The 106181-nt window shown below is 33.3% G+C and overlaps 2 protein-coding genes across 3 annotated transcripts; both read left to right on the top strand.

The window, feature by feature from the left end:
• The first annotated feature begins 5810 nt into the window (after positions 1-5810).
• LOC126887095 (chitinase-like protein Idgf4) lies at positions 5811-54763 on the top strand. Of its 2 annotated transcripts, XM_050654430.1 has the most exons (8): positions 5811-6078; positions 21629-21888; positions 36170-36302; positions 36385-36555; positions 36618-36786; positions 39747-40009; positions 51322-51363; positions 54455-54763. In XM_050654430.1, exons 1-8 carry the CDS (start codon positions 5967-5969, stop codon positions 54661-54663), a joined length of 1359 nt encoding a protein of 452 aa, XP_050510387.1. In that variant the 5' UTR covers positions 5811-5966; the 3' UTR covers positions 54664-54763. The 2 variants fall into 2 exon arrangements, with proteins under 2 accessions (XP_050510387.1, XP_050510388.1); XM_050654431.1 differs by lacking the exon at positions 51322-51363.
• A 7120-nt stretch (positions 54764-61883) lies between these two features.
• LOC126887096 (chitinase-like protein Idgf4) lies at positions 61884-102753 on the top strand. Its single transcript, XM_050654432.1, has 7 exons — positions 61884-62157; positions 86588-86847; positions 88651-88783; positions 88847-89017; positions 90895-91063; positions 98518-98765; positions 102499-102753. The coding sequence occupies exons 1-7, from the start codon at positions 62052-62054 to the stop codon at positions 102714-102716; spliced, it is 1305 nt and encodes a 434-aa protein (XP_050510389.1). The 5' UTR covers positions 61884-62051; the 3' UTR covers positions 102717-102753.
• The last annotated feature ends 3428 nt before the right edge of the window (positions 102754-106181 follow it).

Raw genomic sequence — 106181 nt, 5'->3', positions numbered from 1 at the left:
ATGGCGCTACAAATTATGTAGTGCCACTTAGCCAAATATTGAGGTAGGTTGTGTAGACCCTCGTTAATAAGAAGATTCAATGTTGCTGCTTTTATTGATATATTAATCTAAAAATGCTTAATTTGTGGGTTAGGCCCCTGTTGCTCTGAGCACCTCAATTGTTTTATACCCTATCTTTCAGCAATTAACTAGCAATAAAATATGCCGCCGGGAGCGACCCCCTATCTGCTTTCTTTCCTGAAATAGGAGTGTTAGGTATTGTAGCTTAAGTATTAAAATGTAGTAGCCATTGTTGCTCGTTAGGGGATGAACCAAAAAATTTATTTTTGGCGTAGACCTGTAGCAATTAATTAGCAAAAAATACCCACTTGGTTTTAAGTCTTTAAACTGGTTATTTTCACTCTTTGTGAAATCCGGGGAACGATAATAACGGTAGGCGTTGGTGGGGGTGAGTTTTTAAATTCTTGTATACCCCATCTTTCACCAATTAATTAGCAATAAAATTTGGACTGAAATTGGAGTGTTGGGTATTGTAGCTTAAGGGCTTAAGTATTAAACCGCGGTAGCCATTGTTGCTCGTTAGGGGATGAAGCAAAACATTCATTTTTGGCTTAGACCTGTAGCAATTAATAAGCAAAAAATACCCACTTGGTATTAGGTCTTTAAACTGGTTATTTTCACTTTTTGTGGATTCCGGGGAATGATGATAACGGTAGGGGTTGAAGGGGGTGAGTTTTTAAATTCTTGTATACCCAATACTTCAGCAGTTAACTAGCAATAAAATATGCCGCCGGAAGCTACCCTCTATCTACTTTAGTTACGGAAATATGAATGTTGGCTATTCTAGCTTAATATTAAGCTGGAATAGCCACTTGTTTCTCTGAAGGGGTTGAAGCAATAACTTTTTAATTTGCATAATAAATTAACAATTAATTAGCAATAAAATAGTCCGCTTGAAGCGACCCTCTATCTGCTTTCGTTCCAGAAATAGGAGTATTGAGTGTTGTAGCTTAAGTATTCAACCGCATTAGCCATTGTTGCTCGTTAGGGGATGAAGCAAAAAAATCGTTTTTGGCGTAGACCTGCAGCAGTTACTTAAAAAAAATACTCATTTGGTCTTAGGTTTTTAAACTGGTAATTTTCACTTTCTGTGAAATCCGGGGAATGCTTATAACGGTAGGGGTTATTGTTAGAGGGGGTGAGTTTGTAAATTGTTGTATACCCTATCTTTCAGCAATTAACTAACAATAAAATATGCCGCTGGAAGTGACCCTCTATCTGCTTTCGTTCCTGAAATAGGAGTGTTGGGTATTGTAGCTTAAGTATTAAACCGCAGTAGCCATTGTTTCTCGTTAGGGGATGAAGCAAAAAATATGTTTTTGGCGTAGACCTGCAGCAATTAATTAGAAAAAATACCCACTTAGTTTTAAGTCTTTAAACTGGTTATTTTCACTCTTTGTTAAATCCGGGGAACGAAGATAACGGTAGTGGTTGGAGGGGTGAGTTTGTAAATTCTGGTATACCCCATCTTTCAGCAATTAACTGGAGATAGAATATGCCGCCGGAAGAGACCCTCTATCTGCTTTCTTTCCTGAAATAGAAGTGTTGGGTATTGTAGCTTAAGTATTAAACCGCAGTAGCCATTGTTGATCGTTAGGGGATGAAGCAAAACATTAATTTTTGGCTTACACCTGTAGCAATTAATAAGCAAAAAATTCCCACTTGGTTTTAGGTCTTTAAACTGGTTATTTTCACTTTTTGTGGATTCCGGGGAATGATGATAACGGTAGAGGTTGAAGGGGGTGAGTTTGTAAATTCTTGTATACCCAATCTTTCAGAAATTAATTAGCAATAAAATCTGCCGCCGAAAGCTACCCTCTATCTACTTTCGTTCCGGAAATGTGAATGTTGTCTATTCTAGCTTAATATTAAGCTGGAATATCCACCTGCTCCTCTGAAGGGGTTGAAGCAATAACTTTTTAATTTGTGTAATAAATTAGCAATTAATTAGCAATAAAATAGGCCGCCGGAAGCGACTCTATTTACTTTCGTTCCGGATATATGAATGTTGGCTATTCTAGCTTAATATTAAGCTGGAATAGCCACCTGTTTCTCTGAAGGGGATAAAGCAATAAATTTTGAATTTGCGTAATAAATTAGCAATAAAATAGCAAAAAAATATGGGGTGAGTCTCATGGCTCCCTTATGAAATGGCTATTCTAGCTTAATAGACATTTATTTGATGGGAAAAATACAGTTCAAATTGCGTAATGAGTAACAGTGTTACCGAGACTCTGCTCCCGGGATTACAACCGTTAAATGAACCGTTTGATGAATTCAAACGTGGTAGTACCGACAACAATGATGTTGTTTGCTCCGGAAGGCCAAATGATGCAGTTATTCTCAAAAACATCGAAAAAATGTTGAGAATTATTACTGAAATTATATTGTTGAAAATTACGGAAAAACCTAAAGTTAAGTTTCAAGAGATAGCTGACACTCTAAAGCAGTGATTCTTAACCGGTGTTCCGCGGAACACAGGTGTTCCGCGAATGTGTTTCAAGTGTTCCGCGAAAAATATACGTTAATCTTGCATGCTGACGTGAAATTGTGTCGCTTCCAAGAGATCGGGAAGAATGAAAAATTCTCTTGACAATCTCGTCGGCGTATGCTATGCGTGTATTTATTGTCGCGGTTGCCCGGTTACCTGTTTTCTGGTGTACCTGGCAACACTGCTGATTCGGTCTTCGGTAGTGGTGCGAACTCCAAGCTTAAGATTGCTCATTTGTTTTGCTTGAATACGCCCTATTTGTCACGTGCACGCAACCGTTTCTCAATTTGTTGAAGAAAAAATTGTTGTTTTGCCATGAAAATGTACCGTGTCACAAGTAGATAAAAACGATGATAAAAATACACGAATTGGGCTTTGAATTGGGTTGTATCATTGCATCGCCCCTAAAGGAGTATATTTTGACGAATAAAGAATAATTTATGCAAAAAATGTTGTTTTAGTAGTTAGGCCCGGGACTTATTAACCGACGCACGGGTTATTTACTTAATCATAAAATTTATAAGCAATGGAATGGATAATATACCTACTACCTACTTATTTTATAGTAATTACCTATATATGCATTAAATGAATACACACAAATGTAGTTGGTGGATATTTTCAAACTTCACGAATATTGTTAACGTGACTAAACTGATAATCTTCATACATAAATAAATATTTAGTCCATTCACTCACGATAAAATATTGCAAAACCTCCGGATTTTAAAGAACCTCTTGGATTGACATGAAATTTGGCATACAGATAGCTAACATGTCAAAGAAAAAAAGTGATATTGTGCCGATGTGTACTTTCTCCCTGGTGGTGAGTACCTTCCCTTCTCAGGGGTGAAAAAACATAAATTAAAAATAAGTCCGGACGTGGATAAACTGACTCGCAACGCTGTTTACCAATTTAAATCTGAAGCTCAATGCGTAATCTTGAGCGGCAAGCACTCTTAAGTAATCTTACCCCTAATATACGTATTCATGAAATACTTTGGGCGGAGTACTTTTATAGTATCAACATCTACTTAACACCCTTAGTATATAAACCAATTATTTCAAAACGCAAGAAAAATAAGATTTGAAGAAAATATCTAGGTAACTGAACAGAAGAAAATTACACAATATAGAGAGTAGCGAAAAAGATTCAAAAATATAACAGTAGCAGCAAAAGAAAAGTCCTGGAAAATTTTTGGAGACAAATTAGAATATATGACGGCAGAAGCAATTAGAAAATATTTTATAAGGTTACAAAAGGAATAAGAGATAATAAACATAAATAAGTAACATCAATAAAAGATCAGAATAAAGATCTACTGACTGATGAAGTGAGCATTGAGAACGGGGGAGCAAGAAGTTGAATTTATACCAAACATTACAATGGATGAACTAACTGACGTGAATAGAAAGATAAATAATGGAAAGGCACCAGGCCATGATAAAATTACGGTAGAAATGATAAAAAACATGGGTTATACGGAATTACCAAAGTTATCAGAACTATTTCAAATGATTTGGAGAGACGAACAAATACCCACAGACTGGAAAATTGGTGTGATTGTACCTATACATAAATAAGAAGGATGACAACAAGAATTGCAACAACTGTAGCGGAATACCTCTGTTAAGTACAGTAATGAACGTTTATGAGATAATAGTAGAGAGTAGGCTGAGAAAAATAATAGAACCAACTTAAGAAGAATCGCAAAGTGGTTTTAGACCTGGTAGATATACAGATGATCACATTTTTACGTTAAACGATATAATAAATAAAATAATATGTAGGAGGAAAAAAACGTACCTCAATTTTGTGCATTTGAGAAATTAAGAAATTTCGTGCGATATGGAAAAAGCATTTGATAAAGTATCCACCTAGATCAAAAGTAGGTATGGGAAATTCCGAGAAACGGAAACACACCAGAGAAGTTTATACGGGTAACTAAATCAATATAGGTACAGAGACACTAAAAACCTTGTGATAAGCAAAAATATGATATCTGACCAGTTCACAACAAATGAAGGTGTAAGACAAGGGGGAAGCTTGACCCCGTTACCATCGTTAGTGTTTATTACGTTTATGGACGAAATAATAAAAGAAACAAAAACAAAAGTCAGACCACTACACATAGGGTTTAGAAATCTGAAAAGCATTGAGATTGTAGAAAAGCAAATTGTACATTTACCGACGATGTAGTAATTTTAGCTTCGACTGAAGACGAGTTACAAAGAAGCGTAAAAACATGGGACACAGTTTTAAAAAAGTATGGTATGGCTATGAACAAAGAAAAATCGAAGGTAATGGTAATAGCCAAAGAAAGAGAGGATGTACATGTTCAGATAGATGATACAGAAATTAGACAGGTACAATCATTTGAGTAACCATTGAAGAAACAGGTAGAAGTGAATAGATTGTACCACGCAATAGGAAAAACAAATATTAACAAGAAAGAAGTATTGAAACATACGAAAATAAAGGTATTTAAGGCTATATACAGACCAGTATTTACATACGGATGTGAATCTTGGGTACAAAATAGACAACAGGAAAGTAAGATACAGGCAGCAGAGATGAGGTATCTACGCAGAGTTCAAGGAGTTACTAGAATGGATAGGGTAAGAAATAACTACATAAGAGAAGAACTGAAAATCAAAATAATGATGGAGTATGTTCAAAAAAGACAATTCAGTTGGTGGGGCATTTACAACGACTACAGAAAGTGTTACCAGTTAAAACGATATGGGAAACGAAGGTGCAGGAAAAAGGAAGTAGAGGAAGACCGAGAGAGGCATGAAACGAAGTCATGGCAAGGATTATTGACAAAAAAGGAGTATCATGGAACGAAGCTCATGCTATGGCACACAACAGGAAGCAATGGAAGAGATTTGTGCACTGTTAACAGAGCACACGTCATACCTACACTCGAGAGGGTAGAAGGGTCTAAAGATTATATTATAGATTTCAAAATGTAAAGCTAGTAATATTAGTTCTTATTGTCAAGTATAAAAGTTAATGTGACCTTTTGTTATCGATAAAACTTTTCCCCTTTGTACTATCAACATGTCATATAAACAAATAAGTATTATAACATAAAGTATAAACAATTTATGTACTAGAATATATGAGATAAATGTATTAATTTATGTGATCTTTTAACACCAGTTCGATAAACAGTAAATAACCATATTCTGGAAAGCGATACGGCGGTATTACCAGTTGATACATAAAAAAATGTATAAACAATACCTAGAAATGTAATATACTTTTTCTTAACAGCAATAATATTTTGTTTAAAAGTCCCCTCCTAAAATTTAATACTTGTTTACGCGCAAGTCCATATTTCAAAGACATTCGAATCAAATGTTCTTGAGGTCATTTTAGTTTTAGTTGGATAAAGACTGACCAGTAGCAATGGCTGCCGGTTTCAAGATATTTTTGCTTGTGCTCTTCTCGTACGTCTGTTATACACAGGCGAATCCTAAGGTGGTTTGCTACTATGACGAAAAAGGCAACTCCCGGCAAGGTAATTTTTTCTCAGAGTATCCATAATGTTGTTTTTTTTAATTTATACTCTTTTGGTAGTATAAATTATTAAGGTTTATATAATGTCGTAACCTTTTAGCAATCACAAATTAGATAATGGTACTCATACAAAAAATTATTACAAAATTTGTTATTAACATATTTACCTATTAATTTTTCTTGTTATATTGATCACTGTCATGTGCTTATATTAAGGTGATAGGCGTAAACTGTCGGTCCAATGCTATTTAAATGTGTTAATTTCTTTTCGAATACTGAAAAAACTAATAAATATTTTTCAAAAATTTAAACACAGAATGAAATACTAAATTATTACCGAGGGCCGAAAGTCCCTTAGAATGAATAAAAAGCTTCTTTTGAATGAGATATTTAAAATTAAAAATCACACTAAATTTTCTCTCTTTTTCACCCCTGTAACTTATTAAAATAAATATTATAGAAGTTTTCAGAGACTTTCTGCCCTTGGTAATAATGTAGTCTTTCATTCTGCGTTTAAATTTTTGAAAACTATTTTTTAGTTTTTTCAGCATTCGAAAAAAATGAATAGATTTAAATGCATTGGAGCCGAAAATTTGCGCCTATCAGCTTAAGCGTAACAAAATTATTTCTAAGAAACCCATTTCGCAAAATACTTATTATTATTATATAATTTACGTTTTAAATTTCATTAATTTATATGACAAGTATTTTGCAATAGCTCGTTTTAATTTTTTGGTTGATTTAACAAGTTGAAATATTATAGAAAATAATATTGGTTTTTCCTTGATTTTTTATTCATTGTAGGCTTAAAAATTTATCATTTTTTAAGTCTACATATAAAAATAGGTATGTTTTATCAACTAATTCATTAAAATATCTGTGAATTTCAATTGCCATTCTTTTGTAGTAGTCTCTTGTGTTGATTAGCATATGCCTACCTACTCAAATTTACCCTTATTCATTATGAATCTTATTTTATTTGTTTAAAAGTTAACGCTTTCTGCTTTCACCTTTTAAATTTAAATTTTAAGTCAAACTCTTTTACTGTTATGTTTGTTGTTAACTCATTTTCATTAATCTGAGAAATTTGTTCTTCTTCTGACTCGTGGTCTTCCTACTGATCGTCTTCCTATTGGGAACCGTCTCTCGTCTTCTTTTCTACTTTATTTGTCATTCGGCTTATTCGTTATTTATTATTTGCTCCATTCTCCTCTTCTTTTTCTTACCCAGTAGTTGATGTTCTCCACTTTGCATCTCCGTCGTATGTATATATATATATATATATATATATATATATATATATATATATATATATATATATATATATATATATATATATATCTGTACTTCTGGCTCTATCCCATAGGTAGTGTCTTACCATCGAATTTTCTAACGGGTTTTATCTTATCTCTGCCGTTTCTAGTATTGTTCTTATTCTCTCTGTGCCAGGTCGTGTTTCTGTCACATATACCATTTTTGGTTTGATGATCGTTTTGTAAATTCTGCCTTTTTTTTCCTGATATTTTTATTTCTCCATTTTGTTTCATTGTGACATCCTACGGCTCTGTTTGATCTATTCACTTGATCTTCCACTTCTGTTTCGAGCTTCCGTAACTAGATGGTGTAATGCCAAAATATTTAAACTCCATCACTTGTTCTATTATCTGACCTTCCAACTCCAATTTACATCTTAGTAGATTTTCTGATATAACTAAGATTTTGTCTTTTTTGGGGAGATTACCATGTTAGACTTTCTAGCGTTTATATTGGTGCAGCATAGGGCATACGTTGTAAGTCATCTTCACTTTAAGAGATTAGTACTGCGTCGTTTGCATAGCAAATTATTTTGCAAGTGCCTTTTTAAGGTCCACGAAATATAAATATGCCGGCTTGATGTATTCTAATGACATCTCTTTAATTTGCTTTATTATAAATATAGCGTCGCCGGTACATGATCTTCTCGACCTAAAACGTTGTTGTTCTTCTGCTGTTCTGCTAATGTTATAATTTCATTCAGTTTTTTTGTTATCACGTTGGTTGATAATTTTAATGTTGTATTTAATCAATTAATTCCTCTGTAATTCCCCGGGTCCGATTTATCTCCCTTTATGAAGAGAGGCATAGGACGCTGGAGCTCCATTCTGTTTTGTCCTATTATTTTTTGAATTAGTTTTAAAAGTTGTTTGATCAGATCTTGTCCTTATTGCTTTAGGAGTTCATTCGATATTCTGTTCTCGCCTGCTGATTGTATATTTTTGAATTTCCTTAATGCTTTCTTTACCTCTCCTTCCTCAATGTTTATTTCTTCATTTGTCGTCATTTCAGCTGTTGGTGGTTCATTAGCGTCACCTTTAACAAATAGAGGTCAAAAGTAAAGTCAGATGTTTCCTTCTGAATGTGTTTCGTTTTTATTGGTTCGTTCATCGCTTCTCTTTGTCCTCTGATCATTATCCATATTTTTTTGTGTTCTATAGAAGTCGTGTTTTGTTTGGGAAGCTCTGCCAGTGTTCCCTTTTTATTTGTCTGACTAAAGTAGGTAGGTATTCATTTCGTTTCTAATTCGTTTATACTGGTTTGATGCCTAATTGTTTTGTTCTATATTGTAAAAGGCTTTCTTCTTTTCTTCACATTTTATCTTCACTTCCTCTCTAAACCATTGTACTTGATATGTATCCAACTATCTCTTGATATATTAGTGTTCGTTACTTTCGTCTCTCCAAGTGATTCTGTTGCTGCGTTAATTATGTCAAAGATGAGATAATATTTCTCCCAGCTTTCCTCGTTTTCTAATATTTCATTCTCAGCAATCTTCTCTGCTATTATTTTTCTGTATATGGATTCCGTAGATTCCGTATTTAGTCCTTCAACTCTGATTTTTTTTATGTTTGTGCCCCTCTCTTGTGTGTGACTTATTTCATCGTGATTCTTATTTGACATAATACTAATACTAGGGTATGGTCTCTACGTACTATTGCTGAGTTGAGGCATTTTACGAGGATTATTTTTGATGGATGTATATGCATATCTGTGTTGAGTACAACATAATCTATCATAGATCTTTGTCCACGGGTGTTATTGAATGTATATTTGTGTTGGTCTTTAGTTTGAATATATTCTTGTAATGTTTAATAGGACTTCCATAAAATGTTATAATAATTCATCTAATTGGGAATCTTTTGTGTTAATTAGCACTAGTCATCAGGTCAACTGCTAAGTTAAACTAATTACAGCAATCAATTGATATTATTTTTAATTAAACCTTTCCATACAATAAATAAGGTGATAACTTAGATGACCTTATTTCTAGATGTTTATAACATGGATAAAAACAAAGTTGCAAGATATGTGCTTGTCATGCTTTATAATAATTATAAGGAAATTGTATAGATAAATTTTGAAAATCCCTAAAGTATATTTTTTTTATATTTTTATCATCTTTCTTTCATCCTAAATATATTTTATCTTTTGTCTTTTTTTGTAAAAACCGCGTAAGTTAGGGTTAACGTATTTCTATGCACACAAATCCATATAAATATGTACCTATACAGTGTGGCAATTTGAAAAGTTGCCACCCCCTATAATTTGGTCCCTATAGAAAATCTAAAAAAATGCAAAAACACGTCAAATTTATTTGTGAGGGGGACATTTTGTACTCCAGTTTTTAACTAAATTACATCAACCCTCTAGCTGAGGCGGACACTACCCCCAAAATTTTTAATGGAAAGGGGGATTGAGTGATACCTCATTTTAAAGGTCATTCAATTACCTTTTCAAAAATACCGCATACCTTATATTTCTTTTCAGTGCTTTTGGAAAAATCTTGGACTCAATACTCTAAAAAAATTTGGAGTTCTGAACTCGATACTTAATATCTTTAAGGTTTTACTTAATTTTTCCAAAAATACTCCAAAAAAAGACTCTAAAAAAGTTTTGGAGTTCTGAACTCAATAGGGGAGAGTTGGATAAAACGGGATAGCCGGATAAAACGGGATACAGTCTAGAGACCCAACTAGTGCTGCTATCAATCGGACAACGACGAAAACTTGTTCTCAGTCGTCATTTTAACATTCTCAGTTCGTTTTACCTCGATGCCATTATTTGATGAAAAGTTGTGTTTAGAATTGTTCGACTCTATTTTTTTTGTACTTTGTACTTTTAAGTGCGTTGTTTTCTACATTATATTGCCTACATATAAACATATAATTCCGGTGACTATTACATTTAATTAAGCACTCCTTAACGAATATTCTCATGTGTAGTCTATCTAATTTTACTTTCACGTTTAGGCGGGAGTCATTTTTATTTTGAAAAATGTCTGAGTTGGACAAAACGGGACACAATTTATTTGTTGGTCTATTAATTTTTTAAATAGCGATAAAGCGTGTTCTCATACTGCAGAAAAGAACAACATATTTTTATGTGACTTTTGTTCTGATATACCTACCTAGTCCTAAATAAAAGGTCTTATTTCGTATTTTGCAATAAAACATAAAAAGGCCTATTTTTAAGTTTCTAACTACTGAAGATATTGTTTTTTCAAAGGTAAATTTTGCTTTGCAGTCTTATATCTACTTAAATACACTTTTTAGATAATTTTATGTAAAAAATTAAATATTGTGAGCCGATCCCGTTTTATACAAGCGTGGTAAGCTAAAACGGGATGTGCAGGACTTTAATAAATATTTTTTTTACTATTTTCCAGTCATTAAAAACAGCTAAAAATATGTTTTTTGTGTGCTTCAATAAATGTTATACCTATAAAAAATAATAATATGATAATTTCTTTAACATTTTTTCCGTAATAAAAATAAACAAGAATGGTATCCCGTTTTGTCCAACTCTCCCCTATCTGTATGGTTTCACTTGATTTTTGAAAAGGTAATCGAACGATCTTTAAAATGATATATCACTCAACCCCCCTTTCCATTAAAGGTTTTGGGGGTTGTGTCCGCACCCGTTATAGGGTTAATGTAATTTAGTTGAAAAGTGGTCTACAAAATGTCCCTCTCACGAATAAATTTGACGTGTTTTTGCATATTTTTAGATTTTCTATAGGGACAAAATTATAGGGGGTGGCAACTTTTCAAATTGATACCCCATATGTATGTATGTAGATAAATTATTTTTGGGTCTGGAATTTAAAGAAAAAAGTTTAACATAAAAAATGGTTATTAAAATCTTAGATTATACAAATACAAAATCGCCAAGTTATTTTGATGTATAAAATCTCTCTCACTGATAAAAAAGAAGCATGGAAAAGATACGTGCACACAAAGGATCCCAGGGACAAAGAACTACATACTCCAAGGAATTACCGCACCACCTTAAAAATGAGTCATTTTTGATGTCTCGAATTTCCTAAACCTGTTGTCCGATTTAAGTGATTTTTTTAATATGTTATATAGGCCTGGATCCCGCGTATAAAAAAAAGTTGATTAATAGCAAGCTGAAAATTTGTTAATAGCTTAACGGTGTCTAGTCGGACAAACTTTGATCTTTGGGAACACTGGAACAAGGGAAGTTTTAATTGTGGAACGTGATTTTAATTGTGGAACGTGTCATCCTGACAAGTTTATGATTGTGAAAACTAGCAGGTTGTTTTTAAGTTTATTCAATAGCAAACTTTATACCTGTAATGTATGAAAAAATGTTGGTCCGACAAAAATGTTGGTCATTTTATTAAGTCCTACACGTAGAGCATGTCAAATGACAGGAATTACAGTCGGAAAAATTAAAGAATACCCATGAACGATCACATTAATCACTTATTTTGTATTTGCTGTCTCTTTCTATAAATAACAAACGTTTGTTATAGAAAAAGACAGCAAATACAAAATAAGTGATTAATGTGATCGTTCATGGATACTCTTTCATTTTTCCGACTGTATGTTGGTGGTAAATAGCAGTCTCATTTTTGCAAGAGAGTTTAATGAAACGGTAACAAATCAATTGGAAGTTCTGTCCGACAAAATACATGCGACGTTTTCTTAGTCTGATGTTCGAAACCTGTAACGTGTTCCACGATTAAAACTTCTCCTGTTCCAGTGATCCCGTACATCAAAGTTTGTCCGACAAGACACCGTTAAGCTATTAACAAATTTTCAGCTTGCTATTAATAAACTTTTTTTTGGTAGGCGGGATCCAGGCCTAATGGCCTTATTCTTTAACAATATCGCTGTAATAATATTATTGCTAAATACATAAATCATTGTATACCGGGTGTACCAATCAAACTGTGTTTTTTTCTCAAACTTCACCACTACCTGTGGAATATTCTAGCATTTATAAAATACTGAAATTAAAACCTTCATATTTTCTTAACATTTTGTTTTTTGATTTAAGCAAATGAAATTTGGTGAGTTTTAAGAGTTAGTTATTGCGCATTTTTTATAGAATAAAATAGAAATATGCTTTATTGTCACTGAAAATTTTTACAATTTTATGGACAAAGCTTACATACAGTCAAAAGAAAACATAATATCAATAACAAATAACAACAAGTACAATTTACTAAAATAAGATAAATCGTCAATATATGTAAGTACAGTATAATATAAGATATAAAAGCCAAGACAAAAACAATTTAATGCAAAATTTATATAAATTGCAAATTGAACATACTTACAACAAATATAATAAAATACATAAGGAACTGACAAGTTTATGCTACTGCGTATGAAACCCAATTTTCTTAGTTATTCATTAAGAAATTCTTCTATTGAATGGTATGGTCTAACGGGAGATGGTTGTACAGTTTCTTTGCGGAATATAATATAGATTTCTTTACTAACTCAGTGGATGGAATCGGTAAATAAATGTCAAAGATTGAATTTCTGGTGGAGTAAAGATGATTGGGCCTTGCTGGAAAGACATGAAGGTGTTTACGCATTAAACAAACCGTTTCTAGAATATATATATATATATATATATATATATATATATATATATATATATATATATATATATATATATATATATATATATAGATGGAAGTGTTAAAATTCCGTGATCTCTGAAGTAACTTCTACAATGTGTAGATCTTCTGAGGCCAAACAGATATCTTATTGCTCTTTTTTGCAATTTAAAAATAACATCAAATTGAGCAGCTGTACTAGAACCCCAAAAAGGAAGACCATATCGAAGATGAGACTCGAACAACAAAAAATATGTTATTTTAGAAGATGCTAAATTGAGTTCCCTTGAGACAGATCTTATTGCATAGCACGCTGAGGCGGGTTTCTTACTTAACGAATCGATATGAAGGGACCATTTGAGGTTGCTGTCTAAAAAAATACCAAGAAATTTTACAGAATCAACGGTACTGATGTGGCTGTTATTAAGAGGCAAAGGTTGAAGAGCTCCTTTATAGGATAATGCTACTGTTTTATTTACGTTAAAAGAGAGTAAATTAGAGTCAGACCAGGTCTTTATCGTCAGTAGATCCGAAGTTATAGTTTCATGAAGAGATGCAATAGTTGAGTTGCTCCAAGTGATACTGGTATCATCAGCAAAAAGAAAAATTTTCCCATCGATTTTTGAATTAGTGATGTCATTTATAAAGATAAGGAACAGAAGAGGACCCAATACTGAACCTTGTGGTACTCCACATACAATGTTTTTGAGACTAGAGTCAGTATCATTTGCTCTAACTAGTTGTTTCCTATTATTCAAGTAGGATTGGAACCAATTTAAAGAAATACCTCGAATTCCATAGAAATTTAGTTACCACTCGGTATACAATGACAATTTATCTGCCTAGCAACAATATTATTACAGCGATATTGTTAAATAATAAGGCTACAACATACTAAAAAATCACTTAAATCGGGCAACAGGTTTAGGAAATGTGAGACATCAAAAATGACCCATTTTTAAGGTGGTGCGTTAAATTCTTGGAGAAGTGTATATAACAATAAAAACAAAATTGCCACATATGCAGGAAGAGATGCCAAACAAAAGTCCTGGGAACAATTTGGGGATTTGTATCCTTGGGAAAAGCATAATTGAAGGTTACAAAAATGACCGTAAATCCTTTTCGAAGAAATCAAAACCATTTAAACGGCAAAAGAGGACAAAAATATACGGCATAAACGATGGAAATGAATAGGTACAACATAAACCACACGAAATGGTAAAAGTCTGGAACGACTATTCATCATCATCATAGCTTATTCACTCCTGGCGGAGTGTTTGCCGCCCTTTTGGGCTCTCTGCTTCATTTGTTGCGGAGAATCAGTCCGCTGTTGTCTTTTATTATTATAGCAGCGTGTGTAATTCGCCCTGTCTACAATTTTTCTCCATTCTTTCCAGTCCTTACAACGCTCCTTCCAATTTTAGATTCTCAGCTTCTTTATGTCTCCTAAGACTTGATCTCTCCATCTTGTTTTGGGTCTTCCCTTTGGTCTCTTTGTTGTTGGTCTCCAGCCAGTTATTCGCTTTAGCGTAGAGTCTGGGTTAGCTCTTTCTGTGTGTCCCAGCCACCTAAGCCTTTGCGTCTTCACGAACTTGATTATGTCTTCATCCTGGATGACTTCTTTAATTTCCTCATTGATTATTCTTCTAAATTCGCCTACCCTTATCCTCACCAGTCCCATTATTCGTCGAATTATCTTTCTCTCTAAGATTTCTAACCTCATTTCATCTTTTTTTGTTAGGCACATCGTCTCTGCACTGTAGGTGATCACTGGCCTGATTGCAGTCTTGTAAATTTTTAATTTTGTTGTCTTACTAATATGTTTTCCTTTCAAGAATTTTTGGTAGTTCCAATAGGTTTTATTACCTAGTAGGATGCGTTCATTTATTTCATCCGTTCTATCGTTTCTGCCATTCACCATCACTCCCAAGTATTTGAAACGGTATACTCTTTCAAATGTATATGCACCAAGCTTAATTTCTTTCTCGATGTTCGTATTCTCTCTTGAGCACTTGAGGTATTTCGTTTTGCTTTGGTTTATTACTAGCCTCTCTTCTTTGCTTCTTTATCCAGTATTAATATTATATTCTGCATGGTTTTTAAATCTCTAGTAACCAGTGCAATAACGTCTGCTTACGCTATTAGTGGAGCTGAAGATTCGATAATAGTTCTCATAATTTTGGCTGCTCTTACTGCCCCCTCTATGACAAAATATACGGCATAAACGATGGAAATGAATACAACATAAACCACACGAAATGGTAAAAGTCTGGAACGACTATTATACCTCTAAATTTAAATTAGAAGAAGACACACGCGTGAACTTAAATGAAAGCTCAAGGGAAGAAAAGAACAGGACATGGAGAATAGAGAAAAAAGAAATCATTAAAGCAACAAAAAGAAGCAGAAACGCGAAACCTGGAGAGTAAGATGGGACAGAACCAGAAATAATGAAATGGATGGACGAGGAAGCCCTAGACTGGATCTGGATCACATGTAATGAAGCCAAGAAGCAAAATAAAATACCAAAAGATTGGGAAAATAATATTATTCCACCAATTTATAGGAAAAGGAGAGAACCAACTGGGAGAACTATAGAGCGAGATATCTACAGGTGGCCTTCAAAAAATAAAAGCAGACAACAGATAATACTGTTGTACTGAGAAACATAATAGGAAGAAAAATGGAAGCAAAAATAGAGGGGTGGAATTAGTACTAACATTTGCAGATATGAAATCTGCATTTGATACGGTAGATAGAAAAATACTGGATAACTGTTTATGAGTAGTAAAATATATATACTAAGGATTTCCACAGTTTTCACTGTATTCCTTCACTAAACCGTTCTCCCCAGTTCTTTCTGTTTTGCCAGTCCGTTTCCTACACATTTCTTCTTTCCATGGCTGCGTCCATTTCATCTCTGAAAGATCTTAGGGATCTGCCTCTCTTACTTCTTCCTATCAAGCTCCACTCTGTTATTCTGTTTATCCAACGTTTTTTTGTCTGCTCTTCTGACATGGTCCGTACCAGGTTAATCTCGTCTGTTCTATGTAGTCTCTTATATCGAGTGCATTCCCATTATTTTCTTAATTTTTAATTAATATATTTTTAATATAACATAACAACAAAGAAGACATTACTTTCTCGTGAATACAATATAGATATTTATTATATTAATTTAATTAAATCTATTTTGAGATTTACTACTTTCAATGACTTTTTTTGTGATAAATGTATCAATGTCACATTTAAATGTTATCAAGGTAAGCCGGTTATTAAGAAATTTGAAGAGTGAAATTTATGGAAAATACATTATAATAATTATTATTCTGCGGTATTTTAAGAATTATTTTTTATTGTAGTTATATAAGCAGCAACGTTTTTAACTAAAATAAAATAATTTACTTATTTAGTCATTTGAAATAAACAAAAAACAAATCTTTCAGAGTCGTTCAGCATCAGGGTTGCAAAAAACATGTTTTTTTATTTTATACAAAACAAACGTTTTTTTTTTGTTTTAAACGGTTTTTTATTTTTTAACATGTTTTTTTTTTGTTTTTATATTACATGTTTTAAACAAATAGAACGTAGAAAAAAAACAATAAGGCAGCACAGATGCACATATAATAACTTATGGCTGTTCAGCCCATATATTGAACTTACTTGCCCATGATATAGAAGTGCCAGGAATAAAGAGTAGTATAAAAAAATTGCAAATATTTCAGAAATGTATATGAAAAATACATTTTGCTAGCGCAAAATGGTGAGAAGCTGGTGATTCTGCTCTTGTATTGCATCAGGATGTTCGTTGGAATACTTTATCGGAATGCTTAGAAAGTTAGTTGAAAAACTGACCAATATTATTTCACATTTGCTCAAACAATACAATAAGTATTGATTAAGATGTAATAAAGCTTGCAAATGATATATATTTAAAGACAAATGCCTAAGACTAGGTATTTATAAAAATTAAAGTATATTGCAGGGACAAAGTCCAAACAAATACTTGCACTAAAGGAGAGGCTACAGAGATATGGCTAGTACTTCTGGAAGCATTCGAGACTGAGCATGCAAATGGTGATTTCTTGGTAAATGATATGAATGGAGTCAAGGAGGTTATGGAAATGGCTATTATCCCTTGCTCATCGCTTTAATGGACATAAATTTAATCAAGAGCAAATAAAACCTGGCACGGAATATGTAGAAACTTATTATCCAGAAACATTGCCAATTATTATTATTTACCAGGCAAAGTGTGTACCCTTTTAAACCATATATGTTTTCTAAACATCTAATTGAGAATGTAAGACCATTGGCATGGTGGCGTTCTAGGGTCATCCAATATAAACAAAAAACTCTTCTCATCATACGCTTTAGTCAATTCCAAACTACTTATGTAATCGGCTAGGCAATGTCAAAGTTGCTAAGTTGATTTCAATTTTTAAAGAGCTTAATTCTATAAGTGATCACGTGGCTGATCAGATTGATGACTTAGCTTAGATTATGCAAAATGTTTTTAAGTTTTCCAATTTTTGTTGTGTTCCCATTATTAATAAATAAATAGTAGGTATATTTGTTAAAAGTCTGTATAATAATATGTATTGGAGATTTTTTTTCATATTTATGTATTAGGTATATTCACAAAGAAAATGAAAAAAAAAACGCTTGTCTAATTTAACTGTTTTAAACATGTTTTAAACTGTTTTAAACAAAAACTGTTTTAAACCTAAACAAATGTTTAAAACATGTTTAAAACAGTTGATTAAAACAAAATGTTTAAAACAAAACAACCCTGTTCAGAATTACTGTTGGAACACGAAAGAAATAAAAATAGTAACTTAAAAATGTATACCTATACAGGCTTCGAAAGCTCACACACTATTAGTTACTGTATTGCTGTACTGGTAACTGAGGTTAGCGATTACACTGGCAAAGGCAAATCTGCACCTGTAAAATGCGGCTCTAACCAAAGATGTTGAATCAACACCGGTTCAGTCTCTGATATTTTTAAGCCATGAAATCTGGCGTCTGCCGGGACCTCGTTTTCCTTCAATCTTCCCCTAGATCAGTGGTGCGAAAACTTTTTTAATGGGAGGCCGCAAAGTTCAATAAATGCTATAGAAGGGCCAGAATTATAAAAAAAAATGCATTTTGTGTTGGGACTCTATGTATACTCTTCATGTCAGTGGATCCTCGGCGGGCCGGACGAAATAATCAGAAAAACACTATTTATTAGCGCCATCTATCAACAATTATAAAAAATGTTTCGAATAAATGTTACTTATTTTTTCATGAGGAATCCATATCTGCAATAAAACATGGGGATTCCTATTTGGTTTTAAAGTTACCCCTCACCCCACCTCCAGGGGGGGGGTGGAGTGGAGGGTCGTGTTTGATGTTATTTGATAGGATCTTGAAAAATATTAAAGCGTATCTTTTGGTTTTTTATTGGGAAGTGTATTTCTCGAGATATTAGACCGTTTCTATAATTTACCTACCTATGGTATATCACGATAATCCGTTTTTTCCGATTATAGCGCCATCTATCCACAATTCGAAAAAATGTCTCGTATAAAAGATTATTTTTACGTAAGCTATCCAAATCTGCAACAACAAATGGGGGTTTCCGTTTAAGATTTTAAAGTTACCCCCACCCCACCTGCAAAGGGTGGAGTGGGGGTCGTGTTTAGTGTCATTCGACACATTTTTGAAAAATATTGAACACATATTTTTCACTTTTTCGAGCCAATCTTCATTATTCGATCGTCCCAGGCGACGAGTTCCACCCTGGGCACCAGGTACTTCGGAGACCACTGCGGTCATGAAATTCGTGTTTAGTGACCTCCAAAACCCCCCAAGTATAAAAATTGAACTCATTTACTTCAATATTTCCTGAGTTCTAAATTTTTCATTTTCCATCTCTTTTGCAGGATATCAATTTAGTTCACAAAATTGCCTGACACTCTCTTGAATCGAATGCAAAAAATTGCATGCCGATTCATCTTACTGCACAAAATTCCTAGGTTTAAAGCTTCGTTGTGTCGCCTATTTAAATATTTAGATATGTCAATTAATTGGTGATTTTATTGTGGTATCCAAATGACCCTTTAAGTGAATGCATTCATGTATGAATGATGTATCTAAGTCGTCTTTATAAATTTGTATCAGATTTTCAGCTTTTGTAATAATTTCTTCATTGTTTAATTTTGGCAAATCTGTTATAACACGAAAACGTTGATAAATAACTCGATAAGATTCCAGATGTCTATTCAGGTCTCCTATCAGAGTGTCGATTATAATATAGAATGTGTGGATTTTCATCTCATCACTAGCTGAAAAGTTTAGTTCATCATCGGCCCCTCGTCAAATTGATTTTTTTTCTTTTTTCTCTTTCTTATTTCTTTATATGTTTTATTTGGGCACAATTTTTTGGCTTCCTCTTCATAAATGGCAAAATTATTTCTGATTGAGGTAAAGTAACTTAAAAGAGCTTATTGGACATACTGGACATAATTATTAGATAGATACACTCTCTCTAAAATATGTTGCTAAATGACAGCTAATAAAGCCATTTCAAAGTGTCCATTTTTTCAAATATAGAAAGTGCTTGATGTTTCACAGCTGCAGTTTGACATTCGTCGTTAGAGATATTAAAAAGCGCATTTTTTATTTCGCTGAAGCCAGTGTATAACGCTTTAGTTGCATCCGCCCTTGCGGACCAAACAGTTTCACTAACTGTTTTCTAAAAATGATTCACTTTTGATTCACTTCACCCACTTCTATTCCATTGATGGATGTACTTGAAATGTTATTCGATTTTAATTTTAATATACAAATATGTTTTTGTACTGTATTTTTGCCGCCCTCTCATAATTTGCCGCCTTAGGCAACTGCCTATATTGCCTAATGGATAAAGCGGTCCTGAGCGTTATGTTGAGCGTCCAGGCCTCCGTTACGTACATAGCAATGCAGAAAATGACATCTTAGCCTGATATTAATGCTACTGTTATAAAATAAACTTTTTATTTTGATTTTTCAAAACTACCTCTATTACCTATAAACGCTACCTCTATTCTCGCTCTTTCTTCTTGTTTATAATCAAGTTTATTGTTGAACCAGCAGCCAAGGTATTTGTATTGGTCTCCATATTCAAGCTGTTGGTGCTTCAATATAATGAAAGAGGTAAATTTTGTTCTTTGATATTTTCATAACTTTAGCTTTCGCAGTATTGATCTTTATCCCCACAACTCTTAATGACCCTGCTTAACAGTATCTGGAGACTATGGTCCGAATCAGCCATTAAAACAGTGTCACCTACATAGCGGATGTTATTATTTACTGTTTATTCGTTTATCGTGATAACTTCTGAAGAGTGCGATAAAGGGTTCGCAAGTATTACCCCCTGTAGACGTTAAACAGTATCGGTGAGAGCACATAACCCTGTCTGATACCTCGTTTTATTTCAATTGGCTCTGACGTGTTACCATTGGTCTTTATGATTGCTGTATAATTCCAATAAATAGTTTCTATAATTGGAGAATCTCTTGTATCGATTCCGATGTCTTTCAATCTTACTTTCAAAATCCTGTGCTGCACCTGGTCGAACACCTTTCAAAATCTATAAAACAGACACAAAAGTTTGCTTGTTGATCTTTGCATCTTTGTGCCAGAGTTTAAAGACAGAATATTGCTTCTCGTATCCCATGCTTTTCCTGAACTCAAATTGTTCTTAACCGGTGACCTCGTCACATCTTCTATATAATTCTGTTCTGTATGATCCGCAAGAAAAGCTTCACTTATCCCCTCTAATCACTCTCTTTATCATATCATTGGGGAGTGTTTCAAGGAAGCTTACGTTGAAAACAATCGGAGAGATCTTCCATTCCACCAGAGAATTCGAAGGTACCTATCATCTCACAGTATCCAATTTTCAAAATTCTTCGATAAATCAACTAAAGCTCTACTTCCAACCTGGACCATACCCCTTACACAATGTGATGTAACTCGCACTAATTACAACAAATTTGAAACCTCTCATGCGATCATAAACCAATTGTTCCATTACAAACTTTCCTATTTTTCTGATTTCTTACCACATTTTACAGATGCATCCAAATTCACTAAGTATGTACGATCAGCAGTTATTTCAAATACCTACTGTAGTACAATTTAACTTACCATCAATCAGTAGCATCTTGTCGGACCAAATAAAGGATACGACTGGTTGCTTATTCTCCGAAGCAAAACAACATGCACAGGAAGGAGATAATTGGACAGGAATAGTCAAAGCACTACATCCTTACGAAGGAAAAAAGACAGAAGAGGAGGATACGCTAAAGCGTTCTAGTTACTACATAATCTACCTGGTTTTATATTAGATTATCTATGTATTATATTATCTGAAACTATATTATTTTATTAATTTGATCTAAAAGGATATAAGATTCGTATTTGAAGAGTTCTGCAGTAGTGCCGTCGATACCAGGGTTAGGTTACTCATGGGACATTTTATTGTGTCCCTTATAGCACTGAAGGGGATTATATTTGGGAAAGAGAGAGAAAAAGTCAAAAACAAGATTATGCAAAACAAAAACCCAAAGTCTTACTATTGAACTATTTACACCAATTTTTGTTTCAGGGCAAGGCAAGTTCGATGTTGCCTTTTTGGAACCAGCTTTACAATTCTGCACACACTTAATTTATGGGTACGCAGGTATTGACCCAAATACTTACAAAATAAAGCTAATGAATGAACAGCTAGACCTTAACCAACACAACTTCAGACAAGTTACTGATCTTAAGAGGAAATTCCCTGGTCTTAGGGTTTTCCTTTCGGTTGGTGGTGACAGAGATGTTAGTGGAGAAGATACTGAAAAGAATATGGTTTACAGGAATGTGGTAAGTAATTTTCGGATTTAATATTAAAAAAAAAATTGTCTATTGGTCATCATTATCCTCATCGTTCAAGCCGGATCTATCCACTGCTGGATATAGGTCTCCCTCAGTATTTTCCATGCATTTCTGTTTTGTGCTGTTTGCATCCAGTTTTTGTCGATCCGTTTTATGTCCTCAGAACATCTGGTTGGCGGACGACCTCTACTTTAGAGTGACCAAATCATAAATTTGAAAAAAAGGGACACATTCAAGGAGCAGTCTTTATATATTTTTCATATGCTCTAAGGAAACCCCCCTGTGTGCGCCACTGCCAAGCACGCTTTGGTGCGGTGCCCAAACAGGTACGGGCGATTGAAACATGGTCTTTTAGCTAATTTGGGACCTAGAGATCTTTTTCAATTTAGTCTGCTCAAGACTGCAAAACAGACAGAACACTAAAAAACTCTGCCATAATGACATGCATCAACAAACCATCAGAAAAAAAAACGGGGAATACAAAATAGCGAGAAACAAAGCCAACTCAATAAATAAACAGAAAAAAAAATGACTGGTTTCGCTGGAGGATATTGAAAAAGACAGAAAAAATAGCATATGCAGATGATCTAGATCTAAATAGTCATCATAGCGAAGACGAAGATGACACTTAAAAGGAAGCAAAGAGAATAGGACTAAAAATAAACCAGCACAAAACAAAATACATGACGATAGGGAAGGATGACACAGCACTTGAGAAATATCTAATAACACAGAATATAAATTTGAAACTGTATCCACCTTTAGCTACTTGGGAGTAACAATAGGGAAAACCGGAAAAAGGAGAACAGAGGAAATAATTCTGAGAGGCAGAAACACATATGGAATGAATAGAAATCTGCTGAGAAGCAAGACTCTAAACTCTAAGTATAATATAATATAAGACCTTAATAAGACCTGTTGTTACATGACGATTAACAAGAAAGAGAAAGATAGCCTTCTGAAATTTGAAATAAAATAATGGGAACAATCATGGGCAAAAAAAATAAGAATGAAACCAAATGCCGAAATTGAAGAAAAATTAAACAGAGAAAATATAGTCAGATACATAAATACGGACATACGGACATACGCAAATACGGGACATTTAGGCGTCCCGAGAGACTTTTTCGGGACCCCAGGACAAATCGTTAGAAAACGGGACAATCCCGTTTTTACGGGACGTTTGGTCACCCTACTCCACTTCGATATGCTTCTTATCTTGGTCTCCAGTGTATTATTCGCTGCGCTGTGTCTGTGTCCATCTGTTATCCGAAGTTCTGGCTGTGTGTCCAGTCCAGTTCCACTTTAGGGTCATAATTCTTTCTGTTAGTAAAAGTAATTAAATAAGTAATGGATTTGACCGTTACTTAATGGAACCTCATTTTATCTAACAATAAAACACTGAAAAACGTTTGTTTTCAATACTTCTAGTCTCTGCACTGTAAAGTATTTACTTTAAAGCAAATAGGTTGGGGAGTGGGGAGCTATTTGTCGCAAGTTGGTCATCCAGATAGCTTAAGGCCTTTATTTAGAATATGTATAAAGAATTTGATAATGTTTATTAAAAGAATGATTATGATCTAGAATCTAGAAGGTGAAGTGAGTTCTGCTAGACGCATGTTAAAGGTTCTGTCAGTTTGACCGATATAAGTTTTTGGGCAGTTACTACATGTCAGTTTGTATATATCACTCTGCTTTTTCTTTTGACTCTTATTGTTCTTAACGTATGTTTGTTGTTTGTTCTGAAAGCTGGTGTTATTCCTTTCTTGTTTATATAGGTCTTTGGCTATTTTTGTTGAATATCTTGCCTGTATATGAATCGCTTATTGTAAAAAGGGAATAAGTCCACTTCTGTATGAAATTAAAGTGAGATATACATTTTGTTTAACCAACTTCGACGGATCGATGAGTCTATATAGTCCATATGGTGAGACCGCTCCCGTCTGAAAAAAATTCTGATTCGGTTTCTTTGTGGATTCCTATTTAAAAATATCTCCTTTAAACAAATCTGAAGGGTGCCGGGCGGAATTTTTGGGCAGAAATTGTTTAAACCTTTTATTAAACAAATACAAAAGATCACCTTTTTTTTGACTCGAAGAATATTTTTTTAGATTTTTTGGGTCATTCTAAACAATAAAGGTATCTTGTGATTTTTCTCAGAAGTTGATAATTTTCGAGTTATAGGCGATTTAAAATCTGAAAAATGCGAAAATACGCATTTTTAAGGCTTAAAAACTCATATTTAAATTAGTATTTTTGAGGTTGCCAAGTACTTGAATTGTAGTTTAAACATTCATTTTCAAGATTATGTAGACTGATCGGGTCTAACTTCAATTTACACCGTTGTTTTTTAATTGTTAATTATGCGTGTCCATCCGATTTTTTGCCAGTGCGGCGCGCACTACATATTTCAAAAAATTTCCTATTTTCCTCCGAAAAATATATTTTTTAGATTTTTCAGGATATTCTAAATAAAATGGCTTTCTTGTCACTTTTCTCAAAAGTTAATAGTTTTAAAGTTATAAGCGATTTAAAGCGCATTTTCGGATTTTAAATCGCTTATAACTTTAAAACTATCAACTTTTGAGAAAAATGACAAGAGCGCTATTTTATTTAGAATGTCCCGAAAAATCTAAAAAATATATTTTTTGGAGAAAAATCAGAGATTTTTGGAGAAAGTGCGCGCCGCACCGGCAAAAAAATCGGATGGACACGCATAATTAACAATTAAAAAACAACGGTGTAAATTGAAGTTAGACCCGATCAGTCTGCATAATCTTGAAAATTGAATGTTTAAACTACAATTCAAGTACCTCAAAAATACTAATTTAAATATGAGTTTTTAAGCCTTAAAAATGCGTATTTTCGCATTTTTCAGATTTTAAATCGCCTATAACTCGAAAACTATCAACTCCTGAGAAAAATCACAAGATGCCTTTATTGTTTAGAATAACCCAAAAAACCTAAAAAAAAATATTCCTCGGATCAAAAAAGGCGATCTTTTGTATTTGTTTAAAAATATTGTTTAAACAATTTCTGCCCAAAAATTCCGTCCGGCACCCTTCAGATTTGTTTAAAGGGGACATTTTTGAATAGGAATCCACAAAGAAACCGAATCAGAAATTTTTTCAGACGGGAGCGGTCTCATCACATGGACTAATAAAGGAAATTTGTATCTCTCACCATACGCGATATATCGCACGATAAAATATTTGTTGAGCGTATAAAAGGGAACTAGTCCGGGACTGATTACATTTATACAATAATTCTTGTGGCGCTATCATCGTTTGTGGCATTTTGTTTACAGAGTCGTTTATTTTATTACTTCGGTTAGCTTACGTTAGTTAGTCTTCGATTTATTTTAGGTCTTGTTTGTAATAACAAACCTTTTTTTATAAATAAATTAATAATTGAACTGTAGAAAAGCAGCACTTTTTCGTCTTTTATTCACTGTTTGTATAAAGGAATCAAGTCCCAGCCTTTAAAAACGATTTTTTGGCCTTAATCGTTTTCAAAACCAAGTTTGTTGTATCACATATCACACTCTACTAGTCTCCTTCTACATTTCATCTGTAGAACAAAATTTGATAGGTCATCAAGTTTCTAAACTAAATAGTTTTTTCGTTTTTCTCAAAACTAAGTATTGTGGACTTATACCCTTTATACAATAAGCGCTTCATATGTAATAGATCAGATGGTACTGGTATTTTTCTCTGGTGGTGAGGAAGTCCTGAAATTGGTCTTCGCACCACCAGACAAATACTCCAGTGCCTTCTGCTCTATCACATATACAAGCAAGATATCAACAATAATAGCCAAATACTTAAAAAAAGAAAAGAATAACACCAGCTTTCAGAAAAAACAGCAATTTAAGGAAATACACGAAGAACAATGCCAATACAAGAGCCAATAGGAAAAGCAATTACAGAGTGATGTATACAAACTGACATGAGGTGACTGTCCGAAAACTTACATCGGTGAAACTGGCAGGAACTTTGACAAACGCATAGCAGAACATAAAAGTGCTTTTACTAATAGAAAAAGCAGATTCTACGTATGCACTTCAACTTCTAGATCATAACCATTCTTTTAATGAACAGTTTCAAATTCTGCTTATTCAAAATAAAAGCTTTAAGCTATTAATGTAAAGAATGGGTTGCATGTGCGAGTCCATACTATTGTAGTAAAGAAAAGAGAGACGTTCTCACAAACAATTTATTTTACAACTGAAGACCGGTCTCGCTGTATATACTTTGCACAGCATCTTCAGGTCCCGGTTAAAGTAAAATTAAATGTTTCCGGTATAAGGAATGAATATAGTAGTAGTCAATATCATACTTTTTTTCTGCACTTTGCTAAAAGGAGGGTTGGTAGAGGGCAGAGCCGTGCGGCACATCTTTTCAATATGATGCAAGTCTTCGAAATGCCGCCCCCTAAATATTATTGAAACTTAATTATTTATTTTTATTAAATGAAATTACACAAAATGAACAAAAACTTTTATTTTAAAAACAAAACATACTTTAAATTAAATGAAATAATTTTTGTATTAACATTAAATAACATTTATATGAAAATTTATATTTATATATAAAATTTATATTATGAAAATTACAATTTTATCTTTTTGATTTTAATTTTGGCAAACTCGTCAATCAGATTGGTGTAGTCTAAAGTAGCAGCTACTGAGGACTCTATTGAAATAAGTGCTAATTTTTTTTAGTTTTGTTTGTCTTATGGAGCTTCTAAAATATAATAAATACAAAAATATAAAAATTTAAAATTTTTATTATGAGTTTCTAAAAGCGAAAATCGATCAATCAAAGAACTAAAGGCAATGTTTCAAATATAGATGAAAAAATTTAGGTACTTTAAATTTATCTTTCTATGTTGAGAGCTAATCCACAGATCAAATTGACGCATTTTTCTCTTGCCTCAATATTCGTTTTCAGCAGGAAATTCGGAACTTATTTACAAGATTTTCTGCAATTTCATTATCAGTAATTTTCATTTGGTCATAGCCAAATTGTCAGTAAATTTTCATTTTTTCCATAGTTTCTGACATTTTTACACAATCTGACAAATTTATAGTTACATGTTGCAACATCTTCGAGACTGAATTTATACAGGGTGTTTCATTAATAATTGCCCATATAGTAACTGGAGAAACCTTAGCACAAAATACTAAGATTTAACCTAAAACACTTAAATAAAATGTGGTTCCTTACAGAGTTACAGGGTGTTTTATCTAAAAATTCAAAAACTATTTTGGCTCAGCATTTTTAAACTATTTGACGTATCCTTTTCATTTGGCAGAAAGTGTAGGTACTGTACACCCTACTAAATTAAGATAAATAAACATTTCTAGCTACTACCAGAGGCGCACGACAGGGGATAGTAGCTGGTTGACCCTTCCCAAATTCTACGCCACTGACGAAATTGCTATTTTAGTGTAATTTTTTGATTTTGCAATACTTTTTATGTAAATAATATACTCTTCATTCGTAACGATAAAATTATTAGTTTTCGAGATATTTGAAATTAAAAATGAGGCGACACAATACATTAATCAAAATAACCGTGTCGTTTCATTTTTAACTTTAAAGATCTCGAAAACTAATGAGTTTATCGTTACGAATGAAGAGTATGTCATTTTCATATAAAGTATTGGAGAATCCAAAAATTGAACTTAAATAGCAATTGCGCCAGTGGCGTAGATTTGGAAAGGGTCAACATTCACTTTCCCCCGTCGTACGCCTCTGGTATTAGCCAGAAACGTTTGTTTAACATAATTTAGTAGTTTGTACAGTACCTATACTTCCTGCCAAGTATGTAAAGGATACGTCGAATAGTTTCAAATGCTGAGCAAAAATAGTTTTTAAATTTTTAGATAAAACATCCTGTAACTCAGTAAGGTACCACATTTTATTTAAGTGTTTTAGGTTAATTCTTCGTATTTTGTGCTAAGGTTTCTCCAGTTACTATATGGACATTTATTAATGAAACACCCTGTATAAAATAAAATATCATGCCATAGAAATACACCGCATATAAATTTATAATTTTTTACTAATCCTCGTGCTTTGACTTTAGTTTCTGAATTATTGTTGATGTCTTCTATTATTTCGAATAAGGCATTATGTATTTCACAAAATTGAAATCTTAGAGGTTTCAATGCATCTATCCGACTTAACCGTGTAGTAGTACTTAAAGGTTTTAGTGTTAGTTGTGAAACATGTTTATTTCAGAACTTCCCAACGCTTTGTAAAACCAGAAAAAAGTGTACAGTTTTTGTATAAACAAAAAAAGTTTGTTGTTTCTGTAGAACAAGACGCTGCGTCATTTATGACTAAGGTGGCATGCGCAGGGCACGTAAAACGCCCTCGGATATTTTTCAAATATTTTGTTTTGCACACCCTTTCTTATTCCTTTAATATTATACCCGTTATCATAATCTTGTCCTCTGAGCCGTTTTAAATCAAGAACTATTTTTTCCAAATTTGTCAAAATAAGTTCTGTTAAACCTTCACCAGTTAAATATTTTCGGCTGACACTTGGTCCTATATATACTTTTAATTATTGAATGGCTCAATTTGTATTTTGATTTTACTGATTATGCCGCCCCCTTGTGATGCCGCTTGATGCGGCTGCCTCACCGCATCAAAGCACCGCACGGCCCTGGTAGAGGGATATATTTGACTGTAATAAATTAACAAAATATTGGCAGGATCTTGAGGAGAGTACGGTGAAACTAGTAAGAAAACACGACATTAAACCGAGAAAAACGAAAATTGTTAGTTATACCGGGTGGACCAAAAGTCAGTTAACGCTATCAAAAAAAGTCACGAGCAAGTTTGCGGCGTCTCCAAGAAAATTTATCATGCTCTGTGAAGGGCCTTGCAAATAATCTACAGTTAAAGGTATTCGATATTTTCAACAAGATGGTTCACCACCTCATTACGGATTGCAAGTTCGTGAGTTTCTAAATGACCAGTTTAGTAATTGGATAGGGAGAAGAGACACAATTGAATGGCCCGCGCGTTCGGCAGATTTGACGCCCTGTGATTTTGCCTTGTGGGGAGTACTTAAAGATAAAGTTTTTGCCAATGTTAAGTTCTCCGTGCCAACTTTTAAGTCTGTAGAAAGACTTGTTTCACTGTGTATAAGCGTTGCCAAAAATGTATTCATGAAAGTGGTTTACATTTTGAACATAAAATGTAAAGCATGCACTTCTTTGTATCTACTTATTTACAATAAACAATAAACGTTTTTTTACTTCTGTTTTTTTTTGCTTTTATTAATATACAAAACGGTTAACTGACTTTTGGTCCACCCGGTATATAAAGTGATGTTATTTTTATTAATTGTATAGATTTTATTTATATAGGGTTATTAGATGTTGTTCAGGATGTTCAAGAACTTATGTAAGATGTAAAAATTGGGTGTGCAATTTTTTAGACAAGATTGGTCGGATATGCAATAGTTGTGATCTGTTGTGAAAATTTGTTTGATTTGTTTGAAAAAACTGAAATTGAAAAATTAGTAATTTGCTAAATTTTTAATTAAAAGTGTCATTCAATAAAATCATTAATAGCTAATTCAGAATTAAAGTCAAGTGTATAGGTAATGTAATAGGTGATATTAAATTTACTGTAATATAAAGTTATGATGTTATCCGTAGAGCAATAAAACTATGTAATATAACAAAAAAGTTGAAAAAGTAATATAAGAAAAAATAATATATGAAAAAAATTTTCATTTATGTTAATATCTGTTGAATTTAGTAAATAGTTGAGTAGGTTAAAAATTAATTAAAAATTTTTGAAAACATTACCTGGTTGAGCTGAATTAAATGGTTTCTTTGTAATGATAAAAATTTTTTGTTTTAAAGTCGATAAAAATAACACTTAACAGATTCTAGAACAAACACAAAGGAGATGGACATAACAGGAGTTTGTAAAATTTTGATGGGGAAAGCAATCTGAGCACTACATCTTATTTATTTTCGATTTTAAGAATAGGAAAATTACTGTAATTGAAAGCTTTAAGCTATCTTTATAAAAAACTATGAAAATTAATCAATTAAAAAATACAGATATAATATTGAAAGTTCAATGGGGTTCTCGATGGTCCAACGTGAGATAAACCTCCCCACTCCTCAACCTATTCAGTTAAAGACTTTAAGGTGCAGACACACAGTAAAATACATCACTTGTCAATCACTACAATTATTATTGATACTTTATTATTTCTTTACTACTAGGTTCGTTATCACGCATTAGATCTATGTCTATGACCTGTGTTTACTGAACAGAAAACAATGAGTAAAATTGCTAAATATTATTATTTATTCTTTATTATTTCTTTACTACTGGGTTTGTTATCTCACACGTGTGATAACACACGTGCTCAACTAATAGTGAAAGGAAAGATCGAGAGCAAGAAAGGACTAAAAAGGAAAAGACTATCGTGGCTAAGAAACATCCGATAAGAACAGGGCTAAATTTAAACAGCTAGTAAGAACAGCTGAAGACAGAGAAGAGTTTGAAATTGTAGTAGCCAACCTCCATTGAGGAGAGGGCACTTTAAGAAGATGACCTCATACGGGGATTCATTCTATCACCCGGATTATGTGGACTAGGTCCATAAGAACCTGGTCTTCAACGTTTCTGGGGCCCAGGCAGTGGTGTCATGGCAAAATTAGCAGTGCCGGAACGCAGTGCCGGAACGCACTGCTAATTTTTGTTTACAAAACCTAAATTCTCTATTTATTTTTTTTCTTTTCTTAACCAGTGCCGGAACGGCGTTCCCGCACCATGACACCACTGGGCCCAGGCTGTATCGGGCTCCCATGTCTATCTGAATCAGCAGGGGCTGCAAATCTGAGCTCTTCCTGCCACCCCATAATGCTTTAAAATGTTCATTTGGTTCTTTTTTGCATTATGAATTTATAAATTTAAAATTTTGTTCATTTTATTTACGTTACATTTAATAAAGTTTCGTATTAATGTGCAAATTTAGTTTTAATGTAGTTTTTGACGTGACAAAATACCTGTCTAGCGATCTGCCAGAAATTATTTATTACTATTTAAAATTAAGGTTTTCTGGTACTGGAAGGGCCGGGGTTGACAAATGACAGATATCTGTATCGTTAAAAGATGACCTCTTTGAAATAAAAGTCGACCTGTTTCAGCAGTTTCACAAAATCTAATAAATCATGTTACCAAATATTTAGGGTGAACTCTATTTAGTGACCAACCCTGTATGTTGATAGTAATATCTTTTCAAAATTCCATCGTTAATTAATTTCAGCATCTATCAAAGAAACATGAAACGTGAAACATGAAACGTGAAATATGAAACGTGAAATTTGAAACGTGAAACATAAAACGTGAAACATGAAATAAATAAATTGTGAAAAAAAGTAACCGTTTCATGTGATATACCAATCACCAATACTTAAAGTTTTCAATAGTTGGTGGGGAGGAGAGCAATACATAGATCATTTTAAAAAATATATCATACAACCATTATTAAAAGCTAATAAACACAAAAATTTATCCAAGTCATATCGACCAATTTCTTTAATGTCGTGTATAAGTAAAACCTTTGAAAGATTAATCAAAGCTCGATTAGAATGGTTTTTAGAATCAAATTGTATTTTACCTAGTACACAGTATGGATTTCGCCGAGGCCTTGGATCATTGGATGTAGTAACGAAGCTAGTTACAGATATCCAAATTGCGCTGTCTAAAAATGACGTTTTTGACGTGACAAAATACCTGTCTAGCGATCTGCCAGAAATTATTTATTACTATTTAAAATTAAGGTTTTCTGGTACTGGAAGGGCCGGGGTTGACAAATGACAGATATCTGTATCGTTAAAAGATGACCTCTTTGAAATAAAAGTCGACCTGTTTCAGCAGTTTCACAAAATCTAATAAATCATGTTACCAAATATTTAGGGTGAACTCTATTTAGTGACCAACCCTGTATGTTGATAGTAATATCTTTTCAAAATTCCATCGTAAATTAATTTCAGCATCTATCAAAGAAACATGAAACGTGAAACATGAAACGTGAAATATGAAACGTGAAATTTGAAACGTGAAACATAAAACGTGAAACATGAAATAAATAAATTGTGAAAAAAAGTAACCGTTTCATGTGATATACCAATCACCAATACTTAAAGTTTTCAATAGTTGGTGGGGAGGAGAGCAATACATAGATCATTTTAAAAAATATATCATACAACCATTATTAAAAGCTAATAAACACAAAAATTTATCCAAGTCATATCGACCAATTTCTTTAATGTCGTGTATAAGTAAAACCTTTGAAAGATTAATCAAAGCTCGATTAGAATCATTTTTAGAATCAAATTGTATTTTACCTAGTACACAGTATGGATTTCGCCGAGGCCTTGGATCATTGGATGTAGTAACGAAGCTAGTTACAGATATCCAAATTGCGCTGTCTAAAAATGAGCACCTAGTTTGTTTGTTTCTGGATATAAAAGGAGCTTATGATTCAGTAGATCTTAACATACTAAAATATAAAATGTGTTCACTTGGTTTCAATAATGAAATCTGTAATAATATATTAAATCTATATACTAATAGAACAATATGGTTAAAAGATCATAGAAATCTACTACACGGACCAAGAGTTGTGAATCAAGGTCTGCCACAGGGTTCAGTATTAAGTCCAACATTATTTAATTTATATTCTGCTAGTATTCATAGTTTGTTTGACGAAAACATTAAATGTTTACAATATGCAGATGATATCTGTATATACACCACCCAAAAAACCTACGACGCCTGTCTACGGTCATTGAGGCATATAGTTGAAATTATTATACAATGGACAAATGAAAATAATATGACAATGTCCACAGAAAAATCCAATATTATGTTTTTCATCAGGCATAGGTTGCGCGCACCGGGAAACGTAACCTCGAGTGGGCGTACTATACCAGTGGTGAATCAGTATAAGTATCTAGGGATAGTACTAGATAATAAACTTCTGTGGACTAAACATATTCAATACATCAAAGGTAGGTGTAAAAAAATAAATATACTAAGGTGCAAAACAGCTTTATTGTTCTACAATGCTTGTATTCGGTCAGTCTTGGATTGTGGGTGTTGGATATATGGATCAGCAAGCAATACGAATTTAAAAATATTAGATCGGATACAATACAGATGCTTGAGAATATGTTTAAGTGCAATGGTATCCACTCCAACAAACGTTATGCTAGCAGAGTGTAATGAAATCCCATTAAATTTACGTAGACAATTTTTAGCTCAAAAGTACTGCACAAAGCTAAGAAACACTGAGTCAGACCTTTTAAAAAAATCTGGCTTTATTAAACATGGAAAACTTAACTAGCAAATATTGGAGAATAAAATTTCACCACCACTAACAGATGCATTTATTGAAACCAGGAATTATGCACATTTACACAACAGTAAATTATTACCAATTTATAAATTTGCGTATAAAACTTTGATAAAAAAACCAAGAATCATAATTCCTAAATATACAGAATCAAATCATTTAAATAATATTTTAGTAAAATCTATACTGAGCGACTTTGTGGATTACACAGTAATTTACACAGACGGTTCTAAAAATCAGACAGGACTAGGATGTGCTATGTATGTGCAAAATACCCATCAACATAATAATTACAAATTATCTAGTATTAGTAGTATTTTTACAGCTGAGATTATAGCCATCGAAAAAGCTCTAGAATGGATCAAAGAGAATAATATTGAAAAAGCTGTGATAATAACAGACTCCAGATCTGCAATATATTATGCAATTCAAAACACTGATTTTAATTCATACAAATCAAAAATTTTATGTAATATAAAAAATAATTTGTCTAAAGTGGAAGTAGTATTTATATGGGCAAAAGGGCATGCCGGTATACTGGGTAATGAGAAAGTGGATGAGTTGGCCAAAGATGCAATAAAAAATGGTGAGATCCTAACTCAGATCTTATCGACAGATGCAATAAATGACGTCAAAGCTAGAATAAATAAAATATGGAAAAAACAATGGAAAAATATTTCAAGCATATCAAAAAATTTATATTTTTCTTTACATCAAGAACTTTCTCCACCACCTGAATACATATTTAAGTATAACCTGCCAAAGCAAGATATTTATACTATCGTCAGATTAAAAACTCGACACGGAAAATATGAGGCACATCTGCACAAATTAGGAATAGTTAATTCATCAGTCTGTTTTGTGATAATGTTTCAATTAGAGATTTTAACCATATTTTCTTTGAATGCAAAATTAACGAGAGATATATAAATCAATTATATTAAAATTTACGACAAACACAAGTTCATTTTCCAATTAGTATAGAATATCTACTAAGTTGTCATAAAATGGAAATATTTAAATTACTTATAAACTACTTGAAAGAAACAAATATAGTAATTTAAGTGAAATAAGTATAAATATAACAAAACTAATAAATTGAGGTAAAAATAAAATAAAAATCTGTGGCTAACGGACCCGCATCCAAACCATTTTTTCACACACACACACACACACACACACACACACACACACGCACACCCACACCCACACCCACACCCACACCCACACCCACACACACACACACACACACACACACACACACACACACACACATCACCAATCGAAAATACAAAAATAAAATTTGTATGACAATGGAAAGTGGATGACGAGGTCGTTTCTGTCGTGGCAACTCTTTTATTACTGTCCAAAAATTATAACCATAGTACATATTTGGTTACAAAAGAATTAAATAATCATCTTGTCAAATTTCAATCATTTTATAGAATGAGTATTCAAACATTTAAGTTGTTTTATTGTGGGTCCTGGTTTAAAGAAAAACGATATTTTTTTGTTATTGTCTATTCGAGTATCTCTCTAGGTTATAATTGTACAATTCTTCGTTCTGCTCCACCACAGAAACCAATTAATGCAATAAATGCAATATTAAATTCTTGGTCGGCACTCATTAACGCACGTAATTAGTTGTAAAAATCAATGAAATTGACACCGAAAAATAGAACACGGCCCATTTTATGAAATACGTTTCAAGAAGATAAAAATGTTTCATGTGCATGAATCACACTCGTTTTATAGATGGGCGGACGTCTATTTGTTTAGCAGTGTTTTATTTCCATGAAACGTGTTTAACGTTTCATGTTTCACATTTCATGTTTCTTTGGTAAGCGGTCTCCCGAAGATAAAAATGTTTCACGAGCATGAATCACACTCGTTTCATTGATATGCGAACTTCTATTTATTTAGCAGTGTTTTACTTTCATGAACCTTGTTTCACGTTTCATGTCTCATGTTTTAAGTTTCATGTTTCTTTAGGCAAGCCGCACGCCAAAGAAACATGTTTCATGAAAATGAAACACTGCTAAACAAATCTCAAAGTCCGCCTACCAATGAAACGAGTGTGATTCATGCTCATGACACATTTTTATTTTCGGAGAGTTTCATAAATGGCCGGACGTATATTTGTTTAGCAGTGTTTTATTTCCATGAAACGTAATTTACGTTTCATGTTTCTTTGATGTGCGCCTGCCTTAGTGTGCGGCTTCACTTCGGTTAATTACGGTTAAATTAGGTTAATTTGATCTGGTCGTACAGGTGTTTCTACCAATCATTGTTTTTTACTTCGGATGGTATCATGTCTATATTTTATACTCTTTTTCAAAATCGTTAAAACAGCCATTAGAAATAGTTTGCATTTCCATTTGATGTTGAACTATGAAGTATTGATCTGTAGAAAACGAACCCCATCGATTATTATAGATAATGTTATATAATAGTATTTAAATATAAGATAATTAATAATAATATATTAGCACTTCGACTTTCGAGCCAAGCAGGGTCATGGCATGGTTTATAATCTACCTCCAGTCCTCTTTGTTCGTTACTTTTTCTTTTCAATTGGTTACATTAAAATACTTCCGATCGTCATTAACTTCGTACCTCCATCTGGTCCTAGGCCTTTCTTTTATCTCTTTACCACATATTGTAGCACTTAACAAGATTTTTGGTATTATAACTTGGGTTATTCTTTGAACACGTCCTAACCATCTACGTCCTTGTGCTCTTACCGTTAAAAATATATTACGCTCCTTAAATAATTATTCTAACCCTTTGTTTGTCCTTCGTGTTAACACCATTAACTTAAGTTATGGTCACTTAAACAATACAATAAAGATTACTCTTTCAGTTAGAAGCAGTAGACCGTAGATTAACTTTCATCAACTCTGCCAAAGATCTAATCAAAAATTATGGATTCGATGGAATTGATCTCGCATGGGAAATGCCAAGAACCAAACCAAAGAAGATATTCGGAACTGTTAGTAAGTAGTTTCTTCATTTTGATTAAATCCGTTTAGGGTCGTGATACCTACAGTTTAATTATCTCCTTAATCTAATTTCCAGAGAACTTTTTGGTCGGAATCAAAAGGAGAATAGTTGGTTCCTCAGTTGTGGACGATAAAGCAGATGAACATAGAGAACAGTTTACTGCCTTCATCAGAGAATTTAAAAATGCTCTTCGTCATGATGGATTCTGGTTGACTCTTTCTGTTCTCCCTAACGTTAACAGCACAGGTAATACACATAAATTTAAGTTTTTTCCTTACTTGCAAAAGTAAAATAATATTTCTTTATAGTTTATTACGATCCTCGTGCATTAGCTCCACATTTGGATTTCGTTACTCTTCAAAACTTTGATTTTTACACTCCCGAGCGTAACCCCAAAGAAGCAGATTACTCATCTCCATTATACAAAATTTTTGACAGGAAAGATGATGAAAACGGTGACTTCCAAGTTATGTACTGGTAAGGATTGATTTGTTCTCTTTAATATAATTATCTAACTCTTTAATTCTCTAATTCTATAATTCTCTTCTCTATAAGTTAAAAAGGCTAACGTGTAGTCTAAAATTCTAAAGAATCTACGGTTTGGTCTGGAATAAGCTGGTGTCTGATCGGCATCTGGAGGAGCGGTGCGGCAAGGGATAAGGGCTTGCGGCTCGGTGATACTCCTCCATATATCCCCACCGGAAGGGCGTTGACGCCTAAAAACGGTGTATATATAATATAATTCTCAAATATCTGATAAATTTATTAAAGTTTATGTAAGTTTAGAAGTAAAATAATAATTTATTATTCTAATTGGGAAATATTCTTTTCGGACGTCGTTGTCAAAATACAAAATATTAATAAATTAAACAAAAATGTTGTTGCTTAGTAAAATAGTACCTAATCATATAATTTTGTAAAGAGAATCAACATTTAGACAGATAGCCAAGCGGCTATCCTGGGAGTAAAGGACTCACTCATCAAATCAAAACTCGTGAGGAACTGCAAAAGACCTCCTAAACAACCTTGCAAAAGACAATAAAGTGTCTTTAATATGGGTTACGGGTCATGAAGGGGTGCATGGGAATGAACGAGCTGATCTGTTGGCAAAACAAGGCTCGAAAGAACCTTTGTAGGTCCAGGTCCAGAACCTTTCTACGACATCACTAAAGTTGCTACGAAAAACGAGGTTCAGAAATAAGTGATCATCAAAACCAAAGGAGAGCCACACAAGAGCAAATCTAGACGAATATTGATAAAAAATGCTGGAACAATTTTATGAACCTCATTAAAAGAGAGATCAAAACGGTCACTGAAATGGTGACTGGACATTTCCGTTTAAGAAACCACCTATACAAACTAGGTAAGATAAATGATCCATGGTGTAGAAAGTGCGAAATGGAAGAAGAGACTGTCATACACATCCTATGCCATTGCAATCTGCAAAAATGTGGGGTAGGAATTCATTGGTCAACTGAGGTTTGAACCAAAGAGATCCTCATACTTCTTCTTCTTAAGGTGCCGAGACCGCTTGTCAATCGTTGGCTCTCATGTTGCCTAGCATATTAACATATTAACAATCATTGTCTTATTTACAGCCGCTCGAAATAGTTCTGTGCTAGTTTCCCCAAACCATCGTCGTAGGATTTTAAACCAAGAAGTTGTACGGCGGCCCACACTTCTTTTTCCCATTATTTTGCCTTGCATGACAAGGTGAAGTATGTCATATTTTTTCTGGGTGACGCATTATATGACCAAAGTATTCCAATTTACGCCTTTTAACCGTGTTCATTACTTCACAACTTTTATTCAAACGTTGCAAAACCCTTTCGTTTTGACTATTTCTACCCAACTGATCTTCAGAATACGGCGGTAGACCCACATCTCAAATGTTTCTAGGTTCTTCAAAAGCGATTCTCTCACGGTCCATGCTTCAACCATGTAAAGTAGTACTGGGAATATATAACATCGAACCATTCTTATGCGAAGTTCCAAATTGAGATCATGACTGCAAAGGATTTTCTTAAATTTCATAAAACTTGTTCTTGCTTTGGCAATTCTACTTTTTATTTCTGTACTAGGGTTCCAGCTTTTATTAATATGAGTACCCAGATATACAAGATAACTTACGCGTTTAATTGAGTCATTACCAATTGTTACGTTATAGTTATTATTATTTACGGTTGCCTCTTTACTAATAACCATAAACCTTGTTTTTTTGCGATGAGTTTGAGTCCATATATCGCACAGATTGCCACCATTCAGTTCAATAACGCTTGAAGATGTTCAATTAATCTTGTCATTAACAAGGTGTCATCTACGTATCTGATATTGTTCATAAGCACGTCTTAATGATTATGCCCTCTTTTGCGTTTTCCAACACTTCATTTAAGATTGTTTCAGAGTAAAGATTAAACAACAGTGGTGACAATAGACAGCCTTGTCGAACTCCATGCTTGATTTTTACTTCTTCCGAGCACTGATTCCCAACCAACACATGCAGCCTGGCTCCAATACAAATTTGCGATGATTCTAATGTCCTTACCGTCCAGTACTAATCCTAAAACTACCAATAAGCAAACTGTTAGCATTCGTTAAGGCCACAGGACTCATTAGAGTTAAAAAAAAACAAGGTATATACAACTAAGAATCAAGTTCCTAAAATGTTATGTGTATCCTGTATTACTATATGGATGTGAAACCTGGATCATGAAGGTTAACATGATGAACAAATTAGAAGCCTTTGAGATGTGGTCGTATCGTAGAATGCTCAGAACATCTTGGGTTCAACGCATTTCAAACAGAGAAGTCTTAAACAGAGTAGGTCAAGGCGAAGGTGACTTAATGAAGATGATAAAAAACAGAAAACTTGAATATCTGGGGCATATAATGAGAGGTAGCAGATACAGGATGCTGCAGTTAATACTCAATGGAAAGATCGACGGAAAAAGAGGAATTGGTCGAAAGAAATATTCATGGCTCCGAAACCTTCGTCAATGGACTGGCTTATCAGCAGATCAATCGTTACATGCCGCACAAGATCGAGAACGATATCGGCAAATTGTTATGGAAGCTACCCACGCCTAAAAATTTGGGCACGGTACTTAAAGAAGAAGATACAAAGGCCTTACGGCCAAGTGCTAGAGACTAACGAGTCTTGAATGATTTTAGAAGAAGAAGAGGAGAAGGTCCCGAAAAGAGAAAAAGAAGCATTAATATTGACCTTTTAAAATTTCCAAATGTCCAAATCTAGACTATCCATCTAGGACTGAAGAAGACTATAAATAACGCATAATTGAAAATCGTTGGTAGTCTTTGACCTTTGATAATTTTTTATTTTTTATCAAATCTTTGAATTACTATTTTACTTCTTAATGTACTAATGATTGATTTGATTTAAGTGAATAATACCAACCTTAAGCATATGTTTTGATTAGGCTCAACAACGGTATGCCAGCCAATAAAATCCTTTACGGTATCCGTACCTTCGGTCGCAGCTGGAAAATGACTCAAGCTTCTGGTTTAACTGGAGTACCGCCACTAACTATCGAAGAGGCTCCCGGTGAAGCTGGTCCTTACACTCAAGAACCAGGCCTACTTAGCTATAACGAAGTCTGCACCAAAATTGCAAATCCAACCGAAATCAAGGCAGGCTACGTAGGAAAACTTAGGAAAGTCAATGATCCCACAAAGAGAATGGGTAAGTTTTAATTTATTTAAATCACGGGGATGCACTAAAAAAAGGACAATTTGGGCTTAAAATGAAATTATTAATCTTTCATTTGTTGATTTTTAAAATAGTTCACAAAATAATATAAAAGATGAAGGATACTATATAAATATATTATATATTTATATTAAAGACTCTTTTTCTACTATGGCACTACAGCCCAAGTCGGGCCCTGGGCTCCCCCAGCATCTGCCTCCAAGTATCTCTGTCTCTGGCTGCTCTCCTCCAGTTATCCACCCTCAATACGTCTTTAGTGTATATTTAACACAATTTGCCAGTATTTGTATTTAAATTGGTAAATAACAGCATAGCGTGCACTGACACCACTGGCGGATCTCGGGAAGGGGGATAGGAGAAAATTCCCCCATTCCCCCAAGAAGGTCCAAAATTCATGAAACTTACACTCTATAGAAAGTGCCAGAGTAGTTGTTGTGCTTCCATTTTAAGCTATGAAGCAGTTTTTGGCCCTGGGACTTCAAAGGATAGAGTTAAAAACCGCAGGCCAATCGGAAATACCACGAAAGCTACTTACAGTGTGGTTTTATAGTAAAGTGTGGCACAGAAAATAGTGACAATACTATTCCTCAATGGGTTGCTTGTTTTGAAATGCTTTCGAACCAAAGTATGCTGATACGTCACCAACACACAAAGCACTCTGACGTGGTTGGTAAGCTGATCGATTTTTTTTAAAGATAATCTACTTTTTTTAAGAAAGAAAATAAATGCATGACTAGCTTTTTAAATATCAGCATCATCAATGGCGCTACAACTCTTGGTGAGTCTTTGCCGCGTTTACTATTGCTTTTTAAAAATGATACTAATTTATTAGAGACATACTACCTTGCTAGATGTAGAATTGCAAAGGATGGAAGGCCTCACACAATAGGTGAGACCCTTTCACTACCGGCCGCTGTGGAAATGGTCCAAACCGTTAGGAGAACAGGCAGCCAGAGGAATATAAAAAATACCAGTGTCAAACAACACTATGAAAAGGCGAATTACTGATAGGTCTTCCAATATTACTCAAGAATGCACATAATTTTTAACTTCAAGTAGACGAAAGCACCGATATAACAAACATAGCTCAGCTCATATCGTCGGTTTACTGCCAAAACCAGATAAGTGCATTTTTTACCATGTTTGAGTTAAGTGCATTTTCTTAATCAAAATCCGTATATAAATGTACTGCGTAAAACATAGAAGTGTCGGACAATGGAATAGAGGTGAATTATGTAGGCTTGTTTTGGCAAGTATTCATTTTGGTCAAAACTGTACAACTGAAACAAGTTAAGTGCACATTTAACGAAAAGTACAAATTTCATATGCAAAAAGAAAATTAATTCTTCTAGAAAAATCGGTTAGATGCCATTTAACTTATTTTTGCTGTTGAAGTATAGTAGATTTTATAGAATGACTATGCGTATAAAACAGATAAGTGCAATTATCTTCTTTTTGCAGTTTATTTTATCGTTACTTCAGCATGCCCAAATGTGCAAAACCAGATAAGTGTCATTTAACCTTTTTTACGTGAATTATCTGACGAAAACTTGCACCGCCAAACTAAATTAAAACGACACTTATCTTGTTTTTGCTGCAATGTTATTTCATCGCAGAGGGCTCTGTAAATATTGTAAATGATTTTGCAAAATTTTTTTACAAAAACTCTTTGCATTAGCAAAGAAGTAGTTGAGCATGCGTTTTTGAATTAGGGTGAAGGTAAAATATTTACAGGATTCGATAAAATAGGTAGAGGACCTCCGAAAAACTAAACAAACAGTGATGATATCGAAAGGGTAAAGCAACATATTGAAAGTTTTCCTGTACTGGAGTCCCACTATACGAGAAGTTCTACCAAACGAAAATATCTAGATTGTAAATTAAGTATAAATAAAATGTACTCAATGTATAAACAATTATGTGAACATGATGGTACCTCACCTGTATCTTCAATCACTTATAGACGCATTTTTTGTAATAATTACAACTATTCTTTCTTCACTCCATTGAAAGATCAGTGTCAGCTCTGCACACAATACAAGACTAACGATGAAGAAAAGAAAAAGCAATTACACACGCAATATGAAGAACACGTAGCTCGAAAAGAGGATTGCTACACAGCAAAAGCAAGAGACACAGCTAGAGCTATGAAAGAGGCCAATTTTGTATGTGCTACATGTGACTTGCAATGTGTGCTTCAAATACCGAGTAGCGACATGAGTCCAATGTACTACAGTCGAAAAATTTGCACTTATAATTTGACAGTGTATAAGCTAGCACCGCCAAATAATGCGTTTTGTTATAGCTGGACAGAGCTTCATGGGAAAAGGGGTAGCTTAGAAATTGGCACCTGCCTCTTTACTTATATTAATGAGGTTCCCACTAGTGTCAATGCATTATCAGTGTTTTCCGACACTTGCAGTGGACAAAATAGAAACCAGAATGTTAGCGCTTTGTTACTCTATTTGGTTTAAAAAAATCCCAACTTGATGATTATAGAGCAAAAGTTTCTGGAAAGTGGACACAGCTACAAGGAAGTTACAGTATGCACAGTGCCATTGAACGAGCCCAGAATTATGTTCCTGTGTATACAATGCACGATTTTTCTAACAATATTTCGCATGGCCAGAACAACATCATCAAAAAAGAAACCGTTTGTTGTGCAAGAACTCAAATATAAAGATTTTCTTGACTTAGAAGGCCTTTCTAAGCTTATTAAAAATAAAACGAGAGACATGAAAAACAAAAAGGTAAACTGGTTAAAAGTTAAGTGTTTTCGATACCAAAAGGCTAAACCAGGAATCCTTGAGTATAGGTATGATCATACCTCAGAATACAAAGAGATAAACGTTTTTAGGGAAGTCGAAAAATGCCTAATTTGAAAGAAATAACGCTAAAGGATGCGTTTACGAAGATGCGACCTATAAGTTCCAAAAAAAACAAGATTTATTAAAGTTGTGCAAATCGGGTGTGATTTCAGATGAATTTCACTCATATTATTATAATTTACCATCATCCGACGATGTTCAAAACAATATTCCTGAACCAGCACTTGAAGATAGTGATCCTTAAGTTGACATTTAAGTTAAAGATACTTTAAGACAAGTTTCACATTACGCCAATCAGTTCAGGCAAAATAGGTTGGGTACAGATTTTTTCTTGCATTTTTTTAAATTCTTTAACATTTACTATTTTTTTTTCTCATTTTTGGCGTTAATTATCTTCACAGTACCACAGTCTATATTATTTTAACGGTTATTAAATGTTTCCTTTCATGTGGTTGTTTTACTGTAGGCTTAAACTTTTAAACTTGATTTTCACAAAACTAACAAAATGTATCTGGTTTTGGCAGTAAACCGATGATATTTGTACGATTTGATTTTTATGAAGAAGTTTTTTGTTCTGCAAACCACTTGAATCAAACACTACAGAGGAGCTCAATGTAAATTGACAGGGGTAGCAGGAAAAATAAAGACAATTTCTCCTAAATGCCGAAGTAAACATTGTGCCATACACCGAGAAGAATTTAGGTATACATTATATTCCAGATATTTCTAAAAAAATAAGATTGGGTTCCTTTCATTTCATGCCCCCCCCCCACCTGTGATTGGTGGTACGCCAAAATTTTCAAACTATTTCAGGTGGTACGCAGTTGCTAGAAGGTTGGGAACCCCTGCTCTATACAGACAAATTCAAACCCAACAAACCCGCTAGTTAGGAAAATTAAGGAAACTTAATGCATACAAGTTATTGTTTATGTTTTTTATGTAGTTTGGGTTTACCTTTTCTATGTTTTTTGGTTGGTGTTTCATTGGAAGTTCCCCCCAAGACACATTTCTAGATCCGCCTCTGCATCACACATCAAAAACTAAAAGAACAAATTGATATATAAGTGAATGAAGTAGAAGAAATCTTAACATCAGATAATGTATGTACCTACTCATATCAGAAATCATTCAGAATAAGTTAAAAAGAACTAAGTACATAGAAAAATTTTTTTACTTTAACTGACTAATTCTAAACAACTTTTGTTCTGTAGAGTTTTTTCACCAAGTCAATACTTTTCGAGTTATTTGCGAGTGAATTTGTTCATTTTTAAACAAAATAACCACGTTTTTAGACGGTTTTTCGCAAATAACTCAAAAAGTAACTATTTTGTCGAAAAAAATATTCTTAATAAAAATATAGTTTATAAAAAAATGAAAAAAAAATGGTTCATATATTAAGTCTGTAGACCCAGTACAAGCAAAGTTGTAGCTAACGAAAAGTAGGTTCTTATTCGTCAAATTCCAAATCGAATATTTCATCGAGAAATAACCAAAAAACGGAAAACTTTTCAGGGAACACTTATTATAACTTTTTTAAAGTGTTTAAAAAAATGTTTATTTTTTTTTTAAAGAACTTCTAACCTTAAAAGTAAGTGAGTTATGCTCAAAATATTGTTGGTACCTTTTATTTTTTGGTAAAAAGAATCGCGAAAAACACCCCCTAATAAATAAAATTAATCGTTACCGCTTCACAAGTTACTTTACTTATTTATTATTTATACGATCTGTAAGTCTCAGCGGTTCAAAGTGTTTATTCTTGAAAAGGCTGTAGTTAAAATGGCTTGAACGAGTCACTAATCCCGAGTGTATGCAAGCAAACTTTGAACAGCCATAGCATAACCGATTTTTGTCTAACAGAAAAACAAAAGTCCAAAATATTCAGAAAAGCAAAACGTACATATTATTACTTCTTTAGATTTTTGGTATTACTAATAATTTTTAAAACTAAAAGTTATTTTGAAAGAGCATTTTTTTCAAAATTTAAAATTTTAAAAATTTTATTTTAAAGCCATTTTTTTTTTCAAAATAAGCACGTTGAATCGACGAAACTTACAGATCGTATAGACACAACATAAATAAAGCAACATGTGAAGCGGTAACGATTAATTATATTTAAGTTATTAATTAGGGGGTGATTTTCCCGATTTTTTTTTATGCTAAATCAAAACGGACCAACTGTATTTTGAGCGTAACTTGCTCACATTTGATGCCAGAATATTTTTTTATAAAAATGGACATAAAGATTTTTAAACTCTTTAAAAAAGTTATAATGACTTTTTTCCAAAAAGTGCTTCATTTTTTGGTTATTTCACGTTGAAATATATTTATTTGAAGTTTGGCGAATATGAACCTATTTGTCTTTAGCTATAACTCTGCTTCTACTAGGTCTAGAGACTTCATGTATACACCATTTTTTTTTCACTTTTTTACAAGCTATACTTTTGCTAACAACGGGTTTTTCCATAAAATACTTACTTTTTGAATTATTTGCGAAAAATTGTCTAAAAACGTGTTTGTTTTGTTGAAAAATGAATATTGTATATTCACTCGCAAATAACTCGAAAAGTGTTAACTTGGTGAAAAAACTGTATAGAATAAAAGTTGCTTAGAATTAGGCGTTTTATCGAATTTCGGAATTATTTTGAACGTATGTTTTTCACCCCCGAGAAAGGGTGTAACTCACCCCCAGGGCAAAAGCACACATCGGCACAATATCACCTTTTTTCTTTGACATGTTGAATGTTGGCTATGGGTATGCCAAATATTATGTCAATCCAAATGGATCTTTAAAATTTACAGCAAAAACCATCAAATAATGTACTACAATGCATTAAAATACAACAATATGATAGCCGATATGACAGTTTTAATATGCATAAAAATTAAAACAGTTAACAAACACCAAAAAAGGTGCATTATGGAATAATCCAAGAAGATGCAAGAACTGCAGGAACATACAGGGCCGAGTATTTATAATGGCAAAATTAGAACAAGCAATTAAGAATACAAAGAACGGAAAAGCAGTGCGCCCAGATAGGATAACTGCTGAATTGATCAAATGTATTGATGATGAAACTGCAAATACTTACTCCTTAATCTATTCAACATACTTTACATAACAGGTGTAATCCCCAAGAATGGTTATTGTCCACCTTTGTTACATTAACAGGATGTTAATAATACAAAATATTATCTTTAATAATCCACAGGCTTAAAATTTTTCTGGGAATAATGCACACAAAAATGGCAGTTTTTTCGTTTAAATCGCTACAGGTAAAAATAGGATAATTAAATATCTTATTTATAGCATTCTTCTTTTAGTAGATGAGCCAATGTTTAAAACGGCAGTTTTTTAATTTTGGTCTGATCATTTGTTGCTTCGAATATTGCAGAATAAAACTAAAATTTCGAAAATAAAAAATTTGCTATAACTTTCGCGAAAGTGACCTTACGACTTTTATATTTCACAAAAAGTTGAGTCAAAGAGTCCATATACTGCACTAAAAATTATAAGACGATTCGTCAATTAGTTTAAATTATATTCAATTTGTTTATCCCAAACAGCTTTTTTTGTAATGTTATTGTTCAGAAAATAATAACTATATAGAAATTTTGTGAAAACCATATGAAAGAACAATAGTCTTGTTTTCAAATGATTGAAGAAAATCATTAAAAAGTAATTTTTGTCACTACGAAAACATTTTACTAAAGTAGAGTCATTTTTGGCTTGAAAACAATTTGAATAGCTTTGTTAATATTGACTGTAGAGTAAATTTACCTTGGAATTTCAAAAGCTGGTATTTTTACACAAATTTTCAAAAAAAAAACTTTTCGCCTATGTTAATTAGGTCAAAGTTAGCCACTTATATTATTTAATTCACAGTTATTTCAATATACATAAAATTCTCATGTAACAGTGTTAGTTACCATACTACTCCGAAACGGCTTGGCCGATTTTTATGAAATTTTACAAGTATATCCTATGGGACTGAAAATAGGTTTTAATCTATTTTTCATATCCATAAATTATAAGGGGGGTTGCCCCCTGACATTTTTTTTTTATTTTTTTGGACAAAATTGTCTATCTTAATTTTATATGATGTAGGATTAAAAATACATACAACCCTTAATTTACACTTTTCCATCACCAACCCCTATTTGTTAATACCCATCTATATATTTACATCTATAAAATTCTCCTGTCACATTGTTAGTTGTCATACTCCTCCGAGACCGCTTGACCGATTTTTATGAAATTATATATGTATATTCGGTAGGTCTTAGAATCGGTCGTAATCTATTTTTCATATCCCTGAGTGATAAGGGGAACTCCCCCTAACATTTTGAAATGTTAGGTGGGGATTTACGTACATAACGTACTCTACAAGACTACGAGTACATACAATTTAAAAAAATTATGATCAAAATCCATCAACAAGCTCTGGAGATATTAATTGTAGCATATGTTTGAAGAATCAGTTTCATTTTTTGAGTGCACGGATTTTAATAATTCATTTCCACCGACCACAAATCGATTTCGTTAGAACGTTTTTTTAAAGCTTTATTAACAACTCTGCTGAAGTTTAAAGTTTACTCAAACTTTTACACATAAACTATATACCTTTTACTTCGAAATGGCGCTAGTTGGGTTGCTTAATTGTTATAAACAAAGTAGCTGTCAATTAAATAAAAAAAGTGGCTAACTTTGACTGTAAGTAACGTAGGCAAAAAGTGTTATTTGAAAATTCGTATAAAAATACCAGCTTTTCAAATCCCAAAGTAGTTTTAATCTACAGTCAATATCTATTAACAAAGTTATTCAAATTGTTTATGAACTAAAAATGACCCTACTTTAGTAAAATGTTTTCGGAATGATAAAAATGACTTTTTAATGATTTTTTTTCAAATACTTTGAAATCATGACTTTTCTTCTTTTATGTGGTTTTCACAGAATTGCTATTACATTACTATTTTCTGAACAATATTATTGCGAAAAAAAAGCTCATTGGGATAAACTAATTGAATAAAATTTAAACTAATTGACGAATCGTCTTAAATTTTTTTGTGCATTATACGGACTGTTTGTCTCAACTTTTCGTGCAATATGAAAGTCTAAAGGTCATTTTCACAAAAGTTATAGCAATTTTTTTATTTTCGAAATTTTAGTTTTATTTTGCAATTTCTGAAGCAACAAATGATCGAACCGAACTTCAGAAACTGCCATTTTAAACCTTGGCGCATCTACTACGAGAATAACAGTATAAAAGATATTTAATTACCCTATCTTTACCCATAGCGATTTAAACGAAAAAACTGCCATCTTTGACACTTATTTGTTAATAACTAAATTTCTCGTCCAAACTGTGACGGGCATTTTTGTATTTATAATGTATTAGGTATATAGTACCCAAAAAACCCATTTGCAACCTGGCTGCTCAAGTGTCCCGAACATGGTATATTTTTGCCTTATTTCCCTGGAGTAAGAGGCGTTCGACAGCTTCGACTGATTGCTAGAGAAACATCTTAAACTACATTAAAATAATATTTTTGGTTTAGTACATTAAGCCATCCTGCAATTTGGTGAGTAGCTGCAGTTGCAAATATTCTGCTATAATTGGGTTTTAGAAATTTAAGTTTCACAAAAGCCATCACAATACTAAACAGCATTTTATGGGACCAATCCAGCAGAAAACAAGAAATAAAATAAAAAGAGGACATATGAGACTATAGTAAAAGTATCACTATACAGCTGTGAGGTATGGCAACTGAAAGAAAAAACACTGGCATCGCTGAGAGCAACGAAATTTTGGAGAAGAGCCGCAGGAAGATCTAGAAGAGAATGGATTACCAACGAACGCATTAAAGAAATAATGTGATTCAAAAGAACAATCACATGACTGACATCAACAAAACGACTTATCTGGTTCGGACATATCTATACAAAGAATGGTAATGAATGGATGCACAACGAATACCAAAGGAAATACTAAAATGGCAACCAGAAGGAAAGAGAAAACGAAGTAGTTCGAGAAAAAGAGCTGAGAGAAAGAAACATAGAAGAGAACCTATGGAAAAACCGGACGAAGTGGCTATTGGAAATCGGAAAACGGCTGAGAAGGTTGTAAATCAACATGTAGTAGTAGAAATTTAAGTTTAAAGATTAGTCTTTAAATATCCTTCGATATCTCTTATAGTATAGCCCAAGTAACTCAGAGATATAGACCAGGGCGTATCTGTAAAAATATTAGTACATTTGGACGTTGAGAGGTGACTCAAATTTTTTTGCAGAAATTGCTTGAAAATAAATCAAATAATAATAATTGAGTTCGGAGTAAAAAGGTCCGGAACATTGTTTAAATAATTAAAATCTCAAAAAATGAAGGAAAAATTCGATTTTTTTCCTCGTTTTTTGATTATAACTTTAAAAGTATTCATTTTCGAGAAAAATTGTAATGACATAAAAGTTGCGTAATTAAATTTCCTACAATACAGAATTGGTTAAAAATTTAAAAAATAGCCACTCTTGTTGCAAAATGGCATTAATTGCGAATAAGCTATACAAAAACAAGTATTCGAATTTTACGTTTTTCAGCCATTTATGCTACACTTAGGACCTTTATATTTGATGCAGAAAAACTTTATGATACAATAAAACAATATTGTAAATTTCATTAAGATCGGTTCAATAGATTTTGCAAAATAAATTTTGCAATCCAGCTTTCGCAAAAAAATTCATTTTTTCAAAATGTTACAGGACTGAAAATAAAGCAAATAGCAAGTTAATTTTTTTTTGCGTATAGAAGTGTACTGTACCTTTCATTTGCAATTTGCAAAATTAAAATCGATTAACTACCACGGCGTCAGGAATTTTTTTAAATAAACATTAATTATTGGTGCTACGCGCAGGACAGCGGATAGTTTGCTCTAATTGGGCATTCCAATGACCTTTGATAATGATTGATCCATTTTAATTTTTATTACATTTCGATATAAATAAATAAATTTGTTTATTGCAAAATAAAAACACATACTCTATCCTTTGAAGTAACATTCATTTTTAGCAAAAACTTTCTTTGTTCATATATTTTAACTTAGAGAATAAAAGTTTATTATTTTTAAACATATGCAAATGTTTAAACAATATTTCACAAACAATAATAAAATTAGTTTGATTTTTGTGGAATTAAAATACAACAAAATATAGAGTAAGAAAATAATATCTTAGATAGAGATTGGAAGAAATTTTGGTGGAAATCAACTTGTGTGAATCCAACACCGCTGTCCTGCGCGTAGCACCAAAAATTAATGTTTATTTGAAAAATTTCCTGACGCCGTGGTAAGTAATTGATTTTAATTTTGCAAATTGCAAATGAAAGGTACAGTACACTTCTATAAGCAAAACAAAATTCAACTTGCTATCTGCTTTATTTTCAGTCCTGAAATATTTTAAAAAAGTTAAATTTTTTTTTGCGAAAGCTGGATTGCAATATTTATTTTTCAAAATCTATTAAACCGATCTTAATGAAATTTACAGTGTTATTTTACTATATCATAAAGTTTTTCCGGGTAAAATATGAAGGTCCTAAGTGTAGCATAAATGGTTGAAAAACGTAAAATGCGAATACTTGCTTTTGTATGGTTTTTTTCGCAATTATGGCTATTTTGCAACAAGGGTGATTATTTTTAAAATTTTTAACCGATTCTATTTTGTATTAAATTTAATTACAGTCGGAAAAATTAAAGAATACCCATGAACGATCACATCAATCACTTATTTTGTATTTGCTGTCTTTTTCTATAAATAACAAACGTTTGTTATAGAAAAATATGGCAAATACAAAATACGTGATTGATGTGATCGTCCATGGGTATTCTTTCATTTTTCCGACTGTACGTAACTTTTATGTCAGTACAACTTTTCTCAGAAATGAATAGTTCTAAAGTTATAATAAAAAAACCAATAAAAAAATCGAATTTTTCCTTCATATTTTGACATTTTGATTATTTAAACAATGTTCCGGACCATTTTGAGTGGGAGGATAACCCAAATATTATTATTTGAGATATTTTCAAGCAATTTCTGCAAGAAAATTTGAGTCAGCTCTCAACGTCCATCTCAAAACAGATGCGCCCTGGACTAGTAAGTATATCTGCCTTTGGTGTGTATGTGGGTTCGATTTTCACTACAAAATCAAAAAGTATTATCTAGGCTGCCACTTCGAAGGTTCTGACAAAACACGAAGTCGTAATCTGTCCTCGGTGCTCCTATACACTTACTCGGTCTGTATATCTGTTATTTCTTCACTTCTACACTTCTTATTGATATAGAACAGATATTACGCAGATAAGCGACCTACGCTAAAAAATTAGATATATGACACAAGATGTTTGTATTTTTAGTGCATCCCTAATTATTGTAAACATGCATGGGTGTAAGATGGTAATATTTATTTGCAGAAATTGATTATTGGAATACAACTGATGTGTCAAAACGTTTTGGTAGGTAAATTTTAAATTTTTCAAAATTGTGTTTTAATATAATATTTGGCACAGTATAAATATTGCACATGATTGCTTTTTATAAAAAATACGAAAATTCGCTTTTATGGAAATATAAAATATCATTATTATTTTGTTTTAAAGATATTTTTTAAATGTATAAATTATACAAATATCTATACAGTATGGTGCAAATGTTTGGAATAAATTAGTTATTTCGTAAGCCAGCGACTTTAAGGAAAAATCTTGAGACAGGTCGATTTCTATTTTTGAATTATGATTTTTTGACATAATATATATCATATTAGTGACGTTATTCATCTGGGCGTGATCACGTAATCGACGATTTTTTATAGTGAGAGTAGGGGTCGTGTGCTAGCTGATTTGAAAGGCTATTCAATTCTTTATTCAGTAATACAAACGTTGACATATTTATTTGTAAAGGGTGTCTAAGAAAAGTTTTTTTGAATCAAATTAATTGACACAAAAAGAAGACTGTATGTAACTAATTTAATTCAAAATACATTCTACTGCTGTCAGAAAACAGAAAAAATATTTATTTCACAAATAAACATTGTTTTCCGCTTTAATTAAATGTTCAAACTGTCAAGAGACAGGTGGGTGGCAGCTTAAACATTTAAATTAAGCGAAAGCAATGTTTACTTGTCAAAAAACATTTTTTTGTATTTTCTGACAGCAGTAGAATGTATTTCTAATTAAATACATACATACATTCTTGTTTTTGTGTCAATTAATTTAATTAAAAAAAATGTTTCTTGGATACACTGTATAAATATAATTATGTTACTGTTTATATTACTGAACAGATAATTGAATAACGACGCCTATTATCATTTAAAAAAATCATCGATTACTTCATCACGCACAGATGGATGACGTCACTAGTATAATATATATGTCAAAAAATCATAATTTAAAAATAAAATTTTTATTACGAAATAACGAATTTATTCCAAACATTTGCACCAAACTGCATAGCTATATAGCTGGCAGTTTACCCAAATTGACTGTATTATCCATGCATGCTGTATAATACCTACGTCTAAAATATCCTTTCCGACTAAAATATATCACCCGTTCATATGGCAAGCAATACAACCTCATTTGAAAGTTTCAAAAGCATGCCAAAAACCGCAAAATATTCATTTCAATTGTTATTAGTATTCGTTAAACAATTGCTCCCTTATTCTATGAATAGTGTAACTTATATTGGTATAGGTTAATATAATATGTAAATAAAATTAACTTGTTTTTACTGTAACCTGCATGGTCATATACAATTAACTGCTAAAGGTTTTTTAATAGAGTATAATAATTTTACTAACATGCCCAATAAATTTTATCAAGATTTTTAGGGTCTATAATTCAGTATATTGGTTTATTAAGTTTTCATGTCACTACTACTGTAATCAGTATACATTTTCACATATTATATTTTACAAGTAGGTATTCAAACGTTTTCACTTGTTTAATTTCTGTTCCTTCAATCTGGACTTAGATATCCTCTGTGTCTTTTGCTACGACCAACACTTTTGATTTTTGATTTCTCCTTGTTCATGTTCATACCCAATTTGTTTAAAGCTTTGCTCCATCTTGTTACATTTTGGATGTATTCTTCTGTATATACTAATATAGCTACAACATCTGCAAATACGCACTCTGTAATCTCTGTCTTTGTATGTTTCGGTATCCTATCTGTAGTGGTTTAGTGTTTGTTTTTGTTTTTTTTTTATAATATCATCCATAAACCTAATAAATAATAAAGGCATTAGACTTCCTTGTATTACATCCTCTGCCGTTGCCAACTCTTCTGATATCACATTTTTGCTTATTGCGAGATTTTTGGTGTTTTTGTATAATGATTGAATAACACTCAGATCATTCTATTTGGTGTACATACATCTGCTTTTCAGACTTTCCCATACATTTAACCTTGACTCTTTATCAAAAGCTTTTTCCATATCTAAAAAAGCTAGGTATGTCTTTGTCCTTTTGATAACCTTTTGTTGATTATCTGATTGATCATAAAAATATGATCCTGCGTACATCTACCTGGTTTAAAACCACATTGGGATTCAGCTAGTTAATTGATTCTTTTATACGTTTGCGTTTCTTTTCGTAACTATGCAAAGCAGGATAATTCCTCTATAGTTATAACAATTCTTCTTCTTCATCAGGACAGGTACAATTTCCCAATCTATAGGCACTTTTTCCTATTTCCATTATCATCATCATAAGTGGCTCGAGAATCCGTTGTGGATCTTGGCCTGCTCGCAAAGAAATCGAAACTCCTGTCGATTCCTGGTAACTTTTCTCCATCTTCGGACCCCTAGAATATTTAGGTCTTCTTCAACATCATCAATCCATCTTCTTGTCGTCCTCTACTTCTTGTGCCCTCTGGTTTTGAAAATGTGAATTTCTTAGTGTATTCGTGATATGACATCCTAGCAATGTGTCCAACCCATCTAAGTCTCTGTTCCTCTTTCCATGCTTTATTAAATAGTAACTCCAGTAGTTTTGTTTTCCTTTGTCACCCATACTTATGTACTTTTAATAATTTCTGTTGTAATTTTATCATGTCCAGGATCCTTCTTATTTTTTTTGTTTGTTTTTTTAGTTTTTAGTGTTGCCAATTAAAAATAAAAGTTGGATAAATAGCTTACAATTCAGGGACGTAGAAAAATAACGAAAAAATGAGGATAAATAATTAAATTTTTATGAAAACGTTTTTGTTGTTTCAAGAGATATTATAGTTACTTTATTAATATGTATATTTTGGTTCATGGCACCTCCAGCATTAAAGAAACAATATTATTCATTGTATTAATGAAATTTAGTCACGTTTATGTAAAGCGGCAATGAAAAATTTTGACAAAATTTATATAGCTATGTGTTAACAAAAGCCGTGGATGTAATTTGGCCAGTATGGCACAATTGGCCACATATAAACCTTTGTTCTAGATTCATGAATCCATTCAACAATTTTTTTCAATGTTTAGTTGAAAATTTTTGTTGTTATTTAAAATTATTTGTTTTATTATTTCTAATTCTTTATTTATATTTTCAACAGGAACTTATGCTTTCCGTGAACCAAAGAACGGCCAAGAAGGTATCTGGGTATCCTTCGAAGACCCCGACACAGCTGGCCAAATCGGTAGCTACGTCAAAGCCAAAGGAATTGGAGGAGTTTCCATTGTAGATTTATCTTTGGACGATTTCCGTGGTTTGTGCACCGGAGACAAATATCCAATTTTGAGAGCAGCTAAATTTAGGTTGTAATAGTTTTGTTAGGATGATTTACACATTACTGACGAGATTGTTGATAAAATATTTGTGATCTTGTTGATATTTTCTATTAAATAAATTAGTGTCTATACAACATACATGGTATTATTTTTAATATTTTTATTTCCAGATTAAAAGTAAACTTAAAATTGCTTTCAACAGTGCACAGAAAATCCTGCTAAAAACAAAAAAAAAACAACTAAAATCAAAGACGTCACTCAATAATTATACTTAAAATGTTATCATCGTCATCATCATCAATGGTGCTACAGCCCTATGAAAGAGCCTTGACCTTCTTAAGACTTAAGTCTATTACGCCATTCAGTCTTGTCCATTGCCAACCGTTGCCAGTTTGCTGCGCCTATTTCTCTCCCATCCTCATCTACACCATCCTTTCATCTGAGTTTCGGCCTACCCCTATTTCTACTTCCCACAAGTTGTGACATAAGAATTTTTCTAGGAGGGTTGTTCTGCTGTGATCTTGCTAGATGTCCTGCCCATCTTAGTCTTCCTATTCTTATAAGAGGTACTACGTCTTTACCAGCAAATATATGTTTATATCTGTGGTATACCCCGTAGTTGTACCTCCTCCTCCAAATACCATTTTCACAGATGCCACCGAATATTCCTCTCAGGATCCTTCGTTCAAATATAAGCAGAAGGTTTTCATCTGCCTTGGAGATGGTCCATGTCCAAAACTGGTTGTATAAGGGTTTTGTATATGGTTATTTTTGTTTTTTTGGGTTAAGTTTCTGCTTCTCATATGTCTACTCAGTCCAAAATAATATTTGTTTGCTAGGATTATCCTTCACTTGATTTCTTCTGTCATGACGTTCTCATTGGTGATCAGAGAGATTAAGTATGTGAATTTGTTCACCACTTCAAAGGTAGAATTATCAACCGTGAATTAGTGACCGATGTTTCTGGCTCTATTGTTGGGTGTTGATGCCATCATCTTCTCGTTTACTTGCAGGCCCATATTTTTTGAGGCATCTGAGAAGGTGGTATACATTTCTTCTAGCTTGCGTGTTGTGCGGACAACTACGTCCACGTCATCTGCATATGCCAAAATTTGGGATGATTTATTAAAAACATTTCCTCTGTGGTCTATTCGGGCATCTCGGGCAAAAGATGGTATGTGTCGATATTTAATTCATTGGTTTTTCCAGTATTTGTCTTAGTACAAAGATCTGGTCTGTTGTTGATCGACCAGACCTAAAACCACTTTGGTATTCTCCAAGAAGCTCCTCTGAATGTGCACTTATTCGACCATATAAGATATTATAGATATTTTGTAAGCTGTATTAAGGAGGGTTATTCCCCTATAGTTTCTACATTCCAATTGATCACCATTTTTGTGTACCTGGCAAACGATTCCAATACACCACTCTTTCGGGATTTGTTCCCCATTCCAGGCTCTCAGTATTATTTTATATATTTGATTAGTCAGAGTAGCACCTCCATATTTAATAACTTCCGCGGGTATATCTTCACTTCCTGGAGATTTATTATTTTTTTGGTGTTTTATTGCATCCCGTACTTCTTGAATTGATGATGGTGTATTGTTGCTTGCTCCTGGGGGTGGTTGATCTGGATATTCTATTTCGATAGTAAGTAGTTCTTTATAGTGTTCCACCCACCTTTTCAATATTTCTTCTTTAGTATTGAGTATGTGCCCCTCCTTATCCTTACATAGTCTTAGCCTTGGTTTGAATTCCTTTCTTGCATTATTCAGAGTTTTATAGAATTCTCTTGTTTGATTTTCCTGTTTTAATGCCTCAAGTTCTTCCAGTATTCTATTTTCATAAATTCGCTTTTTTCTTCTATGAATGCACTTCTCTTCTCTTCTTAGGTCTTTATATTTTTGTTGTTTTTCTCGGGTTCTTCTTTGCTGCATCTGTTTATATGCATCGTTCTTTCTTCTTGTAATGTCCTCACACTCAGCATCGAACCAGTCATTGCGTGATGGTGGTTTTTCTGGCCCTAGAATATTATTGGCTGCGTCTTTAATATTATTTTTTGCCAAAACCAAAGGAATTGGAGGAGTTTCCATTCTAGATTTATCTTTGGACGATTTCCGTGGTTTGTGCACCGGAAACAAATATCCAATTTTGAGAGCAGCTAAATTTAGGTTGTAATAGTTTTGTTAGGATGATTTACACATTACTGACGAGATTGTTGATCAAATATTTATGTGATCTTGTTGATATTTTCTATTAAATATGATGGTGGTATTATTTTTAATATTTTTTATTTTCCGATTAAAAATAAACTTAAAAACTATATTCAATAGTGTTCAGAAAATACTGATAAAAACAAAAAAAAATCTGAAATCAAAGCCTTCAAACAATAATTACATTTATAAAATATTCTACACAAAATACTACACAACGAAGCCCATGCACAAGATGGAGTAGTATTTGAAAAGATAAAAATACTGACTTCACGGGCAGATAATAGATTGGACTTGGGCAACGAATGAATAGATAAGTTATAAAAGAAACTACTCGCTACAAATGTTTAAATGATTACCAATGTAGACCCATTATGTAGATAGATATATAGATAGATGGAGTTAGAGATAGATACAGAAAGAAATAATATGCATCAAAAACTATTCAAAATGGTCTTAAATTTTAAAGAAACTTATATGTATGAGAGAATTTTAAGCAAATTCTGGTTGAATATCAAAGTGGATTCAGCAGACCAATATACATACAATATATTAGATGTTCTTCCTTCCATAGTTTTAGCAGAATTTTTCCCTTCCTCACTCAAACCCTCCTCCTTTATTTGGTCTTGGGACCGGCACTAACAGTTACTGAGCTACTCACCCAGCAACTACAAGAGGCGGAGTTCTTATTAAAACAAACCCTTAAAGGGGGGTATGGTTTGAAAACTTTGAAATGTTTTAGTTTTTTATTATTTTAAATGAAAGTACACAACTTCAAGAATACTCTCTGAAAGTTTGAGACTGATCGGAGGAACATTACCGGAAATCCAGCATGTTGAATATTCCTACCTTCGACTTGCTTTGCAGCAGCTTAGCACCAGCGCGCTTGAGCGTAGTGAGAAATGTTCAACAAGCGTAGTGAGGAACTTTATTTTCTAAATTACTCCGCGATTCAAAAATATATTCCGGTGTGTATCACTATTTTTTCAATAAAACTTCTTTTTCAAAGGCTCATTGTAACTCAAAAACTATTTGATCGACCTACCTGAAATTTTGCATAGATTTTCTTTAGACTTCGTCAGGTAACATTGTCGAGGTCGATATATTTTTTTGTTTTATGCTTGTTTGTCAATAATAAATATGTCGATTTTCCCCTCTTTTTTACAAAATATTTCGTTATTTTGACTTCTGAGTGATACCAAAAACTCAAAAATTGTTAAAACGAAAAAACTTAACGGCGTTACCTCTAAAAACTCATAAGCTAATAAAATCTTTTTGAATTTTTTGTTTCATATGATCCAATGACGACTTCTGATGTTCACTGAAAAATCTATCGTTACAAACACAGATGTGTCTGCAAAAATTTGCCACTGTTGGTTTATTTTTCAATACTTTGCCTTGATTTTTTTTAATATTCTTTGAATTATACTGAACATGTTTATTTAATTTAAAAATAAAATAATTCTACCATAGCTTAAAAAAAATCAACAAAAATGTGATTGGAATGTTAATTTCAAACCATATACCCCTGAAAAAGTCATAGAATTTGATATCGACACATTTTATAATACCTGCCTGTTATTCAAAGCAGCGTGTGATTGAGTCACAGGAAATTATATGGTACGCAGTGGCGTGCGGTGACTTTTTCGAAAGGGGAAGCGATTCAATAAGGATATAAAAATATTTTCTTAAGGGTCGAGGGTCGAGCAACTTTCCACCTGATAACACTCTGATGCGCAGGGGCTCTCTATCAGCAAAGTACTTAATTATGTGAGACGTCCTGCGTACAAGGACTCACACACTAAATCCGTGACGCTTGAATGCGTGAGGCACTCTATTCCCGCTATTTCTAGTGACTAGTGACCTATCATTGATCTGTATTGCTAGCTCGGGCCTTGAGTCCTCGCGCCGGGCTTGGTTTTCCAAAGAGAATCCTATTTAAGAAAAAATATACTCCGAGGCATTTTCCACAACACACAACTTTCACTAAAATGACACTTATTTATACTCGAGGTCTATTCTCCTATCAACTTCTAATAATTGTTGAATGCAGTCTTTTTCAATGGATAATAGGGCTAACTTTCAAAGTCTGTCTTCGCTTGTTGAATTTCTTTTAAACTCTTAATTTGAAACTTTTAATGCATCTTAATACTGCAAAACTTCGTTCAACTGATGCACTTGTGGCTGGGATAGTTAGTAGTACTAATTCACACAACTTGACCACTTCACACAGCGACTTGTTTAAACCAGTAGTTATAAAGAAATCCCAGATTTCTGTGTATTTCTTTATCATTCATGTCAGTTGTTTCATAAATGATACTTAACTGAGAATGCAAAGCTGGGATATCAAAAAATTTTCATTATTTAATCGTAATAACATAAATTCCTCTGTGGGAAATTTTGATGAATAATAATTAGAAATATGAAGATTATATATAATCCTACAAATTTTAAATCGTTAAAATTTTGAAAGCTAGAATTCATTTGTTGTAGAATATTATCAAAAGGTCTCTTTGTTTCCTCTGTTTTCTCTGTCTCTCTGTCTCCGAAATTATCAATCTTCATTATTTTCTTTTATGTTCAAACCCCATATGTTCAGTTTTATCCCAAATATTTTTAAACTGCTCTCGTTTTTTTAATAATTATCGTATTCATAAAGTCATCAATTTGTCTTATACAAAATGCAATACCATTTGATTTCTGTAAAATGTCAAATAAAAGATCAGTAAAAGGAAAAATCTCTGCAAAAAATTTAAATCGAAATATTCTTTAAGCGAATGTATGTAATACCTAAGCACCCCTTAGCAGCAGTAACAGTCGGAGCATCTCACTTTCGGGAAGGCGATAAGACGAGCGCTTCCATGGCATACCAAAATTCGCGCGACTAGTGGGTGCGGTCATTGAACCCTGACCAATTTTAAAAGGGACGAAGCTGCACGAACTGCATGACAAGCGGCGATTTTGAGCTTCTGTCAGGAGTAGACCAAATAGTTGAATTGTGTGCATATTGAGTTCGTTCGTACGCGATTAATTTTTAATATTTTTCAATGCCTATTGGCTAGGTAATATGTAGATTATTTGGATTAGGGAAAAAATTTTATTATTAAATATTAATTAATAACATATTTTCTTATATCGACGAATAAATAGGGAAGCGGCGCTTCCCCCGCTTCCATGGACCGCACGCCTCTGGTACAAAGCAATGTAGCACTTCAGAATTCCAGTGAATTTGATATCATTGATGCCTTATTTGATTTGATGATGATAAAGTGGACAGTGTCAATAGTTTTCTTCTTATTATTAGTTCTGGCGAGACACTTTAACCTCTGGTACCTAGTCATAAGACTTTTGTACTTTGTACCATACCCTGTTTTTTTCCATTAAACTCCAATAAGTCCTGTGGCCCCATCGAAGGCCAACATTTTTCTTATTGGTAGTTTCAGGATCTCCTCGGGTCCAATCCGTAGTGGATCAGTAAATTCCTACATCATATAACTTTGCACATTCCAATGGCATAGGATATGTATTATGTATGGCAGTCTCTTCTTTCATTTCGCATTTTCTGCACAACAGTTCATTCACTTTACATTTTGTATAGTTTTCTTAAACAACGTCTAGTCAACATTTCGGAGTCCTTTTTAATCTCTCTTTTCATCTATCTAATCAGCCCTAAACATCCATCCTTGGATATAGCATCTTTGGGAATGCCCACAATGGTTCTGGACCTATAGAGGTTTTGCCAATAAATGTACTGCTCCTTCATTACCATTCACCCCTTTATGACCCGGCACCCATATTAAACATACTTTATTGTCTTTTACCAGGTTGTTGAGAATATGTTTACAGTTTTTATTTGGTGTGTGTGTCTTTTTTAATTCAATTTGGAATCCAGGCTTACCCCTAGATACTTGACAGCTTTTGTTCTTTCTAGTTCCTCCCCAAATAATTTCAGTTCACTCAGTCCAGTAAGATTTCTATTATTAGTAAAGACTAAGAGTTTAGTTTTATAAGATTTCATAGAGAGGTTCACTTTTAGATATGAATTCTCTATAATATAATGAAGGACATATCGTACTAAGACAAACAATATAAGGCCTGCAAAACCTTGGACCCTTAGCTGCTAATTCTGCTGCTAAGCCCATTAATCAGGTCACCAACGACTATATTCCATAATATTTGTGACAAGATACCTACTTGAGGGCATCCATTAGTTGCTCTAAGCTTTACGGTACCTTCACACGTATGGATAATACTATACTCTGAAGCATCTGAATTTGCTATTTGCACTTGTGTTACTGTTTTTTTTCTTATCAGTGCACTATATATTGACTCGATAGAGGTATTCTTAAATGCACCTTCGACGTCTAAAATTCAGCAAAGGCGATGTCTTTCTGGTGTAGGTAAACTCCTTTCGAGTCTCGTCACCAGATTCTGCAAAACGGCTTCCCCTGATTTCTCTGCATGATACACCCATTTATTTATCACCAACTGGGCATTTTAATGAGTCCAAGACGAAGAACGTGTCAAATGACAGGAATTATATTGGTGATAAGTTGAAGTTTTGTTTCGTATCGTATTGAAATTTGAAACGAATAAACGCCAATTTATATATAAACAAATATATGAGCGTTCAAAATTTGAAACTTTATTGTTTATTTATGAAGCATAACGTAAACCATTAACGTAAAAAGTGAAATTGTGTATAGTTCATATCATTAGCTACAATCCGTAAAAGTTTCAAGTTTCTACATTGTAAAAAACAGGAGAATTTAAGCATTATTCATTAAAATCGTTTTTTTTTATTTAAACAATTAATGACTATTCGTGTATTGTTCCAGCGAATGCATATGTCTGCAAAACGTTTAAAGATTTGATGCATACTATTGAAGTAAAGAAAAGCGTTTAATAAGGGAACTGGCAGATAAACCGTTGAGATTTATGTTAAGGAAAAATCTAGAAGCATAGTCTATTGTGACCACAACATTTAAGATAACTTTTATCACAAACTTTAATATTATTTTTAAATTAAATTACCAGTAAACAAAAGTGACCTTATCCTCTCAATGTCACGGCAACAACTCGGATTATTCTGAAATCACCTTAATTTATTAAAGTCTAGCTGTGATTGGTGAACATATTAAATAAACTGTGTACAAAATCGGAAGCAAAGAAATAGAAGTTGTCAGTTCTATCAAAGAACTTAGAGACGATGGGTTCGTTAACTTTATCAGTGATCTTTTTATCGTTAGCGGCTTTTTCGGTCGCTGAAAATATTGTTGTGTGCAATTATGAGTCAAAGTCCCATTTAAGAGATGGTAAGATATAAGTATATATTTTATTTGAATTAGTTATTTTATTTTTAGCACTTACGTGATATAAAGCTTGTTATAAATTCTGTTAATGTTATAAGTTGTTTTTTACAATTTATTATTGGTTCGAGGAACCGTATATTAGTCTAGGCTGTATACTCGCCCCCGTTAGGTAAATTATTCCGATTCGTTTTATTTTGCAGAAACTTACTCAAAAAGAAGTCTTTATAACAAATCCACAGGGTGCCAGGCGGTACCGCGGTCGGAAAATTGTTTAAACAGTTTTTTTAAACAAATTCAAAAAACCAATTTTTTCACTTCGAACAAATTGTTTTTAGATTCTTTGGGCCATTCTGAGAAAAAAAATCTCTTGTGATTTTTCTCTAAAATTGATTTTTGTCGAGATATACGCGATTTAAATTTGAAGGCTTAATAACTCGGTCAAAAAATATTACTATGAAAGTCAGAAAGTAACCAAATCAAAGTTTAAAGCCCCCCTACAAGATCCTGTGGAAATTTTTGTCATTATTTGCAATATTATAAGCAATTTAAATTTCTCTCTAGCCGCTCCACTGAACTTAATTTATTGACATTTACCGACTTCCTTTTGGAATCTCCTGAAGGCGGCTTCCGGGTTCATGCTGTATACACAGACTTTACAAAGGCGTTTGACCGGGTAAATAACAAGATTTTAATCATTAAGTTGAGAGGTCTGGGTATTCAGGGTGAACTTTTAGAATGGTTATTATCCTACCTATCTGAAAGAATACAAATAGTACGCGTTCAGGGTTTTCAATCGTTTGAAATTAAAGTACCTTCAGGAGTGCCGCAAGGGTCACATCTGGGACCCCTTCTATTCAATATCTATGTTAATGATATTACCTCCTGTTTCCACTTTGCTTTTTTCCTAATGTTTGCTGACGATTTAAAATTATATTTGAAAATCGAGAATGATGGTGACTGTCAAAAATTACAATCTGACTTGGATCGGTCGAGCTATTGGTGTGATAGCAACGGAATGGAACTTAATGTTAAAAAGTGTCACTTAATGGTTTTTGGTCGAAATAGAACTCCTACAAATCATATCTATACTATTAAGGATTGTCCTTTAGACTCTGTATCTCAGATAAAAGACCAAGGTGTTGTACTCGATTCCAACTTATCCTACATTCCCCATATCTCATCTATTGTCTCAAAATCACTTCAACTTTTAGGGTTTATCAAACGTTGTGCTAAAGACTTTCTAAATATCCCATCCATAAAAATATTGTATTGTTCACTTGTAAGACCTCACCTAGATTACTGTTCATGTGTTTGGTCTCCACACTATAACACCCATATTCTAGCTATCGAGAGAGTTCAACATAAGTTCTTAACATTTGTTGCATTTAAACAAAACCAGAGGGTTGATGAAATTAACTATTCTAATATAGAAAAGTCTCTCAACATAACCTCTCTCCAAATCCAACGCATGCATAAGGATCTCACATTGTCTTATAATATACTACACTCCAATAATTTTGGTCCTCAACTATTGGAGAAAATTAGCCTCCATGTTCTCAGTAGACAAACGAGGCTAAATCAACCATTTTATATTAGACCCCATCTATAACTACGGACACAACTCCTTCATGTCCAGAACACCTAGGTTTGCTAACCAATATTCGAAAGGTTTAGATTGTTATAGTTTTCCAAATGAATTTAAAGCTCAGCTTAAAAACTGTGTGTGATAACTTGATAGCCTTGTGTTTCGTACATTTTTTGTTAATGTTTGTTATTCAATGTTCCTAGTTTGTATGATTAAAATTTTTAAATTTGCTTTAGGTTAGGTTATAAATCTCCTGTGATTATTGTTTATACTGTATTTTAATTGGGGGATTGCCCGTTGATAAATAAGATAAAATAAAATTATTTCATTACAAAGCTGTCATGTTTAATTATTAACAATGAGCGCTAAGCGCGCATTGAGGCGGCCATCCGCGAGAGAGATGCACTATTGGACCGCCAGGTAAATTATTCAGATTCGTTTTTTTTTGGGCAAACTTACTCAAAAATAGGTCCTTATAACAAATCCACAGGGTGCCAGGCAGTACCATGGTTGGAAAGTTGTTTAAACAATTTTTTAAATCAAATTCAAAAAATCAATTTTTTTATTTTGAGCAAATTTTTTTTTAGATTATTTGTTCTATTTTCCGCAGCAAAAAAGGTCTCTTGTGATTTTTCTCTAAAACTGGTTTTTGTCGAGTTGTACTCGATTTAAAATTTGAAAAACGCGAAAATGGCTATTTTCAGGGTTCAACTCGGTTAAAAATTATTATTATGGAAGTCAGAAAGTGACCAAATCAAAGTTTAAAACCCCACTACAAGATCTTGAAGAAATTTTTTCATTATTTTATTACAAACCTGTTATTTTTAATTATGTAATAACAATGAGCGCTAAGCGCGTATTGATGCGGCCGTCCGCGAGAGAGATGCACCATTGGACGGCCGCCTCTATACGCGCTTAGATTTTTAATGATTAAAAATAACAGCTTTGTAATTAAATAATGACAAAAATTTCTTCAGGATCCTGTAGTGGGGGCTTTAAATTTTGATTTGGTCACTTTCTGACGTTCATAATAATAATTTTTAACCGAGTTATTAACCCTTACAAATGGACATTTTCGCGTTTTACTAATTTTAAATCGCCTATAACTCGACAAAATCAATTTTAGAGAAAATTCACAACAGACCTTTTTTTCTCAGAATAACTCAAAGAATAACTCTAAAAACAATTGTCCGAAGTGAAAAAATTGATTTTTTGAATTTGTTTAAAAAAAAATTGTTTAACAATTTTTCGACCACGGTACCGCCTGGCACCCTGTGGTTTTGTTATAAGGACCTCTTTTTGAGTAAGCTTATGTGAAAAAAAAAAACGAATCGGAATAATTTATCTAACGGAGGCGAGTATGCAGCCTGGACTATAAGCCTTTTAAGAGAGCATTAGCTTAACTTCTACGAAAAAATTATATAAGATAATAATTTGCATTAAATACGCGTTAAACTTGTTGATATTTACCTTGAATAAATGAGATATTTACTGTGTTTAAATAATAATTTGTTTCGCACGTCGACCATGATCTCAATTGTATTTTTTCTTCATCATATTGATATCGTAGAAAACATTGGTCAACAGCTAAATGTCGTGTTGTTTACCTATTTTACTAATGTACTGTCGATTCTCTATACTCCTTATTTGTTTAGACTATTCACAATCATCATTGCAGTTTCTATTCTTAGTTCAGGCGAGACTCGTTAATCCATCTTGTTTTTTCCATTAAACTCTAATAAGTCATGTGGCCTCGACGAAGACCAACAGTTTCATGATTGGTAGTTTTAGGATCTCTTCTGGTTCAATCCTCAGTTGACCAGTGAATTGCTGCCTCACATTACTTAGAACATTTCAGTGGCCTCTTCCTGTCTTATGTTGGTCTCTTCTTCCATTTCGCATTTTCTACATCATTGTTCATTCACCTTACCGAGTTTATAAAGGTTTATTAAACGAAAATGTCCAGTCACAATTTCGGTGACGGTTTTAATCTCTTGATTATTGAGGTTCATCAAATTGTCTGGTAGATTTTATCAATATTTTTGATTGTTCACTTAGTCTGGATTTGCCCTTGGGTGGCTCTCCATTTCTGTTGATGATGAAGTAGAATGGTTCTGGCCATACAAAGGTTTCTCTTCTCTCTTTTACTCTCTTGATTATTGAGGTTCGTCAAATTGTCTGGTAGTTTTTATCAATATTCTTAATTATCCACTTAGTCTGGATTTGCCCTTGAGTGGCTCTCCATTTGTTTTTTATGATGCCACAGAATGGTTCTGGCCATACAAAGGTTTCTCTCGAGCTTTGCTTTGCCAATAAATCTGCTTGTTTATTCCCATCCTACCCCTCCATTACCCGTTATCCATGTTAAAGACACTCTATTATCTTTTGCCAGGTTTTTGAGGAGATCTTTGTTTTTGATTTGGCGAGTGGGTTCCTTACTGCCAGAACTATCTGTATAAATTACGATTCTCTTTGCTTTCGGTACTCCATTCATGATTTCATCAATGCAAGCCACCAAAGCAAAAACTTCAGCTTAAAACCCAGTTGTATATTGACCTAGGCTTTAAGATTTATTATAATTACATGTCTGCCCAAAAGGACTCTTGATCCAATTACATGAGCAGTTTTTGATCTATTATTGAACCATATTAACCCTTATCCGGGCAAGGTGGTTCCAACGGGCCCGAGACGCCATTTAATTCTTTTATCATAAACTGATAAAAAATTTTTTATTGAATTTTATGCATCACTGAATTTGTTTAGAAGTATGTTTCCTTCAACATAGTCATGAGCTATTCAAAATATTCATTATCATTTTTGAAATTATTGCGTCGAAAAAATTTTGTCACGTAAAGGGGCAACACGGGCCCGTCGGACCCTATTTGTATTTATACCTAAAGTCTAAATCTTTGTTATTGAAATTAATCTGGCAGTCAGGTAATGTTTTTGTGGATCATGTAAACGACTTTTATGATTCCGGAAATCCAATAATAAAGTATAAACGTGTAACAAACAATGTAAACGTCACTTTAATGTGAACATCAAAGAGATGCTTATAATAGGTGTTATATCTATTCTAAATGAATTTTAAAAACTAATAATCATTGTTGAAATGCAATAATATTGCTAAGTAGGTACCTATACATATTTTGAAATAAATAATGCATCTGCTATCAGTCGTTTGATATCGATGTTAGTGTCGACAACTAAGCTCCTAAAATTAGATTGAATTACAGTGAAAGTAGATAGTGTGAATAAAATGTTCCGAAAACCATTATCAGCTGCAGAACTGCAAGATATTGCTAATAATTTATGGGATTCCGATGATGAAGAATCTCCTGAAGTAGGTGGCATTGAAAGTGACTCTGAAATTGAAGATCATCTTTCGGAAGCAAGTGAAGAGGATGATCAGCAAGTAGTATTGAGTGATAATGAAGAAGAATGTGTAGCTACAAGTTCCCAGATTTCAGAGTGTGTAATTTTTGAAACTAAGGATGGAATTAACTGGAAAAGTCAACCACAACCGACAGGACGTATGCGATCATACGACATAATACATAATAAAAAGCAAAGTGCACAAAGTAATGTTAGCCCTGGTCAAAGTGTAGATGATCCTGTTGATTCCATTTGTTTGTTTGTGGACGAGAAAATTATGAACGAAGTAGTGAAGTGTACAAATAAAGAAGGCGAAAAAGTCCTGGGGATAGAGAGCTGGAAATATTGCGACTCTACAGAGCTATATGCCTTTATTGGACTACTACTAATTACAGGGCACATTAGTGCCAAAATCCATAATGTAGATATACTTTGGAGTAAGTTTTATGGACCTACTATATTTAAAGCTACCATGGGGTTAAAACGATTCAAAAATATGCTAAGATTTGTTCGATTTGACGATAAGGACACGAGGTGTGAAGGAAGAATGAACGACAAATTAGCAGCAATACGTGATGTGTGGAATCAAGTCAACCAAAACTTTCAGAAATACTATTTACTATTATGTGAATAAATATTTTTTCTACAAAAGTTTTCTTGCATTTCATTATTTTGTGCAAATCCTTCAGGTAGATCGCACCCTCGAGGTAGACCGCATACTGTAGTAGCACCTTTTTTTAATCTAGATAATTTAAATTTAACTTTAGTAAAAAATCAAAAAAGAATATTAGAAATATATGGTTAAATATTAATAGTACATTCAAGAACAGTGGTGGGCCCAACAGACCCGAGTTGCCCGGTTACGTAAATAAAATGTGTTGCCCGGATAAGGGTTAAGTCATCGTTATTATTTGGGACTGTTTGTTCTCTAGATGGTATAATTGTGTTACTCGTCTCAGTGAAGATTAGTTCTGGTGTCGTTATATCCGAGTTCATCATAAAAATGGATTCCTCAAGTGTAGTCTCAGTAGTATTTGTGTGGCTATTCGATACATAATTCGACCTCCAGGTTTGTTTGTGTTAAATCTCAGAATGATCATAAATGGTACCTATGAAATATTCCAGCGGAAGGAGACGTGTGATAGCCTCTAAAGACTATCGGTCGTAACAGTGATGTGTATAACCAACAGATTACCTTTGGTTCTTACTTACAGGTTTTATTTTTAACATGAGTGCTACAATTGAGTGGAATCGAGAGTTACCCGTAGATACTTGATATCACTGTTTCTTTCTAGTTCTTCCACAAATAGTTTCAGCTCACTCAGTCCACTCTTATTAGTAAAGGTTATTAGTTTTGGAAATATTCAGAGAGAGGGTCCTGTTCAGATACTAATTCTGTATTTAGCGAAAGCCATATCACATCTGATCCGCGACAGTAGATACAGAAATTTTTCCCGTCAATATTACAATGTCATCCGCGAAACTCTGGACTCAGATTCCTCGGCTGCTAAACCCATGAATCAGGTCGTCAACGACTATATTTCATAATGTTGATGACAATACACCCCTTTTAGGACACCCCTTCGTTGGTTTATGCCACCTGCATATGTATCTGTGGATATTATTCTGTCTTGAAGCATCTAAATAATCCACTTGCATATTGTGTTGTTCATTTTCTTCCACATCAGTGCACTATACACTATACACTGACTAGATGAAGGTACAAATGCACCTTCTATGTCTAAAAATGCAGTAATGGTGACTTCCTGCTGGTGTAAACTCGTTTCGAGTTCCGATACCAGATTGTGCTTCATGTCCCACACAAATGAAAACAATACTTTTTGCCGATGATCAGCCAATAATCCAAAATTCTGAGCTACAAAGGGCTGTCTTCCGGTGGGTAAGAATTGTAAAAACGAAAATATATACAAAAAAGATCAAAGTTATGGCATGTGCAGATAAATTTACCATAATAACCACAATATCCCAATGACAGAACATTGAAAAACAAGACAAGAGACTAAGAGACGATACAATGATAAAACTTTATAAGAAAATGAACTCACCTACACCCTTACAGGAATGTGATAGCCTAGGTAAGGATACAAAAAGTAAAGAGTTACCTCTAGAATCCAATTTATCTAAATAAGGTTTCTCAGGAGGTTAAAAGAAATTGCAAGACTCATAGGCGTAACCAGGGGGCGGTTTTGGGGGTTGTAACCCCCCCCATTGGGATGTACTTTGAGCTCTATACGCTTAACACCATAGCCCTCAGAGACCTTCCACTAGTTGTAACCCCCCCTTTCAGGTAGTTGTAACCCCCCCCTTAGGATCATCCTGGTTACGCCTATGGCAAGACTTCATAGACACAGGGATCAACATAGAAGTCTAGATGCCTCTTGAAAATTATGAGCCAACTTTGATGTTAACATATCAATGCAGCAAATACCTAATTGAAAAAAAGAAAAAGTATAGAACTTGCGATACAATTTGTTTCTTTGTGTAAAATAAAGGCAGCTTCTTTGGATTGTATTTTTAACTATCCGCTTCTTTCAAAACTATTGATGAATCCTTCCATTGAACTCGAAGTTTAGTGTTCCAAGCATTGTTGATATATATGATAATTTTTAAAAAAACATGAAAAAACATTATCAAATGATTGATGGATTCGACCGTTACTCGATGGAAGTTCATTTTATCTCACAATAAAACACTGAAAACTTTTGTTTTCTATACTTCCACAAACTTTATTAGTTACAACTATGTGACTACAGCTGTTTCGGCAGAGTGCCTTTCTCAAGTGATATAATTTACAATGTGTTTGCCTTTTTAAGTCTCTAACTGAAGAGGTTGAGAAGTGGGGAGCTGTTTGTCTCGAGTTGGTCATTCAGAATTATATCTGTATTTTTCAGTTTATTAATTTCCATAGATTCTAAAAAAGATAGCTTAAGGCCTTTATCTTGGATATGCAGAATTTGAAACCCTTCATTGAAAGAATGATTATGATCTAGAAGATGAAGTGCGTATGTAGAAGTGTCTGTTTTTCTATTGTTGAAAGCCCTTTTGTGTTCTGCTATCCGTTTCTCAAAAGTTCTGCCAGTTTGACCGATGTACGTTTTCGGACAGTCACCACAAGTTAGTTTGTACACACCACTCTGTAGTTGCTTTCTCTTTCGGCTTTTATTGTTCTTAATATATTTGCTTAAGTTGTTGTTAGTTCTGAAAGCTGGTATTATTCCTTTCTTTTTTATGTATCTGGCTATTTTTGTTGTTATCTTGCCAGTATATGTGAGGGAGCAGAAGGTACTGGGTTCTTTCTGTGGTGGTGGATACACTAATTTCAGGGCTTTCTTATTGAGTTTTTGATTTAAAATTTTGTTAACTGTTTGTTCGTTATAGCCGTTGTTTACTGCTATTTGTTTAATGATGTTTAGTTCTATCTCGAAGTTATTTTTTGTCATGGGAATTTCTGTCAGTCTATGTATCATGCTATGGTAGGCTGCTAATTTGTGTTGTGTAGGATGGGATGATGAATTGTGTATAGTTGTGTCAGTATGGGTAGGTTTATGATATACGGAGAACTCATGTTTGTTGTGTAGTCTGGTAATCGTTACATCTAGAAAGTTTAGGGAATTATTCTGTTCTGTTTCTATTGTAAACTCAATATTACTATGAAGTGAATTAATGTATGATAGAAATTGGTCAAGTTGTCTGTTAGTTCCTGTAAAGCATACTAGTATATCATCCACGTATCTCCACCAATATAAGAACTGTTTAAATACGGGATGTTTAGAAATTGTTGTTTCAAGTTGGTTCATAAATATATCTGATAGTAATGGGCTTAGAGGATTACCCATAATAGTTTAGTTAAAAATCTTTTAGACCATAATAGTACAAATCCGATCATTGCATCTGAAATTTTACACCTCCTTGAAATTTGCATAAATCAAGACTATTTTGAATTCAATAATCAAATATACACAAACAACAGTGCAGGACTTATTATGGGTAATCCTCTAAGCCCATTACTATCAGATATATTTATGAACCAACTTGAAACAACAATTTCTAAACATCCCGTATTTAAACAGTTTTTATATTGGTGGAGATACGTGGATGATATACTAGTATGCTTTACAGGAACTAACAGACAACTTGACCAATTTCTATCATACATTAATTCACTTCATAGTAATATTGAGTTTACAATAGAAACATAACAGAATAATTCCCTAAACTTTCTAGATGTAACGATTACCAGACTACACAACAAACATGAGTTCTCCGTATATCATAAACCTACCCATACTGACACAACTATACACAATTCATCATCCCATCCTACACAACACAAATTAGCAGCCTACCATAGCATGATACATAGACTGACAGAAATTCCCATGACAAAAAATAACTTCGAGATAGAACTAAACATCATTAAACAAATAGCAGTAAACAACGGCTATAACGAACGAACAGTTAACAAAATTTTAAATCAAAAACTCCATAAGAAAGCCCTGAAATTAGTGTATCCACCACCACAGAAAGAACCCAGTACCTTCTGCTCTCTCACATATACTGGCAAGATAACAACAAAAATAGCCAGATACATAAAAAAGAAAGGAATAATACCAGCTTTCAGAACTAACAACAAATTAAGCAAATATATTAAGAACAATAAAAGCCGAAAGAGAAAGCAACTACAGAGTGGTGTGTACAAACTAACTTGTGGTGACTGTCCGAAAACGTACATCGGTCAAACTGACAGAACTTTTGACAAACGGATAGCAGAACACAAAAGGGCTTTCAACAATAGAAAAACAGACACTTCTACATACGCACTTCATCTTCTAGATCATAATCATTCTTTCAATGAAGGGTTTCAAATTCTGCATATCCAAGATAAAGGCCTTAAGCTATCTTTTTTAGAATCTATGGAAATTAATAAACTGAAAAATACAGATATAATTCTGAATGACCAACTCGAGACAAACAGCTCCCCACTCCTCAACCTCTTCAGTTAGAGACTTAAAAAGGCAAACACATTGTAAATTATATCACTTGGGAAAGGCACTCTGCCGAAACAGCTGTAGTCACATAGTTGTAAATAATAAAGTTTGTGGAAGTATAGAAAACAAAAGTTTTCAGTGTTTTATTGTGAGATTATCAAATGAGTTCACTTTATCCTCTTATTTAAAATATTTCCTTAAGTATTAATTACTTTTATTATCTGCTAGACTATACTAAAATGACCATAAAGATGCACTAGGAATAAATAAACCAAGACACGTTGAATGTTACGAGGAGCACTCCCAAATCATGAATTACAATGTGTATACATTGTAAATCATGATTCGGGGGTGCCCCTAGTAACATTCAACGTGTCTTGATCTGTTTATTTCTAGTGCATCTATATTTTGATTTTATTATAGTTCTCATTTTTGTGTTTCCTTCTTTAGAATACATTATTTTTCTTCTATTGCTTATTTGGGATATCGCTAGATAATAATTAATTTAGAAATCAAAACTTACATGTGCAAATTTTTAGTAATTTGTGTGCCTGTCTCTCCCATATTCTTCTATTTTAATGTACCTACACATCCTCTTCATAGAATAAGTTCTCACTTTCTTGCAGCTACTTTTTTAATCTAAATATTAATATTTGTCCTGAATATTTGTTGTATCTATTTTTAATTAGACTACATATTTTTATATTTTGTTTATGTTTCCTTAGTTTAATATTATTTACATGCACACACATATGCACACGTCACCATTATCTAGAAAAACCCCATCACCAATAAGTAGAACATTTCTGATGAAAAATATTGAAATTATTAACGCAACCGTATATATTTATTTTATTTAAATGATTACTTAACAACTAATAAATAATATTTTGATTATGTACATATATTTATTTAAATTAGAAAAATTCACTATTCAAATGTATTTCACCAGAAATAATAATAAAATGGCAAATAGATATAAATTCGTATAAAACAAGTCCATTTTATAAGATAAAGTGTAAACCAAATAGGATTAGATTAATACAAACTTTTTCAATAAGTAATATAAACAATATGATGATATGGAAAATAATAAAAAAGGAACTATCTTATTTTAGTCCAGGGCGCATCTGTTTTGAGATGGACGTTGAGAGGTGACTCAAATTTTTTTGCAGAAATTGCTTGAAAATAAATCAAATAATAATATTTGAGTTATCCTCCCTCTCAAAATGAAGGAAAAATTCGATTTTTTTCTTCGTTTTTTGATTATAACTTTAAAAGTATTCATTTCCGAGAAAAGTTGTACTAACATAAAAGGTGCGTATTTAAATTTCCTATAATATAGAATTGGTTAATATTTTAAAAAATAGTTATCCTAGTTGCAAAATAGCAATAATTGCGAAAAAACCATAAAAAAACAAGAATTCGTATTTTACGTTTTTCAACCATTTATGCTACACTTAGGACCTTCATATTTCATTCAGAAAAACTTTATGATACAGTAAAACAATACTGTAAATTTCATTAAGATCGGTTCAACAGATTTTGCAAAATAAATTTTGCAATCCAGCTTTCGCACAAAAAATTCATTTTTTCAAAACGTCACAGGACTGAAAATAAAGCAGATAGCAAGTTGAAATTTTTTTTGTTTATAGAAGTGTACTGTACCTTTCATTTGCAATTTTCAAAATTAAAATCGATTAATTACCACGGCGTCAGAAAATTTTTGAAATAAACAATAATTTTTGGTGCTTCGCGCAGGACAGCGGTGTTCGATTCACACAAGTTGATTTCCAACAAAAATTTATTTCAATCTTTATCTAATATATTATTTTCTTACTCTATATTTTGTTGTATTTTAATATTTTAATTCCACAAAAATCAAACTAATTTTATAATTGTTTGTGAAATATTGTTTAAACAATTGCATATGTTTAAAAATAATAAACTTTTATTATTTAAGTTAAAATATATGAACAAAGAAAGTTTTTGCTAATAAAAGTGTTATTTCAAAGGATAGGGTATGTGTTTTTATTTTGCAATAAACAAATTTATTTATATATATCGAAATGTAATAAAAATTAAAATGTATCAATCATTATCAAAGGTCATTGGAATGCCCAATCAGAGCAAACTATCCGCTGTCCTGCGCGTAGCACTAATAATTAATGTTTATTTAAAAAAATTCCTGACGCCGTGGTGTTAATCGATTTTAATTTTGCAAAATTGCAAATGAAAGGTACAGTACACTTCTATATGCAAATAATATTTACAACTTGCTATCTGCTTTATTTTCAGTCCTGTAACATTTTGAAGAAATGAATTTTTTTTACGAAAGCTGGATTGCAAAATTTATTTTGCAAAATATATTGAACCGATCTTAATGAAATTTACAGTATTGTTTTACTGTGTCATAAAGTTTTTTAAGGTGAAATATGAAGGTCCTAAGTGTAGCGTAAATGGTTGAAAAACGTAAAATGCGAATACTTGTTTTTGTATGGTTTTTCACAATTATTGCTATTTTGCAACAAGGGTGACAATTTTTTAAATTTCTGGTCAATTTTATATTATAGTAAATTTAATTACACAACTTTTATGTCAGTACAACTTTTCTCGGAAATGAATACTTTTAAAGTTATAATCAAGAAACCAAGAAAAAATTCGAATTTTTCCTTAATTTTTTGACATTTTGATTATTTAAACAATGTTCCGGACCTTCTTGAGAGGGAGGATAACTCAAATATTATTATTTGATTTATTTTCAAGCAATTTCTGCAAAAAAATTTGAGTCACCTCTCAACGTCCAAATGTACTAATATTTTTACAGATGCGCCCTGGTCTATTTGTTTGAATTCTTCAGTCTTCTTTCTTCTTGTGGTGTCTATCTATTCCGGATGTTACGTCAAAATTATATTGCAATTTTGATTTTATTTAGCCGGTGGTCTCCAATAGACGCTAAAGGTTGCTTACAACGTCACGCCCCGTAGGAAAATTGTTCATTTTCGTTACTTTTAATAAACTTTGAAGGACAAAAATGATCTTCACTGAAAAGCATGTTCACACAACATAAGACTACAATACGATTTCGATGTATACTCACATTTATACCTTGTCCACCCTACAGGGCGTCTCAAACTTAACATAAGAAAAACATTTCTTTTCTTCCACCCGGTATAAGTACAAAAAAAAAGTTTGAGTAAAGCTTTGCATAACTGTGTAAATACTAAAGAAAAATCTAAAATAATAAAAAAAATTGGCGGAATCCGTTAATCTGTTCACGAAAAAATCTACTATGAAAATTCAGCAGAATTTTCTATATCCCTAACTTTTGACGAGCAGTTTATTTGACCCTTTCTGTTGACTTCTCTAGAATTTTACTGGTATTATTTTATCTGTCGCTTCTTCTTCAATTTTATCATAATTATTTTTTTAATTTATTTTGTTTCTGGTTTTTTGTTCGAAAATTATTATATCTTTCGATGATATATGATGTATTGATGAATTTTCATGATGTTTGTGAATGCATAATGGTTGTGCAAGGGTGAGAAGACGACGTGTGGTGAAAGATGTGTTCCTAAATTTTCTGTATATGTATAAAGCATGTGAACCACAATGTTGGAATTATCGTATCAGGGACTAATGTTTTTCGAGCAAGTCATCTTTGTTGTTCTGTTCCTTGGTTAAAAACAGACGAACTCTACAGCGCTACTCTGTGGATCCACAAAGTGGCTGAAACAGGAGACTTTGCAGTCCCAATGATTTTGTAATGGACGTAACAGTGGCCAGGATCGTCGACAGTGGCTGGCCACTATCGTTCGTCTGGAATGGCATGTTTAATTTACTTAAGAATTTACGGCTAATCATCGGAAGCTACTTTGTGGATCCACAGAGTAGCGCTGCAGAGTGGTTCCAGCGGCGTACTGAGCATGGTTCCGCGGAACCAGGGGCCGGTCCACGCAGGGGCCCGCTCTAACGCGCTTTTTGTTTCTTTTCAAAGAATGCCTATTCATCAAAAAATTTGAAAACAAAATTTATTAAGAAGCACAGGGAATGCTTTTGTAAGGTTCCTTACTCGTTTTAACTGCTTACCGAAGCCCTTGTTTCAACACTTTTTGTTTAAAGACTAACCGCCGTTTATGCCTGCCTAAACGTGCTAATTCAAACACATGTATTTTTTTATGTTAGCACGAGCCCTGAATAAGTTGTAGGTAAATTACAAAGTTGCAGAAATTCGGAAACTGATCATTGCAAGTTTTGTACGGGGGTCATAAAAATAATCCCAATACAATAGGCTCGATACTCATGTTTATAGCATCCTCAACCTTCAGCCTGTACTTTTAGGTAATTCTTAATAACTGAAAATAAATTCTAAATATAGACAATATGTAGCGGTATGGATAATAAAGATAATTATAGACATTATGTTATTTATTTTTAAGAAAATATCGTTGTTTTTTCCGTAAAGTGCTTCATTTTTTGGTTATTTCACGTTGAAATATTCGAATTGGAATTTGACGAATAAGAACCTACTTTTCATTATCTACAACTCTGCTCCTCCTGGGTTTACAGACTTCGCACACCTATACACCATTTTTTTTTCACTTTTTTATAGACTATATTTTTTACTAAGAATATTTTTTTCAATAAAAATACTTATTTTTGAGTAATTTCCGAAAAATCGTCTCAAAACGTGTTTTTTTGTTGAAAAATGAATATATTCACTCACAAATAACAAATAACTCGATAGTATTGTCTTAGTGAAAAAACTCTATAGAACTAAAGCAACTAAAGTTGCTTACAATTATTGGTCAGTTTATCCAATTCCGGACTTATCTTGAACGTATGTTTTTCACCCCCCGAGAAGGGGTGAAACTCACCACCAGTACAAAAGCACACATCGGCACAATAGGTATCACTTGATATGATATGATATATATTATGATATTATATTTGATGATTTAAATTTAATATTTATTAAAAATGTGTTTTTATTGGATGGGCGGGCCCGCATCCCAAATGGGACCAGGGCCCGCTAATCTATCAAAACGCCACTGAGTGGTTCGTCTGTTTTTGCGCTTAGAGCCAACATCCAGAAGGTGAGGGACCCACGTCCACATATACATATCCAGAAACTCTTCCGACAAACGAAGACAGGAGATTCCTCAGGTAATTTTAATACAATTTAACCAAATTCACCTAGTCCGAAAATGCTTCCTAAGGCAAGGGAGCTAGAGCTCTTTGAAAATGGCGTCTTGTAATTAGTTTTTCTTAACTAACTCCAGAACGCTTCCAGTTAAAAAAACAAAAATTGGTTTACGCATATTTATCTTCCAGAGATAAATCGATTCCATCCATTGCGAATTTATAGTACCGGTCATAGGCGTCCGTTTGGGGTGGGGTAACGGTTATTGTATCGCAAAACTTTTTTGTCTTTAAATTTTAAGCATTTTTCACTTTGGATTATTAAATTGTGAGGAATGCTAGTACTAAAAGGTACTCTTGATTTAAGTCGGTAGGACACACCGTTTTCTAAAAAAATCGATTTGAAAATTTTTCGTCTCTTGAATTTGAAAAAAAAATAGAAAAAATTAAAAAAAAACGGTGTATTTTAACAACTTAAAGCAAGAGTAACTTTTACTACTGGAATACCTCATAATTTAATAATCTAGTGTCAAAAATGCTTAAAAATTAAAGACAAAAACTTTGCGATAAAATAACCGTTGACCTACCCAAAACCGACACATATGACCGATACTAGAAATTCGCAATTAATGAAATCGATTCATCTCTGGAATATAATTCGATTTTCTAAATAGTTTTTTTTTATTTTTTTTTTTGAAATTTAAAAAACGAAAAATTTTCAAATCGATTTTTCTAGAAAATAGTGTATCCTATAGACTTAAAACAAGAGAACCTTTTAGTACAGGAATACCTCACAATTTAATAATTAAGTCAAAAATGCTTGAAAGTTAAAGACAAACAAGTTATGCGATAAAGTAACCGTTGCCTTACCCAAAACGGACGCCTATGATCCGTACTAGAAATTTGCAATGGATGGAATCGATTTATCTCTAGAAGATAAATAGGCATACCAATTTTTGTTTTTTTAAATAGAAGCGCTCCGGAGCTATTTAAGAAAAACTAATTACCAGACGCCATCTTCAAATAGCTCTAGCTCCCCTAGGAAGCGTTTTCGGACTAAGGGAATTGGGTTAAATTGTCTTAAAATTATCTTAGGAATATCCTGTATTCGTTTGTCGGTAGAGTTTCTGGACACTTTGTATATTGCCTTATATACTCCTTAACCCACTTTTAATTTTTCTCACTGTTCAACAAATAGGTGCACTCAATTTCCTTCTGATCTTGGCGACTCCTCTACTCCTCTCTATTTCCGAACAACCATAATTCTGAGATCATTTTCGACACTATCTAACCAACGTTTTCTAGAGCGGTCTCGTGGTATATGTTTAGCCTGTTTCAATTTGCTGATATCTTTTGAACTTCTTTCATTCATTACCCATTCGGAGGAAGTGGCTAAGCGAACGAATTCTATGAGATTTAACAAACTTTACTATACTGTAGGTATCGTCGTGTTTAATTAACTCGTCTAGCTCAAAGTTTATGAGGATTCTGCAGCTCCTACTCTGTTCCCGAACAAGCCCAAAAATATTTCTGAGCACTTTCCTTTCAAACCTTAGAACCTCGGAGCATCTTCGTGTTTCTTAAGCGGGGTCCATTGGGGTCACCACAATTGGTCACAATGGGTATTATTAGTGTTTTGTACAATTGTATCCTTAAATTCTGCCTCGATATCTGTAAGTTGGTCTATACAATTTTTTTTGGTCTTCCTTTCAATCACCTTGGATTCCATCACCTGTTTTGTTATTCTGCGTTAGTTCATTTCTGCGCCTATTGATGTTTCAATACATGATTTTATTTAGATAAATAAATATTATCGGTTTTATTTTTGAATTTACATAACAATATCTTATAAATAAAAACAATACAGAGTCGTTTAAATATAAGTCATAAACCTTGTATTATTCAAGGTAAATGCGGTTTAACTCTGATTCATAACGATAATTGAATAACTCGTTTGAATGAGTTGAAACAATTTAAAATGGGACGATGATTCACAAGTGTATATTATAATTATAAATGAACACCTTTTAGCGACATTGTCTGAAATGTAAATTTATTGTATTCTTTGTCATAATATTTATTTGTACAATGCCAAATATAGGACAGGTAAACGAAAACTGATTCTGAAACTACACTGCCTCGCAAAACTAACCGAACACATGAAATTCCAAAAGTTTTCTGCTTTTAGTTTTGTTGAATTGCTCTGTATTATAATTAAACATATTTATCACAATGTAAGTGTTTCGTTTTTTAAAGTTGAGTCATTTTTTTGGCGGAAAAGAAAGTTTTTGTTAAGTGTTCTCGAGAAATCGAATATTTACCTACTTATAAAGTAACGCTTGTTAAATTGATTCTATTCCTTCATGATGTATTTTTGAATGCTTTTTTGAAAACAAAAGGTGTTTTTAATATCAAAGAATAATTTCCGCAAAGATAAGTAGCGCAAGCTTTTGCTCTGCAATGACAAACGTTCCATTCGGTATATCCAAGAAATGCTTGGGGCTCCTCGAAGTACAGTATCCGAGGTTTACGGTCGTTTCGCCCCCGCCGTTTCGCCCCCGACCGTTTCGCCCCCGCCGTTTCGCCCCCAGCCGTTTCGTCCCCGAACCGTTTCGCCCCCGAACTGTTTCGCCCCCGGGATTTTACCTAACATTTTTAACTAGTTGCATTGAGTTATAAATACAATGTTAGTAATACATTTACCTATTGCTCATTTTTTTGTTTGTTTTTCTTAGAAGTGCTTTGTTACACATATTTATAGTAGATAGACAGGTTTAATACATAACTGTTCTCAGAAAGAATTTTACATATTTTCTTACACAAAGGATGTTGTTCTCAGAAAACTAATTTTGCCTTACTTACAATTTACGGACCTAACCTAACCTAACCTAACCTAAGCTAAGAACAAAAAATTATCAATTAGTTAGTTAGTTAGTATTACTAACATTGTATTTATAACTCAATGCAACTAGTTAAAAATGATAGGTAAAATCCCGGGGGCGAAACGGTTCGGGGGCGAAACGGCTGGGGGCGAAACGGCGGGGGCGAAACGGTCGGGGGCGAAACGGCGGGGGCGAAACGTCCGTATCCCAGTATCCGATGCTTTACAAATATTTTGAGAAACTGGTTCCTACTCAAGAAGACCTGAACAGTGAACAGGGAAAACTCGGCAACTAATTTCGTCAAAGACCGGTTTCTTAGACTTTACGTTACGGTTACTGCTAAAGATTTGACTAGGAGACTGACAGATGTTCTTGGTACCAGGTACCATAAGATTTGACTAGGAGACTGACAGATGTTCATGGTACCAGTTTACCTGATACCGTACGCACAAGCTTAAGCAAACAAAATGTATCATCTCATGTACCTGGTTCAGGCCCTTTTATTGGATGCGGATTTGGATATGGAATATTGGAAAAACGTTCTGTTTACAGACAAGTACAGTATGACGTAAATATTCATCTCAGTCATAGTCGCCAAAGAGTGTGGAGAAGATCTGGAGAACGCTACGCTTAATATTGCTTCTCTCCTAGAGTAAGTTTGGTGGTGGAGGTATAATGGTACTGGATGGCATTTATTTGGAAGCACATTATATGAATTTTGTATGTGAAAATGTTCTCCTTACAGTTGAGTCCGCGAATCTTTACCCGTTCGTCATCATTTCAAGCATACGAACTAAGTCGATGATAGGTCGGAAATTGAAATTTACTAAACGCAACAGCAAGTGACAGTAAGTGACTTGCTATTGCATTTAGTAAATTTCAATTTCTGACTTATTATCGACTTATTTCGTATGCTTTAAATGATGACGCACGGGTAAAGATTCCCGGACTCAACTGTATGCAAGATCATGTCCGGTCACACATTGCCAGGGTAAAAATTGCCCCACAGAGCAGTTACTTGCTTACCACTAATATACTGCCATATTCACAGAACACTTTAAAATTCAAACTTTTATACTTATACAGTGTGTTCCAACGAAAATTTGACCCCGCCCCCAGAAACTCAGAAGCCAAGAGTTTCTTCACAATTTAAAAAAACATGTCAATTTGTATTGGAAGGGGGACGAATATTCATGCAAAATTCATGCCGTCAAATGTAACCCCCTACTGCCCTCCCAGTTTTTGAAGTTATACTTCTTTAGGCACGAGGGTGAATTTTTACATTCCCTGGCGCATGCGCTCACCGACAGTATGGTATTAGTCGCTACATCTTTTAAGTTATGTAGCGCAAATAAGGTGTGCGTGAAAAGAATATATTATTAGTGTTTCACTAAATATATTTATTATAATTTTTATGTCTGTGGATTTGTCTTCCTCCTTATAAGTATTATTGAAAATGTTTATTTTCAATTAATGTATCTGTCACCGTGATTGTAATTATGTCCGAGAAATGATCGACTGAATACAAAAGCGGTGGTAGCTGATGGTAGAGCATTCGCCTAGGGATCGAGAGGTCCCCTGTTCGAATCCAGACAGTCATATCCTTTTTTTTTTTTTTAATTTTTGGTATTCTTTTTGTTCTTTCTAAAATTAGTTTAATATTTAAATACAATACAAAAAACTGTTTAAAGTAGATAGGTATATTGATTTCGTTGAAAACATAATATAAAGTTAGATTATATTATAATAGAAGTATAACTTCTTACGTGCGGACAAAGTACACATACATTCTTTTTTTAATAGCAAGTGTAGTCGAGTTGCACATCATTTGAAAGGTAGTTTTTGTTCTCTACACGACCCTCTAATTTTTTGAAGATATTCTTCTTTAGCGGCGATTCGATTGAGGGTAAAATTGTACATAAATCTGCGCACACAGACAACATTTAGTTCATTGCTAATCTTTCAAGATAGGTATGTATGCACATATCTGTAACCGTGCAAATAAGTCATTAACCCGGCACCTGCCACGTGGCTTTGCAAGGCGCCAACTGCCACGTGGGGTGCTCACAGCACCCCTTAAAAATTTTCTGTGATCTACTTGTTTAAAAAACAAAATAATGTGTTAAGTAACACAAGAATATAAAAAAACTTGTTTTATTGACTTATTAGCCACTAATATGTTATAAAAGTTAAAAAATAAAATGAAAAAGGTGTCATAAGCAAATTAGCAAGTACCATGCCATAATAAATGAAGTCAAGTAAAATATCTAAAAAATAAGATTTAGTGAGTATATAGTTTATATTAAAAATTTAAATCATTTATTTCAATAAAACATGTAAATTTGACCTGTTTATCAAAAATAAAAAAAAAATTAAAACTTAAAGTGCCAGATCATGACACCCCAATTCGATTTTAGAGCTATAAGTTCAGAATGACACTAAATAACCACTTCAAACACTAACACATCTATGCTATATAATATAGAAAGCTACTATGACACACAGCTCCGTTACCAAATATTTGATAAAAATGTGTTATGGGGTGCTGGTAGCACGTGGCAGGAGCCGGGTTAAAAGAATATATTAGTGTTTTCAGTAAATGTATTATTTATTATAATTCTTGTGTTTTTGGATTTGTGTTTCTCTGTAGTAAAATAATAAAATATTATGTAGGCATAACATTTTTACACTATTTGTCGCCGTGTTGTGTAATTATATCCGAAACTTACACGTCAATTACAAGGACCTCGCTGGAGTAGTTGGTAGGGCGTTAGCTCCGAGATTGGAAGGACGCGGGTTCGAATCCTGGGCGATTCATATTTTTTTTGTATTTTTGGTTGTTTTAATAAAAATTTTTTGAAAGTGGTAGATAAGAAAGTTAGTTTAATTTTTAAATAAAATACAAATAACCTGTTAAGTATATCTACTTCGTTTAAATTACCTATATAATAGAAGAATATCTTCTTACGTGCGTACAAAGTACACACACATTCTTTTTTTATTTTGCGGAATAACTTTAAACACAATTTTGGATTTAACTAATTTATAATACATTTCTTAAGTCCAAAATTATCTTCAAACTTATTACGTAAATTAAAAAAAAATAGAGTACCGTGTGGAGAAAAAAAATTACCTTTCAAATGATGTGCTACTTGATCACACTTGCTATTTAAAAAAAAAGTGGTGGTTGATGCGGGGCAGTAGGGGGTTACATTTGAGGGCATGAATTTTGTATAAAAATTCGTCCCCCTCCCATTATAAATTGACGTGTTTTTTTAAATCTCGAAGAAGCTCTTGGTTTCTGAGTTTCTAGGAGGGGGGGGGGGGGAGGGGTCAAATTTTCGTTGGAATAGACTGTACATATATTATCATATTTCTGTCTATATTGTAATTTTACCCTACATGCACTACTTGAATTATACAGGGTGTAACGAAAATACAGGTCATAAATTTAATCACATATAAGATTTTTTATTGAAAATGGACATATAGCATTCTTATGACAGTAGCATCTTAAGAAAAAATTATAGTGAAATTTGGACACCCTATAAAAATTTTATGGGGGTTTAGTTCCTTTAAACCCCCCAAACTTTTGTGTACGTTCCAATTAAATTATTATTGTAGTACCATTACTTAAACACAATATTTTTAAAACTTTTTTGGCTCTTAGTACTTTTTCCAAAAATCAGTTTTTATCGAGATATTTTGAATATTTGTCAAATCCACCACATATTTGTATATGGTTAACTACGATTGTGGAGACTTGGTAATAATATGAAAATTTATGTATGATTTACATTTTTAGGTATATTTTGAACCGTATTAAAAAAGAAGCCATATCTCGATAAAAGTTGCCTTCTCGAAAAAATACAAAGAGGCAAAAAAGTTTTAAAAACATTTTGTTTAACTAATGGTATCGGAGTAGTAGTTTAATTGGAGCGTACACAAACATTTGGGGGGTTTAAAGGAACAAAACCCCCATAAAATTTTTATGTAAACATCTTAAAAAAGAAGCCGCAACTCGATAAAAACTGCCTTATCGAAAAAATACTAAGAGCCAAAAAAGTTTTAAAAACATTGAATGTAATTAATGGCACCACAATAATAATTTAATTGGAACGTACAGAAAAGTTTGGGCGGGTTTAAGGGAACAAAACCCCCATAAAATTTTTATGGGGAGCACAAATTTCACTATAATTTTTCTTTAAGATGCTCCTGCCATAAGAATGCCACATATTAATTTTCAATAAAAAATCTGTAACAGTTTTCGGTATATTCGAAAAACTCGATTTTCATTTTGTAACTTCAAAGGGCTATAACTTGTTTTATGTGCATATTAGTACTAAGGTAGGTTAGGTTCATTCGAACTATTTTTGGTCCCAGAATATGTGATTTAATTTATGACCTGTATTTTTGTTACACCCTGTATAAAAAATCTTTTATCGAAACCTTTTATCGAAACCCCGAAATATTATTAAATTTTTATACATTATATACTTTGATAATAGGTATACTTTTGTAGACCCTGTAAGATTTCCTGTTTTCTTACTTGGAATTTTACCGAATTGGACAAATAGATTAATTGAATTATATTGACCTAATTGATGAAGTGATGGTCACGTAATCCAAGTAGGAAGTCAATTAAAATTACTTAAGGACTAATTCGATAATTTATGCATTTATAAAATACAAAACAAAATATACGAAGGTCAAAAATAAAGCGAAAATTGACAAATAAAATAAATTAAACAATAAAGCATAAACAGGACACATGAATTGGCCTAGAAATGAATAGGAGCAAAGATATATTATCCCTTAAAAAAGAAGAAAAACTAATAATAATAATTATTATCAAAATACAATTTGGAACCAAAATTAAAGAACAAAAATAATTATGTATAACTGTATCAATACCGTATCAAATGTATCATAAGTTTCAAATGCAACATTTGTTGTTTCCTTGTGGGATCGGTACTCACCGGAGGGACCGCAGACGTTCGGATACAATTAGCGTCTCTTTGCAAAGACAATAATGTCGACTTTGAAGTAACAAGACACTTACTCAACACACACACACTACACATGACACTAGGTACCTAACTGTAAAAATTTACCGTACCTACCATGCCAATGGCCATTAGTTGTCGAGGCATTAGCTAAATAAAAAAAATGTTGTTGTTTGAACTGCCAGGTACTCTACGATGACATTCGTATACGACATGCCAGTATATTCCTATATTGCTAAAACATTATACAAAAAGAAGTACAATAGATTATAAGAAAATAGATGGAAACATTAAAGACGGATATTGCTACCGCGAAGCCATTCCATTGCCTCACGAGTTAGTTCGTGGATTTCGATTAAACTTCCTTCGGATCGTGTGGTTGTACATTCTTGGGTGAGATAGTGGACTGTTTGTTCAGCAACATTGCATTTGTCACATGGCTGGTTGTCTGCGACGTACCATTGGTTAAGTGAATTATTGCATACTCCATGACCTATTCAAGATTACACCATTCTCGACGCGGAAGAGAAAAACCGTTGGTACTGTAAGATTTCCTATTAGGTGTGCATTGTTCACTTCTTCGTTCCATTAGCTTATCCAATGCTCATCGATTGTGAACTTATTTGGAAGATTTTTGCTGTTCTTGTTGGCGGGTTTCTAGATCTCAGCCGCCATTGGCCCTGGTTTGCTATCTGTCGGTCTTTTTTGACAATGAGGGATTCTTTTGACATTTCTGGTATTGAGCTTTAAGAGCAGCTAACCGTCGTATTTTGGTTGGTGCAATATTGCTTAAAACCGGAAGCCATTGCGTTGGCGTGCTCTTTATGGTTCCTGTAATTCTCATTGTTTGATTTAATTGTGTGTCTAGAACGTTAGTATGGTGACTGTTTAGCCAGACTCGAGCACAATATTCGACTGTTGAATAGGCTAATCCAAGAGCGCTTGTCCTGATTGTGTCTACATTGGCTCCCCAAGAGGTTTGGTAAGCTTGTGAATGATGTTGTGAGTTTTTACTTTAGCTGCAGTTTTATCTAAGTGTTGCTTGAAAGTTAGAGTGCGATCTAGTATTACACCGAGGTATTTTGGGTTTGTATGTTTTAGGATAATCCCTTCGCTTTATATGTTTAGTCTGTAGTTTACTTCCCGGTTATTTACATGGAAAGCAGTAACTTCTGTCTTTATAGGATTTGGTTGAAGGCCCCATTTTTTAAAATAGGCGTTAATAATATTTATGTCCCTTTCTAGAATAGATTGGGCGTTCTCGATGTTTATTTCTTATATACCTAAAGCCATGCCATCTGCATAAATAAATTTGCGTGAGATTGTAGTGGGAGCGTCTGAGGTGTAAATGTTGAACAGGAGCGGCGATAGAACCGATCCTTGGGATAAGCTATTATGTTCGGTGGTATCTTATATATTTTCTTCTGTTTACAGGAGAAGGAAAATTCGATGTTTCTAATTTAAACGAAGCTTTGCGCTATTGCACCCATTTATTATATGGCTACGCTGCAATTGACGACAACACATACAAGTTAGTTCCAATGAATGAACAATATGATGTGATTAAAGAAAATTATAAACATATAACCGATTTGAAGAAGACCCACCCCAAACTTAAGGTGTTACTTTCTGTGGGAGGAAACGAAGATGTCAGTGGCTCAGGTGACGAGAAAAATGAAAAATATAGAAAAATTGTAAGTATATCGTATTTAATATCCATTTGTTTAACACTTCCCACCCTATTCAGTTAAAAATTATAAAGTGTAGACACGCAATAAAATACATCACTTAAGAAAGGTACTCTGCCGAAAAAGCTGTAGTGATATTTTTGAAATTCATCATCATCATCATGCAACCTCTTCTGTCCACTGCTGGACATAGGTCTCTCCCATTCTTCGCCACTCTTCACGGTTCTGTGCTTCTTGTTGCCATTTCTAGGATATTCGGTTAATGTCGTCCATCCAGCGTGTTGGTGGTCGTCCTCTGCTGCGTTTGTCTTCTTTTTAGCGCCAGTCAATTAGTTTTCTGGTCCATCTTGAGTCTTTCAGTCGAGCTATGTGACCTGCCCAATTTCATTTCAGCTTGGCTATACGTTCAACGACATCAGTGATACCTGTTCTTTTCCTTATTTTGTCTTTTTTTGTTACGCCGAAAATCGATATTTTCATGCGCCTTTGTGCCACTCGCATTTTTAGTGCTGTTGTTTTTGTGAGCGTGAGAGTTTCTGCTCCATATGTCATAATAGGAAGAACGCATTGGTCAAATGTCTTCCGTTTCATAGCTGTCGGAATGTTGCTCTTAAAGATGTCTCTTAGTGAACCATACGCCGCCCAAGCAAGTGTTATTCGTCGTTGAAATTCGCAAGTCTGATTGTCCTTGCCTATTCCGATTTCATGACCGAGATATATGTACTTTTCTGTCAATTCTACCACTTGATTTTGGATGGTTAGGTGTTCGCTGGGAACTAAGTTTGTCATAAATTTGGTCTTACTGATGTTCATTTTTAGACCTATTGTTGAAGATACGTTTTCTAATTCTAGTAGCATTTGTTGTGCTTCACCCAGATCTTCGGTAATAAGTGCTATATCGTCGGCAAAACGTAGATGATTGAGCATTTCCCCATCTATTTCTATGCCTCTATTTCCCAGGCGTATTCGAGGACCGTTATAAACAATTTAGGTGGGAGAGTGTCGCCCTGTCTCACACCTCGCTTGATATGAATTACTCTGGTAGTATCGTGTAGTTTTACACGCATTGTGGCGTTTTGGTAAAATGTTTGCACTAACTTTGTAAACCGGGAATCTATTCTACTATTGTTCAGAGCAGTTATAATGCTGTCTAATTCCACAGTGTCGAAGGCTTTGTGAAAGTCTACGAAGATAAGTACCAGTGGTCTGTTATATTCGATTTTTCTATTAAGGTTTTTACTGTTTGTAGGTGATCGTTTGTTCCGAATTTTGAGCGGAATCCAGCTTGTTCTCGGGGTTGGTAGAAATCTAACTTTTTTTCTAGTCTTGTCGTACTTATTCGGGTAAACATTTTATAGATGTGGTTCAATAAGTTGATTGGTCTATAGTTTTTTAGGTGCGCTTTGTCTCCTTTCTTGTGTAGTAAAATTGTTACTGCATTGTTCCATGTTTCCGGTATGCAACAGTCTGTTAGACAAAGGTTAAACAAAATGTTTATTTGGTTGAGAAGGGCACGTCCACTCATCTTTATAGCTTCTATTACGACTCCATCTTCTCCTGGCGCTTTATTGTTTTTCATCTTTTTCATTGCGTCCTGGATTTCGCTTAGTGTGATCTCTGGCATGAGCTCTGAACCCGGATTGATAATTTTGCGTGATGCAGCGGCTTCCAAATTATTTTGGTCTTCTCTTTAACTTGTGACATTATTGAAATATCACTACATAATTGAAATAATTGAAAACAAAAATTTATTGTGTTTTATTGTTAGATTACAAAAGTATCTTTATATATTTTCATCAATTGTTTTAGTTGGAATCTACCGCTCACCGGTTAAGCTTTGTCAACTCTGCATACACTTTATTAAAAGCTTATGGTTTTGATGGACTTGATTTGGCTTGGGAATTCCCCGAAACCAAACCCAAAAAGATAAAATCTGGATTGAGTAAGTCAATAATATTATTGTTTCAAATAAGAAATTTTAATTAACTGACACTTTTACTTTTAGAAAAACTGTGGAGTTCCATCAAAACAACAGTTGCCGGTGAACATGTTGTTGACGAGAATGCTCAGCAGCATAGAGAACAATTCGTAGCATTAGTTAAAGAACTTAAAAATGCTCTTAAAGCAGACAACATGCAACTGTCTCTGACAGTTTTGCCCAACATTAACAGCACAGGTAAGATATGACTTATTAGTTTTATTTCTTCATCAGCTTGCGATATTTTGTCTGATATAATTTTCAAACTATGTAGACAGGGCATTTAGAACTAAAAATACACCTATCGACTTGCAACATTTTGCATTGTGTTCGAGATGACGTCAGAAAAAAGTCTATAGGTAATAGAAAATGGGTGGAAATGCATAATGGCATTTACAGTGCATCAAATGCATACACAAGTGCATAAACTTAACAAAATCCGTATATTAAGGGCCAAATTTTGTTTCTCGGCGATTTTTGGAGTTGCTGAACATGAATACGCAATCACAACCGATCCCCGGAGTAGGGGAGAGTCGGCTGTTGGTGCGCACCTAAGGTTAATTCAGGATATTTCTCAAACTTGAAACATTTCAATTTCCAACTTTTTTGAAAATATACTTCAAAGGCCTAGGTATATTGGTAGGGACCGCATTAAATGAATGGTTGAACAGTAGAACAGTGACAGGCGAAATTTCCAATTATGTAACGCGCACAATTACCCGACCTATTCGGCTAATGGTGCGCATATGTCGGAAAACTTTGCACAATAATAGAACTTAAAAATAACCTTCGAAAATGTAGTTTATTGAACATAAATATTAAAGGGACAAACAAATATACAGAAAATTTAAGAAACTAACTACAGATAGGTTAAAAAAATCTAAGTATCGCAGAAGTCCCAAATATATTCTTCTGGACTATCATCTCGTATACACATGGCATGAGGCCACTGACAATATATCGAACACTTGCACTACACCTCGTCTTTTTTACTACCGTCACCACGATACACACAAATCATTTTCATCTGACACGAGATCGCCCAACTCATCATAATGGCACAGTTCACTTTCTGAAATATCTTCGGAGCTCTTTCTCTTTGCCTTTTTGTCTATTTTAACGCTTGTTTAACGCCTGTTTACGTTATATGACGCAGTCACAAATCGTAAAGAGATTGCCTTTATTTACCTTGCCGGCTAATGGTGCGCAATGTGCATCTTTAGACGATCTTACACTTCACCACATAACACAAAATTGGATAAAAACAAAAAAAAATCGAGCAAAACTAACTACACCAGGGTCTAAAATGACAAATAAATAAAATGTATATGTACGCTAATGTAAAATTATCGCTTATTTTCTCAGACACAAAAACAATATCATACCACGCGAAAACATGTAAACGATAACTGCCAACCGGTAAAGTATCTCCCAACGTTTGTTTGTGTAAGATACATCGGGTAGTTGCTAATAGATGGCCCTACAATATAGTTTTTGCAATTTTATTAAATAGGGGATTAGAAATATTGATGCGCACAATTACCCGACGCGAATCATTAGCCAACTCTCTCCTACCAGGCGCCCAAGATCACTGCTAAGGCACATCTTCTGGAGTTTCGAGAGTTTTCGACACTAAATTGATGAAAACGGACTACCTAGGAATTTTTGGGGTTGCTGAACACGAATACGCTATCAGAACTGACCCCCGAAACACCTTGGTCCTTGCCTTGATCAAATGTGCCTGGTGTGCAGGCTCACTGCTAAGGCACGTCATCTTATGGAAGTTCGAGGCTTTTCGACACTAAATTGATGCAAACAAAATACTCGAACATGGCAGCCACACTGGGCACAGTCCAAGGGTTGGTTTTGATGTCATATTCGTATTAATCAATCCCAAAAACCTCAAAGTAATCCGTTTGCATCAATTTAGTGCCAAAAACCCTCGAAACTTCAGAACAATGAATAATGAGGATGATTATAATAAAAGATACAGCGAAAATTGATAACATAAAAGATGAAAATTGGTATTAAAAAATAAATCTGAAAAGTAATAATTTGAGATATTTTTATTACAGTGTATTATGATCCCAGAAATCTGGCCCCTTATTTGGACTTCATTGTTCTTCATGCATTTGACTTCTACACACCTTTACGTAACGAAGAACTGGCTGATTTCCCTGCACCTTTGTACGAATTAATCGACCGTAGAGGTGATGAGAACATTGATGCTTGGGTAAAATACTGGTACGTACTGTTAGTTTAATTTACATTTAGGTATGCATGGTTGCACAAACAAATCTTAAGCTCCAGCTTAGCCTAGCTCAGCTTATAGATAGGCCGCTTTAAGTCTCACTTACGTTGCACCTTAATTTTAGATTCTTACCTATAGACCAGGGCGCATCTATAAAAATATTAGTACATTTGGACGTTGAGAGGTGACTCAAATTTTTTTGCAGAAATTGCTTGAAAATAAATCAAATAATAATATTTGAGTTATCCTCCCTCTGAAAAAGGTCAGGAACATTGTTTAAATAATCAATATGTCAAAAAATGAAGGAAAAATTCGATTTTTCTCTTGGTTTTTTGATTATAACTTTAAAAGTGTTCATTTTCGAGAAAAGTTGTACTGACATAAAAGTTGTAAATATAATTAAATTTCCTACAATACAGAATTGGTTATAAATTTTAAAAAATAGTCACCCTTGTTGCAAAATAGCAATAATTGCCAAAAAACCATACAAAAACAAGTATTCGCATTTTACGTTTTTCAACCATTTATGCTACACTTAGGACCTTCATGTTTCACCCAGAAAAACTTTATGATACAGTACAACAATACTCTAAATTTCATTAAGATGGGTTTAATAGATTTTGCAAAATAAATTTTGAAATCGAGCTTTCGCAAAAAAAAATCATTTTTTCAAAATTTTACAGGACTGAAAATAAAGCAGATAGCAAGTTGAATTTTTTTTACGTATAGAAGTATACTGTATCTTTCATTTGCAATTTGCAAAATTAAAATCGATTAACTACCACGGCGTCAGGAATTTTTTTTAAAAGATATTAATTATTGGTGCTACGCGCAGGACAGCGGATAGTTTGCTCTGATTGGGCATTCCAGTGACCTTTGATAATGATTGATACATTTAAATTTTTATTACATTTCGATATAAATAAATAAATTTGTTTATTGCAAAATAAAAACACATACTCTATCCTTTGAAATAACACTTTTTTTAGCAAAAACTTTCTTTGTTCATATATTTTAACTTAGAGAATAAAAATTTATTATTTTTAAACATATGCAATTGTTTAAACAATATTTCACAAACAATAATAAAATTAGTGTGATTTTTGTGGAATTAAAATATTAAAATACAACAAAATATAGATTAAGAAAATAATATATTAGATAAAGATTGAAAAAAATTTTGGTGGAAATCAACTTGTGTGAATCGAACACCGCTGTTCTGCGCGTAGCACCAAAAATTAATGTTTATTTAAAAAATTTGCTGACGCCGTGGTAATTAATCGATTTTAATTTTGCAAATTGAAAATGAAAGGTACAGTACACTTCTATAAGCAAAAAAAAATTTAACTTGCTAATTGCTTTATTTTTACTCCTGCAACATTTAAAAGAAATGAATTTTCTTGCGAAAGCTGGATTGCAAAATTTATTTTGCAAAATCTATTAAACCGATCTTAATGAAATTTACAGTGTTCCTTTACTATATCATAAAGTTTTTCTGGGTAAAATATGAATGTCCTAATTCTAGCATAAATGGTTGAAAAACGTAAAATGCCAATACTTGTTTTTGTATGGTTCTTTTCGCAATTATTGCTATTTTGCAACAAGGGTGACTATTTTCTAAATTTTTAACTAATTCTATATTGTAGGAAAGTTAATTACGCAACTTTTATTTCAGCACAACTTTTCTCAGAAATGAACAGTTTTAAAGTTATAACCAAAAAACCAATATAAAAAACGAATTTTTCCTTCATATTTTGACATTTTGATTATTTAAACAATGTTCCGGACCATTTTGAGTGGGAGGATAACTCAAATATTATTATTTGAGTTATTTTCAAGCAATCTCTGCAAAAAAATTTGAGTCACCTCTCAACGTCCATCTCAAAACAGATGCGCCCTAGACTACTAAGCACGTCTTAACTGAGACGAAGTTTAAGATGCAATCCATAGGGCTTTTCATCGATTGTCATTTGTTTCGAGCTTCTGTCATATGTTGTATAATCTGTGTATAATATTAATATACACGGATAATACGACATATGACAGAAGCTCGAAACAAATGACTGCGAATGAAAAGCTCTATTGTGGCAAGTTGAAATTAATTGATCTAAGACTCAATGGTGCAACGCGTATGTTTCGTAAGCTGAGCTTAAGGGACGTCTTACGCTTTGTTTACATGGGCGGTTTGCCAACGTTTGACACCGCGGTTTACCTGAAAAACCCAACCGCCGCGGTTCAAGTTTAACATAGAAACAAATGCAACCGCTCAAAATCGTACACATGCAACCTTTCCGTCGTCAAATCGCGGCGGTTGTAAGTTTACTAGGGGAGGAATGAGACCGCCAGTCAATCGCTCTCATGTGTACGAACCGCGGCGGTTGGGTTTTTCGGGTAAACCGCGGCGTCAAACGTTGGCAAACCGCCCATGTAAACAAGCTGTTAAGCTTAATATCTGTTGGTGCAACCAGGCATTAGTGATTTAATTGTTGCTGACAATTTTAATATTCCATTTAAGTTAGGAGTGTGCAACTGGTACATAATTAATTTATTATCAAAAAGGATCTTTCTTTCACTTAATATAATTTGTTTAATAATATTAATTCTAATAACTATTTCACTAGACTATTTTTAACTGATAAAACGTCATAGCAAGGCCACGTTTCCTACTGACAAAACTCCTTCCGGGATTACGTACACTCGATACGCATCGTATCCGCCATGTTTTCCCATAGCGTCTTACGGGAAAACATGGCGGATACGATGCGTATCGAGTGTACGTAATCCCTATGCTGACCGTGATTTCTCAGCGACAAAATTATGACAGATCCGTCACGAAGGTGTCTGGTACTTCTATTGTTGTCAGTTTGACAAACGTCATTGAGGCGTAATCAATTTTGGACAGATACATATAATGAATCCAGACGAAAAATCACGATTTGGATGCCAGTCAGGTGAAGAAATAAAACAAATTGGTTTCGTAAAATGTCCCATTGAACACGCAGAGGCCCAGAAGCTCTATTTGGACCCAATTTTCGGAGTTCCTACGGGTGAAAAATTTTACGCTTGAAGGATGTACTACCGTGTCTACCATAACGGAACTAGCAAAAATTTTCGAGGATTATGCCTTTAACATGAAAAAAGGCAATGGCTAAGACTCTAAAGAGTCGTCTATAAAGTTAATGTGGAATACTACAGCAAAAATGGTACAAGAAAAATATTTTACGGAGTACGGCATAAAAATCGACCCTTTCACAGATATATCTTTCAAATGTGCAAGATTGGCCAGAGATACCAAACGGAGGAAGCTTCAAAGTGTTCAAGAAAAAAGAAAACTCAGTTCAAAAGCATTATCCACCGAAGAATTATTAAAAATCATCCAAAGCTACGACGAGGAAACCCCCGATGGAGCACAAAAAAAGTTTTTTCACCTTTGCTCATTTGAACTTGATTGGAGAGACAACGAGGCCGTAAACTGCAAGATTCACTTTTTCCAGAAGGAATTTGATGTCATGGGAGAATTTACGAGCCGAATTGACAACAGCATTTTTTGCAAAACAAATCAAGGCGGTTCGAAAAGTTTGGCAAGCAGCAAATAGCTGGTATAATAAGAAATTCATCAAACGAAAATGTATGCCCAGTTAGATTATTTTTTACATTAATGGAAAAAAGGAGACGAAAGATTATATCAGACAGACTCGCTTTCTTACCGTTCACCCCAACTGGTAGGATGGATCAAAACTGTTCACTTGGAATCAACACCGTATCTAAGTGGACAAAAATGTCAGCTTAAAAAATTGGAATAGACACAAAAAACATAAAATAACAAACCATTCTCATCGACCTTCAGCTGTGTCAGCCTTGTTCAAGCAGAGTTTTTCTGAACAGGAGATAATAGGGAACTTGCACATTTTTTTATTACATAATAATGTTCAGTTTTGTATAAAAATGAGATTTCCAAAATTTCACGCTTCAAAAACTCATAATAACTTAGAAGTACAAATTTAAAGTCTTCTGTATCTTAAAATAGTTCAAACGGCCCGTGACGTCACAGAGTTTAAATGGTTCCGTTTATGGTTATATTTACGTATATTCTTCTTCTTCTTCTTTAGTTTATTGGCCTCCACCTACTTGGGTATTTGGCCGGCTCGTCGTCGGGGAATAAAGGAAAAATATTTATATTCTAATGACATTTATCGTATGTCATTGTAATAATATATACCAGTTTGTTGAGATTGGAGTTTGATACAGTTTTTGAAGGAAAGGAAAGAAGGTTTACTATTGAAAATAAAACCATTTTGTAAAAGTACAAGTTTTCTACGAATAGTTCAAACGATCAAAAACACTTGTAACGTCACATAACTGTGTATTTTCTACTGACGTTTATAATGTCTAATTTAAAATTAACTATATATACAATTGGTGCAGAATGTAAACAGATAACCCCGTGACGTCACGACGCGTTTTGGGCTGGCTGGTATAAGTTGAATTTTTAGTCGTCTTTAGGGGCCAAACGAAAGACAAACAAAACTTTTTTATCTTTGATACAGGTTCTAAATTATGTTGTGTTGTGATTTATACCATTTTTTTCGAATTTAAAATGTTATGCAAGTTCCCTATTAAATTTACGGGTTACTCAAATGCAAGCTCTCTAAAACCATATCTGCAACTGGATTCCAGTCACCACCAGAAATTGATCGAAAATCTCAGAACAACAAATGAAGCTGGACCTTCGAGTTCCCAAATGCTACAGGTCAATAATACACAAAATCATGCTTTGGTAGAAAATAATGGACAAACTACTATACCTAGTTTATAATAATTGTACATTTAATATTGTTAACAAATAAATAAAGATTATGTTTCGTTGATAAGGTACATTGTCTCGTGAAATAGTCTTGTCGAATATCATTCTCCAGAAAATTATTTATCGGCAAAATTTTCTTCTGGTTTTATTCAAGTTTCTTGCCTTTTGGCAATTTTCGCTTATGAAATTTTGACAAAATCACTCGACTGACGTCTCGTGATTTAACTGTCAAAATTTAATTCGTGAAAATTGCCAGGAAAATTGCAACAAACTTTCATACCAGTCGAAAATGTTGCTGGCAAATTTTTCTCTCTTAAGATATTATATACGATAAAATGCATTGGACTATTTATTACAGTTTATCCCAAACCCTTCTTTCAGTGCGTCATAGTTTGTCGAATTCTCTCTAACGAATTAAGCTCGAAGTGACAGAAAAAAACGTACTTCCATGACTATTATACATAGAACTTCAAAAATTATGTATTTGTTGAATGGCATTTCCATATTAAAGCGACTTATATTACTTATAGATATATAATTGGTTGACAATAATTACCTATAATACCTACTCTAAATAGATAACCATTCCATGATGCGAATAAAGATAACTTGAAACAAAATTAATCTAAATTACTTTTAATGGGAAATAAGCCACAATTTTACCAAAAAAAATGATTTTATTAACGTTTCGAAGCCCAAATCGGGTTTCGTTGTCAAAATACAAAATACTACTAAAATAAACAAAAATGTTGTTGCTAACTAAAAAAATTCTTCCAATAATTTATTTAATCTGACTCATATTAGCAATTCAGATCATTTTAAAATAGAAGACTTTAAAATGATATCGTGAACTGGCTGTATGGCAAACTGCCGAAGCCATATTAAAAAAAAAAAAATTATATCGCCAATATTTATGAGTTGCGTTCCTGGGACGACTTTACTAATTAATTGCGTTCCTGGGACAAAATTAATCTATCGTGACAGTACTTTCACAATGTACGGGTAAAATGACAATTGTAATTCTAGGTTAGTATTTGTCAACGACGTAAATATCTTAGACAAGGAAAAAAGAGAGGACGGGTAACACTCATTTAAAACACACGTTCCAAAAGTGAAGCCAGTTTTTGGTTTGTTTGTCACCAGAAACATGGCGGTCACGTCAAAAATAACAATGGGTTGCCAGTGGTGGGTGTTCGTTGAAGGTTAAAATTTCATAAAAAATAAAGTAAATCATCATCTAAAATTCGTAATAAAAACATATGTATGTATTGAAACATATGTACGTAATATGAGCAACTTAATAAAACATTTACCGTACACAAATTCTTCATTTTAAATACATTTCATGTTTTTATTTTAAATACTCAATGCATAACAATACCACAAAGATACGTCGATGATCAAAATCTCTGGTGTCAGTTTGGCTTCACTTTTGGTCATAGGATTACTCGTCCTCTCTCTTTCCTTGTCTAAGGTAAATATAAATATTTTATGTTATTGGTATATTCGGACATTGTATAGTGAAATTTTATGTAATATTGTTCTCGAAAACCAATTAAATTTCAATTATGTCAACAATAAAATGTCCCTGTTTTTTTACATTTAAAGTTTAAAGATATAACTTTTATCACAACTCTCGCTAAAACGCTTCTTTTTTCTGTTTACACGGGATCTCAGTCAAATGCTCTAACAATCCTTCCTATCCCTTTTGGCTGCCAAATTAGCCTTGTCTAAGGTTCTCCCGATGAATAATAACCTATTTGTACTTACAAATACTACAAAACTCAAATACTGCAAACTTCTTCCAATAATGATTCATAGGCCAGAACTGCTTAATACCACTTTTTAACTTCTTACTTACAAAATTACTTTTACACTGTTCAAAAATTACCGGTACTAGTTCACTTATCAGGATTCGATGTTCTTCTTTCAAAGGTCAGCAACAGATAACCAAATTCTCGTGGGAACGCGTTGCTGTCGACATTCTGAGACCATTTCCAGGAACAACATCAGAAAATAAGTATTTGTTAGTTGTTATGGACTATTTTTCCAAATGACAGAAGAGGTAGTTGCACTATCCAACCAAAAAGCAATCACAGTTGGTGAGACACTGCTTGAGAATGTCGTTTCCCGTCATGGGGTTCCACTTCTGTTGTATTCTGGCCAGGAATAAAACAGAACCTCGAATCGGAAGTTTGGCAGATCATGATGGCTTTGCTGTTAATTAAGAAGACCAGGACGACACCCCTTCATCCTCAGTCCGACGGTATGGTAAAAAGACATAACTCGACCATTAACAACTACCTGTCCCCGTTTGTACATAAAATCCCGAGAGACTGGGAAAAACTGGTGGCTCTGTTTCTGCTAGCTTATCGAGATTCTCAACATCGACCTCCGACATGGTAGCCTAACATAGGGAGAGGCAGACCAAAAGACACTCTCCGAGTATGTATAATGCAGTCTGCTGAAATAACAATCACACTGGAATAATATTCTAGGAACTCAATCTTTTTAAAATCATAAAGTACTGGCTGAGTAAAGGCGGCTCTTTTCAATGTACTTTCCAGGAAACTTACTGTAAAACGTTATATCTTCGTGCATTTAAAATTCCTTATTCTATGTCTTTTTTTTTATTTATTCTAGGTTATCAAACGGAACACCAGCAAAGAAACTTCTTCTTGGCATTCCCACTTACGGTAGAACTTGGCATCTAAAAGGCGAGGCAAAAGTAGACCAATTCCCAATAACCGATTTGAATGGACCAGGTGATGCAGGACCACTTACCAAAGAAGCAGGTCTTCTCAGTTATCCAGAAATCTGTAATAAAGTTACTCCACGAACAAGCACTCCAGGAGGTTTAACCAAGATTCCTGACGGAACTAAGCGCAGAGGTAAGTTTTGTTAGATACATAGTTAAATTTAAGGAAGGCAAAACATATTTTTTAAAAATTAGTAAAATCCTTTATGAAAGGTGTATTTTTTATTTAAAAATCCCTTAAAGGACCACATCACAGAATATTTTTGAACTATCACCAGTCCTGTTATCAGGTTTAACATGCCACCAAAATATATAGATGAAAACCCTTTAAATGTTATACAATTATAGACAGTTTACATTTTTGTGTTAAACTGAAAGTAAAGTTTAAAATAATCCTAGATATAACATGAGGCATCACAGGAATCCCCATAAAACCCGTGGGTTGTAGCAAATACTATTGACTGTAATACATCCAACTCCCACAGAAATCTGGAAGCCCGTTGCCACTAGCGCCACTGTCGGCTTGAAGTGAAACTACGTTTTGAAAATGTAAAATTTAACGTAAACATTCAAATTTAATTTTATAAATTTTTGAATAACGAGCTAATTTTGCTAAATTAAATTAAAATAAAAATAGTTCAAACACTTATACAAAAACAATAATAAAGCAATTTTATAAATGTAAGGTTAGATTGCTCTGGTTATCACCGCACACCACTAGATGGCGCTATATTGTTTGCTTCCTCAAATGTAATGGGACATGTCAAGAGTTGTATGTATTACAGTCAATAGTATTTGGTTGTAGTCTAGTCGCAACATAGGGGGCCCCGTGGGCAATTCTAGCTCGCCATGATTTGATGGTGGTATTATAGGTTTTTTGGGTCGCTAAATCCAATGGAAGTGGTCTGGAAGCCCAAATATGGTGCGTTTAATTGTTATTAACAAATTATGGTAAAATTAGGTATTTTTCAGGAATTATTAGAAGCCCTCTAAATAAATTGATGGTGTTAAGGTCTTCTCTGCTGTATTTTTGGTCGCTGAATCGAATACAACTAGTCGCGATTACTCAAAATATGTTTTTATTTTGTTAATAACAAAATAATTGTTTATTCGCCGAAAAGCTCAAAATAATGCGCTATCTACAGCAAGTTTGTAGTCTTTTCATAGTATTTTTATACGCTAAATCGATTGCCATCATTCGTGATAGCTTAAACCACGTTCCGACTTTGTTATTAATAAATTATTGCAAAAATAACGGTTTATAGTACGTTTACTCATGGTTTTTGCTCTAAATTTTAAAAAACCACTTTTATTGACATACACGTAGCTAACATGTCAAACAAAACAAGTGATATTGTACTGACCTGTGCTTTCACCATGTGGGTGAGTTTCACCCCTTTTCGGGGGTGAAAAAAGAAAACCTTTAAAGTAAGTCCGGAAGTGGATAAATTGATTAATTCTCAGCAACTTTTGTTCTATACAGTTTTTTCGCTAAGTCTATACTTTTCGAGTTATTTGCTAGTGAATATGTTCATTTTTCAACAAAAACCCACGTTTTTAGACGGTTTTTCGCAAATAACTCAAAAAGTAAGTATGTTTTCAAAAACAATTTTCTTAGCCAACATATACGACTATAAAAAAGTGAAAAAAATGGTGTAAATGTGAGGTCCTTAGACCCAGTAGAAGCGGAGTTGTAGCTAATGAACAACAGGTTCATATTTGTCAAATTCCCAATCGAATATTTCAACATAAAATAACCAAAAAATAAAGCACTTTTTGAGGAAAACTCATTACAACTTTTTTAAAGCTTGTAAAAAAAACTTTATTCTTGTTTTTTGAAAAAGTATTTAGTATCAAAAATAAGCAAGTTACGCTGAAAACAAAGTTGGTACTTTTTATTTTGGTAAAAAAAAACGGGAAAATCACCCCCTAATTAGCATGTCAAATGAAATTAATCGTTACCGATTCACAAGTTGCTTTAGTTATGTCGTATTTATATGATCTGTAAGTCTCATCAGTTCGAAAGTGCTAAACCACGAAAAACGTGTTTTTTTGTTGAGAAATAAACATATTTACTCGCAAATAACTCGAAAAGTATTGACTTGGTGAAAAAACTATATAGAACAAAAGTTGCTTAGAATTAATCAGTTTATCCATTTCCGGACTTATTTTAAAGGTTTCTTTTTTCACTCCCGAAAAGGTGTGAAACTCACCCCCATGGCAAAAGCACACATCAGTACAATATCACTTGTTTTGTTTGACATGTTAACTACGTGCATGCCAAATTTCATGTCAATCCAAGTGGTTTTTGAAGTTATACTTCTTTACGGGCGATATGAGGGTGAATTTTTATATGTTAATCCTATATATGTTATACCTACGATCCCGGCGCATGCGCATTATAACTTTGTTCTGATTGGATGTTCAAATGACATGTCAAAAATTATCCAATATGGCAGCTGTAGCGCAGCTGTGGTTTGGACGGTTGACGGTTTGGTTATGTATGGTTGTTGCGTTTTAAAATTTGTGGGAAGAGAAACAACAAAGGTTAGTTAATAGTTATACTGCCTTTTTAAATAGTTTTCATATTATATTTTTGAAGTTATACTTCAAAATGTTTTAATTTATGTATGTATGTTTAAGTTATGTATGTTATAATTTAGGACTCCATAGGAGCGTTAAAAATGCTACTTTAAGGCACTAGTGCTTTAAAATTTTTAAGGCACTGCAGTTAAAAGTGAATTGTCAAATTCTGAAACGTCAAAATATTTATATTTCATTTATTAACATTAATATTAATAATACAACTTGCGCAATTTGAAAAAGGTGGTTTAAAAGGTTTTTTATTATAATTTTGTGTCTTTGGATTTGTCTTCCTTGGGCGTAAAATAATAAAACATCTATTTTTATATTTCACTTGTCACCGTGATGTATAATTATGTATATCTGAAAGGTAAGTTGCATGCGGCTTGATGGCCTTGTTGGTAGAGCATTGGACCAGAGATAAAAAATCGCGAGATTGCGGGTTCAAATCCCGGACGATTCATATTTTTTTCTTTTTTTTTTTTAATATTTGGCATTGTAAAGTTTTGGTTCATTTTTGGTAATTATTGTTAATTTTTTGTATTGTAACTGTTAAGTAGGTATATTTATTTCGTTGAAATTATATTATAATAGAAGTATAACTTCTTACGTGCGTACAAAGTACACACACATTCTTTTTTTTTTAATTTAGAGCAAAAACCGTGAGTAAACGTACTATAAACCGTTAATTTTGCAATAATTTATTGATAACAAAGTCAGAACGTGGTTTAAGCTATCACGAGTAGTGGCAATCGATTTAGCGTATAAAAATACCATGAAAAAGACTACAAACTTGCTGTACATAGCGCAATATTTCGAGCTTTTCGCGAATAAACAATTATTTTGTTATTAACAAAATAAGAACATATTTTGAGTAATCGCGGCCTATCAGCGGCTACTAATTATTCCTGAAAAATACCTAATTTTACCATAATTTGTTAATAACAATTAAACGCACCATTTTTGTGCTTCCAGACCACTTCCATTGGATTTAGCGACCCAAAAAACCTATAATACCACCATCAAATCACGTCGAGCTAGAATTGCCCACGGGACCCCCTATGTTGCGACTAGGCTATTGCTTGTACGGAGGTTAGATCCTCACATATTACGGACAGTAAATAGCGACTGTTTTTTAATGTATAAAATATGTGTTTATTATTAATTTTTCTTTCTTATTATTTGTTTCTTTACCCCTTTTAAGTTCTCCTGAAGATATAGGATATTAGTATTTCTATTTACGGTTAAATTACATATAAAAATTAATAACTACAAATTTTTAGGAGTTTACGCATACCGTTATCCTGACAAGGACGACAAGGGAGGAATCTGGGTAGGATATGAAGACACAGAAACAGCATCTACCAAAGCACAGTATGCCAAAGCTAAAGGTCTTGGAGGTATTGCTATTGATGATCTAACACTTGATGACTTCAAAGGAGTCTGCGGACACAGTAATAACAAGTTTGCCATATTAAAAGCTGCAGTAGCTGCATTGTAATAAAATTTTAATTTGTAATTAAAGTTATAGTTTGTAATCGTTTCCTAATTTACTCATTATTACACAGTTAGGGATGTTCCAAAACTTAACGAACCTTCAAAATAGAGATATTCCAAAACTTAACGAACCTTCAAAATACGCATGTTCGAAAAAAATCAATCGTAAGTACATTAACTATTTAATTTCATACTGAATTTAAGTACATATTAAAAACGACTAAGTATTAGAAAAAAAAAACAATAAATATTCCAACTATTTCACTAACGTAAAAAGAGTGTCAAACTAGACTTTTTCATAATGGTAGGGGAGCCCAAGCGGGGATTTTTGCAGTTACTCGAGCGCGTCAGATTATCATATGGGGAGAAACCTTGTACCCTGCAGATGTATCTCTACCATATATTGGCTCTTAACACAGGGAAGTTCGTTAAAGGGGGCCCGAAAAAAAATCTATCCTTAAAAATACTCGAAATTGTCAGATTAAGATAAGGTAAGTTAAGTATGTACATGCAAAAGAGTGTACATTTAAAAAATCTGACGGGAAATGTGCGAGTCAAAAAGTTTCACAAAAACAGCGAATATTTCGCTAAATGAACGTCAGATCGAATAACTAAAAAATACGTCTTCAATATTTTTCAAAAATCTATCGAATGGTACTAAACATGACCCCCCACGGAGAGGGGGGGGGGGTAAATTTAACACATCAAATCGAAAAACTGCAAAATACACTTTCAAAATGTTTTTGAAAAATCTATCGAATGGTACCAAATACGACCCCCCACGGAGGTGGGGTGGGGGTTACTTTAAAATCTTAAATGGGACCCCCAAATTTTTATTGCAGAAATCGGAAAAATATGATTTATTAGCGCCATCTATTAACTATTCTAAAAAATGTCTCGAATAATTATTGTTAGGTACTTATTTTTTCATGAGAAATCCAAATTAGTAATAAAAAATGGGGGTATTTAAGATTTTAAAGCGAGACCCACTCCACCTTAAGAGGGTGAAGTGGAGGATGGTGTACATTGTCGTTCGATAGGTTTTTGAAAAATATTCAACACGTGTTTTTTGGTTTTTCATTTGAAAAAGTATTTCTCGAGGTATTAGAGTCATTAGACCGTTTCTATAATTGACCTAGGGTATCACGATAAATCGTTTTTTTTTCCGATTATAGCGCCTTCTATCCACAATTCGAAAAGATGTTTCTAATAAAAGCTGCTTATTTTTACGTAAGGAATCCAAATTTGCAATAAAAAAATGGTGTTCCTACTTAAGATTTTAAAGTTACTCCTAACCCACCTCCAGGCGGTGGAGTGGGGGGTTGTGTTCGGTATCGTTCGATTTTTGAAAAATATTGAACACGTATTTTTCAGTTTTTAGATCCGATATGTTCATTTCACGAAATATTCGACCGTCCCGCTACATTTGGAACACCCTGTATAAAAAATCGCGATCACTAAAATGAAAACTTTTGCAATTATTAAAAACCGATGTCGTAATTTGAATCTAGAGAAGATATATAATGCGTTTGTTTTCGAGTGCATAACAAGAGTGTTCGTGACAAACAAAAAAAAATAATCGAGTTATTTTACTGTTATGGAAACTCGTTTCACAGTGTTGATTCAAAGTACCTCATTATCTTTTAGAAACAATACTAGAAACAATCTGCCTCACATGATGATCATCATGGACCAAAATCAAAGTACGAGATATTTCGCTCTATTTTTTTTAATTTTTTTTTCAGTACTCTTTTTAATTTGATCAACAATTAACGCAGTTTAGCAAAGTACTACAAATCTGTTTTTAGATAATTGGCTTAGGAATGTAAAAATTACCTTAATTAACGCTCATGCACCAATAAAAGGTGACAGTGAAGACAACAAAGAGGCTAAATCTCTTTTAGTGCGCCTAGGCACAGTATAAAGAGATACAGTACAACTACTCTCCGAAAAATTGGAAGTAAAACCTTTCAACGTGCATAGCGACCGCGCAAGGTTCCCAGTCGCTAAACCACCACTCTTGCATTGCTAGTCGCGTAGAAACGTACGGGTTTTAACAGGGAAAACCCGCATCCACCACTGGTGAATTACCAATTGCGTACTGCCGGTATTACTTCTTGAGATCAAAGTGCCGACATAGAAGAGGTTTTACTGTCCCTCTTTATACTGTAGTTTAGGCTTATGTCACAGTATATAGAGGTTCCCAATAGAACCACTCTCCGAAAAATTGGAAGTAAAATCTGTAGTCGCGCAATGTTCTTAGTCGCTTTTGCCCCACTCTCGCATTGCTAGTTGCATAGAAACGTACGGATTTTAACAGGGAAAACCCGCATCCACCACTGGTGAATTACCAATTGCGTACTGCCGGTATTACTTCTTGAGATCAAAGCGCTGACAGAGGAGTGGTTTTACTGTGGAACCTCTTTATACTGTGCTTATGTCCAAGTATATCCTTCGGCAATTTCTATTTACTGTGAATTATAATTAGAAATCTAATTACTAATACAGTCTAAACAAAATACTTATTTAGCAAAACAGCGATGTTCAGATAACACTACAAAGAATAATTTGTAAGATATCTAAATAATTTGTAAGATTTTTGTTTGGAATCATTCATTTCTACTACGTATTATAGATGGAAACGTTCAGCAGACGACTTTTTTGAAAAAACCTTCCCCCTCTTTAAACTGGTAGAATCTTTTGGTCTTATTATCTTCCTAAATTCTTAAAAAATTTTGAGACTAAGATCATTGATCAACAATGTAATATGTTAAGATTCTACTGCCTCTATCCCTTTCTTAACTAGCCACCTCTCTCGACAGTTTTATGTTGATGAAATGAATGTTTAATGTAGGTATTGTAGTTTTTTATATCACTATTTATTCAATTATTTCTATGATCCATTAGGTCAAATATTTCATCTGCCACAAAAGGCTTCATTTCTACGTTATTTTCTTGCTTTAAATTTCTCTTTGTTACATCGTTAATAATTTTTTCACCTTGTTTCAACTGTTCTCTTGATGCAAAACACTATGTATATTAGTATGATGTTTTCGTTCTTTTGCTTCTGTGTGTGTCCACAGAATCATCATAATTGATCTTCACTTTATCGCATACTCAGTAGATAAAGCTGCTTTTAGATACTTTCAGAACATTGCTTAAACAATGTTTCTTCTTAAGAAATAAAAAACATCGGATTCTGTATCTTATCGAAAAATTTTATTTTATCAGATGTTTTTTATACATTTTTAAACACAACGGCTTATTATTTAGTACATTTTAACATATACATATAATATATATGTATAGTACAAATTATATACATAATGATTCATTAAGAAAGGTTAACGTTTAAACTGAATACACAACTACAAAACTCGATAGTTAGAAAATATGTAGGGGAGAAGGGGGCTCCTTCAGACAGGGGGCAGCTTCAGACATTGATATTGTGGGTAAATTTAAGGACTCG

This window comes from Diabrotica virgifera, chromosome 6 (genome assembly GCF_917563875.1).
Source record: "Diabrotica virgifera virgifera chromosome 6, PGI_DIABVI_V3a".
NCBI classification, from domain to species: Eukaryota; Metazoa; Arthropoda; class Insecta; order Coleoptera; family Chrysomelidae; genus Diabrotica; species Diabrotica virgifera.
Note: the sequence above shows the minus strand (reverse complement) of the source record. Positions and strands in the feature narration are given on the sequence as shown.

What these genes read in the sequence shown, in the direction of transcription:
- LOC126887095 (XM_050654430.1), top strand. Translation starts at nt 5,967, where the DNA reads ATGGCTGCCGGTTTCAAGATATTTTTGCTTGTGCTCTTCTCGTACGTC. An exon ending in TGATCCCACAAAGAGAATGG is followed by an intron (nt 40,010 to 51,321) that starts GTAAGTTTTAAT and finishes ATTTATTTGCAG; the next exon opens with AAATTGATTATTGGAATACA. An exon ending in TGATGTGTCAAAACGTTTTG is followed by an intron (nt 51,364 to 54,454) that starts GTAGGTAAATTT and finishes TATTTTCAACAG; the next exon opens with GAACTTATGCTTTCCGTGAA.
- LOC126887096 (XM_050654432.1), top strand. Translation starts at nt 62,052, where the DNA reads ATGGGTTCGTTAACTTTATCAGTGATCTTTTTATCGTTAGCGGCTTTT. An exon ending in AAAGATAAAATCTGGATTGA is followed by an intron (nt 88,784 to 88,846) that starts GTAAGTCAATAA and finishes TTTTACTTTTAG; the next exon opens with AAAAACTGTGGAGTTCCATC. An exon ending in TGACGGAACTAAGCGCAGAG is followed by an intron (nt 98,766 to 102,498) that starts GTAAGTTTTGTT and finishes ACAAATTTTTAG; the next exon opens with GAGTTTACGCATACCGTTAT.